We start from the raw sequence: 141,875 nt of genomic DNA, 5'->3' as shown, positions 1-141,875 counted from the left end.
AATGCAATAGTTGAGCGGATAGACTTAAGATTGGAAGCTTTGGATAATAGGATGAATACTATTTCGAAACAACAAGCCATGCATTTGTATCTATTGTGAATTTTTTTAGTTGGTAGGTGCATTCGGTTGGGGGCAACGACATTAGCATAGTTGTATAGGCCACTTTACAGGGCAACGCAATATTAAACCAATGAATTAAATGGTTGTTTACTTCTGCAAATGTGGTCATGGATACAAATGTTGTGGTTAGTGTTCATAACTTTCTAGCTTATAACTCTAGGGTATAGAGTTATTTTTATTATTTTTAAGCTTATATTTCAATCAAGTTAAGAGTGATACAAAGTATTTTTGTAATTGTTTTAGCCACGTTGATGTTAAGTAGTTAACTTTTAAAGTTTTATTTTAATACTATATTCTTTCTAAATTATACACAGAAAATATGAAATTTTATTCTTAAAGGCGGCTGATAGAACTTTGGAAAAGTGGAGAAAAAATATGTTGAATTTAGGCATCTTAAGCCCAAATGTTGTAGTAATGTTGCAGCATTGAGCCTGGCGAGAACAAATTGGGAAGCTCACACTTAAAGAACGTCACATCAACTTTTGGGCTTAACCCATCTCTTAATCAAATTTTGATAATGACCAATAATAATAATAATAATAATAATAAAGAATAGGCTATGCGAAAATGTAAAGGCCCAAACACTCTCAAAAGGACAAAAATTAAAATAGGAAATGGAGTTAACCTAGACCCTTTTGGGATATAAATATCACACTTTGAGGGAAAAAAAAAGGGGGCAATCGTCGGGTGCAAAAAGAACAAAATATCAAATTTTAGAAGGCAACGCGTTAGAGAAGAAGAAGACCCGAAGAAGGAAGAAAGAGAGAAGAACCACCTTATTGACTCATCATATCTTCACCTTTCTCTTTCTCTTTTATTTATTTTCCTTTGATATTTTGAACCATGGCTGAGTTTTGCTTGATTGTTTTTAATTTAATGATTATGGGCCAAATGTTTGTTAGCTAGAATAATTATGGAATCTTATATGAGATTATAGGAACTATGTTAAGGATACTTGTTGCAATACGAGGTTTATTCATTCAAGTGTTTTTCATGTTTAATACTTGCTATTGCTTGATCAACATTAGTGTGCAATCCAGTTAATTGCTAATTCTGAAAAGGTTGTGATTAATAGATGTAAAACTTGAGTGGTGCATGTTTAATTTCTTTGATTTTAAATGTGTAATGATATAGACATATATTGTTACGGTGCATAATCCTATAGGAATGGTGCTTGCAATTGTATTATTGACATTAATTTGACATAGACATATGTTAAATTAATTATAGGATCGAACATAGTGACTTCGAGAGAAGCTTATAAACTATTAATTTTGGATTAGTAAACCGTCGCATTGCCACTGCATCGCAACCAATAATTGCATATCAGGGGGAAATAATTATTCTGACTCTTCAATTAATTGCTACTAATTTGTGTTACTGTTTTCAAACTACTTTGCATATTTATTTAAATTCAGACCGATTTTATTTACTTTCCAAATTGTCATTGGTTAATTTTGCAATTTATGTTTTAAAATTAGTCTCTATGGAGGCGATAACTCTAATATTTATCATTACATTACTTGTGAGTGACCATGTAAACTTGTACATCATAAGAGAATTCACGACACTAGCCATGGGAGTTCTTTATTGTTTGAAGGTAAAAAAAAAAAAAAACCATATTTAACATGTTCAAATGTATTAAATTATAAATATTTATAATGTCTCTTACATTTAATATTTAAATATATTCAAGGTCGACTCAACCATAACCTTACTTGAATGCAACATGAAATCTATTGATGTATTGTTGTTTTCTTCTTATTCAATTAATATATTTATTATTGTAACCAAATATAACAATTATGTGAAGGTCTATGCTTCTATATTTTCGTGTGACACCATTCTGACTAGGTGAAATGTTAGTTTAGATTGGTGCATTGAAGCGATGTTAAGAATTTCAATGACTCTCATACTATTAAATTGAAGTGTTAGTTTGAATAACATGAATAATATATATTTTCTGAATTATCACTTTATCAATACTTCTCTTAATTATTAGAACCACGAATTCTATGAGTAATTTATATCTCACGAACCTCGATATCTCATAACTATCCAAGTATCCCTAAAAAATATTGAAAGACAAGTTTCAAATTTAAAATAAAATCTTTGTTTATTTTTACAACATTCAACCAAAAATTTCCTATTTTAACAAAAAAGAAAAAGAGATAATATCATAATTGCCTATCCCAATAAAGAGGTGGCTGTGCTGTGCACTTTGAATGCCAACTGCCCCATTACTCACTCAATTTATTACAATGGGCCACCATCAAATGCAAACTCACTGCCCACCTACCACCATCTCAAGTTGAAGTTTTTTTTTTTTTTTAAGTAAATCAAATTATTTATATTGAAATTAAAATATATGTTATTTTATTAAAATTGTGAAATTGAAATTATCGTGATAAAAAATTCTTGGTAATAAAATTTGAATTTATACTCACCGATGGCTAGGGGTGTGCAAAACTCGATTTGACTCGAAAAAATCGAAAAAAAATTTAAATTTCGAGTTAAACAAATTGAGTTATTCAAGTTAATCGAATTATTAGAATCAACTTGAATTTTTTTTTTCAAATTTTGAGTTCGAATAGAGTTGAGTTTTCGAATTCGAATAACTCGAATATCAAAGTATAATATTTTACATTTTTACCCCAAACTCTCAAACTTTTTTACTTTTCTCTCAAAACATTTACTCATTTCCACTTTCCCCCAAAAACTTTTACTCCCCTCCCAACCCTCCAATCTACCCAAAATTCATTTCTCACCAAAATTTTACTCTCCCGTTTACCTTTTCTCAAAAATTTACTTCCAAAAACCCTCAAAACTTTTTATTTCCCCCCAAAATTTTTACTCCCTCCTACTTTTCCTCAAAAACTTTTATTCTCTTCCCATCCCACCTCCCATCTACCCCAAACTCTCCCCGCTCCAATTTTTTTTAATATTTTCCCTCCAAAATTTTACTCCCCTATTTACTTTCCCTCAAATTTTTATTCCCCAAAACTTTTTATTTTATCTCCAAACTTTTACTTGTCACCCTTTACTCTCAAATAAAAAATTAAAATTATCAAAAAAAAAATCACTAAACATAAATAGTAATAATTTTATTTATATCTACTATTTATATTATTAAATTAAATTTCACATTTTATATTATTTATATTATTGAATTGTTTAGTCATATTGAATATATATATTAAGATTGAATTATTAATTATGCCATAAAATATTCGTGTTAAAATTTTATATTAGTATCAATTTCACATTTTATTTTTAAAATAACTTTTATTAAAAAATCATATTTTTACATTTAATATATTTTTAATTCCAAAATACACAGTGACAATAATCAAGATAATTGAAACAACTAAGCAAGCAAAGAAGCTAACTAGTATATAAAAAATTAATAAATAAATTATAATGTGATGAAAGTTAATAAAAAATTTGATTAAGGTGGAGAAATTTTATTACGATGGGTGACAGTGGTTACAAGGACCCAAAATTATTTTTTAAAATTTAACTCGAACAAATATATTCGATTCGAATTCCACCTCACTCGACTCGATTCGAGAAAACTTCAAATAAAGTTAGGATGATAAAATGAGATTCGAAGATTCGATTAACTCGAAAATTTTCGATTCAATTTGATTCGATCGAATGCTCACCCCTATTTATAATATTAAGTAGTTTAAATGGATTGATGTTTTCATTTTATAACATTTATATTATTAAATTTAATAGTGTTAACAATTAAATTTACATTTTCAAATGTGAAAAAGTAAAAGACTAAATTTAAAGTAGTTATTTTCGATTTTAACTCTAAATTCATTTACTAATATACTTAGAGTAGTTAATTTAAAGTCAATATTTAAACACAAGATTAAAAATAAATTTATTAATTTTATTAGATGAGCAAGATGGATTTATTCATCCCTAATCTTGTGCTCAATGGGGAAAAAGATACGATTATTATTAAGCAATTTAATCCCTAGTTAATAGATAATAAATTTAAATATTTTTATTTTATTTAAAATTATATTATCTTTATCAAACAATCTCATTATATTTAAAATCAACATAACTATAATGAAATATCAATCACCAATATTGAAATAAGAATTATTCAATAATATTTGAAAAACTTAAAATCCCAGGCGAAAGCGGGGTGTTAACATTTTGAAATTTTATGACCAACAAAAACCGAAAATTTCAGCATTGAACGGCAGGACTTGGTTTGAATTTTGAAAAATATGGGACGACGACCAAATCTCTGTACAAGGGATCAGCTGATGCAAGACCTATGATGTGAATAGGAAGCAGATGAGAAGCTTTAAAGGCTATATGTACGAAGCAGATGAGAAGCTTTAAATCTCTGTACCAATAACAATTTTTTTTTCTGATAAACTTTCAAACAAATTTTATATAGATTTTTTATCTCAAAATTATCTAAATTTGAAAAGGTTTATCTTGAGGAAATCAGGGCTGAAGTTACCTCCTCAACTGTTTTTCTATTTGTTTATGTAGTGAGCCATGATTGAACATACACTTCAACAGGCTTCCACCATGTTTTCCTCCAAAACTCCCCATTTTTTCAAAGTAATTCTTCAGGAAACTTTGAGAGATGGGATACTCCTAAGTATTTCTTTTTCTCCATTCATATTTCTACTCTGTAATCACTTCCACTCTTGAATTTCATTGACCATGACTGTATATGGTTATTACCAGGGGATTCCTAGAAAGTTTGTGAGAAAATATGGAAACCAACTGTCAAGCCCTGTTAAGCTTGAGTTGCCTAGTGGTGCAATATGGCAGGTGGAACTGGCAAAGACTGATGAAAGGGTGAGGTTGCAAAACGGCTGGCGAGAATTTGCAGAGCATTACTCGCTTGAACTTGGGTCTTTTGTGGTCTTCAGATATGAAGGGAATGATCATTTCCATGTCCTAATTTTTGATAAAAGCGCTTTGGAGATCGAATATCCCCACACTAGCACTGAAGGTAACGATGGTGATGATCACGTGTCCATTGAGCTTTGTGATGATGTTTCAGCCAGTAGGAAAAACAAAGAGAAACCAGATTTGCCATGTTCACTCCCTCAAAAGAAAATGAGTACTGATTCAAAGTTAAAGAATTCATCTTCACACAATTGCCTTGATGAACAAAGAGCTGCTGATATTGTAAGTTGGTCTTCCTCAAGATTAGGTAAGTACAGAAAAATATACTAGTTCCCTTGGATATCAATTAATTTTTTATAAGAGTGCTCCATAGATCAATCCATACACTAGCAATGAAGCGGATGACGATTTGTTTGTCGAACTAATTGATGATGCTTCAGTGAGTAGGAAAAGTAAAGAGAAATCACATTTACCATGTCCTCTGCCTCGGAAGAAAATGAGAATCGATTCTTCTAATCAACATGACCAAAATTCAAAGTTAGAGGTTTTATCTTCTGGCACTAGCCCTGATGGTACGCCTTTCTTATTTCAATTTTGGGAGTGGGTTGCTTTTGGAGTCCTCAAATGGAGATGCTCATGTCATTTGTTCTTTTCGTGATTACAGCTCAAAGAAATGTGAAAACTAAGGCTTTCAGTTGTGTGCAACGGCTGGCAGCCAATGAAAAGGCGCACGCTGTTCAGATAGCTAGTGCTTTTGAAAGTACTGAAAACCCAGTTTTTATGACAGTCATGCAACCATCATACGTTCGTGGTACATGCAGAATGGTAACTTTTAAAACTAGAACCTAGCTATTCTCTAAACCATCATTTTGCTAACTCCAAGTAGCTTAAAATAAAAAACTTAGTCTAATCTCTGGTTTATATTCTCTTCTTGGATTCCAGTTTATACCATCGGACTTTGCTAGGAAATTTTTGACAGTGCACAAGTCTAATCTGACCTTGTGCAATTCCACTGGGAAAACTTGGCATGCCAAGTTATACTATCTAGCAAATAAAAAACCAAACGCACACCTCTACGGTGGGTGGCGTGAATTTGTGGAAGATAATCATCTTAATGTTGGTGACATTTGTGTTTTCGAGCTAATTAAGTACCCTGAAATCTTAATGAAAGCGCAAATCTATCCGGGTGTCAAAAATGCAAGCAAGGCCCGCTGGCAACAATGTGAGTAGAACTTATTATAGATCATTGATTCAATGATCAATTTATATGACCATCTATGTAGATGCATTATTGATTCTTATCATTTGTAACAGCTCTCGGGAGCATAGTTAGTCAAGTTAAAAACAGGATCTTGGTCAGTGATGCTGAACCCAATTGTCAACAAAGTCCATCCAGCTCCAGAGAATCTAAAGACCTAACAGACTCGCACATCAAAACCTTGGATGACTCTCCACTAGACCAGAAAACAAAGAAGAAATTGACACGCTTGAGTGTTCAGCCTTGTAAGATGACGAGAACCAGTCTAAGTGGAAGCATTCAGGCTAAGGGGATTAAGCATGAGAAAGGAAAGAGCTTGAATTTCCAATATTCAACACAAGAACTTGGGGGTGATCTTTTTGTTTGAAAAGTTTTTTGAGTTTGATAAATGTAATGCTATGCTTCCAAAGCTATTGTGTTGACCATTTTAATCTTAACAGGTGGACTCAAAAATTCTGCAAAAGGTGATAGTGGAAGGAAGTCAGGTGCTCGGAGATGTCTGAACCTGATCCTGTATACCAGAAACAAAGAGCTTGTACAGGGGGTGGTGCTTTTAGAACTTCAAACCCCTCTTTCAGTGTTGTGATACACCCATCACATGTTCGTTCTTGTAGTACTGTGGTGAGCTTTCTGTTGAATCATCTCTTCATTCCATTTATGTAATCCAAGTCTTGAGCAAATGGCTTTTCATTATTCCCCATATGAAGTGAGAGGGTCAGGTTGCAGACTTGATGGGTTTATATTGCAGCTGTACTGTATGAAAACTGAAACTATCTTCATTATTGGCAGCATATACCGGAGGAATTTGGCAAGAGATATTTGAAGAAAAGCGGAGAAATGATGCTGAGAGTTGCGGATGGGAGGAGTTGGAATGTTGAGTATGAAAGAAGAGGAAGGAGTACAAGTAGAAAAGCAGTGTTTGAGGGTAAGAGTTGGGGACAATTTGCGATGGACAATGAATTCGAGGTGGGAGACGTTTGTGTGTTTGAGCTGATGAATGAAAATGGAAACTTGTTGGAAGTTGTCATTCATCGCAAGCTTTTACTCATCGAAATTAATTAAGTTGTCAAGTATTTCAATCCAAATTGGAACTGTTTGATGATTTTGTGTATTTATTCAATGGAATTGAGAGTTGCGGATGGGAGGAGTTGGAAAGTTGAGTATGAAAGAAGAGGAAGGAGTAAAGGTAGAAAAGCAGTGGTTGGGGGTAAGAATTGGGGGACAATTTGCAATAGACCATGAATTCGAGGTGGGAGATGTTTGTGTGTTTGAGCTGATGAATGAAAATGGAAACTTGTTGGAAGTTGTCACTTATCGCAAGCTTTTACTCGTCGAAATTAATTAAGTTATCAAGTATTTCAATCCAAATTGGAATTGTTTGATGATTTTGTGTATTTATTCAATGGAACTGAGAGTTGCGGATGGGAGGAGTTGGAAAGATGAGTATGAAAGAAGAGGAAGGAGTAAAGGTAGAAAAGCAGTGTTTGGGGGTAAGAGTTGGGGACAATTTGCGATGTACATGAATTCGAGGTGGGTGATGTTTGTGTGTTTGAGCTGATGAATGAAAATGTAAACTTGTTGGAAGTTGTCATTCATCGCAAGCTTTTACTCGTCGAAGTTAATTAAGTTGTCAAGTATTTCAATCCAAATTGGAAATGTTTGATGATTTTGTGTAATTATTTCAATGGAACTTTGTATTATTCAAGGATGGAGAATACATTCCGGTTCATTCAAATATCATACTACAAAAATCATTTTATTTAATTATGATATATACTTTTTATTTTTTTATTTTATTAAAATTATTTTATAATTTTTTACTATTATAGTGATATTCATATTAAATATTTTTATATTATTTGTAGTACATCAAGTTAGAGTTTGCGTACAACGTACTTTTAGTCAATTATGAGCTTCAATTCGAAAACAGAATTCGAGTTGGGGATATCCGATAAGATGGAGAGAAAGTTGGGAGTCTGGAAATTAAACAGGTAATTCAGTTGTGCTCTACTTGATAAGAACTGTTTGAACTTGTATGGTAATGGTAAGTGACATTTTCATTTATGTATGTAAAAACTCTAAAGTAAAAGAATTATTAGTGATTTTATTTTGTGTGTAAAGAATTTTGGTGAAAATTTGAGTTAGTGAATAGGAAGTCTGTTAAAACAATGATTTGTTGCCTTGAAATTAATTTGGCGCAACGGTAGAGTGGTGATATGTATACATAAGAGAATTTCAAATTTTGTGTGTTAGTGATTGTTATGATCGTGTTAGAAGAAAGTGAGTTAGTGAAACATAGAGTGGTTAAGTGCTTAAGTGCTTCGGTTATATGTGTGAGGTTCTAGGTTTGAATCTTGTTGTAACACCCCTTACCCGAGACTGTTGCCGGAGCCGAGCATGAGACATTACTTAGCTTATCCTATTAATTCGAAGCATAAAAACTTGTTTTGAAAATTAATTTCACCATTTGCAGCAATTTGTCCAATCGCGCAGCAGTTACTAAATTAATTATAAATCGAGCTACGAAACTCGAATTTTAACTCCGTAAATTTTCCACAAAACTAGACTCATATATCTATTTACCATAAATTTTTTAGAATTTTTGGATCAGTCAATTAGTGCAGTTTATTAGTTAAAGTCTCCCATGTTTCACCACTTAACTGTCCTGACCTCTTGCCACTAAAAAATAAATTTTCTCACTGTAGGATTTTCATATAAAGTTCTTACTTGATTCTATAGAAAATAGACTCAATAAGGAATCTAGACATATAAACTCTAACTCATAACCATTTTTATACAATTTTTAATGATTTTTTAAACTCAGAATAGGGGACTCCAAAAATAGTTCTGATACTATCTCACTGAAATTCACTTATCTTAAAATATAAATTTTCTTTTGCTAAACCGTTATTTTTCCATGAAAATAGACTCAACAAGCTTTCATTCCATATATAATTCACCCTCTAATTCATTTTATACCATCCTAGGTGATTTTTCAAAAGTCATGTTACTGTGCTGCCTGAATTCTGTTTCTTTGCAAAATTTTATCCTTCCATGATTTCCATGCATAATTTATCACCTAGACTTTCATAACAACAAATACCTTCATACTTAACCATTTTAATGACCATACATCATCAAATGCTTACACATCATTCGTTAGCAAAATTATAATTACAAACATGCAAAATAACTAAATCCCTATACATGCCATAACTCAAACGTGTTTCGTCGTAAAATATCGAGTAATTGTGGTTGATAATGTGGACGATCTCCGACTTCTTTAGGATCCTTGAAGTAGCTTTGCAATACTATAAGAGAAAGAGAAATAAAAGAAGTAAGCATAAAGCTTAGTAAGTTTACTAGCAAATAAATAACAACATTAAACACAAATAATTAAACTCAAGTGTCTATATCTCTAGTTTACTCTTTAGTTAATCTCATTCTAGTTCTTTTACTTATTTACTTAGTATACTTGGGTGCATAACTTACTCTTCTCTTTCTGCATCGTTGAATATCAATTGATAATACAATAAGTTATTAACTCAAATAACTTACCTGAGCTTGCCATTTATATTTTTACCTAAACTTTCCTGAACATGATTCGTTTATTAGCCCGTTGAGCTACATTGGAACAATAAGGATGCTCGGGTCTCTTCTGATAATAACATGCCAAAGCCATGTCCTAGACATGGTCTTACATGGGATGTTCTCATGTCGGTGCCCATGCTATGTCCCAGACATGGTCTTACGGGGGACTTCTCATCTCGGTACCAACGCCATATCCCAGACATGGTCTCACATGGGACCTCTCGTCTTGGTGCCAATGCCATGTCTCAGACATGGTCTTACATGGGACCTCTCGTCTCGTCTCGTCAGACATAATATATATTGTTTTGAATTTTTAAAACTTATAATTATATATTTTAGAATTTTATAAAAAAAATACTTTAAACTTTGTTATATATTATGTATGATTTTTTTACATTTTAATCAATACAATATATATATATATATATATATATATATATATATATATATATATATATATATATAAAGAAACGTGGTGTGTTCTAATAACGCCACGTGGTCGATCAACGACCAATCAAGACAGGTCAACATCAGTCAATAGTCGATCAAAGTCAAAAATAATTTTTAATATTTAATATTATAATTTTCTATTTTAAATTTAAATGTAAAATTTTTATTTTAAACAAACCTGATTGCCATGTGACATTTTTTATTGGCCAATACATGTCACGTGATACTTCATTGGCCAAAGTTACCTAGCAATTTTTAACATCTGTTACAAAATGGACCAAAAATAGAGGAAATTGATACTTTAAGTATCAAATTGGGACAAAAAATTCAGGTACTAAAGCAAAAAGATGGTTATACTTTAAGGGCTAAATCGTAAATTAAACCTAAAAAATAAACCCATCAAAAGAAATCCAGTAAAATACATGTGATAGCGGGTGAAGCCCATTAGAGAATATATGAAATGGGGCTTAAAACTTGGGCTTCCAGTCTTCGAACGGCAGTCCAATATCATTGTTACTTTTGACTCTCAAAATCAATAGGTTAAAATATGTCATAAGTCCCTGTACTTTTCAAAAATTTAAAATTTAGTCCTCCTCCTTTATATATTTCAAAATTCAGGTCCAACTATTATTGCTATTAAAATTTTATTAGCTAAATTTGTTGGTGTAACATTTTGAAATAAAAAATAACTCGCCAGATAGTCATGTAATCAAGGTTTTTTGAACCGGACCAAACCGAGAACCAATAGGGTATTGGTCCAGAGAAGGGCACTCAAACAATTTCCCTAGGAAATGATACAAACCGAACAAAAAAACCAGTTGAATTGGGCTGATGAATCAGTTTTTTAATATTTTTTTTATTTTTTATGAATTTTTAATGATTTATTTAATTGAATTGGACGTATCGATCAGACCAGTATTGACAAACCAATGGCTTGATTAGTTCAACCACCCGTTCGGTTTTGAAAACCTTACATGTAATTAAAAAAATGACGTTGTATTAAACCTGCATTTAACAAAAAAATAACAGCATTAAAAGTTAGACTTAAATTTTGAAATTTGAAAGGTTAACTAAATTTTTTGAAATAAAGTACAATAACTAAATTCTTAATTTTCTCTCTCTATATATAAATAAAGTTAGACTTAGACATTTTTTAACCAAATCAATATATTTAGAGAGAGAGAGAGAGAGAGAGAGAGAGAGAGAGAGAGAGAGAGAGAGAGAGGAGAGAGGAGAGGAGAGAGAGGAGAGGAGAGGAGAGAGGAGAGGAGAGAGAGAGAGATAGAGAAATTGTATCATATTATTTTGGGTTAATGTATGTTTTAACCCATGAACTTAGCAATTAGGTTGACTTTCATATATGAGTTTTTTGTTCGCTTTAATTTTGAAACTCAATAATTATTTTCAATTTGATCCTTAAACTTGGGCTTTGTTAAAGTGTGAAATTGTGAAATTCTGAAAATTTTTCATATCATCACCTAAAAGTTATTATGTATATATAAAATTTAAAAAACTTAAAACTTAAATATATATATATTATTTTTCAAGCGACAATGTAGCATAATTTCAAAGTGCTTTATCATTGTACCTTAAGGTAGCGTTTGATGCTTTCTCATGTTACGATTCTAATGGAATGAGATTACTGGGAAAGTTAGTTTACAACGTTTGTTATACATGAGAATGTATTGATTAAAATTCCAAAAAAGTTATATTACTTTGAATAAAACTAAAAATAATTAAATCACATGAATGTAAAACCGTGGGTGGTCTAACCAACAATTCCTATATAGCTCAAATAGAAGAATTTACCCATGTCCTACAACAACAACAACAAAAAAAATCATATAAATAGAAATGCTAAGTCAAATTTGTAGCTGAGAAAAAAAAAATACTTACAAAGAATCCGTTTAAGTAAAAAAGAAAGTCAAATAGCGGGAAAGAGAAAGGAGGTAATAGCTTTTTTTTTACATTTATTAATATACTAATACCCAAAATTAATATAAAATAAGTTTAATTTATGAGAATCACATTATCATATTTATGGGAAGAAACTCCCAACGTAAAGCTAGATTTCAAGAAAAATAAATAAAATTTGATATACCAATGATTAAAATTACTTTTAACTGATTAAATTCTTAAGAAAATGACTATTTTACATCATACCAAACTCTATTTAATAAAATTCAAGTTTTACGGTTAAATTAGGAAACTTTATCAAATTCTAAAATACAATAAGCTTGATTTTCAAATTTAATAGCAAATAGTAAAATAAAATAATTATTAAAATGAAAAATATTTTAAAATAAAATTTTAATATTTTAATATTAAAAATTGTAGTTGAATAAAAAGTATTAATGGTATTAAAATTAAAAAAGTGTGTAGAATTATTGTTTTTCGCATAATATTAAACGTAGTTCTCAATGTTTATATATATATTTATTAATTTAGTTATTTTTCTAGTTAAATTTGACCTTCAATTTTTAAAATAGTCTAACTTAACCCTTAATATTTAAAAAGAATTAAATTATTATTTTTAACGTAAATCCACATATACTTCATTCTATTACTTAAACATAACAATCTACGTGCATTTTATCTTGATTCTTTTTAATTTCGAATATTTTTACAATTTTAAAATTATTTATTGACGTGACATATAATATAATTGTCACAATAACATCGTTAAAAATTAATATTTTAATCAATATTTATATTAAACAACGATCTAATTCTTTTAAAATAATATACTCGAATTTAGCTTAAAAAAATAAAGATTAAATACTAAGGGGGGGAGAAGAAGGAAAAGCCGACTATCATGAAACGACGCCGTTATTCTTGTAATGAAAACGACACGTCGTTTAATTGCAAGTCCTGAAAACAAACGCACTGCTCTGCTCTGACTGGCCTCGCTCGTCCCTTCCAGACCCAGTTGTGCAGGCTTGCTTTTTGTATGTGTCTCTGCATCTCTGAGAGTGATCCTGGTTAGGTTTTTCTATTGATTCGATTCAGATTATCAGAAGATGAGAGTATATTCCATCTTCATTCTCTTCTTCATTGATTCATTTCTCCCATCATCATCATCATCATCTTCTTCCAAACACCATTTTCTCGGAATTTCTCCTCAAGGTGCTCTTTTCATCTTTCTTTTTAATCAATTTTACACTTGCCCTTTTTTCCTTCCGAGTTAACAATAGCTGTTACGAATGATACCCAGATGAGAATTACTATAAGTCATCATCCGATACTATTAGCTGCAAAGATGGATCCAATAAATTCTCCAAATCCCAGTTCAATGATGATTTCTGTGATTGCCTTGATGGCACCGACGAGCCTGGTTTGGGTTTTCCTTATTGTTTTAATGGGTATTTATGGTTTTGGGGGGGCATTTCGTTATTTAACTCTCATTTGGTTATTATTAGGTACATCCGCTTGTCCCACTGCAAAGTTCTATTGTAAAAACGCTGGTCACATTCCCCAATTCTTGTTTTCTTCAAGAGTGAATGATGGTATTTGTGGTAAGTGTGTTATGTAAGTAAAGTCTAGTTGATAATCTTTATATTCTATTTTTATGTTGAATTGCTTTTCATTGGTTTTAAATACTCAAGATTGTTGTGATGGGAGTGATGAGTATGATGGTCAAGTGAAGTGTCCCAATACGTGTTGGGAGGCTGGTAAAGTGGCTAGAGATAGGTTGATCAAGAAAATAGCTACGTATAAGGAAGGGGCTGCATTACGAAAGCTGGAAGTTGAAAAGGCTAAAGTAGCCATAGCTAAAGAAGAAGCTGAACTAACATTACTTAAAAACGAGGAGAAGGTATTGAAAGTTCATGTTGGAGAGCTTAAAGGTAAACACTTTTCCATGAAGATTACTTGATGTTCAATTGTTCATCCTGTTGTCATTGTGAGTGTACCAATGTTCTACTTTCATGTAACTTGATGGGTATTTTTACGACTTAAAAGTACTTGTCGTGATGCCGTAATCTAATCTAATGTGAATTAGTTAATGCTTCCTATTGGAATATTTTGAGATCTTGGGTTTGAATCTAGTCATCAATCATGGGTCATTAAATAGGTGGGAAAGCAAAAAGTGTGCCCATTTTGTTTCATAAACCAACCAATGAAACATACAAAAAAAAAAAGAAAAAGAAAAAAGAAGCTCTTGTCTACCTTTTATTCTCTTTGCCCTTCCATTTTATGACCAATTCCTTTAGTACTTGAGTAGGTGTTCAAAATACATTAATCCATTCTTTATGTGTGATATTTATTCCCTTCTTTGTTCTTTATCTTATCAAATATGGTGCTCATGCATTGAAAAACAAGAGATTCGAAGATTTTCTTTATTCATTATGACTTACTATTCATTTACATGGACCTATGGGTCCATTTTGTTGATATTATACCTGTTAATATTGAGCTTATTGCTACATGATTTGTTTACTTTATTTTGCAGAACATAAGGAACTGATAGAGAAAGAAGAGGAGAAAGTAAGGTTGCAGAAAGAGAAGGAAGAAAAAGGAAAAAGAGAAGCAGAGGAAGATTTAAGGGAAAAAGGGAAAGCTGACAAGGAAGGGAAGGTGGAACATGAAAAGGTTGAGGAAGAAGCTAGCACTGAAAACCAACTCACAGAAAGCTCACATGATGATATAATTGGTAACGTGGAGGATTCTTCTTCAAAGGAGGTCAGCCTGGTTGTTTATAATTGTCTCTTTAGGTGTCTTTCTGTTGTACATTTTGCTTCTTCTGGTTGTGTTTTTTTATTGTCTTTGTCATTATCACCCCAAATGGCCTATGTCCTCCTTATAGAACCCCAAATGCTTGTCTACCATAGTTCTATTCTATGTTACACCATGACATGTTTGAACTTTGTTATGTAGCATGCCTTGGAAAATACGCACGAGTCTGCTTCACCAACAACTGAGGATGTTTCTTCTGTTGCAACTGAAATTGCTGATGATGCTGGAAGCAAAATATCACCTGATGTAGACAAGAAAGTAAGTTTCTCTACTCATCATATTTCCTTGTTTATAAGAAACTTCTGTGATACTATGCTATAGTGATTATCAAACTGGACTAGGGGGATTAGCCCCCTCAATTTGCTTTTTGGAAATAAGTTGAAGCATGTTGCTGGAAAAGTTTGATAGAATAGCTAATCTAACCCCTGGATCATGGTTACACTGATTAAAATAGATTAAAAAATGTATTAGGAGCAAGAGATTTAAGGGCTCAAAAATGTCTTAGAAAGGAGAAAGAAAGATCAAATCATGAAGTAAGGTTTTAAATAAAAGACTTTGTCCCACCTCTTTTGTCTCTCCTGATTTGGCAATAATCTTTTGGTTTTATTTGTTGACTTGCCAATAAATTGATAGATCCACATTTGAATTTATCCAATAGCTATTTTCCATGTCAGGGAGTACTTCAATGTGTGAAGTACAGATTTTTTGGGGGCTTTTACTTCAGTACATTCTACCCCAGTTGGGGTATATTTTTCTGAACAAGAAACAGCACAAATAGTTTCTCTCAACTTTTGGCATTGATAGGTTTGACAAGTTTCTAAGGTATTTCAGCTTTGTTTGTCTAAATAATTGCAGGAGAATGAAGTGTTATCTGATATTTCTGAGGGAATTTCGAGGGAAGAGTTAGGTCGCATTGTTGCTTCCCGTTGGACTGGGGAAAGTACTAAGAATCAAGGTAGTAATAAAGATCATGCTGATGACAGCCATGAAGAGACACCTAAGGACACACATGATGAGCAATATGATCACCATGCTACTGATACTGTTGTAGACACTGGAAAAGATGATAATGAAAAATATGATTATGAAATAGATGATGAACAGGATGAAAGTTATGAAGAGGAGAGTCATGATGATATGTCTTCATACAACTATGATGATGAACCTGACTTGTCAGGTGTGCAATTCTTTTATAGATACAACCATGATGATGAACCTGGCTAGTTCAGCCCCTAAGCTTACTATTATTTATGTTGCTAGATACAACATCCTCATATAACTCCTCTTGGTTGGAGAAGATACAACAAAAAGCTAGGAACATTCTAAAGGCTTTTAATTTATTTCAAACTCCTGTTAACCTAACAGGTATATACTGAACTCCTACTGTTATTTACTAAAAATTTAAGTGCGCATATGGAATGAGAAAGCTGTTCTGTCTTTTCTCAGAGGCTGCTACTGTACGCAAGGAATATGTTGATTCCAGTACCAAGTTATCTAAAATACAATCAAGGATATCAAAATTGAAAGAAAAGCTAAAACACGATTTTGGTATGTAATGCATTGTTTCAATGTCTAAGCAGTGAAAATTTATTGGGTTGCTTTGGCTTCTATAAACTGAACTTGGGTTTTAATACTACAGGACCAGAGAAGGAGTTCTATGCGTTCTATGGTCATTGTTTTGAGACCAACCAGACTAAGTTACGGACTTCTAATTGTAGTAGTTTTGTTTTGGTATCACTTGCTCTGAAATATAGATTGCCTAATATTTCCATTTGTTTTGCCTTTAACAACCTAGACTTCTGGCTTCAGGTATGTTTACAAAGTGTGTCCGTACAAACAAGCTTCTCAAGAGGAGGGCTACACATCAACCAGTTTGGGGTAGGTGTATTGCAGTTATTATGCTCTCTCATTGATTGGATTCTTGTCCTTTATGTACAATAGAAACTTCTGGTGTCGTTTGGGTGATAAAGGGGATAGGATATGCTACTTGAAATCTTTCTCAAATTTAATATCAACAAATATTTTATTCTTGCCAACGGGAAATTGTTAGAATTGAATCATTATTTGGAGCATTTGTGTTCTATTTGTTCATATGCTTCATCAGATTTTGGGCAATTAAAACTGTTGTTCATCCTTGTTTATTGTATATGCCTTGCAGTATCCATGTCCAACATGTATGGCAAACATGGGAATGGAAGCCCAACCCTTTCAGATATATGGAAAATGAAAACTAATGAATTTACGTGTATCGGACACGTACTCAACATTTACCTCTGAACTTGAGTAACATAGGATTATATATGATTGTGTAGTAACGTGTTTTTTGTTGCGTGCATGGATGATGTCATGTAGGAATTTTTTTAAAAGCCTTTTCATGTGATGTCTCTTCAAATTGAATATTTATAATTTTCATATTCATGAGTTGTCTACTAGGAATTGGGACAAATTTGAGGACTCCTACAGGATGATGGTATTTTCTAATGGAGAAAATTGCTGGAATGGCCCTGATAGAAGTATGAAGGTACTGTTGTGTTATGTGGTTTCGTGTTCTGGTTTGTTGTTAACGAAGGAACTCATCTCCAATAGTGTTTTTCCTTGAATGAGTGGGCTGTTCAATTTCGAAATGGTTTTGTTTTTCGCATTTCGTTGTAGACTTTTGTTCTTCTATACATATTATTCATCCTTTCAGGTGAAGTTGAGATGTGGTTTGAAGAATGAGATCACTGATGTTGACGAACCCAGCCGATGCGAGTAAGATTCTCTCTCTGTGCGTGTATGTGTTATCCATGCATGCATGCACGCAAGCACGCATGTTCCTCCTAACACTTAGTTCGTCATGGCAGATACGTAGCGGTACTGTCCACCCCAGCTGTTTGTCTGGAAGATAAGCTAAAGGTAATTGGCTGTTCCTGATAACGAATTTAGTGATCTAATACTTACTAGAACTGCTTTTTTAAGGTTTGTAAATGTTAATTGTGTTAGGAGTTGCAACATAAACTAGATTTGATGAACAAAGAACAACCTCGGGAACATGATGAACTTTGAGGAGCCTTGATAGTAATTTTGACAGTCGGTCCAGTTCGGGTATAAGACGTTGAGGAAATATGGAATGTGGACTTTTTGAGCTGGTAGAGTAGAATGAAGAATTTGAAGCATTGTATTAGATGATCAACATTGTACTTTGTATTTGTTATTATTATTTTTTTTTATCATAGCAGAGAATGTTTCATTCAGATTGCAAATACATGGATGGTTGAATTGAGGTTCTGTTTTACTGATTTTGGTAATATTAATAATAGGTACTGTCATTTACTTATTTGAATATCTTCAAAGGACAATTATAAATATAAATTATATTTATAAAGTAAGAGAGATGATATTAGTTGGAAGTCATTTTATCAAAATAAATTTAAAAATTCAAAACTCAAAAGTAGTATGGAAAAATTGAGATCCCGAGAGGATGATCAGTCACATTGGGACTGAGACATGGCCCAGACTCCTACGGGAGGCAGCAGTGGGGAATTTTCTGCAATAGGCGAAAGCCTGACTGAGCAATGCCGCATGGACATAGAAGGTCCACGGGTCGTGAACTTCTTTTCCCGGAGAAGAAGCAATGACGGTATTTGGGGAATAAGCATCAGTTTACTCTGTGCCAGTAGAATTGAATCGAATTATTATGTATGATTCAAAAAATCTAAAAAAAATATGGAATCTAATTGAAAGCATCCTTACAATTTGGTGATTTTTAGAGTACATAACATTTTGTTTTGATTTAATTTTCAAAAATAATTAATATCATCAAAATAATATCATTTAATATAATACTTATATAAAAACAAATTGATATATTGATTTCTTTAAATGTATACAATTGAATCAAAATAAAAATTTTATGTATATATCTCAATTTAAACCAAAGCTTTATTTGTATAATTACACAAAATCAAACTTAATGTATCAAATTACATATTGAATCAAAGTTATGATATTTACCTAATTTTTATAAAATGTATAATGTTAATTAACCCATAATACTATAATAATTAGTGGATAGAATAAGCACATAGCAATATGACAAATAACTGAATCTCTGGACATAGGTAGGTCTTGGTGTTTTGGTTTTATAGTAAAATTGCATTTTAATTTCTAAAATTTATTTTATCTTTTAACACAAAAATTAGTATGCTTTGAGTTGAGTTAATTATTTATTTTTGTTTAAATTATAAAATAAAATTTAAAAATTACAATATGATTTTCTATATTTGAAATTTATTTTCAAGAATTTAGTCTTTCTACTTTTTCGAATTTAAAATTCAGATCTATTTGTTAACACCCTTAAAAATATTTTGTTAAATTTATTGGTGTAATATTTTATTATTGTTTTAGAAAAACTCACTTGGTATCTATGTAACAGGAAAAAAAATTTATAATAGACCTAAATTTAATAGAGAATTTCAAACAATTCTTAAATTCACATTGGCATTTGAATTAAAATAAAATATTTAGATTAAATAATTGCATTATAAAAGTTTAGGTATTTAATAATGTCAAAATTAAAGAATAGATAGATTATAATTGGAATTTAATTGTAAAAAATAAAAAAGAAGAAAGTTAAATTACCAAAATAGTCACTTTTGTTTGTCTCAAGAGTAATAGTATAACGGTAAGCTGACATAACACGTTAAATCATCATTTCAAACGAAAATTTTAGGTTAAATTATACAATTAATTCCTATATTTTTTTCGTTTTGAACAATTTAATTTTTTTCGTTTATATATATAAAGTATAAACTGCCTTTCTTAAAAGGGAAAATTCAAATGCATTTGATTTGTTCTACATTCTCCTTCGTAGTTCTACACCTGGGAAATTCAGAGGGAAAAACGGGGTCTCACTTAGTTTCCCTTTTCCTCTTACAAATACTTGCTTTTATTATTATTATTATTATTATTATTTAAATAATTAATTAATTCTAAAAAATTTTCGAAATAAAGGAGAAAAAAAATGAATAATGATGTAGCTATTAGATCAGTTGTAATGGAGAGTAAGCCGAAGACGAAGATCGTATGTACTCTCGGTCCTTCCTGTAGATCTGTCTCTATGATTGAGAAGCTGTTGAAAGCCGGTTTAAACGTTGCTCGTTTCAATTTCTCTCACGGATCTCATGATTATCATCAAGAAACTCTTGATAATCTCCGGGCAGCTATGATCAATACCGGAATCTTTTGCGCCGTCATGCTCGATACCAAGGTATGTTTTTCCCATGACAACCTTTTTCTTCTCTCTCTTTTTTTTATTAATGGGTTAAATATTAAAACAGTACAGAAATTTTAATCCAATTGCAATGTTATACATAAACTAATAACATTATTGAATTAACATCATTTATAATGTGAATCTTATCTAAAGTGAAAATTATTTATTTTAATCGTAATTACCACATGGAAAAGCTGATTAAGCTGACTAACCCTAACTGTTTATTCTTACATAAAAAAATAAAATAAAATTCCAGGGTCCTGAGATTCGAACAGGTTTCCTCAAAGATGGAAAAGTTCAGCTGAAACAGGGTGAAGAAATCACCGTTACCACAGACTACGACATAAAGGGTGACGAGAAACTAATAAGCATGAGCTACAAAAAGCTGGCCGAGGATGTAAAACCTGGGATGGTTATCCTTTGTGCAGATGGTACAATCTCGTTTACCGTCTTATCTTGCGACCTTGAAAAGGGTTTGGTTCACTGCCGGTGCGAGAACTCTGCCGTTCTCGGCGAGAGGAAGAATGTTAACCTTCCCGGCGTGGTCGTCGACCTCCCTACATTGACGGATAAAGATAAGGAAGATATATTGCAATGGGGGGTTCCTAACAAAATCGATATGATTGCTCTTTCATTTGTTCGAAAAGGCTCGGATTTGGTTGAGGTTCGTAAGGTGCTTGGAGAGCATTCTAAGAATATTCTTCTCATGTCCAAGGTATGCATGTTTGAAGAATTTCATACATACATGTACATATACATATACATATACGTACATGCATGCATGCCATGCCATGCCATGCATAAATATATAGATGCTATTTTACTTGCACTCAGTTAGGAACCGTGTAACGAATAGTCTCATTTGCTTTTGCTTGACTTTTTAGAAAGTATTATGAATAGTGGTGTTGATGGCCGGGAATCCATCGTTTCTGTGCATTATATTAACATTTTTTTAGCATGTTTAAGTTTGGTTGGGTTGGAAATATGGTCTAAAATTTTATTTAAATTTACTTATATTTGTAAATAGATAATTAAGTCTATTTAAGCTTGGTAATAATTTTTTAAAAAAAATTTATATTATTTTTAATTTATTTTATTTATAAAAATTATATATATATATAGTCATCTTAACATTTTTTAAAATTTACATTGCAGTATTATATACTACTATAGATTAAATTTTTTGTGTTATAAATTATATAATATAAAGCATTACAGCTTAACAAAAGGTCGGCTTGGGTTTGGGCCTTGGATGTTCAAGCCTGAGCTTGATCCAGTTTTTATACGAGCCCAATTTTTTGCCCAAGCCTTTTTTAGAGCCTAATATTTTTGCTCGAATCCTCCCAAATTTCAAGCGAGCCTTTGAACTTGAACGAGTAGTTCAACTCATGAACAAGTTTAATTATGGAGGCAGTCATCTAATAGTGAAATGGGGTTAATTGCATTAGAAGTTCTCAAGTTATGGTCTAAATTTTAAATTAATTCTTAAACTTCAAAATGTTACGAGTCTTTAACGTATTAGTATTGAATCAATTAGATTGATAAAATTAGCTTAACCATTAGCTTGGACTTAAATGTTAATTCAAATATGATGTGAAGCGTAACATGTTAATTAAATTATAAATATGTGTACTTACTGTATATAAGTATAAATTTTATTGATTTTTTAAATGTCAAATCCATGCCGTAGGCGCTAAGGATAATTAAAAAAAAAAGTAAAGATGGTAGGGATGGAAAACTCAAACCACCAAATAGATTTCTATCTAATATGTTGTAGCATTTATTTTCCTCAAAAAGTGGATGTGGCCGGATTTTTTTTTGTGAGTGTAAAGCGATTATAATAATTGTTTGTCCTACTCCATCCTTCTTTATTATATGAAATTATTATTTTACTTTTATATACTATTGAAAAGAGAAAAATATCATATTTTTGAAGAATTATGTTTAAATCTTTGTTTGCCTTTAAAGATATTAAAATAACTAGGAAAAATGAAATTGAGGTGAGGTAGAATGGGGTGAAGATAGATGTATTCAATATGTACAAGATGATAACAGTTTTTAAGATTATAAAACATACTAATCATAAAGTGGTGATGGATTTGATAACATACATTACACACTAATATTTAATATCTGGATTGACGGTTGGGCTGATAGAAGAACTTAGTTACTATAATATTGATAGTTTGAAGACTCGATTAAAACGTTTTCGAGATTAAGGATAATTTAAAATCTATGTGATAGTTTGGTGATATCTTGGTGGAGTTAACCCTATTTTAATGATGGCAATTTGTGGAAAATTATGTGGTAGGTTGAAAATCAAGAAGGGGTGGCAAATTTTGATGACATCCTTGCAAATTCAGATGCATTCATGGTGGCACGAGGTGACCTTGGAATGGAGATTCCAATCGAAAAGATATTTCTAGCCCAAAAAGTCATGGTTTACAAGTGTAACATCCAAGGCAAACCCGTCGTCACCGCCACCCAAATGTTGGAATCCATGATCAAGTCTCCCCGCCCAACCAGGGCGGAGGCCACCGACGTCGCTAACGCAGTCCTCGATGGCACCGACTGCGTCATGTTAAGTGGCGAAACCGCTGCGGGGGCCTACCCTGAACTAGCTGTTCAAACAATGGCCAAAATATGCGTTGAAGCGGAAAGCACACTCGATTACGAAGACGTGTTCAAAAGGATTATGAAACACTCCCCGGTACCAATGAGTCCATTGGAAAGCTTGGCTGCCACGGCTGTTAGGACGGCGAATTCAGCAAATGCAGCTCTTATATTGGTGTTAACGAGGGGAGGGAGTACGGCGAAGCTGGTGGCTAAGTACAGGCCAGGAAAACCCATTTTGTCGGTGGTGGTACCGGAGATAAAGACGGATTCTTTTGATTGGTCGTGTAGCGATGAAAGGCCGGCGAGGCATAGCTTAATATTTCGTGGGTTGATCCCGGTGTTGTATGCTGGGTCAGCGAGAGCATCGCATGAAGAAACGACGGAGGAAGCTTTAGGGTTTGCTATAAAGCATGCAAAGTCGATGGGATTGTGTAAAGAAGGGGACTCAGTGGTTGCTCTGCATCGAATCGGGACTGCATCTGTAATCAAGATCTTGACGGCTAAGTGAAAGTGAAAGTGAAAGTGAATTTTGTTTCAAAATTTTGAGTTTATTCATGAATATTTTTTGGGAGAATTTTTTGAAGACTTCTCATTTTATTTTACGTAAACTGTGATTTTTATGGATATGATGCTGTTGATTTCTTTTATTTAAAATTTACGTGTTGATCGAATAATTAGATATGTATTTTAGGTTGAAGACAGTAAAATTTGATAAAAATTTAATAAAAAAAAGAGATTAATTTAGTCTTTGATATGACGTCTGAGGGATTAATTTTCGAATTTTTAGTACATATTAGTATTTGAATTTGATAATTTTTTTCTAGTTTTGATTCATATTATGATGCGGTATTTTGAAATTGTGCCACACCATCACCTAAAATATTTTATAAAAATTAATTTTTGGACAATGACACGACATAATATTAGAGTATCACATCATTACATGGATCAAATTTTAAGGCTAATGAATTTTTGTTAATTTTTTCAAGACATGGCATAATATTTGTTACCTTATAAAACTAATAATATTTTTTTGTTAATTTCACATAATTGAAATCCATGACAACAACTCAATTTGTCAAATTGTTAAATATAATGTTGTATTACCTCCACGCACACCTTTATTCACAAGGTACCTTCATTAAGGGGTACACAACACCTAACAATCTAGCACCATTTCCCAAGGCTTATTGTTGACGACATGACAACAATCACTTATTATGAAATTACCTTACAGCATCACATCGTGGCTCTACAAGATCCCATTGTTGCCTTCACTTGGGGTCGATGAGATGACTCACTCACTTGTGAGACTTCTCCATGAGTTACTCCAAGTTTCTTATATAAAAACTTCATTGCTTTATCATAGAGGGATATCCAAAAAATATTCTCTCTCTTCCTCCTAATGGCTCTCCACCCTTCGCCCATCTCCTCCCCTTTTTGATTATTGATATAGACATGTAGTATAGATAAAACATACATCCTCAATCTTATCTATGGATCATGGTGCTGAATTTGGTTAAAATAAAATAAAATGTTATATTCTTCCCATCGAAACATTCACCATTTATAATTTAACTTTTATCAAATGAGTATAGATAAATAAAAAAAAGAAAGAAATTACATATATGAGGATCCAAGAGTAGGTAAGAATCAATATGGGAAACTCTTCCAAGGGCAAGGATCTTTAACATTAGAGAAATTGAAAACCAAAGCACAAATAAATATATGTTTTCCCCCAAGATTCAAATTCAATGAAAAATTACTATCTACATAAAAAGCAAAGGCAGAAAATATTTAGGCAGCATAGCGAAGACTGATGAGGAGGAGGATGCTATGCTAATACGACCCAATTATTTATTGGAAATGTCAATTATTCTCATCTCTTTGTGAAGTAGTTGTGGATTGAGACGACGATGAAGTATCGGAAGAATTGGCTCCACTAGATTGAGATCCTGACGAGAACAAACCATTGAATGGCCACGGGATTGAGAACCTTCTCCCGCTCCCGTTTCTCCCATCTCTTTCGCCCTCTTCGCTGCTACCGCGCACATTGTTTCCGCTTTCTCTTCGATTGGTATTAGCCCTTGGTCTCTCGGAATCCAGTTTTGATTCGTCTGTGGGCATTTGATATCTACAAACCGGACAAGAACTATGGAGCTCCAGCCATGGCAGTATACACTCGCCATGGAACTTATGTTTACATGGCATTTCCTTTGCCTCGTTACCGGTCTTGAGATCATCCAAGCACACAGAACATTGCAGCATCTCCTCAATTTTCACGGTGGGCAAAGCTTCGATTGCCTCTTTTTGCGTTGGTGGAGTTCCGTATCTGTTCGAGTCATTCTCTGCCAGATGTTGCAACAATAAGTCTAGTCCAGGACTCATGAAATAGTCGCCTAAAGACCTTGTATGGTTCGAGTTTTGGCTCAGACCACTCTGACTGGAATCGTAAGGACCTTGGACGATGATAGTCTGATTGAAAGGATTGATCAAAATAACACGCTCTCTTTCCCTATCCCGATCCCTGCTCGTACCCATACCTCTATCTCTATCATTCTCAGCATTCTCCACTTCGGATGCCATTCCATCTCTAATACCTTGAAGCAATTGCAAAATTGTAGCAGAGCTTCTCCTCCTCCTTCTAATGATGGATTCGAGCTCTTGGTCCAAATCAGTATTTCCTTCATGGCGACCTTCACCATTATCATTGTCATTCTCATTATTCTCTTCTTCAAAATCAATACGATCAAATCTTCTACGAAGACGGGGATTACCAATCATACCTAACAAGATTGGTGCCCACAAAGATAGTGCTCGGTCTGATCCCATATCAGAATCCATGTCTTCACTGCCTCTTGTACCACTGCTCATTTGTTCAATAAACCCACCTTGACAAAATGGGCATTTAATCTCAATTCCCATAATAGGGGTCACTACTTGAGAGCATTGGTAACACCAGTAATTTTCTGCCATAGCTTCCTCCATTCTTTTATGGCCTTTTATCCTCCTTCCTCACCTTTCCTTTCCTGTTCCTTTAGGGATTCTGTCATAAACAAACAACAAATAACATTAAGAAGTCTGATTTGTAGAACTAAAATGGAAGCTGTTGAGGGGAGATTGACTTGTTTCGGAATAGTCTTTGAAGTATTATTTGTCCAGAGCCAACAAATCCTTCAATGAGTTAGTATTTCATTAACTTAAATCAAAGTTTTGTCTCCCAACTTTAACAAAAGCTTCAGTGCTTAAAGAGATTACTTGGGATGCGAGTTCAGAAAGTGAAAATGCCTCATTAGACATGAATGCTCACCTAACAAAGGGATGTGACCATTACACACTTAGTAGGGTTTGAGCCCTTGCGCTTAGATGTCGTACAACAGACAAGAATTTAAACCCTACCATGTGCATGATGCTTACTTGCCCTTGATGAGATACTCAAGCTGATAATAGAGTCATGATAAAATCTCGATTTGACATGTGAACAATAACAATCCATTAAAGGGTTTGTAGGCTTCAAATGGATGACACTTTGAAAACTTTTTAAAAAAGAGTTAGCTTTCTCTTAAGAAACCAATCTACAACAAAAACATCTACAACAATGTGATTGATACCGCAAGAAAAAAACAACCCCTAAATTCATACTCTTTTACGAGTAAATCCATGTTCTGAATCCCTTTAAGTATACCTTTTTTTAAAATTTATCAAAAATTAAAATTTATGCTTCAAAATTACCCCAAAACCTTAAAAATCAATACATAATTTGCAACAAGAGAATAAGAATAGCAATAGAAAAGCTTGTTAAGGAGCTCTTCTTAAAAAAGAAAACCAAAGGACTCATAATCTACAAACAGCTGAACAACAACTTCAAATCCATGAAAAAGGGCTCCAAAACAACAAAGAATTTCTTTAACCCCACCCCCTCCTTTTTTTCTGGTCTTTGATCAAAATTTCATTTTACATAAGAAAATTTTGACCCAATGATAAATAACACAAAATAATAAGGTTTCATATATAGAAACATAATCCCAAAATTTTTTTACCTCTTACCTTTATTTTTCTTAAAGATTGTTGGTGGCTATGAATTAGAACATGAAAGAAACAAAAAAGATGAGAAGAAGAAGAAGAATAATCTTGGGTTAAAATTTTTCTTTTGGAGAAAAGAGAAGGAAATGGATAAAGATTTACATTTTCTTCTTCCTCATTATAGGACAATCCAACTCCATTCTCTCTTTTCCTCCTCAGATTTTTTTTCTATTTTTGTCAACTTTCTAACTTACATTATTATCTAACTAAAATGGTCAATTTAAGTCTTAAAATGTTTAAGTTTGTTTTGGATGGCTACTGATTTATAACATTTTAAATTTGGATAATTGGGTTTGACTCAGAGAATTTAAATTGATGGAAACATATAATTGAGTCTTATCTCGATTGACAAAGATTTTGTTGTCAATACAGAATATATGAGTTCAAGTGTATTGCAACATATTATATTCTTAAAATTTTAATTTGTTATAAATATTTATTATTATAAAATGGATGTTCATTAAATTGAGAGGTTTGATATACATTATGACTCTAATGTTTATTATTAGGACTTTAATGTTTTTTTTTATCAATCTCATTACGTGCTCTGATTATATTTTTTTTTGATAAAATGCTTAAAACTATCCATATCTTCTCCTCAACCCATAAATAGGAGAATAATATGCTTCAATGCACTTGTACCCATGTTCTCTTACATTAGCAACAATGCTCATTCCAATCGAGCTAGGACTTAATCAACAGGACTATAAGGTTTATTAGAAGTAAAGTTATATTATTTATACTTTTATGTTTATAAATATAGACTTTAGAAAAAATTATAAATATCGTTATTGATCAATAAAATCAATACTTCTTATTTGTTCTCCTATTTCTCTTGTTATTTGATCTCATTATTATTATTATTATTATTATTATTATTATTATTATAACAGAATTAGTTTTGTTTTGGTCAAAAGAAATATCAATATTGTATTAATTAGGCCTTTCTGTTAGCTTGGGTGTCAAATGCCAGCTCAAGTCTGTCGTGGAGCATGTTTAGAACACATTGATAAAATTATAAACAAATATGTGCCCACCTACATGGATAACCTGAATTTGACATGTTTAACAAATAATAATCTTTTTAAAATTTAATTTAAACTATTTTTTAACACATTAAATTCTAGTCGTGCATATAATAAGTATATACGTGTTTATAATTTGATCCATTAATTTTAAATATACTTTACATTATGTCCAATCTAACATTTAATGCTTAAATTGATGGTTAATTTAATAGAAGGATTTGATTCTTTATTTAGAATATTCTAAAGTTTAAAACCCATTGAGCGATAATTTGAGAATTCTTGGTGAAATTAATGTTATTTTAAATTTAATTTATTAGTTTTAAAATAAAATCAAAGTCTTGGAAATATTTTTGTTATATAAAGTTAAACAAAGTTTTGGGTGTATTATAGTATTGGTTCACATGGTAGCGATGTGGAGAATCATTTAGTATGGAGAGTAACGATTAATAGTTCTCTTTTATATATTTTTAGTCTTTTTGTTTTGGTGGTCAGAGGAGGTGGATTGAGCATGTCTCCCAATCATCAAGCATTGTATTCCTCAGAGTGATGGATTGTTGGAGTCAATCTAAAGTGATCCGACAAAATATTGATTGATCGTAAAGTTTGATTCGATTCGAAAATTTTGATAAAAATTTAAATTTTGAATTAAATAGTCAAGCTATTCGAATCAACTCAAATGAAAAATTAAGTTTTTTGGTTTAACTCGAATATGAATTGCACAATTCGAGTTATCCGAAAATCTAAATAATAAAAGGCAAAACTACGTCATTTTGGCAAATGTTTACTTTTTTCTAAAGTTAAAAATCCAAAACCATTAAATTAAAAGACAAAACTACATCATTTTGATAAATGTTTACTCATGAAATTAAAAGACAAAACTATTATATTGTTTATATAGTTAAATAATCGGTTTATGTAAACGCAACATTAAGTATAAATGATAGGATTCGTTAACTTAACTTGACTTGACTCGATTTGAAAAAAATTCAATTAAGTTCAATTGCTAAATTAAGATTTATCAACTTGACTAACTCGAAATTTTTTAACACAATTCCACATTACTCGATGGATATTGGTAGAAGCTCCTTCCTATATAACTTCTGGAGATTACACGAACTCACCTTATGTGATGTGTAAGGCTGAGACTAAACTTTTGGCGAAACTACAATAATGAGCTTTGTCAGAATTTACGTTTTGACATAAGCATGCGGTATGGTGAGAGGTAATATGAGTATAACAAATTTAATTATGCATTAGCATGTACGATTATGTTTACGATCAGCATTTTACTTGATTTTTATTTTTTTTATAGTTAAAGGTGTTCAAACGGTTAACTGAACCGAACTGAACTAGTATTAATTGAATTAATTAAAATTTTTAATCCTTTAACCGCTAATCAAACCGAATTAGTATTAACCGAACTTTTTAATTAGCGTCACTTTTTATTTCTTAATTGTTAGCTTTAATTTATAAAGCTTTTGATATAATAATATTTAAGACTAATTTTCTACTTTATTCCTTAAATTATTTATATTAGAAAAAATATCTTTAAAATATTCTCAAATCTAAAATAAACTCAAGAATACTTGTTATTGATTTCAATCATGTCTTATAATCTCGAGTTAACGAAATGCCTTTGAAAATGCTTTAAAGTCATTTCAAGTCATTTTATACATTTTGGTACAATAAGTATTGGTTACCTTGGTAAGTCAGTAGCCACAATTTAATTTAGAAGGGTAAAGTATCGATACTTGTTCTTGATATATTAATACTTAGCCTAAAAATATCAATACCTAACTTCATGGTATCATTACTCCTTTGTTTCTAATGTTTATTTTTCTCAAGAGTATCGATACCTATGCTGCAAGAAGACTTTCACGCGTAAATTAATTGCTCCAAATGACTAGTTTTTCCTTCTCACTACTCCAAACTGTTAGAGATCAAAGAGAAGTTATAAATAGAGTCCAAGAACACTTCAATAAACACAAGAGAACAAGCTTCAAAGATCAAGAGCTTATATTTGAAGGTTCTTTCTTTTATTCTTCTCATTTTCACACTTAGGGTGGGTTTGGATGAGCGATTGAGTGCGGTGCAGTGCGTTTAGCTTACTTTTTGTCTCACGCTACAATGTTGCTACAATATCTAATCTTACCGCCACCGCTGTTTTTACACTAATCGTAGGTAAACGCACCGCCCATCCAAACTCACCCTTAATACATAAATACTTGCTGAGCTTAGTTTCATTTCTTTATCCAAGTGTCTATTTGTATTTGAGAGAGTTTAAATATCTAAACACCCACATTTGAGAGAGGTCTTTCTAGTTTACACCAAATTATCTTTGAAAAAGAGATAGGGTTTTTAGTTTAGCCTTAAAAACCGAGGAGATTTTAGTTGATACTTGAAAACTAAAATAATTTTATCTTAGCCATTGTAAAAGGCAAAGCGAAATGTTCTATATTAGACTTAGTAAAAGATAGGAAGTTATAAAGGTTATATCTTGTCCTACGACGCTGAACAAGTCATAGAATCAATTGTATTAATTGAGATGATTGGTAGGCTTAATGTTGCAAATGATTGCTTATAAATATTTTCTTTTCTACTTGTTTTGGTTTACTCGTGATAGGCAACAAAAAACGAGTCAAATCTCAATAGATTTTACGATTGAAAATTACTTTTTTAGCTAACTAAGTGGTAGTATTCTTGCCCTTTAAAACCCTTTAAAGGCTTGGGTTTGAACCTCACCAAAGTTAAAATGATAAAAGTATTTCTTTGGTGAACCCTAAACACTTCCGATAAACTCCATGAACCCCCTTTGAACTCTCTTTGAAGTTGGAAGACAAAACTTCGAAGGTAAAATCGAGTATACAATACCTCTAATGTTTGAAGTCTAGATCGATTGCTCAAAAGATGATACTTCAAAGATTTCTCCCAATAATAGAACAAATTTCTCCTCAACAAATGTAAACATTAAAGATATTAAGATAATTATATATAATATTTTAATATATAAAAATATTAAATAAATAATATAAATATATTTTAACAAAAGTTTGAGAAAAATAATATGAGCGAATTTAAAATAGATTTGAATTTGCTATTTATAAATATAAACGAAATTGAGAATAATTTTTGACTCGTATTTTGAGTCAAACCAAACTTAAACTAATATAAAATATATTAAATATTATCCTTAAGCCTCACCGATCTATGAATATGTCTATATTAAACCAAACATTTAAATATTACATTTCTTCCTGGAAATTTAATATATTCGTAATTTTTAAACCGAATTTAGTAACCATATTTATTATTTAACGCCAAGTTCAGAAAAGAAAATCGAAGGGTAAAGCGGAAAGAAAGAAAGAAAAACAACAGAAACGAGTGAACGGCATCGGAAAATGAGCGGAGAAGAAGGTCGTGAGGCCGCCACCGCTACCGTCCCCGCTGCTAATTCTTCAACAAAGCCATGGGTGGAGGAATTGCCGACAATCGAAAGCCTTATAGACTCTAAAGACTTAGCGATTCGCTCTGCTCAATCCCTTTTCCATAACTCCTCTACCCATCTACGCTCTTTCCAGGTTTCTTTTTTCTTTTTTTCCTTATTATATAACAATGATTTTATTAAAGCATATAATGTAATTAATGAGAAATTAAAAGAATTGATTATAAATTTTTGGGTTTTGTAGGATTCTCTACCACAAGCATCCTCTCACTATAAATCCTATGAAGATGCTTTTTTCAGCAAACTTAAAGGTTTTCTCATAAATTTTTTTCATTTAATTGATGGTTGTGGTTTTAATAACTGGATAGTTTGTAACTGTTCTTTGTTTTTAATTATAAAAAAAAGAGGGGGTGATGATTGCAAAGGAAAACCCTGGTGCAGCTGTTGGGATTACTTTGACTGCTGCTCTCTGTCTCATGCGAGGTTTGTTCTTTCCTGATTGTCATTTCTCATTTCGATGATTGCCTGCAACACTTGATTCTTATCTGATTTTGTAAACCAAAGAAAAGGAAAAACAGTATTTGAAGAAGATTTTGTTTTGGTGGAAACAACTGAGTCCTTTAGAAATTTGTTGAGTTTTTTGGTTCTAAGTTAAAGGGATTTGGTTTGTTATTCTACTTTCTTTGTTTCATGGTGTAATTTTTTTGTTGTGATCAGATGGGTAAAACTAATTGGTGTTATCCTTAGAAGCAATGCTAGTGAAACAACACTATCATTCTCTTGTGAACATAGCTATAATGTTTAACTAGGTCAATGAGACCATGTGTTGGCTGACTGATTTGAATAACAAATCCTGTCCTCGGAGTTATGTGATTCTCTTTGACTGTATCAAAAATCCGCCCTCTAGATGCTTCTTCATTTAGAAGCTTTTAAATCTGGATCCTTTACTTGTAGGAAATTATTAAATTAAATAAGGTGTAAGAAACTCAAATGCGAAGTGCAATAAGATGTGTATTTCTGGGGGAATTGATTGGGGGCGGGGGGGATGAAGTCGTTGGCATTGTTTATGTTGTTGTTAGCAGGCCTGATCAGGAGTCATCTTTGGCAATTTTGAATGATGGACTTCCACCTTCTTCCCATCTTGTTAGCAGGCTTTTTTCCTCCCTTTAAATAAAGCTTTATTAAGTTTGGCCAAAGATTTAAGATTTTTCATATACAGTGATGATATGTACTCCTCGGATTATAAGTCTAGGTTGCATCAATTTTGTTTGAGTTACATCCTCCTTTTGGCCTCTGGGTTCCCTTCTTTAGATCTATTGCACAGGTTATGAAATGAAGTATTTGATGAGTCTTCATATTCATTCATTTGACTTCTGTGCACATCTTTCTATTTGGTTTGGCTTTTAAATTTAAAACAAACTGATGTCAGAGTATTTGTTGCAGGCCCAAGAAGATTTCTATTCCGTAATACGTTGGGTCGATTTCAAAGTGAGGAGGTAGCTACCCTGTTAATTTGGTTGAAGCTTCCTCCACTTAGTGGAACTATAAGATGAATGTTTGCTTGCACTATATATGCTGCATGACCTGTCATTTTGAATTCTTTACTAAGCCAAAGCAAAAACCTCAGGTTCTAGATATTATGTGTCTTAGTATAAAGTTTGACTCTAAGCTCTAGTATACATTTCCTTTCTGCTAAACTTTCCTACAGGCAAAATTTTCTAGGGCTGAGAAGAATGTAAAAGTGTTAAACCTATCTGTTGATTTGATGAAAAAGGAGAGCAGTAAGCTGCTTGAAAGGGCAGCTCTTGCAGAAAAGGATATGAAACGTGGCCAGAAAGAGCTCATGTAAGTAGTATGAATTTCTAAAATGTTATGCTTCTAAGTTCTCATTAATTTTCTTGTTTAACTGTTCCAAGTTGTTTGTGTAGGAATTCTGGAGGTCAGATTCACCGTCTTGCTAAATCAGTTTACAAGGTTGAGGCTGAAGCTGTAGGTATGCTTAAAGCTCATATTTTCTTTATATATATAGTTTGTTCTCCTTTGGTAAACAGTTGTTGGCATCTTGGGTCCTTTGGGAAGCTTGACTGACTTTGGTTTCCCATATTAGTTTGTCATTATTTATTTTTGATGAGTCTGGTGCTTTCAACAATCTCGTTTCTCCCTGGGCTCTCTTTTTCTCTCTTCTTAGTACAGTAAAGAAGGGTTGTCTCTAATAGGATGTTTAGAAACTTAAATTTTGCATAAAATTATTCTAGCATGCAGCTATGGTGTCCACTCTCCTATAATGTCGTTTAGACCATATAACTCTTAAACAAACAGTAGAACTTAGATTGGCTGTTGTCAAGCATGTTGGTCTTAGAAAAGGTATGTGTATCAATCTGAAGATGAGATTGGTATCCACGTATAATGCTGGAAAATTAACCTGTGACTAACCATTTCCAAGCCACCTTGCTGTTTTATATTGTTTTTGTAAAGAATATCAAGGCAGGGTAGGACAAGGTTTTTTCTAAAATAGAACTTGGGTCAGAGCAGAGTCCGGTTTATGCAGATCCAACTCTGCCCTGGGCATATTTACTATTATGTCTTCATATTGTACTATTCCATATCCTTATTATTTATATACACTTCCGAGTAGGGTTTCTTTCCAGCAGCCTTTTACACAGTCTAGAGACTTCTCGACACCCTGCCTTCTTTACCAAGCAACTAAGCTTCCTGCCTTCTTTTGATATTTTTCCCCCAAACATTTTGTCTACTTGTTATTACTTTCAATGTTGTACTTTTTGGTTTTGTTTTGAGTTTGTTTTAGGTTCTTCACAATTTGTCTAGTTGGGACTTCCTTCTTTTGTTTAATTAGATTAAGACGTGCTGCAATCATTGGCTATATGGTTAGTCTATCATGCTAGTTTGGGCATGTCCAACCTCCAACAGGGAGGGATAGGGTTTCATTGTCCAAACCCGAGCTGAGGTGGGTCTGGTCCAAGTTGAGACAAGTTGGGGTGGTTTTAAATTTTACGGGACGCTGTTGTACCTTAACAATTTCTTCAATGTTCCTTATAGATTTGATGGACGGACTGCGAGAAATCCCCGGAAGGGAGGCATTGAAACTACGAGCAGAGGCAAGTCCTGCATTTCATTTTTTATCTTTTCAGTGCTCCTTTGCCAGTTCAAAAAAAAAAAAAACACCCAAACCTTAATCCCTGATCAGAAATTTACCAATTTGACATCCATATTAGGTTGCTTCAATGGCATCACTTTTGAGGCAGCAAAGGGTTTCACTTGACAGAAGGATAAGGAAAATATCTGAATTGGGGATACCTGTCTGATACACACTGTGTGGATCTCTCTTGTTATATTTGATACTATTTGATAAGGATTTTTGAACTGATGCTGCATTTTCTAGATCCCATGTTACTCATAGAGATTAAACTTAATTCGGCCGAAATAATCTATCAAGTACAATTGAACTGTGAGTCACTAAATCATTTATATGTATGATTTTTAGATCAAGGAATGAGAAAGAATTCTTTCTTCTTTTTGCTGCATTTTGGTAGGAGTGTTTTTAGTGCATTGTTTGTGCTTTGGATAATTTGATAAAATCTGTGACTAGACTATAATGAATTCAGGAGAAATATTCCCACTAATTTAATTAGGTTAAATTATTCCGTCATTATTGTTTAATATTTAGTATTCAAATCACAAATTAGTATTATTATTTTGAAGAAAATAAAAGATTTCAGAAGTAAATCTTAATCTCGCTATAATTAGACTAACTTGACGATAAATGCTGGTCAACTTATAATCCATTATTTAAGAGTCTCATTAAATCAGTGATGGTCTTTCTTTAGCATCATCTCAGGGTCCATTTTTGTAAACACCAATGCTTTATTATGATAAGACTGAAACTAAAAGAAAGAAAAGAGAATTCAGAGAATACTATTTTAAGTTGTGACCAGCAACCAGCTCGGAGGTTGGTGGCATCATCGACAAGACAAAGAATTTATTTGATATAATTGTTATTAACCCTTCCATTTAACGGGTCACGGTAGTGACTATTATGTAACTTTTGAAAGCTGAATAATTTTAAATAAAATTTAGGGACGGTTAGTGTAATTTACTTAAAAAATAATATATTATATTATAATGTAAATGTTTAAAATTTTTTAGAAGTTTAATAAAATGAATCTAGGTTACTTATTTCCAAATATAAACTTATATTTTAAGTTAGGTATAGTATTGAAATTGTACACTCAAATGCGATATTGTCAACCTATCCATTAACGCTTCTTTTTTCTTTTGAATTCCTTAACCTCTCATGTACAAAATATTCCAACCCAACCAAAGCTCGATTTTTAGTTATTGTATTTTAATTAGGTAAATTTTTAAATTTTAGTTATGGTTCAAACTATGGTAATTAAATCCATTAAGTCTATTAATATCGTATTATGCATAAGTTGTAAATTTAAAATTTCCAATTTGGTATTTTTATGCAAAAGCATTTTATTAATAAAGTCAATTTGATTATTTTAATTTCTATACTTTTCAAAATTTAAAATTTCAATCCTAACTTAACTGGTTATGGTTAAAATGGATCTAATTATAGATTTTAATTTATATAAAATATAAAAGATAAAAATATTCTATAAAAATATTTATTAATTAATTTAAAATTTAGTTCAATACTTTTTTGACTCTTAACACTTAATCAAATACTTAAAGAATAGTAAAAATTATTTTTTTCCTCTATTTTTTTCTCCTATATTCTTTATTAAAATATAAAATTAAGCTTAAATCCGGCTAAATTAGCCATATGCCGTTATTTTTCTTTAAATAGTCAAATAGGCCGTTTTTGTTAAGATTTAGGGGAATAGGTCAATTTTAGAGGGAGAGAGAGTATGAAAAGCACATCCAATGGGTGCGCTTTCTGCATAGTTGACAGGGAAATTTGTCTAGTTGGGCGAGCTTTCCACACAATTATCAGGAAAGCTTGTCTAGCTAAGCAAGCTTTCTGCACAGTTAGCAGGAAAACTCGTTCAGCTGGACGCGCTTTCACACACTCTTTCTAAAATCGATCTATTTTCCTAAATCTTGAAAAAAGAAGAAGACCTATTTAACCAATAAAAAAAAATCCAAACATATATGTACAATTTAACCCTTAAATCCCTCTCTAAACAAAATTAATATCTTAATTGTTGAATTACAAGCCTCAAAATTGAAATTCAACAATGCGGGGACAATTTTTAATTTTAATGTGAGGAATGAGAAACAAATTTGATGCTTACTTTATTTAGGGGTATTAACCATTTAACACTAAGTTTTTATTCAAAAAGTTATTTTCTTAATATTAATCTCGTTATAGATTTTTATCATATATATATATATATATTCTTTTTTGATATAATGTTTAGAACTAACCATAGTCTCTCTCCAACCCTTAAATAAGAGAATAATGCATTTCAGCGTATTCGAATCTACGTCCTCCTACACTGATAAAAATGTCTATACCAATCGAGTTAAGACTTATTCGATGTTGGAATATTTTCAAATATTTATAGTATCCTAATAACTATAAATGAATGGGTGTAATTAATCAAAAGATAAATCTTTTGGTCATTGGTCAAAAGTTATATCATTTGATTTTTTTTTTAAAAAGAATTATAACTATTCAAAAATATTATTTGAATAGTTACAAAATTAAATGAATAATTATTATTTATTTATTTATTCATAAAGACACCTATTGAAAGATGTCTATATGAAGAGACATGAAAATTCCTATAAATAGGAATGAAATTTCATTTGGAAATCATATCAACAAATTCTAATATTATTTCTTCTCTTTCTTCATTTTCTAATATTATTAGATTATTCTATAAAGTATTACTGCAGAAATCCTTTGTATAAATTGAGTTTTTGTTATACATTACTCAGTGCATAGTGGACTATTCTCGTAAGTGCAAAACGCAAATAGTCATTGGCTTCATTGTATCCTCGAGGTTAATTTGCTTGGAACTCATTTGCACACTGAAGATAAGTGAGGGCGAATATAACCTTAAAGATAGTGTCTTGATACACGCCTTGGAGCCTTGTACTATTTCTTCTTTTCTTTTCGAGTTCTGATCGTCTGTTTGAGATTTTCCTTACCGGAGTTTTGTTCTAACAATTTTAAGGTTATATTTCATGATGACTACCACAACACATGAAAGTGGAACACTAAGGGAGTTGGCTTCCAACTTTGTTAAACTTGATCGGTTTGATGGTGGCAATTTTCGACGATGGCAGAAAAAGATGCACTTCTTATTATCAACTTTGAAGATTGCTTATGTTTTGGATACTCCAAGACCTGAAGAGAATGAAAATGAAGCTGTTGCTGCAACCCGAGAAAGACAAAAATGGGACAATGCTGACTACATGTGCATGGGCCATATATTGAATGGTTTATCTGATGGTTTGTTCGACACCTACCAAAACGAGGTCACTGCTAAAGAATTATGGGACAAATTGGAGGCAAGATACATGACCGAAGATGTTAAAAGTAAGAAATTTCTTGTCAGTCGTTTCAATAATTATCAAATGGTTGATGGTCGTTCTGTTATGGAACAATTTCGTGATATTGAAAAGATGCTGAATCAATTTAAGCAATATGATATGAAAATGGATGAAATGATTGTGGTATCCTCCATAATAGACAAACTTCCTCCATCTTGGAAAGACTTTAAAAGAAGTCTAAAACATAAGAAAGAGGAAATATCTCTTGAGGCTTTGGCAAATCATCTTCGTATTGAAGAAGAGTATAGAAAACAAGATCAGAACCTAAATTCTGAAAATGGCAAAGTACATGTTACGGAGGAAGTACAGACTACTAAACCATTCAAGAGAAAGTTCAAACAGACTGATAGAGCACCTAAGTTCAAAAAGAAACAAAAGGGCTCATGCTATCATTGTGGAAAGCCGGGACATTTCAAGAATGAATGTCAATTTTTAAAGAAGAAATCATCTTCTAAGGCTGATAATAACGAAAAGTTCGTTGCAATGATATCTGAAATTAATATGGCACAAGATGATAATACATGGTGGATTGATACAGGAGCAACCAAACATGTGTGCAAAGACAAAAGCATGTTCACAAAGTTCACACAATGTGAAAATGACAATGTCTTGTACATGGGAAATTCTTCCACCGCAGCAATTAAAGGCAAAGGGTCTGTTGAACTACAATTCACTTCTGGAAAGGTTTTAACATTAAATGATGTATATTATGTACCAGAAGTTAGGAAGAATTTAGTGTTTGGAAGTCTGTTGAATAAGTTTGGTTTCAAACTTGTTTTTGAGGCAGATAAGTTTATTTTGTCTAAGGGAAGAATTTTTGTGGGGAAAGGTTATATGTATGAGAGCATGTTTAAACTCAATATTATTAATAAGAATAAAAATACTATTTCTGCTTATATGGTTGAATCTTTTTGTTTGTGGCATTATAGATTAGGTCATTTGAATTATAGAAAATTGAATGACATGTATAAATTAGATTTGATTCTGTTTTTAATAATAATATTGAAAAATGCAATACCTGTATGTTGACTAAAATTACAAGAAATCCTTTCCCTAAGGTTAAAAGGAAAACAAAATTGCTTGATTTGATACATAGTGATTTATGTGACTTGCAAAATACTCCTACATTAGGTGGAAAGAAATATTTTGTTACTTTTATTGATGATTGTTCTAGATATTGTTACGTACATTTATTGCATTCAAAAGATGAAGCACTTGATAAATTTAAAGTTTATAAATCTGAAGTTGAACTTCAGTGTGAATCATTTATCAAGTGCTTAAGATCGGATAGAGGTGGAGAATACTATAATCCAAGTTATTTTGAACTCACTGGAATTGTCCATCAAGTTTCAGGCCCTTACACACCACAACAAAATGATGTAGCTGAAAGAAAAAATAGAGTCTTGACTGAAATTGTAAATTCAATGTTATCATATTCAGGTCTTGGACAAGGTTTTTGGGGAGAAGCTGTTTTAACAGCTTGTCATATATTGAATAGAGTTCCTAATAAGGAAACTAAAATAACCCCTATGAACAATGAAAGACAAGGAAACCAAACCTTAATTATTTGAAGGTTTGGGGTTGTAGAGCTATTGTACAAGTTCCAACACCTAAACGTAAAAAGTTAGGTGAAAGAGGAATTGAATGCATATTTATAGGTTATACACATAATAGCAAGGCATATAGGTTCATGGAATTTGAACCAAATGAGTCAATTTCAATTAATACTGTTATTGAATCAAGAGATGCTATTTTTGATGAAAATAGATTTAATTCTATATCAAGACAATTACAACTACAACAATTGATTCATTCTTCAAATGAGAATGAGATTCCATTGAAACAAATTGATAATAATGATGAATCTTGTCAAGAATTAAGAAGAAGTAAGAGGATTAAAAGGTCAAAGATTTTGGACTAGATTTCATTATGTTTCTTGTAGAAGGAAAAGGTGAAAGTATATGCAATAAGATAACTTATTGTTATAATACCGAATTTGATCCTATTACATTTGAAGAGGCAGTGAAATCTCAAGACTCTGCTTTTTGGAAAGAAGCAATAAATGATGAGATGGATTCAATAATGGGAATCAAACTTGGATCTTAGTTGATCTTCCACCAGGTTCCAAACCAATAGGTTGTAAATGGATCTTCAAAAAGAAAATGAAGGTCGATGGAACCATTGATAAATTTAAAGCAAGGTTGGTAGCAAAATGTTTTACACAAAGACAAGGTATTGATTACTTTGATACCTATGTTCCAGTAGCAAGAATTGCTACAATTAGACTATTAATATCACTTACCTCTATATATAATTTGGTTGTTCACCAAATGGATGTTAAAACTACATTTCTAATGGTGAATTAGAAGAGGAAGTGTACATGGAGCAACCGGAAGGATTTGTTGTTCCAGGACAAGAGCATAAGGTATGTAAGCTTGTTAAATCTTTATATGGGCTTAAACAAGCACCAAAACAATGACACCAAAAGTTTGACAAGGTTGTTTTAGCTAATGGCTATAAAATAAATGAATCCGATAAGTGCATATATAGCAAATTTGATAATGGAAAGGGTGTCATAATTTGCTTATATGTAGATGACATGCTCATTTTTGGCACGAATTTGGAACAAATAGAAAACACAAAGAAATTCTTGTCAAACAACTTTGCTATGAAGGATATGGGTGTAGCAGATGTTATTCTTGGGATTAAAATAACCCGAGATGAAAGCACTATAGCTTTATCACAATCACATTACATTGAAAATGTGCTTAAAAAGTTCGATCTTTTCAATCAGATACCAAAGATCTACACCCATGGATCCTCAATTAAAATTAGTATCTAATGCTGGTAGGAAAATTGATAAATTAAAATATGCAAGTCTAATTGGTTGTCTTATGTATATAAATGACTTGTACAAGGCCAGATATTGCATATGCTGTTGGAAAATTGCGTAGGTACACAAGTAATCCAAGTAGTTTGCATTGGCAAGCTTTGAATAGAGTACTTAGGTACTTAAAGAAAACTATTAACTATGGATTGTGTTATAATGGATATCCTCCAGTTTTAGAAGGGTATTCGGATGCTAGTTGAATTACAAGTTTGGAAGATCATGCATCTACTAGTGGATGGATCTTCATTCTTGGTGGAGGAGTCATTTCTTGGGGTTCCAAGAAACAAACATGTATTACTGATTCCACCATGGTAGCAGAATTTATTGCATTAGCTGCTGCATCTAAAGAAGCAGAATGATTAAGAAATTTGCTTTATGATGTACCTTTATGGCCTAAGCCAATTTCACCTATTTCTATCCGTTGTGATAGTGAGGCTGCTCTAGCAAAGGCATATAGCCAAGTATATAATGGAAAGTCTAGACACATTGGATTAAGACATAGTTATGTCCGGCAATTAATCTCTGATGGAGTGATCACTATTAATTATGTGAGGTCAAGTGAAAATTTGGCAGATCTTTTAACAAAAAGTCTTACTAGAATGCAGTAAAAAGGACCTCAAAAGGGATGGGACTCAAGCCTATTAATTAGAGTCACCCATGATGGAAACTCGACTCAACGCTTGGTATAACGTCAAGTCTTGAGTTCAATGAGACACTTTAGATAGTATAAGGTGAAGGCTTGGGCAAACCGGCAATGATGCCACACAGCGGCGTGTCCTCAGGGATGTTGTACTCGTCCCTTAGTGATTTTTCTGGTGACAGAACACTAGTGTAAAACTGTTCCCCCAAATATGTTCTCTCCCATATCTCAGACCTGATATTCCACATGCCTGCATTATCAAACGTCAAAAGTATAGCAGCTCGTGATTTAGGGAACACTTGTACCGTATGCCTACTCACTGCGTCGAGTAGATTATAATTCTCTCTCTTCTCAGGGCTCCATGTTCCTGGCTCAACGGCGACCGCAAAGAAGGAATACCCGTCAATATGGTACAATTGAAGGCTTTTTTCATGGTTCAAATATGATTTCAACGAAGTTACGAAATGTCATGTTGTGTACATTTGGTTGTATGGTGAGGGTTGTGGTCTTTTCTGGTTCGTCTTTAATTACATTGTATTTGAAGACTTTATCAGCAAGGTTGAAATATTCAGCGAGTTTTAATGGGGTATTTGGGTCGGTATATGAGACACCATTAAAGCCATAACGAAGCTTACCATTAACTCTGCTAACACTGTTTACTAGCCTGATTGTACGCGTGATGCTAATAGCACCATAACGGTAAGATCCTTGTGGGTTTGGCCTAGCAGCACTAGCGGTAAGATTCCATCGAAAAGTACGAAACTGGTTCAATGACCACGTGTTGGAACAAATACAACAGCAAACACAGAAGTGAAGCACAAGGAGCATAAGCTCTCAAACATCAAGCTGAAAAGCAAAACAGAAAACTTGAGAGCAAAAACTTGTAACCGAATGGATTTCATTTACTTTTCATTTCATTTGAAATATAAAGTGTTACAAAATTAGTATGACAGTTACCTAATCATGTAACTGCTCCCATCAGTTTTAGTAACTTGCAATACAAAATAATACAAATTCAAGAGCTGAATGATTCAGCCATTACATCTATCAAATTCAAATCCTAACAACTCTAAGGTCTAGTTACATTCAAGCTTGGATAGCATTACAAAATAAACAAAAGTAAACAAAAGAACCAAGCTGCTTCTGGTCCTGCTCGAATGCTGGTCTGCTTCATGGCCTTCTGTTGCATTGCAGTCCATGTTCAACACCACGCCCAACCAATAGGTGCAGGTGGAAGCTCGGTTGAAGCTTCACCTTTGCCATTTTTGTACCTAATTATAGCTGTGGTCGTTTGTACTTCTTTAAGGAACCGAGTGGATGCTACCATGTAATAATCTTTTGGGTCTTGATCAGCTGCAACAAGGATTGAAAAGCATTGCCCTATATGTACATCCAAGGACTCATACAAGTTTTGAACAGTATGTGAACCTACCATTTCAACAAGCTTCAACTTATGACCTTGGATTCTAAAATTAAGTGAAGCTTTAAGGCCAACATTACAGACTCTATACTTATATGTCTTGCCTAGTTCCATGGTGAAGAGAAGTTCTTGATTAACCCCAACTTTACCAGTTTTACCATTACAGACTCTCTTAGTGGGAAACTTTTTCAACAAGGGACACACCAGGCTCAAGAAGATTCTTGATAGCGGTGTCCACCTTAATGGGAAAGTTGCCACCGCCACCTGTTGGTTGGACTTGGTCACTCAATCAATTCCGTACCTTCCGTTGGAACTTGACTTCTAACGCTGCTAGGCCTAACCCTCAGGGCTCCTACAAATATGGTTCCATTAACATTACCCGCACCATCAAGCTTGCCAACACTGCACAAAGAGTAGATGGCAAGCTCCGATATGCTCTTAATGGAGCCTCATATGTCGAACCAACCACTCCACTAAAACTTGCAGAATACTACGGCGTAGCCGACAAGGTTTTCAAGTATGATACCATTCCCGATGAGCCACCGAGTGACAACACTAAGGTAACTTTGGCACCTATTGTCCTCAACATGACACACAGAAACTTTGTGGAAATCATCTTCGAGAATCACGAGACCGCCATTCAGTCTTACCACTTGTCTGGCTACTCATTCTTTGCCGTGGGGTAAGTATAGCTTCTAACGTAACAAATACATGTGGTGATTTTATTGCCTGAGTTGAAGTAATAAGTTGTATAATGATTTGTTGCAGCATGGACATTGGGAAATGGAGCCCTGAGAAGAGGATGAACTACAATCTTCTCGACGCCGTGAGCAGACACACCATACAGGTATTCCCCAACTCCTGGTCAGCAATCCTATTGACATTCGACAACTGCGGGATGTGGAACCTGAGGTCGGAGATATGGGACAGGCATTACCTTGGGCAACAGCTTTATGCTAGTGTTATTTCCCCTAACCGATCCCTGAAGGATGAGTACAACTTGCCGGAAGGTGTATTGACTTGCGGCATCGTGCAAGGCATGCCAAGGCCTCCACCTTTCAGCAGTTAATTTAAATAAGCTTATAAATCTGTATCCAATTCTGGTGTATGGGGAGAGAGAGGGTGAGAAAAGCTTGAGTTCTGTACAATATGTAATGAAATAAAAGCTTTTGGACCACTTTATTGTTACTAATTTTCGTGTGTTGCCCTCGAATATACACACATTTAAGTTATTTTCAATATAAAAAAACAGATATTTTCAAAATTGTACAATATTTTAAAGATGAATGATTTAAGCATGGTTTATACTACTAATTATTTTGATATTTTCAAAATTGATATAAATAAATAATTAAGTTATATTAACAAAGAAATTTAAAATAAATAATCTATATATTTTTGTTGATATACTTACTTTGGAACATTGATCTTCATCAATATAAATAAATCATTCTACTATGGCGGTTCAACTTTTTGTTTCTTTTTATTCATTTATTTTTGTAAATTTCAAATTTAGATATGTCAAATTGTAAACATTTATTTGTCAAAAGGCTCTTTAAAATATGAAAAAAAATTAAGTCATTGTATACATTTTGTACTTAATTAAGTCCCTATCATTAATTAAAATAATCAATTAAGCCACGTAAAATAAATTGATGGAGCAATAGATAGAGATAGTAATAGCTTCTAGATTAATCTATTATTTTTCCTATAAAAAATATTAAAAAATTAAAAAAAATTATCAAAAATATAAATATTATTAAATATTAAAAAAATAAAATTGGTATAAACTTATAAAATTTTAAAAAATTCTAAAATTAATAAAATATATTTAAAATATTTAAAATTTTATAAAAAACATTACAACTCTATAAAAATAATAAAAAATATTAGAAGTATTAAATTTGATATAAAATAATAATAACTTGATTTGGGTTGGATTAGTCAGTTGGACCGGTTAGACCAAAATCGACAAGGATATCGATCTAGAGAAAGCCATTAGGCCGGTTGACATTGGAACCGGATGGTTGAACCGATTCTTTATCTTTTTAATATATATATTTTATTTCTTAATGTTTTATTTAATTAAACTGGACGAATTAGTCGAAATGGTAAACCGATGGCTTAATTTAAATTTTTTTGAAAAAGATATTAGATTAAACTATAAGCTACCACGTCTCATCATCTAATTGGCCTACCAGTTTATTTTAACAGTCAATGTAATCAATTTCGAACATCGTTAAATATTTTAATTAATGCCAAGAATTTAATTGGGTGCGAATTTAATATATGGATAGACCTTTTGACATATAAACCTATTGAAAATAAGGTTATTATATTTTATCTCCCAATAATTACATGGAATATTTGAAATTCAAGCACTCCCTAGATGACTTTGCTTGGAGACTAGCATAATTTAAGGCACTCTTCGCACGAAGATGGACAAATTGTGGATGATTAAGAAATTGAATAGTCTGCTATGTTTGAATATGCTACTAGCTCGTTCTAATAATTGAATTATTTGAACAAAGTTGAGAAACAAGACCGGAACGTCAAGAATCCAAGGACGAATAATGAATTTGGTTTGTGATCTCGTGTCATAACTCATTAAGTAGCTAAGTTTAATGAATTGATATTGATGAATGTTCTCATAAAAGGCATGTTATAGCTTAGTTGACTTTGATGGCAATAATGGCTGTGATGATTTTCATATGGGTATATATTTTAGTATTCCGGTGTAATGAGCGTTAGGACACATCACTTACTTTAATTCTTTGTTGGGTTATTAGGTACTTCAATATACTAATTTGCGTAATCACCATTGAATTTGAAATCGATTAATAAGTGTATCATGTGTCTAAGATACAGAAGTGGTATATGATTGAAATTGATTAATAGGGACTAAAATATAAGTATTATGTGACTTATGCTTAAGTTATAACAGATTTTGTAAGTCTTAGGATGATTTGAGAAATAAGATGACATGTTTAAATGGTATAAATTGTCTTTTTATATCCTAATGTCCGATTTTCGTATATCTCAAAATTTTCCCGCTCGAATTAATTCAGCTTTATAACTATACTCTAAGGCCTCAAACTATCAATAAAACACCATTTTTGTCCAAAGTTCTCAACAATCTCATTCAAGCTCTCAAGAACTCATCAATGGCTATATTATCTATGTTTAATTAAGTCTTGTTTCTACACATCCCACTTCATTTCTAGCATGTTTTCCACAAAGTTGAAGCTTAACACTAGATATTCATGGATTCAAGTTTTCATTCTCTAAGTTCTCTAATGCTTAGGCTATGTTCATCAAAGTATCACAAACTAAGATTTTAACAAATTCAAGTGAAAAGTTCACCTTCCTTAGTAATTTGATGGACGATAATGGAAGAGTAACCTAAAGAATTTCTTTCTTTCTTTTGCTTCTCTCACCAATTGAACACACACACACACACACACACACACACACACACACATATATACATAATTAATCTAATTACTCATTAATCTAATGGCTGCAATTGAGCTTAAAGAATGGTCAATAGAAATGAATGGCAAGGATCAACGCAAGCCACTAACTAAGAATAAGCACTTAGGTTCTTGGCATAATTACCACTGACAAATTTGTTTAATTCTTAAATCAATTCTCTTTATTTTATTCACCTCACAATTAGTCTTTGATCAATAATTACTGTTCTTTCAATCTAGTCCTTGTACTTAATAATTTATCTAATTTAATCCCTTAATAATTCTAATTTCTAATTTCATGTTCATCTTGTAAATGTCTCGATTTAAGATTTTTGGACTAGTTCGGCTTCGAGAATTCAGCCCCGAAATTGAAATTTCTGACCCCAGTGAAAATCAGAATGTTATATGCAAACTGCTCGACATCCTGCAAGGTCTCCATAATGGATTTCTTCACATTTGTGTCATTGTTGCTCGTGTCTGATCCACCCCTGGTATTCACTTCAACTGTAACAATGGTCATATTCGTTGCCATGAGTGATGTGGAAAAAATTGTTAATATTTCGTTAAGTAATTTGAAATGGATCATGACTAATTTGGTGGAAAGAGTTAATAAAATAATTTCTCCACATTTTGAGTGTTCAAAATTTAATTTATTATAAAATCTCTTGTAAATAATGTTACAAATGAATTTGTCATGTATGCGTAAACTCTTGCAAAAAAAAAAAAACTAATTATATTTTTTTTCAAAATATCTTTTTGTGTCATAATTTAAGTTTTCATATAAGAAGGTTGGTTTCACTTTAATACAATTTCTATTTTTAAAAATTACAATAGTTTATCTATATTTATAATAAAAGAATAACTAAAAAGGTAACAGAAAAAAACTAAAGCATTTTTCATAGAAGCAACTACTTTCCTAAAGAAAAGGTTAGCTATCCATAGAGTGAATATTCAAATCCTTGTGATAACAGAAAACAATGATTCAAAATTGTAAAACCAAAAATGGATTAGTGCTAAAAGCAAGGAAATAAATGAATGGATGAGCTTCTTCTAAGGGATTAAGATGGAAGAATGGAAGAGGGGATTGTGTGGTATAAAAGGAGAGGTATGCATGCAATTCAAAATCAACTCAAGCAAATCATCTCCCTCTTCCTCTAGAGGGGATAAACAGTATAATAAATTACATTGGAGACGTGGTCGGAAAAAAAGGGTAAAGAGATGGCTCGATTAACATTAATATCGATGTTAGTTCTCTTGGCAGGATCAATGCTTATGGTTCAGTATGAGATCCCACCCTTTTTTCGAATGGAACGTCACCTATGGAACCATTGCTCCCTTGGGAGTGCCAGTAAGGGTATTCTTATTAACGGGCAATTCCGGGACCAAATCTTAACTCTACCACCAACAACAATATCGTGGTCAATGTGTTCAATAACCTTGATGAGCCATTCCTTGTAACATGGTAGCGACTACCAAGAGTAGTTTCTTTTTACATTAATATGATTATGCTAGTGAAGAGTCGAGCTAATTATCTGTGGAAATGGGATTTGTTGCAGGGACGGCGTGCAACATAGGAAGAACTCTTGGCAAGATGGTGTTCTGGGAACCAACTGTCCTATCCCCTGGGAAGAATTACACCTATAAATTCCAGGTGAAGGATCAGATTGGCAGCTACATGTACTATCCGGTGACGGCTATGCATAAGGCGGTTGGTGGTTTCGGTGGCCTCCGTGTTAACAGCCGTCTACTCATCCCTGTTCCCTACGCCGACCCGGCTGATGACTATACTCTCTTAGTGGGAGACTTTTCAACAAGGGACACACCGGCCTCAAGAAGATTCTTGATAGCGGTCGCAACCTTGGGAGATGTGACGGTGTCCACCTTAATGGGAAAGTTGCGAAAGGTGATGGGAAGGATGAACCTCTGTTTACGATGGAGGCAGGCAAAACGTACAAGTACAGGATTTGCAATACGGGTATCAAGACATCTCTGAACGTCAGGTTCCAGGGCCACACCATGAAATTGGTTGAGATGGAGGTTCCCACACAATGCAGAATGACTATGACTCCTTGATGTGCATGTTGGACAGTGCTTCAGTGTGCTTGTTACTGCCAACCAGGAACCAAGGGATTACTATGTGGTGGCCTCTACCCGTTTTACCAGACGTGAGGTTACAGCAACCGGCATCATCCGTTACAAGAATGGCAAGGGAGCTGCCTCATCCGAGTTGCCACCGCCACCTGTTGGTTGGGCTTGGTCACTCAATCAATTCCGTACCTTCCGTTGGAACTTGACTTCTAACGCTGCTAGGCCTAACCCTCAGGGCTCCTACAAATATGGTTCCATTAACATTACCCGCACCATCAAGCTTGCCAACACTGCACAAAGAGTAGATGGCAAGCTCCGATATGCTCTTAATGGAGCCTCCTATGTCGAACCAACCACTCCACTAAAACTTGCAGAATACTACGGCGTAGCCGACAAGGTTTTCAAGTATGATACCATTCCCGATGTGCCACCAAGTGACAACACTAAGGTAACTTTGGCACCTATTGTCCTCAACATGACACACAGAAACTTTGTGGAAATCATCTTCGAGAATCACGAGACCGCCATTCAGTCTTACCACTTGTCTGGCTACTCATTCTTTGCCGTGGGGTAAGTATAGCTTCTAACGTAACAAATACATGTGGTGATTTTATTGCCTGAGTTGAAGTAATAAGTTGTATAATGATTTGTTGCAGCATGGACATTGGGAAATGGAGCCCTGAGAAGAGGATGAACTACAATCTTCTCGACGCCGTGAGCAGACACACCATACAGGTATTCCCCAACTCCTGGTCAGCAATCCTATTGACATTCGACAACTGCGGGATGTGGAACCTGAGGTCGGAGATATGGGACAGGCATTACCTTGGGCAACAGCTTTATGCTAGTGTTATTTCCCCTAACCGATCCCTCAAGGATGAGTACAACTTGCCGGAAGGTGTATTGACTTGCGGCATCGTGCAAGGCATGCCAAGGCCTCCACCTTTCAGCAGTTAATTTAAATAAGCTTATAAATCTGTATCCAATTCTGGTGTATGGGGAGAGAGAGGGTGAGAAAAGCTTGAGTTCCAAATGTATTTAATGAAATAAAATATTTTGTTTATATTCAAGTCATGCGCAAGCTTTCAACAATTTCATTGCTGCCATGTTTTAATTCTAATTACTTTGTTCATTATTAAAATCATATAATGCATTAATAAGAAAAACCATCACAAAATAGTGTGCATCACTAAAACAATTAATGAATAGACCAACTTTCTGTTTTCTTCTTCCCTTTTCTATTTTCTGCTTTCTGTTTCGGTTCATAACAGAACCAGGAGACGAAACATCCCTCAGTCCGCTCCTGCAAGGTAAGATTCTCCCAAGAAATTTACTACTGTTCCCTCTTCCAAAGAAGAAGATACTCTACTGCAAAAGAAAGAGCAAACAATTTTGTCAACCGTCTGCACCAACAGATATTTGCTGTGTACAAAGAAGCACTTCATTGAGTAGAATGACTTGCTACAATTTGTTGCTTTTGTAAAACCATATGCCGAGGAGGGGGTTTATGGGTTTTATGTCAATCTTCTCAAGTCTGTCAATAAGTCTTCGAGCAAACTCTTCCACAAAGCTTATATTCGAGGAAGATGGTATAATTTTTGGCCCTACACAAATTTGGGAGCTATTGCTTCACTCATGCTTGATAGATGTCAAGCTAGATGAATTTTATGGTACAATGGTCAAAACCATCACCAATGGAGTTCACCTTACCTTGCCCTAAGCAACTGAGCCACAAGCTTCTACTCTAGAGCCCACTTATGCTGGCCTGTTTGCTATTGCAACCAGAAACTGGATTCCTAATAGCCAAAGGAATACAGTTACAAAGAAGATTGTTACTCTGCTTAGGAAGATTTGTGATGTGATTCAACTTGACTTGGGAGAGCTTATTTTTCAGGAAATCATCAAACATACTAATTTTGTTTACCCCAAGTTATGTCTTTCTTTCCATTCACTTAATTTTTCAGATTCTTTATAATCAAAATCCAGAAATTGTATTGGCTACTGAAAAATGTGAAAGGAAGCCTATAGAGTTGAAGTATTCATACAAGTGGCTTGAAGGGAAACACCAGGTTGCACTCCCTGAAGCTGTTCCTGATGTTGTGGCTCAGCCTGTTGGAGTTGGCACAAAGGAAGACATTTCATCTCCAACATCTTGATGCTGAGATTGCCTCCCAAGAAAAAGGTCATTCAACAACTTCAAGCCAATGTTCGACGAGTCAAAGCATTGTGGAATGATCTCCTGGCCAAGCTGCTTCAGTTGGGGTTTGGAAAATCTCTTGAACTAAAAGGGGGAGTGGTATAAAGGACTTGGCACTACAGGTGACACTACTGCAATTAGTATCATGTTTTTTCTTTTCTTAGTATGATGATTTTTCTGTGCCAGAATCACCATAAACTTAGGGTTTCAGTTGTCATGTGGGGATGAAATAATTTACCCCCACAATATTGGGATTCCAATTCTCATCAAAGAATTTGCAACCCTCAGTTTCAGAAGCTATCTGCTAAATGAAATTTGTTTTATTTTAATGTTTTTGGGTTGTAATTTTGAAGACTCTAACTTGAATTATGTTTATTTTAATTGATATTTTGAGAACCTTTATCCCATCTATGATATAAATTCTAGTGCTTTGGTTATAAAGGCTGTTCTCACTACTTATGCATTAATGATTATTTTGCTTGATTATGTTTGTATTTGAAGTATGATGGATTAAGGGTGAGCTAAAATTGAAATTTTTTATTTAGATATTTTAAGATTTTAAATTAATAAAATGAAATTGCACGTTGGCTCCTTTAAAATGATAAAATTTGATTTAACCTTATAAAATTATAAAGACATAGGCTATTAAAATTGTGAAATTGTAATTTTGCTATCGTAAAAAATTACAATTTAATTTCGTTCCCCTAAACAAATTTTCTGGCTTTGCCTTTGATTTCTTGGGAGAGCATTTGTTATCGTGAACTTACCAATACTAAGCAAATTTTCTATTTAATATTTATTTTGTATGATTAATATTTAACTATCATAATTTCAATTCGATTAAATTTTAGATATTTAACTATATTTTTAATGTAAAAATTTTGAACCATTAAATATATATATTAATAAAGATGGTATTTAGATTAATTCAAATTTTACTTGCATGATAAATAAAATAATAAATTCAACAGTTAAAAACATTAGTTAACTTTTATTTGTTAATAATTCGTTAATTTATGTAAGTTTTACATATTTATCTATTTGGATTGTGATTGTATTATTTTTCATTATATCCTATTTTAATATTTTTATATTATTTACGAAAATAACTACATTTAAAAAATAAAATAAATTTCACACACACATTAAATAGAAAAAATGAAAGAATTTATTATTGAATGACAAATAGTACGCTGAATGATGATTACATCAAGAAAATTAATTTATTGGAAAAGTCAGCATTAGTCACAACAAAGGCCGTTTTATGTGCATTTGAAGCAGAACTGGTTCCAGGTTTATATAAGCTTTAAACTAGGTGTAAGCTGGTGGTGGCCTTGGCATGCTTTCCACAACACCGCAAACTAGTGCACTCTCAGGCATGTTGTATTCGTCCCTGAGTGATTTGTTAGGGGAAACAACACTAACATAAAGCTGTTGCCCAAGGTAACGCCTGTCCCATACCTCTGACCTGATGTTCCACATTCCACAGTTGTCGAATGACAATAGGATAGCTGCCCAGGACTTGGGGAAAACCTGTATGGTGTGTCTGCTCACGGCATCAAGAAGATTGTAGTTCTTCCTCTTCTCAGGGCTCCATTGCCCAGTCTCGACACTGCAACAAATGATTATAGAAATTTAGTTAAACGGAAAGTAATGACTATATACTAGAAGAATTTGAAGACCAAATACTTACGCCACAGCAAAGAAGGCATAGCCACACAGGTGATAAGACTGGATGGCTGTTTCGCGATTCTCGAAGATGATTTCCATAAAGTTTCTGTGTGTCAAATTGAGGACAACAGGTTCCATGGTTACTTTAGTGATCTCAGCTGGTGGGTCATCAGAAATGGTATCATACTTGAAAACCTTGTCAGCTACGCCGTAGTATTCTGCAAGTTTTAGTGGAGTGGTTGGTTCGACATAGGAGGCTCCATTAATAGCATATCGAAGCTTGCCATCTACTTTTTGAGCAGTGTTGGCCAGCTTGATGGTACGGGTAATGTTAACGGAACCATATTTGTAGGAGCCCTGAGGGTTAGGCCTAGCAGCGCTGGCAGTCAAGTTCCAACGGAAGGTACGGAATTGATTGAGTGACCAAGCCCAACCAACTGGTGGTGGTGGCAACTTAGGTGAGGGTGCGCCCTTGCCATTGGTGTAACGGATGACACCAGTTGCTGTAACCTCGCGTTTGGTAAAACGGGTAGAGGCCACAACAAAGTAATCCTTTGGTTCTTGGTCGGCTGTAACAAGCACAGCGAAGCACTGTCCAACATGAACATCAAGGGATTCATAGTCATTTTGCACTGTGTGGGAACCTTCCATCTCAACCAATTTCATGGTGTGGCCTTGGAACCTGACGTTCAGAGATGTCTTGATACCCGCATTGCAAATCCTATACTTGTAGGTTTTGCCTGCTTCCATGGTGAAGAGAGGTTCATCGCTACCATCACCTTTAGCAACTTTTCCATTAATGTGGACACCATCACATCTACCAAGGTTGCGACCGCTCTCAAGAATTTTCTTGAGGGTGGTGTGTCCCTTGTTGAAAAAATCTCCTGCTATGATAGTATAGTCATCAGCTGGATCAGCATAGGGGACAGGAATGAGTAAACGACTGTTAATACGAAGGCCACCGAAACCACCAACCGCCTTATGCATAGCCGTCACTGGATAATACATGAAGCTGCCAATTTGGTCCTTCACCTGGAATTTATAGGTGTAATTCGTCCCGGGGGGGATAGGACAGTTGGTTCCAAGCACACCATCTTGCCAAGGATTCTTCCTATGCTGCACGCCACTCCTGCAACAAAATTCATTTCCATATATATATATATATATATATAATTAAGCTCAACTCTTCACTAATATAATCAAGGGAAAAAAAAGTACTCTTGTTTACCATGTCAAAAGGAATGGCTCATCAAGGTTGTTAAACACATTGACTATAACATTGTTGTTGGTGGTAGAGTTCATATTTGGCCCAGGGAATTGCCCGTTAATAAGAATACCTTTTACGGGAACACCCAAAGGAGATATAGTGCCATAAGTGACCTTCCACTCGAAACTAATGGTGGGATCTCCACCTTGAACCATAAGCAGTGATCCTACCCAGAGAAAAAACACCACTATTATCGTCAATGGAGCCATTTTATTGGCTTCAAAGTCTCTTATGTAATTTTATGAATTAAGGCTGTTTATCCACTCTTAGAGGAAGAAGATTTGTTTGAGATGATTTGAGTTGCATGTTGGCTTACCCTTTTATACAACACAACTCCTTCTAATACAATCGTTCTTCACCATTCAATTTTTCTCTTGAAATCCTTAAATTGCGCACATCCATTTGTTTATTTTCTTTTAGTATATACTATTTTTAACATTAACCAATTTGATTTTACCGTGATTCTCTTTTGTTCTAAAATAATATTTGCACATTAATTCATTGTGTGGACGGCTAATATTTTATGACTAATGCATCTTCATCAAAATATTTAATCCTTACCATAATTATTTATTTAATTATATGGACGATATAAACGTGAAGAAAACACAAATAAGAATTTAACATGAAACCAAATCGACATTAGAGAAAAAAACATATATAAGAAATATTCTAAATTTATAAATATATATATGATGCTCAATTTTTTTCCTATATTTTTAACATTAAAATTCTAGTTTTATATAGATTTTGATATACATTAATTTATAAATGTACATATTACTATTATTTTTATATTCACATCATGCTCAAATTCTCTTTCCTATATTTTTATTTGTGAAATTTTGGTTTTCTATTCTTTTATATGTTGGGCACATGAGAAACTTGGGTTTGTGCTCAGTGTTTTGGGTTGAAGCTTGGATAAAAGGGCTTAAATATTGCATAGAACAAGGGGTTTCACAGAGTGGGAGTTGAAAACAACAATGCTGAGCTTCTTTCTTTACTTGATGACCAAAATGGAGAGTCAAGTTCTTGTAAGACACATCCAAATTCTTTTCAATCACAAATTGAAACTTACATAAATATAGAGGCAGATTGTTTGGGAAAAATGAGCCAAAGTAGATTTTATTTCATATAAATACCAATGATCAGGCCTTTCAGAGGCACACTGGTTGAGTTGAGATATCCTTTTATATGCTATAAGCCTCGATTGCTCGTTTTCCTTTTCTGTCTCGTACCTCCTCTCTTTATCGTTGTGCCCATGAACACTCTTTGTTTCCCTACTACGATTGCACAGCTCATTACTACCTTCTGAACGTTCCACAACCATATTTGACACAGTTACCCCCATTTTCATTTTCTTGGACTAATGAGCAAAATCTAACACCCTTTATGTTACTTGAAATTTCATCGTCACTTTTATCCAAATGCCTACTAGCCCTCCTGCACCGATGATCATCACAACCTGACAAAGGTCAAACCTCACTAGAGGTAAAGCCACCATCACAGCCAAGGACATTGGACTCACATTATCTAGATTTGCAATTAATTCGTTGACGTCCTCTTCACTTGATGAACGAATCACTTCAACTTCTAACACTTTCAGATATTTGGATTTGCAGAACAACACTTACCTTACTCTGTAGTCTCTGATCCATGTATTTAACTAAGCTCTTTTTGCTGGTTTCTTTGAGGACACTATTCTAAGAGTAATTGACGTGCTAAGTGAAGATAGTAGGAACTTTTAGCTCCTACGCTCTAATGTTTTTTTTTTTTGCATTATGGCTAGTTGAGCCTTCCTTTGTACAAAAGAACTAGTTTAATCTAATAGTTGAATCTCAAATTTAAATAGTTGTTATTCACTTTTCAAGCCACCACGAACATATTATGGAAATTAGAGGGACAGAAACAAGGTAGCTGATTCATTGTCCAAACTACAAGTTTCAGAAGATTTTGGAATAAAGTGCTCACTCGACCCCTCAGAGAAATCGATACATTATTGTTATTAGACAAATTGGGGTCATGCCATCCCAATGGTATTTTGATGTAGAACAGTAATGCCTATTTGAATTTCCCTTGTCTTTGAACTCTAGAATTTTCTTGTATTTAATTTAGTCATTGATTTATGTGGATAGGTATTAAAATTAAATTTTGATGATTGGCATTCTAATTAGTAAAAATTCTCTTTGGGATCGATATTTTATACCACTTGTAACGATACATATACTTGCGTGTGATATTCGATTAAGTTCAGAGCACCTTTTGTTCAAAATAATGGTGTTTTACGAATAACTATGCTTAGAACAATTTCTATTTAGTAGAATTGTATTTTTTCGAAAGAGTCATTATTCAGAATAAGTTCTACCAAACGGAGCATTACCATAGAACAACTTTTGTTTGAAACAAGTAAGAATAACCCTTTTCCATGAACAACTCTCGTTCAAGAACATCCATTGTCTTGCATTCTAAGAGATGTTCTGCGGTAAAGGTTTCACAAGATACCGCTTCACCAAAGTAGAAGAAGTGAAAATAACCTACGACAGAGTTCTCGGGTTGTCTTCACTCTTGAGATTTTCCGGAGAACTTGGCTTGGTAGATTAAATATGGAGATAATTAAGTAGTTTCCTCTTAACATTTTCCTCTAACATTGAGTGTTTTTCCTTCATTTCAAAAATATGGTGAACATTTCTTCAATATTCATCATTATCATCACCAAAAAGGCCATTCACCATCCCGTCTTAACCATATATTGCCATTGCAATTGAAACCTAATTTCATTACTCATAATAAATACCTAGTATAAATAGGAGCCCATCACAACTAGTTGAGTGACTTTTTGGCACTTTGATACTCTAATTCTCAAAGCTCTCTAAAATTCTTTCAACTTTTGTTGTTGTTGTTGTTTAGCCTTATCATCAACTACAATTCCCTTTCTCTTGCTTATCAAACATCACTTGTTGCTGTGATCAATGTTATAGGATCAGCTCTAGTATTCTTCTCTGCCTTCTTTCGATATATCATGTTCACTTATTTATAAAGCTCCTCTGAACCCTCTACAATGTTTTAATTTTATCTATATTACTCTCATAGAATACCACAAATGGATATATGATGTTATTAGTATGTTATAATCTCTAAAAAATGAAATTAGTTATAAATTTCTTTTCATATTATTTATTCAATTTGAACTTTTATGGTTTAATTATATATGAAGTTTCACTTAATATCAACTGTCTATAATGATTATATAATAATGGAGGTTAATGTTACTTTAATACATTTCATATTTATATATTTAAATTAAGAAAATAACTAAAAGAACTCTCATCAGGGTAACCATCGTCCTAAAAAAAAGGTTAGCCATCAGCATAGTGGATGTGCAAATCCTTGATGGAAAAGAAGAGAATGATAAACTCAAAATGATTAGTGTTAAAAACAGTATTTGCTAAAAGCAAGGAAATAAATGAATGGATGAGCGTATTCTAAGGGATTAAGATGGAAGAATTGAAGAGGTTGTGTGGTATAAAAGGAGAGGTATGCATGCAATTCAAAATCAACTCAAGCAAACCATCTTCCTCTTCCTCTAGAAGGGGATAATTAATAAATTACTGTCGGGCGAAAAAAAAGGGTAAGAGATGGCTCGATTAATGTTAATATCGATGCTATTTCTCTTGGCAGGATCAATGCTTATGGTCCAGGGCGGAGATCCCACCCTTTTTTTCGAATGGAACGTCACCTATGGCACCATTGCTCCCTTGGGAGTGCCAGTAAAGGGTATTCTTATTAACGGGCAATTCCCGGGACCAAATCTTAACTCTACCACCAACAACAATATCGTGGTCAATGTGTTCAATAACCTTGATGAGCCATTCCTTGTAACATGGTAAGCGACTACCAAGAGTAGTTTCTTTTTTACATTAATATGATTATGCTAGTGAAGAGTCGAGCTAATTATCTGTGGAAATGGGATTTGTTGCAGGGACGGCGTGCAGCATAGGAAGAACTCTTGGCAAGATGGTGTTCTGGGAACCAACTGTCCTATCCCCCCTGGGAAGAATTACACCTATAAATTCCAGGTGAAGGATCAGATTGGCAGCTACATGTACTATCCGGTGACGGCAATGCACAAGGCGGTTGGTGGTTTCGGTGGCCTCCGTGTTAACAGCCGTCTACTCATCCCTGTTCCCTACGCTGATCCGGCTGATGACTATACTCTCTTAGTGGGAGACTTTTTCAACAAGGGACACACCAGCCTCAAGAAGATTCTTGATAGCGGTCGCAACCTTGGGAGATGTGACGGTGTCCACCTTAATGGGAAAGTTGCGAAAGGTGATGGGAAGGATGAACCTCTGTTTACGATGGAGGCAGGCAAAACGTACAAGTACAGGATTTGCAATACGGGTATCAAGACATCTCTGAACGTCAGGTTCCAGGGCCACACCATGAAATTGGTTGAGATGGAGGGTTCCCACACAATGCAGAATGACTATGACTCCCTTGATGTGCATGTTGGACAGTGCTTCAGTGTGCTTGTTACTGCCAACCAGGAACCAAGGGATTACTATGTGGTGGCCTCTACCCGTTTTACCAGACGTGAGGTTACAGCAACCGGCATCATCCGTTACAAGAATGGCAAGGGAGCTGCCTCATCCGAGTTGCCACCGCCACCTGTTGGTTGGGCTTGGTCACTCAATCAATTCCGTACCTTCCGTTGGAACTTGACTTCTAACGCTGCTAGGCCTAACCCTCAGGGCTCCTACAAATATGGTTCCATTAACATTACCCGCACCATCAAGCTTGCCAACACTGCACAAAGAGTAGATGGCAAGCTCCGATATGCTCTTAATGGAGTCTCCTATGTCGAACCAACCACTCCACTAAAACTTGCAGAATACTACGGCGTAGCCGACAAGGTTTTCAAGTATGATACCATTCCCGATGAGCCACCAAGTGACAACACTAGGGTAACTTTGGCACCTATTGTCCTCAACATGACACACAGAAACTTTGTGGAAATCATCTTCGAGAATCACGAGACCGCCATTCAGTCTTACCACTTGTCTGGCTACTCATTCTTTGCCGTGGGGTAAGTATAGCTTCTAACATAACAAATACATGTGGTGATTTTATTGCCTGAGTTGAAGTAATAAGTTGTATAATGATTTGTTGCAGCATGGACATTGGGAAATGGAGCCCTGAGAAGAGGATGAACTACAATCTTCTCGACGCCGTGAGCAGACACACCATACAGGTATTCCCCAACTCCTGGTCAGCAATCCTATTGACATTCGACAACTGCGGGATGTGGAACCTGAGGTCGGAGATATGGGACAGGCATTACCTTGGGCAACAGCTTTATGCTAGTGTTATTTCCCCTAACCGATCCCTCAAGGATGAGTACAACTTGCCGGAAGGTGTATTGACTTGCGGCATCGTGCAAGGCATGCCAAGGCCTCCACCTTTCAGCAGTTAATTTAAATAAGCTTATAAATCTGTATCCAATTCTGGCGTATGGGGAGAGAGAGGGTGAGAAAAGCTTGAGTTCCAAATGTATTTAATGAAATAAAAGGTGTATTTCTGCATGCCTGCAAGTTGGTTAAAACTGAACATGGATGTAAAATTTGCTTTATAATCGCATGAAAGATGGTTTAGATTTAAATTGATGGTTCTACTATTTCCGCTGCGTAACAAGGAAGAGAGACTCGAAAGGCAAATCGACGAAACAAAAATCAAATTAGTTTTCTTAAATGACACTACTTTTAATAACCTGGACTTTAAATTTTGTCAGACTTAATAATTTGGTGGTTTTTGAGGAATTTAGACAAAAATGTTATGTTTTCCAAAAAGATAGTCAAAGTAGAAGTTTTAAGTTTTACTTAGCCATTTCGATTAACAGTGTAGCATTTAGAATCTGGCTGGGCCGAATTAGGGAAGTTACACCTCTAATATACCCTTACTTTTGACAAAGTTAGAAACAAAGATTTCCTGATTTCAGCTGTTCCATAGGTTCCAACAGATCACTCTAAATAGCATGTCCCCACTGGGCACCACCACAAGACATGATCAATGGAGACAGATCTATTTGTACAAAATTGGTAACATCTATCCTAATAATTTCTGCATGCATGCAAGTTATCTTGATTGATAACTAAAAGGTGCAGGTGCAAAAGAGAGATTACCCCTTCAACTGGTATTGATATTGTTAATGACTAGCATGATATGCTACTTTGTTTTAAAATTCTAATATTCTAATATTCATTTGGAAACAAACCAAAAAATTCTAATATTCTAATAGTGGAACCATCAATTTCATTCTAAACCATCTTTCATGCGATTATTAAGCAAATTTTACATTCACGTTCAGTTTTAACCAACTTGCAGGCATGCAGAAATTCAAACATAAAAACCCATGCCACCGTCCAAAATTAACCAAAATTACAGTCCCAAATAGTAAAAAAACCATGTTAAAACTTAGGTTAAATTTTAAAAAAAATACTGAATTAAATAAAAATCGAGACGAGACCTCCGAATGTTGTGTCCAATCCTAACATTGAGAGTTATTTATAAGAAGTAAATTAAAGGAGTGAACTTGAAACAATGTATATGCGTAAAAACAATTAATGAAGTATACAACCATCATTATAACAGAACATATAGTAAATCATGGCATCACAACCCTCAGTATTACAATATTTTGTACATGTCATGCTCATGTGAAACAGTACAAAATTCCTACCCATCCATCTGCTACACAAGAGTTTCTTAGTAATCGTCATCTGATTCACCAAAACAGTAGGAGTCGTAGCTCAATGTAGACGAACCACCAGTAACAATATGCAATTAAACTACTAATAATTTGCAGACAAGCTACCAGTAAGTTGGGCACAAACCGCCAGTACTCCAAACAATACTCCAGAGGTTGCAGATTAACTACTAATGTAATAATACAGATAAACCGCCAATACTCCATGAAACTCCTCCATCACCAATAAATCTTCAATCTCTATGTAATGCAATATGTCATATCAATAATGTAGCATATCATGCTAGTCATTAACAATATCAATAACAGTGGCATACTTAACATGGTTTTAGTTTATCAGTATCCGTGGCATGCTTTACATGCAATTGATATATACAATATAAACCAGTGTCATGCTTTTACATGCAAACAATAAACTGCAGCTCATCTACATCTCAACAGACCTACAATCAGAAAATGCATACGACACTTACACACACTGTACAACCCAATTTTGCCCAAACATGGGCCCAACAAATAAAACAATAACTAACCTAAAACTAATCCAAATACAGCCCAAAACCCGAATCCCAAAACACCCAAGCCCAATTTCATAAAAAAAAATCTGCCTAGGGTCCTTTGGCCTCTGCCACTGCCACTCCGCGCCGCACCTACCACCACCTGCTCCCATCACCACTGGCATCTGCAAAGGAGAAAGAAGCAAGGAAAATATATCAAAAACAGTAACAAAAATAGGCTATAAAAGCCAAACTTGTAACATGAAAAGGGGCTTTTTTCTTTGAAAAAAAAAAGGCTATTTATGTAACACAAAAACGGATTAAACAAAGATCTTAAGGTGATTCCTTTTTTTCTTTTCACATCTTTCCCTTTAGATCTGTTTTTTTACTTTTATACATATAATATACATATACTAATAAAAAAGAATAGTTGATATTCGCGAAAAAAAAATACCTCTTTTGAATTTTCCGGCCACCGCACGTGACGCCGGCGCGACGGAGGCACGGCGGTCTCCTTTGCCGGATTCTGGGTTTCTGCCGGAGAAGGGGAAATGTTTTGAGAGAAAAAGGGGTGAAGGGTTTTGTTTTTTTTTAAGAAATGAGAATTTGAATTTTTTTTTGTTTTTTTTCACTTAAATATCGTTAGTAAAACGACGCCGTTTTGGGTGAGGGGATCCGCGTGTTGACCCGACCCGCACCCAAGGATCCGCATGTTTTCATTTAAGGGTCTATTTGTGCGCTCAGTCCCTCCTACTTTGAAGCGCGTTGCAATTCGGCCCTCTTTGCCTTTTTTGTTATTTTTGATTTAGCCCCATAATTTTATTTTTACTTCAATCTGGTCCACTTTAACGCTGCGTTTTGGGGCTTTGGTTTATTTACTGTTTTGGTCTCTCTTTGTTTGGCGCGTGTTGCAATTTAATCCTTTTAGTGTTTATTTATTTCGAAATCGCCCAGTATTAATGTTTTTATTTTGATTTAATCCCTTTTTAGCAATTTTATTGTTTAATTAATTATTTTAGTGTTATTATTATTATTATTATTATTATTGTTATTATTATTATTACTACTATTATTAATTATTATTGGCTTTATTTTCTGTTTATTTAATTTGTTACTATTATATTAATATATTAAGTAGTTTATATTATTTTCAACTTCATTTTTATTTTTATATATATATATTTATGTATTATGCTTGCTCATATTTTATAATAGCTTACTTTTATATATGCATAAACGTATATATGTAAATATTTTATATATATTCTATAATTATATATCCATATGTATTGGTAAATCAATATATATTTTCTATACATTTTATAAATACACGTATATAAAATATGCTTTCATACACCTTTATTATATATATACATTTACATATACTTTATACGTCCAAAATATATCTTGTACATATTCTTTACGTTTTATGACTCATACACATATGTATTTTTATATATTTAATGATTATTATATGTATATATGTATGTACATACATTTACATGACTTTTAAATGTATAATAATTCAAACATGTACATTTATACACATTTTTCATATTCTCATTATTTATTTATATATATGTGTTTATATATCTTTCATATTTGCATAATGTTGTTAATTTTGTTGATTTATTTGCACGTTTATTATTGTTTGTTCTCTTTCTTTAGTTCCTAATTATTTGTTACCTTGCCCTGATTATTTTTATTATTTATTGTTTGGCTTGTATCATTTTATTTACATTGTCACCATTATTATTTTACATCCATTTTACTCGAATTTATTAAGAACAAAAAATTTCAAAATAAAAGCAACACTCGGTATTTGGGATCTTCAAGAGAATCAAGCCCTAACGTATTGGGTTCCGATTTTCTTTGCTGAATCTAAATAATCGAGGTTTCTTTTTTAAAAAAATAAAAATGAAAAGTTCATTATCAGGAATTCAATATGTCGTGTCCTAACGTATTGGATGTGACATGTTATTTTTTTCGAGATGATGATTTTCTTAAAAACAACCAAGGCAATGTTCAATTTTGAAATGTTGAGAAATTGTGCCCTAACGTATTGGGTTGCAATTTCCTCATCTAACTCGAACAATTGAATATCCTTTAATTCAATTTTTATAGTAGGAGTTTTTATAAGCAACCTATTTTATACAAGTCATTTTAAGATAAAGGATCGTATTTTAAATTCCTTTAAATTTTTTAATTTTCGACATTAAGATATTAAGTAATCAACTGGGTACCAATTTTGGGCGTATCGGGGGTGCTAATCCTTCCCCGTGCGTAACCGACTCCCGAACCCGTTTTTTTCTAAATTTCGTGGACCAGACTTGTTGTTTTAATAAAATCAAACCGTTTATTAAAAATAACCACTTTTCGAGGTGATCCAATCACACCTCATTAAAAAAGGATTGGTGGCGACTCCCGTTTTATTCGTTTTCGTCAAACCCAAGTCGACCCCGTTTTATCTAAAAAATGGTGTCAACACACACAATTAACCACAATTAGAAGCCCTTAAAGCATTCGGTTGATAAATGTCAAAAGTAATATGTTTAAGCCTCATTCTTAATGTGTTTTTAGACGATTATTCAATTTAAAATGGTGAATTGTGTGCTCTTAATCCTTTAAATTCATGTTTCTATACTTAGACAGCATTTGAGAGCAAAACAAGCAAAAAAAACGAAACTCGAAAAATCAGAGCATGTTTCAGGAGCCACACGGGCTGAGCCATTCCATACAGGCTTTCGTGACACAGACTATTTTGTGATGGTTTTTATTATTAATGCATTATTTGATTTTAATAATAAACATAGAAATTAGAATTAAAACATGGTAGCAGCAATGAAATTCTTGAAAGCTTGCGCATGATTTGAATATAAACAAATGGTCCAAAGCATTTTATTTCTTTAAATCCATTTGGAACTCAAGCTTTTCTCATCCTCTCTCTCCCCCTCTCTCCCCATACACCAGAATTGGATACAGATTTATAAGCTTATTTAAATTAACTGCTGAAAGGTGGAGGCCTTGGCATGCCTTGCACGATGCCGCAAGTCAATACACCTTCCGGCAAGTTGTACTCATCCTTGAGGGATCGGTTAGGGGAAATAACACTAGCATAAAGCTGTTGCCCAAGGTAATGCCTGTCCCATATCTCCGACCTCAGGTTCCACATCCCGCAGTTGTCGAATGTCAATAGGATTGCTGACCAGGAGTTGGGGAATACCTGTATGGTGTGTCTGCTCACGGCGTCGAGAAGATTGTAGTTCATCCTCTTCTCAGGGCTCCATTTCCCAATGTCCATGCTGCAACAAATCATTATACAACTTATTACTTCAACTCAGGCAATAAAATCACCACATGTATTTGTTATGTTAGAAGCTATACTTACCCCACGGCAAAGAATGAGTAGCCAGACAAGTGGTAAGACTGAATGGCGGTCTCGTGATTCTCGAAGATGATTTCCACAAAGTTTCTGTGTGTCATGTTGAGGACAATAGGTGCCAAAGTTACCCTAGTGTTGTCACTTGGTGGCTCATCGGGAATGGTATCATACTTGAAAACCTTGTCGGCTACGCCGTAGTATTCTGCAAGTTTTAGTGGAGTGGTTGGTTCGACATAGGAGACTCCATTAAGAGCATATCGGAGCTTGCCATCTACTCTTTGTGCAGTGTTGGCAAGCTTGATGGTGCGGGTAATGTTAATGGAACCATATTTGTAGGAGCCCTGAGGGTTAGGCCTAGCAGCGTTAGAAGTCAAGTTCCAACGGAAGGTACGGAATTGATTGAGTGACCAAGCCCAACCAACAGGTGGCGGTGGCAACTCGGATGAGGCAGCTCCCTTGCCATTCTTGTAACGGATGATGCCGGTTGCTGTAACCTCACGTCTGGTAAAACGGGTAGAGGCCACCACATAGTAATCCCTTGGTTCCTGGTTGGCAGTAACAAGCACACTGAAGCACTGTCCAACATGCACATCAAGGAGTCATAGTCATTCTGCATTGTGTGGGAACCTCCATCTCAACCAATTTCATGGTGTGGCCCTGGAACCTGACGTTCAGAGATGTCTTGATACCCGTATTGCAAATCCTGTACTTGTACGTTTTGCCTGCCTCCATCGTAAACAGAGGTTCATCCTTCCCATCACCTTTCGCAACTTTCCCATTAAGGTGGACACCGTCACATCTCCCAAGGTTGCGACCGCTATCAAGAATCTTCTTGAGGCTGGTGTGTCCCTTGTTGAAAAAGTCTCCCACTAAGAGAGTATAGTCATCAGCCGGATCAGCGTAGGGAACAGGGATGAGTAGACGGCTGTTAACACGGAGGCCACCGAAACCACCAACCGCCTTGTGCATTGCCGTCACCGGATAGTACATGTAGCTGCCAACCTGATCCTTCACCTGGAATTTATAGGTGTAATTCTTCCCAGGGGGGATAGGACAGTTGGTTCCCAGAACACCATCTTGCCAAGAGTTCTTCCTATGCTGCACGCCGTCCCTGCAACAAATCCCATTTCCACAGATAATTAGCTCGACTCTTCACTAGCATAATCATATTAATGTAAAAAAGAAACTACTCTTGGTAGTCGCTTACCATGTTACAAGGAATGGCTCATCAAGGTTATTGAACACATTGACCACGATATTGTTGTTGGTGGTAGAGTTAAGATTTGGTCCCGGAATTGCCCGTTAATAAGAATACCCTTACTGGCACTCCCAAGGGAGCAATGGTGCCATAGGTGACGTTCCATTCGAAAAAAGGGTGGGATCTCCGCCTGGACCATAAGCATTGATCCTGCCAAGAGAAATAGCATCGATATTAACATTAATCGAGCCATCTCTTACCCTTTTTTTTCGCCCGACAGTAATTTATTAATTATCCCCTTCTAGAGGAAGAGGAAGATGGTTTGCTTGAGTTGATTTTGAATTGCATGCATACCTCTCCTTTTATACCACACAACCTCTTCAATTCTTCCATCTTAATCCCTTAGAATACGCTCATCCATTCATTTATTTCCTTGCTTTTAGCAAATACTGTTTTTAACACTAATCATTTTGAGTTTATCATTCTCTTCTTTTCCATCAAGGATTTGCACATCCACTATGCTGATGGCTAACCTTTTTTTTAGGACGATGGTTACCCCGATGAGAGTTCTTTTAGTTATTTTCTTAATTTAAATATATAAATATGAAATGTATTAAAGTAACATTAACCTCCATTATTATATAATCATTATAGACAGTTGATATTAAGTGAAACTTCATATATAATTAAACCATAAAAGTTCAAATTGAATAAATAATATGAAAAGAAATTTATAACTAATTTCATTTTTTTAGAGATTATAACATACTAATAACATCATATATCCATTTGTGGTATTCTATGAGAGTAATATAGATAAAATTAAAACATTGTAGAGGGTTCAGAGGGAGCTTTATAAATAAGTGAACATGATATATCGAAAGAAGGCAGAGAAGAATACTAGAGCTGATCCTATAACATTGATCACAGCAACAAGTGATGTTTGATAAGCAAGAGAAAGGGAATTGTAGTTGATGATAAGGCTAAACAACAACAACAACAAAAGTTGAAAGAATTTTAGAGAGCTTTGAGAATTAGAGTATCAAAGTGCCAAAAAGTCACTCAACTAGTTGTGATGGGCTCCTATTTATACTAGGTATTTATTATGAGTAATGAAATTAGGTTTCAATTGCAATGGCAATATATGGTTAAGACGGGATGGTGAATGGCCTTTTTGGTGATGATAATGATGAATATTGAAGAAATGTTCACCATATTTTTGAAATGAAGGAAAAACACTCAATGTTAGAGGAAAATGTTAAGAGGAAACTACTTAATTATCTCCATATTTAATCTACCAAGCCAAGTTCTCCGAAAATCTCAAGAGTGAAGACAACCCGAGAACTCGTCAGAGGTTATTTTCACTTCTTCTACTTTGGTGAAGCGGTATCTTGTGAAACCTTTACCGCAGAACATCTCTTAGAATGCAAGACAATGGATGTTCTTGAACGAGAGTTGTTCATGGAAAAGGGTTATTCTTACTTGTTTCAAACAAAAGTTGTTCTATGGTAATGCTCCGTTTGGTAGAACTTATTCTGAATAATGACTCTTTCGAAAAAATACAATTCTACTAAATAGAAATTGTTCTAAGCATAGTTATTCGTAAAACACCATTATTTTGAACAAAAGGTGCTCTGAACTTAATCGAATATCACACGCAAGTATATGTATCGTTACAAGTGGTATAAAATATCGATCCCAAAGAGAATTTTTACTAATTAGAATGCCAATCATCAAAATTTAATTTTAATACCTATCCACATAAATCAATGACTAAATTAAATACAAGAAAATTCTAGAGTTCAAAGACAAGGGAAATTCAAATAGGCATTACTGTTCTACATCAAAATACCATTGGGATGGCATGACCCCAATTTGTCTAATAACAATAATGTATCGATTTCTCTGAGGGGTCGAGTGAGCACTTTATTCCAAAATCTTCTGAAACTTGTAGTTTGGACAATGAATCAGCTACCTTGTTTCTGTCCCTCTAATTTCCATAATATGTTCGTGGTGGCTTGAAAAGTGAATAACAACTATTTAAATTTGAGATTCAACTATTAGATTAAACTAGTTCTTTTTGTACAAAGGAAGGCTCAACTAGCCATAATGCAAAAAAAAAAAAAAAAACATTAGAGCGTAGGAGCTAAAAGTTCCTACTATCTTCACTTAGCACGTCAATTACTCTTAGAATAGTGTCCTCAAAGAAACCAGCAAAAAGAGCTTAGTTAAATACATGGATCAGAGACTACAGAGTAAGGTAAGTGTTGTTCTGCAAATCCAAATATCTGAAAGTGTTAGAAGTTGAAGTGATTCGTTCATCAAGTGAAGAGGACGTCAACGAATTAATTGCAAATCTAGATAATGTGAGTCCAATGTCCTTGGCTGTGATGGTGGCTTTACCTCTAGTGAGGTTTGACCTTTGTCAGGTTGTGATGATCATCGGTGCAGGAGGGCTAGTAGGCATTTGGATAAAAGTGACGATGAAATTTCAAGTAACATAAAGGGTGTTAGATTTTGCTCATTAGTCCAAGAAAATGAAAATGGGGGTAACTGTGTCAAATATGGTTGTGGAACGTTCAGAAGGTAGTAATGAGCTGTGCAATCGTAGTAGGGAAACAAAGAGTGTTCATGGGCACAACGATAAAGAGAGGAGGTACGAGACAGAAAAGGAAAACGAGCAATCGAGGCTTATAGCATATAAAAGGATATCTCAACTCAACCAGTGTGCCTCTGAAAGGCCTGATCATTGGTATTTATATGAAATAAAATCTACTTTGGCTCATTTTTCCCAAACAATCTGCCTCTATATTTATGTAATTTTCAATTTGTGATTGAAAAGAATTTGGATGTGTCTTACAAGAACTTGACTCTCCATTTTGGTCATCAAGTAAAGAAAGAAGCTCAGCATTGTTGTTTTCAACTCCCACTCTGTGAAACCCCTTGTTCTATGCAATATTTAAGCCCTTTTATCCAAGCTTCAACCCAAAACACTGAGCACAAACCCAAGTTTCTCATGTGCCCAACATATAAAAGAATAGAAAACCAAAATTTCACAAATAAAAATATAGGAAAGAGAATTTGAGCATGATGTGAATATAAAATAATAGTAATATGTACATTTATAAATTAATGTATATCAAAATCTATATAAAACTAGAATTTTAATGTTAAAAATATAGGAAAAAATTGAGCATCATATATATATTTATAAATTTAGAATATTTCTTATATATGTTTTTTTCTCTAATGTCGATTTGGTTTCATGTTAAATTCTTATTTGTGTTTTCTTCACGTTTATATCGTCCATATAATTAAATAAATAATTATGGTAAGGATTAAATATTTTGATGAAGATGCATTAGTCATAAAATATTAGCCGTCCACACAATGAATTAATGTGCAAATATTATTTTAGAACAAAAGAGAATCACGGTAAAATCAAATTGGTTAATGTTAAAAATAGTATATACTAAAAGAAAATAAACAAATGGATGTGCTAATTTAAGGATTTCAAGAGAAAATTGAATGGTGAAGAACGATTGTATTAGAAGGAGTTGTGTTGTATAAAAGGGTAAGCCAACATGCAACTCAAATCATCTCAAACAAATCTTCTTCCTCTAAGAGTGGATAAACAGCCTTAATTCATAAAATTACATAAGAGACTTTGAAGCCAATAAAATGGCTCCATTGACGATAATAGTGGTGTTTTTTCTCTGGGTAGGATCACTGCTTATGGTTCAAGGTGGAGATCCCACCATTAGTTTCGAGTGGAAGGTCACTTATGGCACTATATCTCCTTTGGGTGTTCCCGTAAAAGGTATTCTTATTAACGGGCAATTCCCTGGGCCAAATATGAACTCTACCACCAACAACAATGTTATAGTCAATGTGTTTAACAACCTTGATGAGCCATTCCTTTTGACATGGTAAACAAGAGTACTTTTTTTTCCCTTGATTATATTAGTGAAGAGTTGAGCTTAATTATATATATATATATATATATGGAAATGAATTTTGTTGCAGGAGTGGCGTGCAGCATAGGAAGAATCCTTGGCAAGATGGTGTGCTTGGAACCAACTGTCCTATCCCCCCCGGGACGAATTACACCTATAAATTCCAGGTGAAGGACCAAATTGGCAGCTTCATGTATTATCCAGTGACGGCTATGCATAAGGCGGTTGGTGGTTTCGGTGGCCTTCGTATTAACAGTCGTTTACTCATTCCTGTCCCCTATGCTGATCCAGCTGATGACTATACTATCATAGCAGGAGATTTTTCAACAAGGACACACCACCCTCAAGAAAATTCTTGAGAGCGGTCGCAACCTTGGTAGATGTGATGGTGTCCACATTAATGGAAAAGTTGCTAAAGGTGATGGTAGCGATGAACCTCTCTTCACCATGGAAGCAGGCAAAACCTACAAGTATAGGATTTGCAATGCGGGTATCAAGACATCTCTGAACGTCAGGTTCCAAGGCCACACCATGAAATTGGTTGAGATGGAAGGTTCCCACACAGTGCAAAATGACTATGAATCCCTTGATGTTCATGTTGGACAGTGCTTCGCTGTGCTTGTTACAGCCGACCAAGAACCAAAGGATTACTTTGTTGTGGCCTCTACCCGTTTTACCAAACGCGAGGTTACAGCAACTGGTGTCATCCGTTACACCAATGGCAAGGGCGCACCCTCACCTAAGTTGCCACCACCACCAGTTGGTTGGGCTTGGTCACTCAATCAATTCCGTACCTTCCGTTGGAACTTGACTGCCAGCGCTGCTAGGCCTAACCCTCAGGGCTCCTACAAATATGGTTCCGTTAACATTACCCGTACCATCAAGCTGGCCAACACTGCTCAAAAAGTAGATGGCAAGCTTCGATATGCTATTAATGGAGCCTCCTATGTCGAACCAACCACTCCACTAAAACTTGCAGAATACTACGGCGTAGCTGACAAGGTTTTCAAGTATGATACCATTTCTGATGACCCACCAGCTGAGATCACTAAAGTAACCATGGAACCTGTTGTCCTCAATTTGACACACAGAAACTTTATGGAAATCATCTTCGAGAATCGCGAAACAGCCATCCAGTCTTATCACCTGTGTGGCTATGCCTTCTTTGCTGTGGCGTAAGTATTTGGTCTTCAAATTCTTCTAGTATATAGTCATTACTTTCCGTTTAACTAAATTTCTATAATCATTTGTTGCAGTGTCGAGACTGGGCAATGGAGCCCTGAGAAGAGGAAGAACTACAATCTTCTTGATGCCGTGAGCAGACACACCATACAGGTTTTCCCCAAGTCCTGGGCAGCTATCCTATTGTCATTCGACAACTGTGGAATGTGGAACATCAGGTCAGAGGTATGGGACAGGCGTTACCTTGGGCAACAGCTTTATGTTAGTGTTGTTTCCCCTAACAAATCACTCAGGGACGAATACAACATGCCTGAGAGTGCACTAGTTTGCGGTGTTGTGGAAAGCATGCCAAGGCCACCACCAGCTTACACCTAGTTTAAAGCTTATATAAACCTGGAACCAGTTCTGCTTCAAATGCACATAAAACGGCCTTTGTTGTGACTAATGCTGACTTTTCCAATAAATTAATTTTCTTGATGTAATCATCATTCAGCGTACTATTTGTCATTCAATAATAAATTCTTTCATTTTTTCTATTTAATGTGTGTGTGAAATTTATTTTATTTTTTAAATGTAGTTATTTTCGTAAATAATATAAAAATATTAAAATAGGATATAATGAAAAATAATACAATCACAATCCAAATAGATAAATATGTAAAACTTACATAAATTAACGAATTATTAACAAATAAAAGTTAACTAATGTTTTTAACTGTTGAATTTATTATTTTATTTATCATGCAAGTAAAATTTCAATTAATCTAAATACCATCTTTATTAATATATATATTTAATGGTTCAAAATTTTACATTAAAAATATAGTTAAATATCTAAAATTTAATCAGAATTGAAATTATGATAGTTAAATATTAATCATACAAAAATAAATATTAAATAGAAAATTTGCTTAGTATTGGTAAGTTCACGATAACAAATGCTCTCCCAAGAAATCAAAGGCAAAGCCAGAAAATTTGTTTAGGGGACCGAAATTAAATTGTAATTTTTTACGATAGCAAAATTACAATTTCACAATTTTAATAGCCTATGTCTTTATAATTTTTATAAGGTTAAATCAAATTTTTATCATTTTAAAGGAGCCAACGTGCAATTTCATTTTTATTAATTTAAAATCTTAAAATATCTAAATAAAAAAATTTCAATTTTAGCTCACCCTTAATCCATCATACTTCAAATACAAACATAATCAAGCAAAATAATCATTAATGCATAAGTAGTGAGAACAGCCTTTATAACCAAAGCACTAGAATTTATATCATAGATGGGATAAAGGTTCTCAAAATATCAATTAAAATAAACATAATTCAAGTTAGAGTCTTCAAAATTACAACCCAAAAACATTAAAATAAAACAAATTTCATTTAGCAGATAGCTTCTGAAACTGAGGGTTGCAAATTCTTTGATGAGAATTGGAATCCCAATATTGTGGGGGTAAATTATTTCATCCCCACATGACAACTGAAACCCTAAGTTTATGGTGATTCTGGCACAGAAAAATCATCATACTAAGAAAAGAAAAAACATGATACTAATTGCAGTAGTGTCACCTGTAGTGCCAAGTCCTTTATACCACTCCCCCTTTTAGTTCAAGAGATTTTCCAAACCCCAACTGAAGCAGCTTGGCCAGGAGATCATTCCACAATGCTTTGACTCGTCGAACATTGGCTTGAAGTTGTTGAATGACCTTTTCTTGGGAGGCAATCTCAGCATCAAGATGTTGGAGATGAAATGTCTTCCTTTGTGCCAACTCCAACAGGCTGAGCCACAACATCAGGAACAGCTTCAGGGAGTGCAACCTGGTGTTTCCCTTCAAGCCACTTGTATGAATACTTCAACTCTATAGGCTTCCTTTCACATTTTTCAGTAGCCAATACAATTTCTGGATTTTGATTATAAAGAATCTGAAAAATTAAGTGAATGGAAAGAAAGACATAACTTGGGGTAAACAAAATTAGTATGTTTGATGATTTCCTGAAAAATAAGCTCTCCCAAGTCAAGTTGAATCACATCACAAATCTTCCTAAGCAGAGTAACAATCTTCTTTGTAACTGTATTCCTTTGGCTATTAGGAATCCAGTTTCTGGTTGCAATAGCAAACAGGCCAGCATAAGTGGGCTCTAGAGTAGAAGCTTGTGGCTCAGTTGCTTAGGGCAAGGTAAGGTGAACTCCATTGGTGATGGTTTTGACCATTGTACCATAAAATTCATCTAGCTTGACATCTATCAAGCATGAGTGAAGCAATAGCTCCCAAATTTGTGTAGGGCCAAAAATTATACCATCTTCCTCGAATATAAGCTTTGTGGAAGAGTTTGCTCGAAGACTTATTGACAGACTTGAGAAGATTGACATAAAACCCATAAACCCCCTCCTCGGCATATGGTTTTACAAAAGCAACAAATTGTAGCAAGTCATTCTACTCAATGAAGTGCTTCTTTGTACACAGCAAATATCTGTTGGTGCAGACGGTTGACAAAATTGTTTGCTCTTTCTTTTGCAGTAGAGTATCTTCTTCTTTGGAAGAGGGAACAGTAGTAAATTTCTTGGGAGAATCTTACCTTGCAGGAGCGGACTGAGGGATGTTTCGTCTCCTGGTTCTGTTATGAACCGAAACAGAAAGCAGAAAATAGAAAAGGAAGAAGAAAACAGAAAGTTGGTCTATTCATTAATTGTTTTAGTGATGCACACTATTTTGTGATGGTTTTTCTTATTAATGCATTATATGATTTTAATAATGAACAAAGTAATTAGAATTAAAACATGGCAGCAATGAAATTGTTGAAAGCTTGCGCATGACTTGAATATAAACAAAATATTTTATTTCATTAAATACATTTGGAACTCAAGCTTTTCTCACCCTCTCTCTCCCCATACACCAGAATTGGTTACAGATTTATAAGCTTATTTAAATTAACTGCTGAAAGGTGGAGGCCTTGGCATGCCTTGCACGATGCCGCAAGTCAATACACCTTCCGGCAAGTTGTACTCATCCTTGAGGGATCGGTTAGGGGAAATAACACTAGCATAAAGCTGTTGCCCAAGGTAATGCCTGTCCCATATCTCCGACCTCAGGTTCCACATCCCGCAGTTGTCGAATGTCAATAGGATTGCTGACCAGGAGTTGGGGAATACCTGTATGGTGTGTCTGCTCACGGCGTCGAGAAGATTGTAGTTCATCCTCTTCTCAGGGCTCCATTTCCCAATGTCCATGCTGCAACAAATCATTATACAACTTATTACTTCAACTCAGGCAATAAAATCACCACATGTATTTGTTACGTTAGAAGCTATACTTACCCCACGGCAAAGAATGAGTAGCCAGACAAGTGGTAAGACTGAATGGCGGTCTCGTGATTCTCGAAGATGATTTCCACAAAGTTTCTGTGTGTCATGTTGAGGACAATAGGTGCCAAAGTTACCTTAGTGTTGTCACTTGGTGGCACATCGGGAATGGTATCATACTTGAAAACCTTGTCGGCTACGCCGTAGTATTCTGCAAGTTTTAGTGGAGTGGTTGGTTCGACATAGGAGGCTCCATTAAGAGCATATCGGAGCTTGCCATCTACTCTTTGTGCAGTGTTGGCAAGCTTGATGGTGCGGGTAATGTTAATGGAACCATATTTGTAGGAGCCCTGAGGGTTAGGCCTAGCAGCGTTAGAAGTCAAGTTCCAACGGAAGGTACGGAATTGATTGAGTGACCAAGCCCAACCAACAGGTGGCGGTGGCAACTCGGATGAGGCAGCTCCCTTGCCATTCTTGTAACGGATGATGCCGGTTGCTGTAACCTCACGTCTGGTAAAACGGGTAGAGGCCACCACATAGTAATCCCTTGGTTCCTGGTTGGCAGTAACAAGCACACTGAAGCACTGTCCAACATGCACATCAAGGAGTCATAGTCATTCTGCATTGTGTGGGAACCTCCATCTCAACCAATTTCATGGTGTGGCCCTGGAACCTGACGTTCAGAGATGTCTTGATACCCGTATTGCAAATCCTGTACTTGTACGTTTTGCCTGCCTCCATCGTAAACAGAGGTTCATCCTTCCCATCACCTTTCGCAACTTTCCCATTAAGGTGGACACCGTCACATCTCCCAAGGTTGCGACCGCTATCAAGAATCTTCTTGAGGCCGGTGTGTCCCTTGTTGAAAAGTCTCCCACTAAGAGAGTATAGTCATCAGCCGGGTCGGCGTAGGGAACAGGGATGAGTAGACGGCTGTTAACATGGAGGCCACCGAAACCACCAACCGCCTTATGCATAGCCGTCACCGGATAGTACATGTAGCTGCCAATCTGATCCTTCACCTGGAATTTATAGGTGTAATTCTTCCCAGGGGGGATAGGACAGTTGGTTCCCAGAACACCATCTTGCCAAGAGTTCTTCCTATGTTGCACGCCGTCCCTGCAACAAATCCCATTTCCACAGATAATTAGCTCGACTCTTCACTAGCATAATCATATTAATGTAAAAAAGAAACTACTCTTGGTAGTCGCTTACCATGTTACAAGGAATGGCTCATCAAGGTTATTGAACACATTGACCACGATATTGTTGTTGGTGGTAGAGTTAAGATTTGGTCCCGGGAATTGCCCGTTAATAAGAATACCCCTTACTGGCACTCCCAAGGGAGCAATGGTTCCATAGGTGACGTTCCATTCGAAAAAAAGGGTGGGATCTCCGCCCTGAACCATAAGCATTGATCCTGCCAAGAGAACTAACATCGATATTAATGTTAATCGAGCCATCTCTTTACCCTTTTTTTCCGACCACGTCTCCAATGTAATTTATTATACTGTTTATCCCCTCTAGAGGAAGAGGGAGATGATTTGCTTGAGTTGATTTTGAATTGCATGCATACCTCTCCTTTTATACCACACAATCCCCTCTTCCATTCTTCCATCTTAATCCCTTAGAAGAAGCTCATCCATTCATTTATTTCCTTGCTTTTAGCACTAATCCATTTTTGGTTTTACAATTTTGAATCATTGTTTTCTGTTATCACAAGGATTTGAATATTCACTCTATGGATGGCTAACCTTTTCTTTAGGAAAGTAGTTGCTTCTATGAAAAATACTTTAGTTTTTTCTGTTACCTTTTAGTTATTCTTTTATTATAAATATAGATAAACTATTGTAATTTTAAAAATAGAAATTGTATTAAAGTGAAACCAACCTTCTTATATGAAAACTTAAATTATGACACAAAAAATATTTTGAAAAAAATATAATTAGTTTTTTTTTTTTGCAAGGGTTTACGATACATGACAAATTCATTTGTAACATTATTTACAAGAGATTTTATAATAAATTAAATTTTGAACACTCAAAATGTGGAGAAATTATTTTATTAACTCTTTCCACCAAATTAGTCATGATCCATTTCAAATTACTTAACGAAATATTAACAATTTTTCCACATCACTCATGGCAACGAATATGACCATTGTTACAGTTGAAGTGAATACCGAGGGTGGATCGAACCACGAGCAACAATGACACAAATGTGAAGAAATCCATTATGGAGACCTTGCAGGATGTCGAGCAGTTTGCATATAACATTCTGATTTTCACTGGGGTCAGAAATTTCAATTTCGGGGCTGAATTCTCGAAATCGAACTAGTCCAAAAATCTTAAATCGAGACATTTACAAGATGAACATGAAATTAGAAATTAGAATTATTAAGGGATTAAATTAGATAAATTATTAAGTACAAGGACTAGATTGAAAGAACAGTAATTATTGATCAAAGACTAATTGTGAGGTGAATAAAATAAAGAGAATTGATTTAAGAATTAAACAAATTTGTCAGTGGTAATTATGCCAAGAACCTAAGTGCTTATTCTTAGTTAGTGGCTTGCGTTGATCCTTGCCATTCATTTCTATTGACCATTCTTTAAGCTCAATTGCAGCCATTAGATTAATGAGTAATTAGATTAATTATGTATATATGTGTGTGTGTGTGTGTGTGTGTGTGTGTGTGTGTTCAATTGGTGAGAGAAGCAAAAGAAAGAAAGAAATTCTTTAGGTTACTCTTCCATTATCGTCCATCAAATTACTAAGGAAGGTGAACTTTTCACTTGAATTTGTTAAAATCTTAGTTTGTGATACTTTGATGAACATAGCCTAAGCATTAGAGAACTTAGAGAATGAAAACTTGAATCCATGAATATCTAGTGTTAAGCTTCAACTTTGTGGAAAACATGCTAGAAATGAAGTGGGATGTGTAGAAACAAGACTTAATTAAACATAGATAATATAGCCATTGATGAGTTCTTGAGAGCTTGAATGAGATTGTTGAGAACTTTGGACAAAAATGGTGTTTTATTGATAGTTTGAGGCCTTAGAGTATAGTTATAAAGCTGAATTAATTCGAGCGGGAAAATTTTGAGATATACGAAAATCGGACATTAGGATATAAAAAGACAATTTATACCATTTAAACATGTCATCTTATTTCTCAAATCATCCTAAGACTTACAAAATCTGTTATAACTTAAGCATAAGTCACATAATACTTATATTTTAGTCCCTATTAATCAATTTCAATCATATACCACTACGTATCTTAGACACATGATACACTTATTAATCGATTTCAAATTCAATGGTGATTACGCAAATTAGTATATTGAAGTACCTAATAACCCAACAAAGAATTAAAGTAAGTGATGTGTCCTAACGCTCATTACACCGGAATACTAAAATATATACCCATATGAAAATCATCACAGCCATTATTGCCATCAAAGTCAACTAAGCTATAACATGCCTTTTATGAGAACATTCATCAATATCAATTCATTAAACTTAGCTACTTAATGAGTTATGACACGAGATCACAAACCAAATTCATTATTCGTCCTTGGATTCTTGACGTTCCGGTCTTGTTTCTCAACTTTGTTCAAATAATTCAATTATTAGAACGAGCTAGTAGCATATTCAAACATAGCAGACTATTCAATTTCTTAATCATCCACAATTTGTCCATCTTCGTGCGAAGAGTGCCTTAAATTATGCTAGTCTCCAAGCAAAGTCATCTAGGGAGTGCTTGAATTTCAAATATTCCATGTAATTATTGGGAGATAAAATATAATAACCTTATTTTCAATAGGTTTATATGTCAAAAGGTCTATCCATATATTAAATTACACCCGATTAAATTCTTGGCATTAATTAAAATATTTAACGATGTTCAAATTGATTACATTGATCGTTAAAATAAATTGGTAGGCCAATTAGATGATGAGACGTGGTAGCTTATAGTTTAATCTAATATCTTTTCAAAAAATTTAAATTAAGCCATCGGTTTACCATTTCGACTAATTCGTCGGTTTAATTAAATAAAACATTAAGAAATAAAATATATATATTAAAAAGATAAAGAATCGGTTCAACCATCCGGTTCCAATGTCAACCGCCTAATGGCTTTCTCTAGATCGATATCCTTGTCGATTTTGGTCTAACCGTCCAATGACTAATCCAACCCAAATCAAGTTATTATTATTTTATATCAAATTTAATACTTCTAATATTTTTATTATTTTTATAGAGTTGTAATGTTTTTATAAAATTTTAAATATTTTAAATATATTTTATTAATTTTAGAATTTTTAAAATTTTATAAGTTTATACCAATTTTATTTTTTAATATTTAATAATATTTATATTTTGATAATTTTTTAATTTTTAATATTTTTATAGGAAAAATAATAGATTAATCTAGAAGCTATTACTATCTCTATCTATTGCTCCATCAATTTATTTTACGTGGCTTAATTGATTATTTTAATTAATGATAGGGACTTAATTAAGTACAAAATGTATACAATGACTTAATTTTTTTCATATTTTAAAGAGCCTTTTGACAAATAAATGTTTACAATTTGACATATCTAAATTTGAAATTTACAAAATAAATGAATAAAAAGAAACAAAAAGTTGAACCGCCATAGTAGAATGATTTATTTATATTGATGAAGATCAATGTTCAAAGCGAAGTATATCAACAAAAATATATAGATTATTTATTTTAAATTTCTTTGTTAATATAACTTAATTATTTATTTATATCAATTTTGAAAATATCAAAATAATTAGTAGTATAAACCATGCTTAAATCATTCATCTTTAAAATATTGTACAATTTTGAAAATATCTGTTTTTTTATATTGAAAATAACTTAAATGTGTGTATATTCGAGGGCAACACACGAAAATTAGTAACAATAAAGTGGTCCAAAAGCTTTTATTTCATTACATATTGTACAGAACTCAAGCTTTTCTCACCCTCTCTCTCCCCATACACCAGAATTGGATACAGATTTATAAGCTTATTTAAATTAACTGCTGAAAGGTGGAGGCCTTGGCATGCCTTGCACGATGCCGCAAGTCAATACACCTTCCGGCAAGTTGTACTCATCCTTGAGGGATCGGTTAGGGGAAATAACACTAGCATAAAGCTGTTGCCCAAGGTAATGCCTGTCCCATATCTCCGACCTCAGGTTCCACATCCCGCAGTTGTCGAATGTCAATAGGATTGCTGACCAGGAGTTGGGGAATACCTGTATGGTGTGTCTGCTCACGGCGTCGAGAAGATTGTAGTTCATCCTCTTCTCAGGGCTCCATTTCCCAATGTCCATGCTGCAACAAATCATTATACAACTTATTACTTCAACTCAGGCAATAAAATCACCACATGTATTTGTTACGTTAGAAGCTATACTTACCCCACGGCAAAGAATGAGTAGCCAGACAAGTGGTAAGACTGAATGGCGGTCTCGTGATTCTCGAAGATGATTTCCACAAAGTTTCTGTGTGTCATGTTGAGGACAATAGGTGCCAAAGTTACCTTAGTGTTGTCACTTGGTGGCTCATCGGGAATGGTATCATACTTGAAAACCTTGTCGGCTACGCCGTAGTATTCTGCAAGTTTTAGTGGAGTGGTTGGTTCGACATAGGAGGCTCCATTAAGAGCATATCGGAGCTTGCCATCTACTCTTTGTGCAGTGTTGGCAAGCTTGATGGTGCGGGTAATGTTAATGGAACCATATTTGTAGGAGCCCTGAGGGTTAGGCCTAGCAGCGTTAGAAGTCAAGTTCCAACGGAAGGTACGGAATTGATTGAGTGACCAAGCCCAACCAACAGGTGGTGGTGGCAACTCGGATGAGGCAGCTCCCTTGCCATTCTTGTAACGGATGATGCCGGTTGCTGTAACCTCACGTCTGGTAAAACGGGTAGAGGCCACCACATGGTAATCCCTTGGTTCCTGGTTGGCAGTAACAAGCACACTGAAGCACTGTCCAACATGAACATCAAGGGAGTCATAGTCATTCTGCATTGTGTGGGAACCCTCCATCTCAACCAATTTCATGGTGTGGCCCTGGAACCTGACGTTCAGAGATGTCTTGATACCCGTATTGCAAATCCTGTACTTGTACGTTTTGCCTGCCTCCATCGTAAACAGAGGTTCATCCTTCCCATCACCTTTCGCAACTTTCCCATTAAGGTGGACACCGTCACATCTCCCAAGGTTGCGACCGCTATCAAGAATCTTCTTGAGGCCGGTGTGTCCCTTGTTGAAAAAGTCTCCCACTAAGAGAGTATAGTCATCAGCCGGGTCGGCGTAGGGAACAGGGATGAGTAGACGGCTGTTAACACGGAGGCCACCGAAACCACCAACCGCCTTATGCATAGCCGTCACCGGATAGTACATGTAGCTGCCAATCTGATCCTTCACCTGGAATTTATAGGTGTAATTCTTCCCAGGGGGGATAGGACAGTTGGTTCCCAGAACACCATCTTGCCAAGAGTTCTTCCTATGTTGCACGCCGTCCCTGCAACAAATCCCATTTCCACAGATAATTAGCTCGACTCTTCACTAGCATAATCATATTAATGTAAAAAAGAAACTACTCTTGGTAGTCGCTTACCATGTTACAAGGAATGGCTCATCAAGGTTATTGAACACATTGACCACGATATTGTTGTTGGTGGTAGAGTTAAGATTTGGTCCCGGGAATTGCCCGTTAATAAGAATACCCTTTACTGGCACTCCCAAGGGAGCAATGGTTCCATAGGTGACGTTCCATTCGAAAAAAAGGGTGGGATCTCCGCCCTGAACCATAAGCATTGATCCTGCCAAGAGAACTAACATCGATATTAATGTTAATCGAGCCATCTCTTTACCCTTTTTTTCCGACCACGTCTCCAATGTAATTTATTATACTGTTTATCCCCTCTAGAGGAAGAGGGAGATGATTTGCTTGAGTTGATTTTGAATTGCATGCATACCTCTCCTTTTATACCACACAATCCCCTCTTCCATTCTTCCATCTTAATCCCTTAGAAGAAGCTCATCCATTCATTTATTTCCTTGCTTTTAGCACTAATCCATTTTTGGTTTTACAATTTTGAATCATTGTTTTCTGTTATCACAAGGATTTGAATATTCACTCTATGGATGGCTAACCTTTTCTTTAGGGAAATAATTATTTTATATATTTTTAAAATTTTAGATGTAGATAACTATAGTATATTTTTAATAGAAAGAGACCTTAACCTCTTTTATTCTACAATCATGATAACTACACTTTGATGTTAACTAAATTATACAGGTTTTATATATAATTAAATATTGAATATATATAAAAGGAAAATTAATTATTAGTTAAGAGGTTATGTGATATGACATATTACCACATTTAAAAAAAAAAGTCATATTGAAAATATACATTTCGATAAATAAAGAACCAAAAATATTTCACCAAAAAAAAAAGAACCAAAAATATTAAATGAGAGTAGCTAAATTCATTAAAAACACATAGTACAAAGTAGAGGTGTTCATGGGCCGGGCCGGGCCGGACTGGGTCCAAAAATTTTTTTGCCCCGCCTCCTAGGCCCAGGCCCGACCCGGCCCGAAATATGGGCCTGCAATTTTGTCCAGGCCCGACCCGAGAAAAAAATTCTAAGCTCGAGCCCGGCTCAGCCCGGCCCATTTTTTAATAAACACCAAAAAATTATTTTAAAAAATGGGCCTCGTTTTTTACCCAAACCCATATTTCGGGCGGACCGTCGAGCTGCCTCTAGTACAAAGTAGACCTAATTCAACCGAGTTCAAACTGAACCATTCTAAAATAATTATGCTCATTTCTCTACTCAAACCCGGATCAGATTAAAATACGAGTTTAATTTTCTTCCCAAACCAAATCCAAATAAGATTAAGAGAATAAAATAGTATTAGTACAAGATTGAATATCTCCTAAAATCAGTTTGAAATTTAATGTAATACACTAAAATTTAATATAATTTACTAAATATGAAATAGAAGAAAATCTTAATTATCATATTGTTGGCAATGAAAATATTTACACATATTCATGAGTTGGGTCGGTTTAAGAATAGTATTAATACATTTTATGTTTGTTCAAACTTGATCCAATCTTAAAATATAGGTATAAAATTTTACCCAAATCAACTCGTATTTATTTATATTTAATATTTAATAAATTTATGTAATTTTTCATTTATTTAAATTTTATATATAGGCATCTTAAATTTTGTTAATGTTTACATTATAATATTATATATTACAATAATTTTAATTTTAATTTTAATTTATAAATTACATAATATATTAAAATTAACTAAATCAGGCTCAAGTTTAAACATTCAAGACTCAACTAGAGCCCTATTTCAACAAAAAAAAATCTTTAAACTTGATCGAATAAATCAACTCGTGAATAAATCTATACTACTTCTTATCCAAACAAGCAAACAAAAAACACATCATCTTCCTAACGTTGGGTGCTCATTATTGTAGAACCCTAAATGTCATGCTATCCTGGCTGGTCCTACCTCATCCCCCTTATATCTTTTAATTTTGATTTTATTTTTTAAAATATATATAATTTAAGTTGGTCCAGTAAAAAAATTTCCACCTAAAATTCGATTGAAATAAAATATGTAACTTAAATCTTGTATAAACCCATTTTTCGAACTTTATTCTTTTATAATATTTTTAGTTTAAACTATACTTTCGAGTTTAAACGGATAGTTCAATTCTTAAATTGATGAAACAGAAAGATTTTATATGAAAAGGAAAACTAAATTCACTGAATTATTAGTAAATTTTTATTGAAGTCATTGGGTTATTAAATCATTGTTATATGATCTTCTTTGTTCGCGTCGCTTGCACCAATTGAGAGTTATTCTTCCATTTCTCTTCTGCAGTTTATTTTTTCATGAAATAACTTTGAACATCATGAATTTGTCAACCAAAATCCAAACATTTTTCTTCTTTGATATCTGGCATTGAACGTCAAATCGACTTGGATCTAAGGTATATTATTTTATCACCGATGGATACTGATCCACAGTAATAATTGCTTGGAGCTCACTAGTCGGACTTTAAAAAAAACTTAATAGCTCAGTGACTTAAATAAAAACTTCTGAATAGTTTAATGACCATTTTGTAATTTTAAAGTTAAATGACTAAAACGTAAACTTAATAATAATTTAGTAGTCCTCGGTGTAGTTTACCCTATATGAAATATAAAGAATTTTTCTTTTCAATAAATAAATATACAACTCTACCATAATAAAACTCTTGAATTAGTGAGATCTATTAATCGAATCCCAACTAAGTAGAGAATTTAACAAATTCACATTCATAAGTTCTATATTATTATAAAAAGTGATTTTTTTATATTTTTATAAATCAATAAAAAAACTGAACTAAAATAACCAATTGAACAATTTTTTTATTTTTCTATTTTTTAATATTTAATATTTTATTTTTAATAATTTATTCAATTGAACCGAATAAACTAGTCGGACCAAGAACTGGTGGTCCGATCGATTCAACCCTTAATTTGGTTCTAAAAACCTTACACTAGGGATATAAATGAGACATTAGTGCTAGCAAGCTACTCAAGTTCGACTCAAAAAATCGAACTCGATTCGGTAATTATCGAGCCACTCAAACTCAAGCTTTCGATCATGTCGAATTCAAGCTTAATATTTGAACCGAACTACTCAAGAGCTTTCTCAAGCTTTTCATGTTTTTATATTATGAAATTGCATTATTTTCCTTAATATATGTTATTAACCCTAAAATTAATTATCGAGTTAAACTCGAGTTCAAACTTAAATACAGAAATTAGCAAATAAACTTAATTAAACTCTAACTTAAATAACTCGATTATATCTTAAAACAAAGCAAATATTGGATAGAGCAGTTGCCAAATATTAAACTTGAAATTTTAAATCAAATTAAATTTTACTCGATTACACATTTGATTTTTAATTTTCAACCAACCCTAGTTTGGACTTAAAAGACTCGAAGAGAGTCGTGATCATGGTGAGTGGTGGCCAGCTAAGCAAAAGTATGGGCCCCACGTAAAGGCTGTCGGACGCCAAAATATCATCAATTCCCATTAGTTAAATGCTATTTTTGTATGTATATATTATTATATTATCTTCTTTCCCACTTTGAAAAAAATCCTGCACTCACTGGGTCTCTCTGTGTACTGTCTTCCCCTTTTCCATTTCTTGTAAACAAAGTCCATAACATTCGTCTCTCAGATCCTTTCCTCTTAGATCATCAAATCCATTCCTTTTTTTCACCAAAACATGAGGGAAATCATAAGCATTCATATAGGTCAAGCTGGTATTCAAGTCGGTAACTCATGTTGGGAGCTTTACTGCCTTGAACATGAAATCCAACCCGATGGAATGATGCCCAGGTTTTTATCTTCAAAACCCATTTTTTTTAGCAAAAAGATGCTAACTTTATGTTCTTTCATGACAGATTCTGAAGGGATAACAGTTGGTTTTCAATGTGTTTGTGACTTTGTTGCAGTGACACCTCTGTAGGTGTAGCAAATGATGCTTTCAACACTTTCTTTAGTGAAACTGGTTCAGGGAAACATGTTCCTAGAGCTGTGTTTGTGGATCTGGAACCTACTGTGATCGATGAAGTTAGGACTGGGACTTACCGACAACTTTTCCACCCTGAACAGCTTATTTCTGGCAAAGAAGATGCTGCCAATAACTTTGCCAGAGGCCATTATACAAGTACACTATAAACATCATCTGTGGTTCTTCTTTTTGTTGTTGTTCTTTTTGTTGGGTTACTTACAAAGATTGATGCTTGTCCTTTTTGCAGTTGGGAAGGAAATTGTGGATCTTTGCCTTGACCGTGTTAGGAAGTTAGCTGATAACTGCACTGGTTTACAAGGGTTTCTTGTGTTCAATGCTGTTGGTGGTGGAACTGGTTCTGGTCTGGGATCTTTGTTGTTAGAACGCTTGTCGGTGGATTATGGTAAAAAGTCAAAGCTTGGTTTCACCATCTACCCTTCACCACAGGTAACCATTTTAGCTTAAAAGCCTGCGGTAATATGCATTTGAGTTTGCTAGAACTATGCTTCATGTTTGGCCTTTGAAACCTTTTTGTGGTATGCAAGTTTACATTTTGGTTTTGTCTCTGTTAAACTCACAGGTCTCAACAGCTGTTGTGGAGCCTTACAACAGTGTTCTGTCTACTCATTCCCTTCTTGAGCACACTGATGTGGCTGTGCTCTTGGATAATGAAGCAATTTATGACATATGCCGTCGTTCCCTTGATATTGAGAGGCCAACTTACACTAACTTGAACCGTTTGATATCTCAAATCATATCATCCTTGACAACTTCTTTAAGGTTTGATGGAGCTATCAATGTGGATGTTACTGAGTTTCAAACCAATTTGGTTCCATACCCCCGTATCCATTTCATGCTCTCTTCATATGCACCTGTCATCTCAGCTGAGAAAGCATACCATGAACAATTGTCGATTCCCGAGATTACAAATGCTGTGTTTGAGCCTTCAAGCATGATGGCAAAATGTGACCCTAGGCATGGGAAGTACATGGCATGTTGCTTGATGTATCGGGGAGATGTTGTCCCCAAGGATGTTAATGCTGCTGTTGCTACCATCAAAACGAAGAGGACTGTGCAGTTCGTTGACTGGTAAGAGAATTTCATATGGAAGGATGGAAAACTCTGCTTCATTAGTTCACTAGCTAGGAAATTGCCCTTGCCATCATTATGATATGGGATTGGTTTATATAATAGTATATACCTAAGTATCTCATGCAGGAATATAGTAGCACAATGTATTTTAAGGATGTCCTTGTGTCTCCAATATATTCTTGCCCTTTCTCTGAAAAGTTTTTTTTTCGATTGGATGTGTAGGTGCCCTACTGGCTTCAAATGTGGTATTAACTATCAGCCTCCAACTGTTGTACCCGGAGGAGATCTCGCTAAGGTGCAGCGAGCTGTTTGCATGATAAGCAACAACACAGCAGTGGCTGAGGTGTTTGCACGCATTGACCACAAGTTCGATCTCATGTACTCGAAGAGAGCTTTCGTGCATTGGTATGTTGGTGAGGGCATGGAAGAAGGAGAGTTCTCTGAAGCTCGTGAGGATCTGGCTGCTCTCGAAAAAGATTATGAAGAAGTCGGAGCCGAAGGTGTAGAGGACGAAGAGGATGCCGAAGACTATTGATGTTCGTATGCTGAAATATTTACTTTTGAATATCAGCTGTGTGTTTAAGGGTATTCCTATCTTTTGTTCTTGTGTAGCACCGTCTTCCTGTGTGCCGTATGATTGTTAAATTGTGCCCATCATTTGCCTAAGGGCTTTTTATGCTATCAATGAAGTAATATTTATAGTTGTGTTTGTCATTTTTTGTTATAAATGTGTCTTCTATTTATGAAAGGTGTTCCATAAACAACATTTATGGTTGCTGTAAGATTGTCAAATTGTACCTATAATCTGTCTAGACCCTTTTTATGCCACCAATGAAGTTATATTCAGAGTTGTGTTGCACACCATTTTTGTTATAAATGTTTTCCTTGTTATTTATGAAAGGTGTAGTTTATAGGAGCAAAAATGGCCAAATCATTATTTTGCTTTATTTCATTGTATTAAGAGTTAAAATATATTTTGTTTTCACTCAGAAAATGGGTTACTTAAGTCCAAATTAATCTGTAGATGGAAGTTGAAAAAGCATAATAATTAGATAATGGCAAGTGATATGTCATGTGTACATTTGTTAACGTCTGAGGATTAGTTTTTAACAATAGAAATGAATAAAATTTTATTAGAAAGATTGGTTTGCTTTTTAATTTAATGTATAGTGACTAATTTACTATTTTTTTAGTAAATAGAGTAAAATGCAATTCGATTCTTAATACAATAAATTTCATTATAATTTTACCTATTTTATTTAAAGTACTCATTTTTAACAAGTGTTTGATCAGTATTCGAACATAAATACAGGGATATCATCTAAGAGGACTTCACCATGGAACTTGTTAGAATCAGAATTGAGTATACCATGAAACTTGTTAGAAGAAAGAGTAGGAGCAAAAATCATGGAACTTGTTAGAAGAAAGAGTAAGAGCAAAAATGTTGTGAGGAACATAACTGAAACAGCAATAGTTTTCATTTCAGACATTGAAAATTGTTGTTTCTAAACACTAGGAACAGAAACAGCCTCTAGTTTCATAGTTAGAAAGAGAGAAATCAACTTTGACAGAATAAGTGACAAAGTGTAGTAAGATCCCAAATAGCATCATTCGGATCAAATGCTGCACTTTGAAGGTACTCATTAACCCCATTCATTGCATATAAAGTTGCTGATACCTGTCTTTCTACTTTCAAGCGTTCAAATTCCATGAGCTCTTGATCAATCCCTTGAGGCAAAACACCAACTTCTTGCGGCAACTCCAGTCCTTGGCTTAAAGGAATCTGATCAAACCCTGTTGGAATCATCCAGGATTGCCCCAACTGCGACGGATCCAGTCCAAGTTCCCCTACAAAACCGCTCAACTCGGGCCTGTATGCACCATCAAACACCAACGAATTACACGTAAAATTATCGGTACCAGCATTACTGATACTACTATTAATACTGTCGTTACTGCCAACAATAGTACTTGCTTTAATGGTGATTTTGTTGGAGTTGGTAGTACTATTACTATTATTATTCTTCCCTTGCCTCAAGCTCTTCTTATGATTAAGTAAGTTCCTAATCTTCAAAGAGAGATGAGAATCAGTAGGAACATGAGTTGCAAAATTGGTTCTTGTATTAGAACCTCTAAGAAGACAAGCAGCTTCATCATAAGCTCTAGCAGCTTCTTCAGCTGTTTCAAAAGTACCAAGCCACATCCTTATTTTTTGTGTAGTGTCTTTGATCTCAGCAACCCATTTCCCTGATGGTCTTTGCCTTACACCAACAAACTTGTTTCTCCTCTCCTTGAACTTGCCTTTTTGTTGGGTTTGAACTTGGTGTTCCATTGGAAAGAAGAAAAGGTTGTTGGGGGGGGGGGGTGAAAGAAAAGAGGTGAGGGGGTAGGGTTTTTATATAGGGGGATATTGAAAGTTTGTGGGAAGGGTGTCTTGACATTGTTGGAAGCATGTTGGGCATAATCTGTTGTATAGTTAGTGACTGATATCTCAAAGGGTTTTGAGTTGACCAAATGATAAGGAGGGATTGGTGAAGGCAGGCAGGCATGACACTTGGAGAAAGTAGGCTCCCACTAAAAAGAGAATGGGAGCGTTGAAAAAGGATCCAAATGGAAGAAACAACAAAATAGAGGGGGAATATCAAGCAGGTTGGATTATAATGGAATCTGTTTTATAAATAAAAGCAAAGCGTTTTCAAAGTTCGCTTCAATTTTTGAGATTATAAGTTCAATTTCACCTTTAAAATGTTCTCCATTCAACAATGATTTATCTCAAGTAGCTTGACAATGCCCTGGATTTACTTCCATCTTCTTTCATTAGATTAAAATTAGAATAATTGAATGACGGATAACATTAATTTACTATTTAGGATAGTAAATCTAATACAACAATTACGTAATCGTAGACTGAACTTTTCGGTATGGTTTAATCCTTAGTAGCCTTTATAAATATGATGCCCAAAGAAACCCTTTTTGATAAAAAAAAAGTTGGAAATTTTAAACAAAGAATCTTGGGATTTAAATTTTATTTGCTATATGAAATTTGTGATAATCATCTTTCAATACTAAAGGCAGACATAAAAGCAAAGTAAACAACCAGTTCGTGCCCGCCACACTCCTTAAAAAAGCATACTAAAATGACCAGATTAGAATATAAAAATAATTCAAGGACTAATGATGAGAACTGACCAAAAAGAAAATTCAAATATAAACATACTAGAAAACCGACAACACATAATATTATTGTTCTTTTTTATGATCCAAATTGCAAGCATAATGAAAGAATGACAATCCAAATTCTATGAAAAATTTGAAACGAAGACACATTAGACCAAAACTGCTACAAGAACATTTGACTTCTCAAACCTCAATGCACTTTTTTGACACAAAAAATATGCTCACCAACCACACGAATCACCACTCTCGCTTCTTGTTCCATAAATAGATACTTTTATAATATACACATTCTATAAAATTTTATATATCTAGGGAGGAAAGTTCATTTCAATCACCGAGGGAGTAAAAAGAACATGATGCAAAAACAAAGGGAACCTTCTCCGTGAAAAGAATTTGGTATATAAAATAAATATATGCATTGATGCACAAGACGGATGAGTATCGAGCCAATGTTAACTAGGAGGAGAGGATGGATTGTAAAGCAAGCTGTTGTTGCGGCTGCAAAGATGATAAAGTTGAAGCCAATGCTGCTGGTGGTAAAGTCTGTTGAAGTTGCCTCAGTAGATTCACCATCCTACTTGCGGTTTGTTCTGTGGCTAAATCCTTACCACATAAAACCTACGCAACAGCAGTAGATTTCATCAAATGCACCATAATAACCGAACCACATAAACAGAACAGATAGCCACAATTCTTATTTGAATTGTTTGTTCAGAACAAGCAATTCATATAAGAATAACCTTTATGTTAAGAAGAGTTTGATAAGGTAAGTAGAAATTTTACCTCAGCAAAAACTGAAACAATCTTAGGAAGGAAATGATGGTTGGGACCCAAAACTTCATTGTCAGACCTGAACATACATTAGAGACATTGTTACTAATGGGCATTAACAACATATTGAAGCCGAAAAAAAAAACCTGAAATGAGATGAGGTTAGCTAAAAAAAAGCTGATCTAACCTTTCAACCATTGAACAAAGTTGTTCATGAACAACTTTGGCTTCAATCAGATCACCTTTTATTGGCAAGCAGTTTAACCATGCAGGAACAACCTACCAAACACAAAAGGGTGTGCGCAAGGCAAAGCAAACATTAAGAAAACAAAAATAAAACATCAAATAAGCTTTTAAGACATAAGCAACCAGTATTACTAATGTGAAAAATGCAATGCAGATCAAAAGAAGTGTATACATAACTGATTCTATCTGAAGTTTTAGAATATCATGCACCAGTGGTACTAGAATGTTTCAATTGTTTAAACTTTCTATGAAGATGTTCATCTTGTTCAAAATAGATATTTAGACCTCTTAAAAGAAAACAGCACTAAATCCAAACTGATAAGAGTTAAAATTTACTAGTATGACCATTTTTACAAAATAGAAAAGGAAAATGTTTGTTAGTATTATTGAAAACCTTGGAAAAACTATCGACAAGGCCATCAACTTACCTTTTAGAGACAATGGTTCTTAATTTGATGCTCAGCTATGTATACATAAAACTATATTATATGTAACAATGTGAATGCATGAATATGTCAAAAAACGCTTTAATTTACATTTACAGCCACTAACAAAAAATGAAGAGGGGAGAAAAAATGTGCTCTTCAATTCCACCAAGGCTCTCCTCTACCCTAAGAGTTGATTAGAATATTGGAAAATGTGCAATAGTCTCAAGCACAAACATAGAGAACAGTATGGCCCATTGTACATAAGATACGGCACAGGCTTTAACAAGAAGATACATTTGGGGACTTCAAACAATAGCTCAGAAATGTGCTTTTTTTTAACGCAAACCGCCGATTTTTCCTTTCATATCAATAGGGCAAAATAACTTGGAAAGATGTGCCATACCTGAGTTGCATCAATACTGTCTCGGTGGAACAGACATATTTTTCCCAAAGCAGAAACAGCATTATCATATGCCATAACATTTTCAGGTTGCGAAGCATTAGGATGTTGAATTACAGCATTTAACCTTGATAAAGCCTCTGGAAAAAGACACAAATATGTTATTCTATACAAGAAATAATCACATTATAGACTATAAAGCAAAGTTTACCTCCAACAAGTGGCTTAAATACAGGTCCACCAAATTCTGCACAAACACCAAGCCCATATACTGCTGCCTGGAACATAAAATCATAATATTTAATTCAATCTCAAGTCTCAACAATCCATAGTGCTTTGGATGCCAGAACTAAGAAAATACATACCTGTCGCACATCTGGATTCTCATCATTGCAAGCCTCCAATATGAAAGGAAGATATGTGTCATAATATCTGTTTCAACCAAATTACAGCAATAAGCAATTGCATCAAATGATTCTCTATGATAATAACGAGTACAGGAAAATTAGGCAGCTTACTTTAAAGCTGCCTCACGACACTGTTCGGCAACATCATCAAAAATACAAATTGCAATTCTTCTTTCTTCAGGTGTCTTATCTTTGCCCTGTATTATAGACACATACAAAGAGAGAGAGAAATATATGAGCATACTTCAGGAAAGAACTTTTTTACTCTGGACGTTCCTCAAGAACTGATTTTGGAAACAAGAGACAACTTTCTTGGGACTCACCCACATAGGTGTAAGATATGAAGATAGCTCATCAAAGAAAGGCAGGAAAGAGGCTTTAAATGTTTTGATCAAAGTTCCCAAGATTTCACCCACCTGGAAGCAGAAAAGGAAGCTTTAATGGATCCAAAAAGGATAATAACAGATAAATAAATATTAGCTTGTCGTTTATGTGCTTTATATCATAGCTTTTATTTTCGTACTTGGTCAAAAACTTCTTCCTCTTGTTCATTTTCCTCTTTAATCAACTCTCCCTCCTCAGCATCAAAGTCTTCAGCTTTGGCTCTTTCAGCTCTCTCACTTTTTCTGCTAGCACTAGCTGTGATTACTTGTTTTATCTCATCCACAATAGATCTAACTTGACTTTCATCTAGCAGAGGACCAGAGATCTGAAAGAAAAGAATTGTTCTCAGACACTGGGGCTAAACGCTTAGTAGTTAGTAGAAAAAAAGTTCTCAGACATTGGGAATGAAGACTTAGTACTTCATGTATTATAAACGATCTCTTGTCAAAGGTACTGATACATGTGAACCAAACTGAATGAAAGAAAAAGGCCAGGAATGGGGCTCTGAAATGTTTTATCGAATGCTTACTCACATATATTGACTAAAAGAGAGAGAAACAAGAGCTCATAGACAGCCAGGAAATATTAGGGTACAGTTTTTAACAGACACGACAGATTTAATTAAGGAATCAGTTCAACTTATTAGCCAATGTTAAAATACCATATTAAGTTCAAGTAACCATCCTTTTTTTTATTTATTTAAATAAATTCTAACCATCTCTTGCTCAATAAAATTCATTCAAAAGCAGAATAATTTCAAACAGAAAACAGTGAAAAGAAGAGACACTTCATAATTAACTTCATTTAATAATAGTACAAACCTGTACGCATTCATTCAATGCATCTAACATGCTTGCACATATTTCCGTATCAGGTTCCTGCAAGAATGTGGTAATTTAAGTTTTCATCTATGACAAACAACAGATCAATAATGCAAGTTCCGATACATGAATACTCCTAAGAAAAAACAACATAACCTTATGCAATGCCTCCACTAGAGCCGGAATAATGTAATCAGACAATTGCTTTACATAGGTCTCATTACGTCCTTGAGCCATTCCCTTCTCCATAGCTAATTTTGCAGAACGCAATAACTCCGGCATAGCTACAAACAAAATAAAAGAAATGGCCAAGACAATTAATAGAAGCCTAACAAACTTGAAAAGGAAAACATTTTAAGTAAAAGAGAAGCAGTATATCAAAACCATTCTACCTGAAACAGCAGCTTTTCTAACTTCTTCGTGGAAATAAAATTTAAGAAGAGGAACTAGAGTCGGGGCAACCTGCACAATATGTCCACCATTTTGCTAGTATAACATAGCTAGAAAGTCAAGACTAATAACCCAATACATTGAATTGAAACACACCTGATCAATCCAAGGAAAAAATCCTTCCTTCAACTCATCAGCATAGCAACAAAGCATATTACATGCTGTTGCCTTTTCCTCCAGGACGCTAGTCTTGATCCCAATTCTTTTATCCCCGAGGGTAATGGTTTCCATACTGAACATACAATACCAGACATAACCTTACTATAACACAAAACAACATATTACAAAATAATATTCTATTTCTCTAAGCCAACACAGTCAGGCCAGAAGTCTGTGTGTCAATGTGGTGTTTGCAGACATTAGCATGAGTAGGTATTTCTTAGATCATCTTTGTATGTATTTTTGTGTAGCATAGAGAGAAGTAGAAAAGAGAAGGGGGAGGAGAGGATATTGAGCCTTGGCCTAAACAAATGATGGAAGGATAAACAAGATACAGATGAATGTATCAACATTCAAGTTACTTATTGGCTTAATTCTAAAATAGTAACAAATTGTACCAAATAATACTGCTCAGAATGAAATTGCTATAAGCCAACCAACCATCCATAGATGAACACAGCTAAGGCTAGGATTCTTTACGTGTCCATGCAGTGTCTGTGCACATGCAAGCATGGGTGTGTGTTTCTAAGATTGTTTATGTTTTTGAATGAAAATATAGAGAAGTAGAAGACATGAGAAAAGAGTTTTTTACCTATACAAATGAGGATAAAAAAAATATACATGCATGTATTGACATTTATGTCGTTACTGGTAAATTTACTTAAAACAGTAACAAAGTATAACCTTTCATCGTCAGAGTCCTCGATGTCATTATCTGAATCTGCAGATGTAATAGTCACATCTGGCTTCAGTTGAGCAGACTGGAGAAGGGGAGGCATGACAACACTCATGTAAGGGAGGAAGTCTTGTCCCAAACACTTGCAGAGTCTGGCCCATGCCTGTAATAAGGTGATATAATCATAAGCAAGGACAAATAAAATGTGAAAGATATTGTCTAAGCAGTTCCTGTGCTATGGGCATACTTGCAGCATGTAACTTGTTGTCGGGTCATCTGTTTCCATTTGGGATACTTGCAATGACATAAGCACTTCCATAACCTTGCAATAAGGAAGAAGGATAAGATAAAAGGTAAGCTTATATTTGATGAAAGAACAAAAACAAGATGTAAACACTTGGTGGAAATATCAATATAATTAATAAATTTTACAGTATAATGAAATTAAACAGCAATGAGATGAAAGAAAAAGAAAAATATATGCTACAAATTACAAAAGTCACAGGGGGAAGGCAGATACTTGCTCCAAATTGCACCATTACACTCCCTAACTAATGGTATCACTAAACTCAAATATCTTAACCATCCATGACTTCTGAGATATAAGAAAATAACTAGAAGAGGAAAAGAAAACAAATTAACACAGGAATGGTGCTTTTACACTTGTACCAACCTGCTTAGCATCATCTCTGAACTTCTCCTTTCCAACAGCCATTCCAACAATACTAATACACTCCATGGATTTGGCACGAAGCATACGATTAGATTTGTCAGTTGCATTCACCAAGAGAGCTTTCAGATAAGGCATAACTGCATCATAGTATTTTTGGAAGTGCTCCTGCAAACCCCCATATCGTCAAACTGAGTCATCTCGAAAAAAATATATAAATCCATGATCAATATAGCTTTCTTTAGGGTCAAATCTATACCTGAGATGAGTCAGCAACTGATGCCAATGCAGTCAAGGCCCCTTCTTGCACCATTTGTTTCCCATTCTGCATGTTATATCTTATGTTAAAAACCAAAAAAAAAAATCCTTTAATAAAATTAATTCATGCATTCTTGATGTGATATTTATAACTCCAACTGTCATAACTCATACCTGTAAAAGTACAAGCAATTTGCTAACTATTCCATCCAAGTAAGGTGTTAAAATTTCTGGAGTGCAATTCTCACTGAAGTTGAGCACAGCTGAAGCAGCATGGGCCTGTTAAGACAATTATATATAGCAAAATTAACTGTTATACAAAATAAACAGGAAAATCTTGAACATGCAAGTACCTAACCGGCATGAAATAAGGTAGGGAAAAAACTCTTTACAACATAATAAGACTGTTAAACGTTCATACAAAAAGGAGCACAAGCCAGGTTATTTCAGTTTCCTCAATAAAAGGTAACTAAGCATCATTCATCAACTCAATATCCACATGAACACATAAACAAGGATCCCCCAAAAAAAAAGAAAATTCATAAAATATTCAGGAAATCATGATGCAGCATCCACTCTCCAATCAATTAATTCCCTTCACAATCCATTCTCAGGCTCTTGCAAATGCATCCACCATTTTAGAAATTAATCTGTATAAATGCTAGCAAAAATAGAAGTTCCCTTTTGTCTTTCAAGAAGAAGCAAGATAGAGAATTGTACAACGAAATCTAACAACTTTGTGGCCATTATTTGATAACATAGCATATCTTTTGATCATTTAGAAATTTGGCATAATGACCATAAATGAATTCTAAAGAGTGATGAAAATAATCTGCCAGTAACAAGTTGAAATGTTCCAAACTGGAAATTGTGCGAGTTTTTATTGATGACTAAAGTAAATTATATAAACAAATAAGAAGATATCCGCTTAATTAAGCTTTAACTAAAGCAAGCGATGCACCATAGAGACACCATGTGCATGCATTGACAACTTTAGTAGGTGGAAATTACAGAAATAAGCTGGATAAATGATGTTTATGGGTGGGGGGAGAGAGGTATCAATTATACCATGCAAACACAGAAAGAAAGGGAAAGATCAGGTAGACACATTATCTCTATGTAAAAGGCAGAGAAATAACAGTTAGCAACGGTTAAAAGCAAAATCTATAGCCCTGAGGCAAATTTTATATAGTTGTAACTAACCTGTACTCTAGGATTTTGGAAGTCATCCATAGCAGCTGCTAAGGCAGGCAATACTCTTTGGTGATATTGGTTCTGCAAATCAGGACCCAGGTCGGTAGACAATTGCCCGATTGCATTAATAGCTGCCCACCTCACACGGGGATGAGAATGGTTAAAGGAGTTCAAAACCATAGAAACCACTTGTTCCAGATTTTTAACCATAACCTGCAAGTACAGCAACAAATTAAAATTCAACAAAAACAGGGAGCATGTCCAAACTCTACACAATGTGATCTTCCCCCCCCCCCTTTCAAAACATAAACTGAATCCTCAAGAAAAGTTATGGTTAAAACCACCAGAATCAAGAGATACTAAACAAATTCTAGCTCATTGTTCAAGTAATAAATGGAAAACACATGCATTTACAGCCATAGTTGGAAGCAATGTTTATTGGTCCGCTTCGGGAGTTGGACATAAGAATAATGTCATTCGTAAATAACATTGCTAGTGCTTAAAAGTGCTACATATATACCTTGGAACAACCCTCGGCAATCTGTGCAAGGGCAATCAACGCAGCATGATGCTTTTGCCACTCAGGAGCAGCCAAATAAGTCGAAAATTGCTCAGATGCAACAGGAACAATAGTATTTCCACCTAAGGAAATTGCTAGACGATCCAAACATTCCTGTCCCACAGCGTAATTGCTAGTTTCTCCAGCATCCTCATCCTCGACTTCTGCAGTGTGCCACGCTGCATCATCCTCAATATCAAGCAACAATCTCATCAATATTGCAAATAATCTACTAATAAACTGAGGCAGCTTCCTCATCATTCCGGGAGCCCGTTCCCTGGCCTCTGCCAAGGTAACTACAAATTCAATTGCCAAGTGACGAGTTCCTTCCTCAAGTGATTCTGCCTCCGCAATCTGCAGCATAGAACCCACCACATCAACAATCTGCCTCCTAAGAAACCGAGGCTCCGTCTCTGCCAACTCAATCAACAACTCTAGCGCCTCCTGAGCCGTAGCCTCATTCCCGTTATTCAAAGCCTCCGTCAAGGTCTTCATCATTGCTGGTAAAAGATCCTGAAACCTATCCCGATCAGATGAGCTGGTCAAGCACTGAATAAAATTGATAACCGCATTCAAGGCCGCGATTTTGACATCCGCATTCGAATTTTCACTCAAACACTTCAAGAAAACAGTGTGCAGATCCTTTATGAAAGGAGTCAACACATCACCAATATACTGACTCAACTGCGCAAATATCAAAAAAGCAGACTCCTGCAATCTAGGGGAATCGGAAGAAACACATTGAAACATAAACGGCAACAGCTCTGGCCATCCGTTCTCCGGCAAAATACTAGAAGCAAGCTCCGAAACAGTATCGCATAACTTTTTAGACAAAGATTGAGCGGTTTCGACTTGGATTTGATTCAAGAGCACAGATTTGATAGAGGAATGAGTGGAAACGTTGAGACGAGGCCAGATATAGGAATCATCACGAGTCAACAGCTTACGAAGGAGAATAGCAGCCATGGCACGAGTATCCGGTTGAGCACAGACCTGAAGAAGGTGAGCAAGGCGGAGGCAGAGAGCATCAGGCTCAGATTGCTTGCAAACATTGAATAAAGCCTCGGCGTGTGAACGTTGCTCGTTGGAAGATGACATCAAGTGAGAGATTAAGGTTTCGAATGGAACCGGGTCGGATCCTAAGATGACAGCGAGCTGAGATTGCTGGTCCATGGTGGCGACGGCGGCGGCGGCGGCAACGGCGGCGAAGAAGATGATTGATAATAGCGATGAAGATGAAGAAGAGGATGGTTAATTGATTCCTCTCTCCCTTTTTATGCGTGTATTCTTCGTTTGCTTGGCTGCTGTGTCTGAGAGAGAGAGAGAGAGAGGGGGGGGTGGCTGAGAGGGTTTTAGGAGGAGTGTAGGAAAGAGAGAAATGAGGGATTTTAAGAGAGCGCGCCAATTAGGGTTGACAACAAAAATGAAAATAAAAATAAAACATTTAGTCCTTTGTTTAATTTTTGTTAGTCTTTAAATTTGTATTTTAATTAATTTATCTCAATGAATGAAAAATTAATATTTGTTAACTTTGTTATATGCAATTTCTATGTTAATAATATTTTAGTATTTAATTAATTTTTAAAATTTTAAATTTTAAAAATTAATTAAATACTAACATAATATTTACATGACAATTCACGTATACATTATATTAAAAATTAGAAAATGTTAATTTTTATTTATTTTGGGATGATTTGATAAAACACAAATTTAAATATTAGAAGAAACAAAAAAATGAATAAAGGGTTAAAATGATATTTTAAAAATTAAAGGATCAAATAAGTTATAATACCAAATAAATAAAAAGAATTTTGGAAGCTTAGCTTAGCTGGTATCCTTATGTGTCATCATGATTACAGTAGAGTGTCCTTATTTGCTTTTCTTTTTATTCATCTCACACTTTAATTCTTAAAAATACAAATAATCGGGTATTTAATATATTGTATAGATAAACTACAAATAATATAGGCTTAACGTGAAATTTGGTATTTTAATTTAACATCTTTTTAAGATGATACCTATGTTATTTTTATCCAATGTGTTAATTTTTAATTTTGATTTAATTTTTTAGTAAAAACGAATTAAATCATGATTTATCAAACTGCATTTAACAAAATCATGAAATATTTAAATCTAATAATATTAGAAATCAACTTCTATTAAATCTATCCTAAAACCTAAATTAAAATTAAAATCATTATCTTTGGGTATCAAAATATATAATTTTTGTTAAATTTATATACTAAATTGAATAAAAAAACATAAATACCACATTAAAAATATATATCAAACTCAAGTACTACTACTAAATGACATATTTAACCAATAATATATCTATACTACTATTCAATTGAAAAATATTAAAAAGCACACTTGTCACAAAATAAATTATATTATTATAAATATATTTTTATCTAAACTTAATAAAAATCCAAAAAAAAATAATCTTAAACTTTATCATTTTACATAATTTTTAATAAATATATTTATTTTTAAAATAATCTAATAAATATTTACTTATTAGTGAATAAAGTATTAAAATTTGACAGATCAGGTGAGCTTTGGCTGCCCCTTTTTTGCTCTATCACTTTACAATCTTCCCGCTAAAAATGACAAGGACCAGCATTGGCCACCTTTCATTATTTTATATTACCCCTTTTTTATTTATTTATTTTCTTTTGATTAATTTTATCAATTTATTGTGCGTCTTTTTAGCCATTTGAATTTTTTAATTAATTAAAATTTAATATTTTAGTAATTTTATTTTTTAATACGTGTTTAGTAATTTAGGATAATTCTTTTATAAAATCTTTTTAATAATATGATAGAATTTACATTTATTTTATTTAAATTATATCATCGGTTAAATATTTTACATCTATTTAATTATTTTCAAATTTTACTATTTACTTTTTAGATTTATGGTATTTAAAAATGTTTTGGTTATTCAATTTTAAAAATTATAAAATGTTCGTCGGAAGTTTTATTTAAGTTATTGGACTGTTAAAATCATTGTTGTATAACTTTTATGCTCTCATCGTCAAGACCAATCAAAAGCTCTAATTCATTTTCTTTTCTATAGTTCTTTTTATTTTCATAATAACAACTTTAAACATCATAAATTTATGAACCAAAATCTAAACAGTTTTTTTATTCAATCTCTAACACTAGGCATCAAATTGACTTGAAACTAATCTATGTTTTTCTACTAGCTGATGGGTATTGATCGTTGAATCATCAATTGAAACTAGTTAGCCAAACTTTAAAGGAGAAAAAACTTAATAACCTAGTGATTTAAATAAAAACATTTGAATAATTCAATCATGGGCAAAGGTAAAAAAAAAATTGTAGGGAAGGCCAAAATTAAATTGTAATTTTTATGATAGTAAAAATACAATTTCAACATTTGAATAGCCTATATTTTTTATAAATTTTAAATGATTAATAAGAATTTTATTATTTTTCAGAGGGGTAAAGTACAATTTTTCATTTCCTAATTTAAAATTAAAAAAATTAAATGGCCTAAATGAATTTTTTTTCCATTTTAGTGAGGGTCGAGGTCCTTGCCAGTCCCCTAGATTCGTCCCTGAATCTAATGACTATGACATAAATTTACTAAGTTGAGTGACCTTAAATATAATTTAACCTAATGTTGTATGCGTTTGAGTTTAAATGGAGAGACAATGAGATGATAATTAAAAAATAAAAATTACCATTAAAGATATTAAAATAAATTTATAAATAATTAATAATTATATTCTAACTAATAAAATATTTAAGATAATAATCACTTTAATACAATTAGAAATTTATTAATGATACCCATATTTATTTTCTATTATTTATTATGTATTTATTAAATTGTTATCAAAACCAAAATTATATATTTTATATAATAACAACAATAAATAAGAAACACTTAAATAATACGAATTAATAATTTAAATAATAATAATACAAATTCAAATTTTATCATTCTTTGACCCTTTTTTAAATTAAAAATTTCTCATATAATATATTATTTACATTAATCGAGACGTTCCTTAAAAAGACAAAAAATTTTAGTGGAATAGTATCTTTCGTTGAAGGTTCGAGACTTAATCTCCTTCAATAATTATAATTTTAACAAACAATTCATTGTGCTTTAGTGACGATATATAAAATAATTTTTCTAAAGGAAAATAGATAAAATTATATAATTTATATAGATCAAAACTAAAATATATAATTTTATTAAATACGTGTACCAAATTTAATAAAAAATAAATATCATATATAAAATGTAAAATCAAATAATATATTTAAAAAATTTAATATAAAAATAAGTAAATTGCAGATGGCATGCAGATTATAATAAATGAGAATTTCATTATCAGCTACGTGGACCAACACCCAACATTGGTTAATAATAACACCCCCTTTCCCTTTGTTAACCACTAGTCCTCAGGGTCCTCGCAATGCACAAGCAACTGCCAACACCCAATCCCCTTGTTTCTCTCCGCTAAATGCTAATGGCAGCAGCAACCTTCAACTCTCTCACCCTCCCCTTCTCAAAACCAGAATTCCCATTCTCCTCCATTGCAAGAACCCATATTCCCACCGCCACTCTCAACCTTTCTCGGTTCAGGCCTACTGGCTTCCTTCTATGCTCCCTTTCAAGTGATCACCCCACAACCGCCGCGGGTGGTCAACTTCACCATAAGACCAACACCAATAGCACCGACCCCCAGCCTCAAATTCATACTTGGTACTCTTTTGTATCTCTTTTCTTTCTCTTTCTACTTGAGCTGTTTGACTTTTTAGCTTTCTAGAGGGAATTTTGCGGTTGCCTTCTAAGGATGGTAAATTATGATTTAAAAGACCCTAAATTTTTCTTTAATTTTTTGATGTTGTTGCATTGTATCTATCGTTTCTGTAGTACATGGAACTGGAAGGGCTATTCTATTCGCTATCAGTGTTCTGGGAGTAGCGGTCCTGCCTTGGTTTTAGTACATGGTTTTGGAGCAAACAGGTCTGCATAATTGAATTTTTCTTCTCATTTGCAAACAAGTGATTGGTTTCTGTGAATTGCAACATTGCTCAATATAGTTCTGCTTTTTGTATTTTTCATATTGTCCATTGCCTGCATGTGCAGTTTGTATATGCATGTTTCAGATGTGTATCAATTATTACTTGTTTCAAAGGTTTCCTTTAAATAACTTGATTCCATGTGTTCATCCTTAATTGTCATTTCTTCTAATGTTTTGCTTACTACAGTAATCATTGGAGGAAAAATATTCCTGTTCTAGCAAAATCACATAGGGTATACGCAATTGATCTTATTGGCTATGGATATTCGGACAAACCGAATCCTCGTGAAGTTGGGGACTCATTCTATACATTCGAGACTTGGGGTTCCCAATTGAATGATTTTTGTAGCAGTGTGGTTAAAGACAAAGCTTTCTTTATTTGTAACTCTATTGGAGGTAATTTCCCTTATTAGTGTTTTAATTCACTTTATGCTTGATGCTTATGTCTGTATAATAATGGGTGTCATCATGTAGGACTGGTTGGCCTTCAAGCTGCAGTCGCAAAACCGGAGATCTGTAGGGGTTTATTCCTATTAAATATATCTCTGCGCATGCTTCATGTCAAAAAGCAACCATGGTTTGGAAGACCTTTCATCGCGTCATTTCAAAGTTTGCTTAGGTAAAAAAACGATATGGAACCATTTTTATTTTTCCATTCAAGTTTAGAAATGTTGCACTAGCCATATCGATTTTTCAGGCAGTAATGATATCTTGGCAGGAACACTGCAGTCGGCAAACTTTTCTTCGGATCCGTTGCCACTCCAGAGTCTGTTAGAAGTATTCTTTGTCAGGTAGTATCCTATGATGACTTTTGTAAGAAATGAATTAATCTTTGCTTGATTGTGGTGTTTCATTTCAGTGTTACCATGACACCTCTCAAGTGACCGAAGAACTAGTTCAGATTATCCTACATCCAGGACTTGAACCTGGCGCTGTTGATGTTTTTCTTGAGTTCATATGCTACTCAGGTGGTCCCCTGCCTGAGGAATTACTTCCGCAGGTTGAAGTAAGTTTCTTAAACTGATTTCTCGTATGCCGTCTTCTTTTCCCTTCAGTTTCCATGTTAGTTTATGTTGCTTGTTTCTCTTTTTGCAGTGTCCTGTCTTGATAGCATGGGGTGACAAGGATCCATGGGAAAGCATTGAACTTGGAAGAGCCTACGGGGATTTTGATACTGTAGAAGACTTTGTCGTCCTCCCCAATGTTGGCCACTGCCCTCAGGTTTGCTCTCTCATGAAACTATTGTTCGGCAGGTTTTTCTATTAACAAATATGATAATTCGTTGCTGTATTACTGATGTGCATGCAGGATGAAGCTCCACATCTTGTGAATCCACTTGTAGAATCATTCGTGTCTCGCCATTCTAAATCTCCAGCTAATGCTTCCACAACCATTTGAACCGATGGTGGAGCTTTTGTTGCTGCTCCTTTATCCATTATAGATATATCACAATGTTCCTTTGCAAAGGCTATCGTAAGATCCCACACTGTACATAATTTATATAGCATGTCAAAAAGCAACCCAAAGTTCTCTTTATGAATTCCTTTTACATGTACCATAATGTTGCATTTCAATGCCTGACCAATTGTATTCAAATAGTTAAACAAATTTTGTAGAAGACTGTGGTACATGATTTCTTTTAAAAATGTGTACAGAGATCTGGTTTTTAAAAGAATGAAAAAGCAAGTCCTATATTATTTTTTCTATTCACCCCAAAGAATGAACTAACAGAGAATGGACTTGTGGCTGCAAGTGTTCCTTTATAATACTGCACTCTAGGAATGGATGCTTCTCTTTCACAAAATGTTCGTCTTGAGCACAGATGAATTCAAGGTTCTCAATTCTTCACTTACTCCCAAGCACAGAATTGGAGTTTCGAGGGTTTTTCTTCGTGCAACCAATCTGGGATCTGTTAGGCTGCTCCCGTAGTCCACTTGCATGTGGATCCTCTTTTAGAGCTAACCCTTTAAAGAATCAATTCATCAGGAAGGGTCTTCCACCTCATTATCTGCATGATTTTCATACCAATCCAGTTCCGAACTAACGGTTTCCTCCTCTATTGCATAACCATCCACCAAAGATGAATCCAATCGAATTATCTTTATTACAACTAGGCACAAAAGCTACATTGTTTTCAGCTAAGGCTGTGGAACCTCCTTGACTCGGCTTCATGTTCCCCATGAATCAACTATCGTATTTGATCGATCGAGTCTTTGACATTGATCTCCTCAGCCTCGAAGTTAAAGTCATCTTCAGACGAGTTACATCTAAGATGGTTACTGCTTCTTTGCTTGCCAGCCAAGTTTCCTTCCTCATCCACCGGAGTCATCTGAATATAACAAAAACAAGCATTATCAGCAACAATAATCAGCACATTCTTTTCATTTGCAAAAAGAATAGTACCTTTTTTTACCTTGTCATTGTTAAGATCTACATTGTTCGCCCTTAGAAATGAAATGAAGTTGTTAAAGCTTTCGTTAAAGTTTTCTTCTAACGGACGGTAATGTCCACTGTGTGGCCAAACTGCCTTAAGGACGCCATTGTCAACAACTAATCTTCCAGCAGCAATGGTAGCACCACCTGCCAAGAAACTCAAATTTTGAAATGTACCCTTTTTCTTCACACCAACGTACAATATCTTCGATGTACTGAGGACAAAAAACCATTTAGCACTGCCAGTTTCTTCAAGGGAATGGACAGGCTTCCCAGTTTGCTTGTAAATGAACTTCCTGTCTACCACCATAACTTCATTAGGCTTCCGTCCTATCTGTATAGTGGATAAATATTAATTCAGTAACATTTTGAATATAAATCAAGGTAGACTTCATAAGGCTTTCAAATATAAAGGCGAGTAGCCGAACCTGGATGTCTTGGTTCGGGTCAGGATTTTGGTTGCTTCGGGGATAAAAACTGGGGTTTTGTTGAGGAGAGCAACTGTAAGGCGAGAACGAGAAGGAAAGGAAGAAGAAGAAGAAATAAAGGCGCGGCTTAAAAGGGTTGATAGAGATCATCGGGCATCGACGAAAGCCATTTTCCGACAACGCTGGTTCTATCTCATAATAAGTTTTGTTTCTTCGACACTACTAGATTGAGATTGTAAAAAAGACCACAAGATCACCGATTTATTGTTTAAAAAACAGAAATTTTGTGTCATATCATATCATATACTTCCTTCTTTTGATCTAATTTCTTATTTGTGTATCCAATTTTAAAATTCGAATCTATATAAAGATTGAATTCCTAAAATTTTTAATTATGGGCTTTCTTAATTTAAAGTAGAATTGTCGATGTATCAAATTAGACCGTAACAAAATTTTAGACCCGATTGTTAGGTCCGAACTTGAAAAATTATGTTACTAGGTTTGAGTCCTAATTATTACATCACCTCACTTAATTTCTAAACTTGTAATAGTACCCAAATATATACAAAATATTTGACAAATCTAAAATAACCAAACCAAAACAAATGACATTCTAAACTGCAATTGGATATTAAATAAATCAAAATTGAAAAATTTCCATTAAAAGATGAATAACATAAATGAAGAAAAAATATTTGATAAATTTAAATCAACAAAATCAAACGAATCACAAATGAAATTGGAGATTAAATAAATGAAAATTGAATTTTACTAATAACAAGAAATGCAAACCTTTTACCAGGAACTCATTCTTTATATAAAAACATTGAATATTCATATCGAGCTCGAACTAAAAAATCTTACCCGAGGTTCTAAATGAGACTTATTTTCTGCAAAAACCATGGGTTTTCAGCTTTCTCCGCAATTCATCCGCCTCGTCATGCTTCCCAGCCAACATTCTCTGCAAAATGGCGTGAAGAACTGGAAGGATTGCCTCTAGATTCCCTTCTGAGTACTTCTTGATTCGGGCTTCCAGCTCTGGCACCAAACAACTAACAAAGTCAAACAATATAAGTAAGAAACAAACTATCACTTGCTTTGCTCATTATCCAAACAAATATATATATCATGATTTAGTTTCCCTTCCTTTCTCAACAACCAAACAAATAATTTCCAAATAAAAAAAAAAGTAAATTCCAACAAAGGAGAAGTACAGATTAAATCCTCAGACCCAGTTTAAGACTTTTTACCAGACTAACATGAACATAACAAACCAATAAAATAAAAATCAAACTTGTTCATTCATCTTGACTTTCCTTTCTCATCATCTAAACAAAAAACACAAGAAACAAATTGCCAAATAGAAGCCCGAACCCAATATTATTGGAGCTTTTAAAATGGTCACCTCAGGTTTCTGGCCTAATTTTAAAATTATTGGAGCTTTGATTAGGAGATTGTGCAAAGAAGGTAAGGTTTCAAACATGATGTTGAAACCTATACTGAGGTCATTAGCTTTCTTTGTGAGAAGGGACTCCATAAGGAGGGTCTTGTTGATAAAATCAAGATATTAACACGTATAACATAGTGATGGATGCATTTTGTAAAGGGGGAATGATTTCTAGTGCCCAAGTTGTTGTGGGTGAACAGATTAGTTTCAATGTTGATACTTATTGTAGGATTTAGATTTTAATTATTTTGAAATTCCAAATTATATGTGCATAAAAAATATATATTTATTTTAAAAAGTTAATTTAATTAGGTTTGTAAGCTCAGAATACTCGAACTTGATTTGCTTGATAATTACAAGCTTGAGTCGAAAATTAGAGAATTTGGTTTATTTGAATTGAAGATAAAGATTAATTTCGATTACGGTGAAATTAAATTATATATTAAATATAATAACAGTAATGAGCGTGGAGATTAATTATTATAAAACTATAAAATAATTATTTAAGATATTCGATTAAATTTTTTGTATAATTGAATTTATGACTTATTTTAAAAGTAAAAAAAATTATTAGTAATTATTTTTGCGTGTGTTTCTATAGCTTTTAGCTTGAAGTAAAGAGGGTATATAGATATAGCTAGAGGTGATCATGGGTCGGGCCGGGTCCAAACAAAATTTTAGGCCCGTTTTCTAGGCCCAGACCCAGCACGGCCCAAAATATGGGCCTAAAAATTTGTCCAAGCCCGGCCCGAAAGAAAATTGCTAAGCTCGAGCCCGGCCCATATTAAATTTTACAACACCAAAATAGCATAAAAAACCTGCAAAATATAGTCAACCAACCAGAATATCTATACATTAACCAATCAAAATATTTAATTTTATAACAAACTACAAATTGTAAGCTAAATTAAATTTTCGACAATTAGAAAGGAAGGTAACCTAAAAAGCAATCGAAAAAACATGAAAGTTAAAAAGTATATTTGATTAAAAATAAATATATATATTTAATATATAATTCTGGCCGGGCCGAGCCCGGGCCAAAAAAATTTTACCCGAGGCCTGGCCCGTTTTCTAAACTAAATAATAAACTTAGCTCGTGAACAAGTGTCAAATTGATGCTTAATTTACACAAATATAACGTTTTATTTTTAAGACAGTTTATTGCTCAATTGCATTGCATGGGTAGTTTTCGGTCTGAGGGTATTTTCGAAAGGGAAAAGAAGATCATTCGGTGGAGAGGTTGGAATAGCCAATTTGGCACCTCCTCCCCTAAATGGCTATTCAACGATTTTCAGAATAAAGCTGTAATCGCCATTCGACGTTTTAAGCTTTCCAATGAACCAAACCTCTGCTTTAATGTAGAAATTGGAACCGTCCTGTAATGGCTTTGCCATTACATTGAACCAAACGAAGCATGAATGTCTCTATCAACACATTGACCACTAATTGTTTTTCTTTTTCATTTATACCCTTAATTATTTTTTTATTATCATTCCTTATTTTTACCTTATTTTTTTATTATTCTTTCTCTTTTACATTCTTTTGTATTTTTAATTTATAATAATAATAATAAAGTAAGGTATCATTATCAAAACAATTTTTACTTTCCCATTTATTAATAGCTTTTAAATTATTAATTCCATCAATTTGATTTAAAAGTTTTAAAAAATTATCCAAAATTTTTTTCCATTCACTATAATATTTTTCTATAAAATTAAGTAAATTGTTTTAATAAATATATATATATATATTAAATAGTGGGGCAATTTTTAATAATTACTAATAAATTATTAATTTTAGTTGAATTTTAAGTGTTAGAAAAATAGTTCATGCGAGCCAGACACTAAGAGTAATCAAAATAATCATTGTTCCTCTCTCTTTGTAAATATCTTGGATTGATATGAAATAACCCGAATCAACCCACATCGGTATCAGATAATGAAGAACAAGGATAAATTAACTAAAGTTCTTTGGATTTGCTGCTTCAAGCTAATGTTGCAATGCAAGCTTTTGAGTCTTTTTGTTCTTCGATAAAAATTTACCAATTAGCCTTAGTTCTTGCCTGTAATGACCCAAAATTCACGGGCATCAGAAAAGTATATTATCGGGTCTCCGTCTTAGCGAAATGCGTTCGTAAATAATTACTAGAAATATCTATGAGTCTAGTGATGTGTTTAATTAGGCTTTGATTAGGTGAAATTGTCTTAATTAGGAGTAATTAGCAAAAAGGACTAAATTGAATAAAGTGTGAAAGTTTAAATGTAGATTAAAAGAAAATAAAAAGGACCAAATAGGCAATTATACCTAATGTATAAATGAGGCAGCATATGTTGATAAAAATCTTAGATTTTTTTTATATATAAATATATTATTTAATTAGATTATATTATTATATTATTATATTGTAATTTATATTAATTATATTGTAATATTATATTATAAAATAAATCAAAGATTTTGACAATTTTATGGTAACTAGAAAATACATGTGTAATAAATTAAAACAAAATAAAATAAGGATTGAAATTGAAAGCAAGCCAAACAAAATTTTAGGGGAGGAATCGGGAATTGAAATAAGGTGAAGGACCTAATCGTAATGCGCAAATAAAAGGGAGGGACCAAATGGGAAAATATTCCCTATCTTTCAAAACGCATAGTTCTAATATGGACTAAAATGAAACAATGCAAAAATCACAGGGTAAAATTAAAAATAAAAAAAGGATTAAATTGACAATGAGCAAAAAGGCAGAAGGATCGACTGCGAAAATTATCCCAGGCGCTAGAAAACACACGGATCCTAGCCGTGCGGGTCAGGTCTCGGGTCGGCCCCCGAAAGCGACATCGTTTTGGCGTTAAAGGGCCTAAGTGAAATGGCGTCGTTTCACAACTGCTATTTAAATAAAAAAAATTTCAAAAACTTTCATTTTAACCTTGTTTAAAAAAAAACTCTAAAAGCTCTTTCCTCTTTCTTTCAAAGCCACTAGGTCTGATCATCAAACACCGCCGTGGCGATCGGCTGATGGGGGCGATCACCACCCACGGTGGCCGTAGTTCACCAAAAACTCCCGTTTTGAGCGCTCTGACGCGTAAAGCCCGGATCTAGGGCTATTTTTTTGCAAAAGCTTAACCCAAAAGAATCCCTTCGATTTTTCTTCCGTTTTACCAAAGAGAACCGTCCATCATCGGGAACAATGACCTCCTCTACTCACGGCAGTGGGATTCGAAACGTACAGGCGAGCCTCGAGCGGCGATGGCGTGTAGCGTAGGTGGTTCTGACATGCAGAGCTGGAGCCTTAGGGGGCTAGGGTTTTTGTTTTGTTTAGATGTTGGGCTAATTGGGCTAGGTTAGTTTTGGGCTATTAGGTTTTAGTTTCGGTTATTTGATTGAGTAGTGGACTAGTTTTATTGGGCTTGCTTTTTGTTTTGGGCTGGTAATTGGGTGGTAGGCTTTTATTCATTGTAATGGACTATTAATCTTTTTGGACTTTTATTTATTTGGGTTTTTTTTTATCTGGGCCCAAGCCAAAATTGGCCTATTACAGATGCCCTTCTTTACTTGTTGTATTGTAACGAAAACGGAGAGAATACCTTAAAATGACCAATTGTAATAGCCCGATTTTAGGCCTAGTCGGAATAGTGGTTTCGGGACCACAAATTTGACGAGGAAAAAATTTATTTTTATTATATTTTTATGGTCTACAATTTCACGAAATGATTTTGTAAAAAAAATTTGTTCAAAAATTTCAACATTTTGGGCACTCAATTTAGCCAAAAGGACTAAATTGTAAAAAGTGCAAAAGTTGAGTTCTACATGTTAGAAGTGTCCAATTGTTATGAAATTTTAAATTGGAGGTCCTTAAATGGTAATTAGACCATTGGTTAACTTGTTGGACAAAAATGGACAAGAGATAAGTGAAGTAGGATATTTTTAAGTTGGGGGCATTTTGGTCAATTAGTAATTAAAAGAATTAAAAAGACCAAAATAGCCAAAAATTTGTCCATCTTCTCCATGATGAACGAAACTAGCAAGGGGGAAGCCATGGTTAGGGTTTTCAAGCTTCCAAGCTTTTTAATGTTCTTTACGTTTTTGAAGTCCAGTAGCTTAATTTAGCTTATTCTAGCAATAATTTAACCTAGGGTTTATATTTGAAAAAATACCCATAGGTGAAATGTGTTTATTTTTATGTTTTATGGTATAATATGAAGCTTGAAATTGTGTTAAACAATTTTTGCTAAGCGATTTTCAATGAAAACAAGTGAAACGGCATAATCGGTAAAAATTATTATTGTTCATAAGTGCATGTTATAGCAAGAATTTGATGTTGCTATAGAAGATAAAATGTTCAGCATGTTATAAAACATAAGAAAAGGAATAAAGTTTAATTTACGAGCCTATGAGCAAAATCGTAAATTTGTTAAACTTTAGGGTAAAATGTAATTTTTCCAAAATGTGATTTTGGAATGGATTGAATAATGTGAATGTTATATAAACTAAATATGTTATTATAGATCAAGAAAGAAGTGGAATCGACCTTGATTAGAGAAAAGAAAAGATTAAAGACTAAATTTCTAAATTTCTATATTGTTGCACAAAAGTAAGTTTTATGTAAATAATGCATCAATTTTAATTTATGATTTTATGTTCGACATATTTTATGATATGTGGATGAAAGATATATTTTATGATATATGTGATTGAATATCGAATAAAAATTTACAAAATAATGAAGTGTGGGAAATTTTCTCGGTTGAACCTTAGGAATAGAATGGGATACAAGTGGCATGTCATTAGAGATCTATGTGAAATTGTGAATAAAGTGGATCTGAGCGTTGGTCATAAGTTCTACCAGTGGCTGGGTATACCGGCATATGTTGCGGATACCTGATAGCTTGTGTGAGCAGCACTGAGTAGTAACGAATGACTGACAGCTTGTGTGAGTAGGTCGTGATGCGAAACTGTGATTAATGTGAACTCGGGTGTTGGTCTTAAGTTCTACCAGTGGCTGGGTATACCGGCATATGTTGCGAATACCTGACAGCTTGTGTAAGCAACAGTGCAGCACTGAGTAGTAACAAAAGACTGACAGCTTGTGTGAGCAGACCTGAGAAAGTGAATAGCTCGAGAACGAGCTAAAGTGAAAAATGATGTGAAGTTGCTTTTGCTACAAGTGTGGCACTTATGTGCAAATTTCTGACGTATCCAATAATATTCTTAAGTGTTCAACCGAAAAATGATTAAGTGGAAATGAATGTGAATATGTGGTGGACAATGTGCGCGATATGTGGTCAAACTTGAGTGAAGTTGATATGGAACAAGTGTTAAAACAACGAAGATTTGTAAATAAATGATGATGAATAGCTATTGGCATGGCTAATTATGAATATACTTTAGTGTTATGTGAGTGTAAGTGAGAATTAATGCAAAGAAAACATGATTGAATAAAATTAGCAATAAAAATTGTATGGATAGCATGCAATGGTATCACTTTGGAAAATCACCAAAAATAGTGGAAAGTGAATTAAATATTGAATAAAATATGAAATTCAAGGTTATTGAGTCTATTTTCATATGGAAGAAATAAAGTAAGAAAAGAGTTATAAATTATGAGATATTTAAATTTTAGTAAGACAAGATTAGAATGATTTCGAAATCCCCTATTTCAACTTTGGAAAAATAACTATAAATTTTACAAAAATAATTATGGTTTTTAATTTACATGCTTAAATTCCTCAATGAGTCTATTTTTAAGAGAAATAAACGTGAGAACCATCCCGACTTCAGAGACAATTTGGTGATGTAATTCCTCTTTTGGTAAAAGTGCCATGTACTTAGGTATTGTTAAATAAAAATTTTATTATTATTCAGAGGGATAAAGTACAATTTTACCTTTCCTAATTTAAAATTAAAAAATTAAATGACCTAAATAATTTTTTTTTTCCATTTTAGTGAGGGTCGAGGTCCTTGCCAGTCCCCTAGATTTGTCCCTGAATCCAATGACTATGACATAAATTTACTAAGTTGAGTGACCTTAAATATAATTTAACCTAATGTTGTATGTGTTTGAGTTTAAACGGAGAGACAATGAGATGATAATTAAAAAATAAAAATTATCATTAAAGATATTAAAATAAATTTATAAATAATTAATAATTATATTCTAACTAATAAATATTAATTCAGTAACACTTCGAATATTAATTCACAAGTACCCTTTGTCAAAAGCAGCACGGGCACATGCAGACCTCAAGAATCGCAGAACAACTGGATCAATTATGCTAATCCCATGAAAGAATCTTCGCTGTGTTCTCATTTAGCTTTGATTATTGGAGCTTTGATTAGGAGATTGTGAAAAGAATGTAAGGTTTCAAACATGACGTTGAAACCTATACTGAGGTCATTAGCTTTCTTTGTGAGAAGGGACTCCATAAGGAGGGTCTTGTCGATAAAATCAAGATATTAACACGTATAATTAACTAAAGTTCTTTGGATTTGCTGCTTCAAGCTAATGTTGCAATGCAAGCTTTTGAGTCTTTTTCTTCTTCGATAAACTTTTACCAATTAGTCTTACTTCTTGCCTGTCATGACCCAAAATTCACGGGCATCGAAAAAGTACATTATCGGGTCTCCATCTTAGCGAAATGGGTTCGTAAATAATTACTAGAAATATCTATTAGTCTAGTGATGTGTTTAATTAGGCTTTGATTAGGTGAAATTGTCTTAATTAGGAGTAATTAGCAAAAAGGACTAAATTGAATAAAGTGTGAAAGTTTAATTGTAGATTAAAAGAAAATAAAAAGGACCAAATAGGCAATTATACCTAATGTATTAAATGAGGCAGCATATGTTGATAAAAATCTTAGATTTTTTTATATATAAATATATTATTTAATTAGATTATATTATTATATTATTATATTGTAATTTATATTAATTATATTGTAATATTATATTATAAAATAAATCAAAGATTTTGACAATTTTATGGTAACTAGAAAATACATGTGTAATAAATTAAATACATACATTTGTAATACAATTATATAATTACTTATAATATAAGAAATTATTATATTATATATATATAAAGCAAATGAAATAAAAGAAAGAAAGAAACAGAATATTAAGCAGGGACGAAACAGAAAGAAAAGAAAGGAAAGAAGGGAGAAAAGAAGGAATAAGGAAAATAAGGTTTTAAAGGTTCCAAATTGAATTGGTAAGTCAATTTAAGTCTTCTTTTTTTTGTAATTTTAAGCTTTTATGATCCTAGAACAAATTACTACTAGGTATATGTTGAAATTTTGGAAGTTATTAGATTTTTAGACACTAATTTGTTGAGTAAAAGTGTGAATTAGGGATTGAATTAATAGAATTTCAAGTTAGAAGTGGGAGAAGGATTTAATTTTAGAATAGGCTATAAATTTTGTGTAATAGGGACTAAATTGTAAAAATTTGAAATTAGGTATTTATGATGAAAATTAGGAGTTAAGGTTGAGTTTGGATGAATATGGAGTAGGAATAAGGTATAAATGATGATGGAAAAATAAATGATTTTGATTAGGGATTAAATTGAAATTAAGGTAGAAGTTGAATAGAAATTCAACTATTTAACATAAATTAGTGTTGTATTAATAGTATAAATTATTTTAATTTTTGTAGCTAGCAAAGAACCAGAGGCATCGACACAGAAGGGAAAAGAGAAGATTATCAAAGAGCAAACTCGAGAAAATTACGGTTTGTATTACTATAATTTAAACTATTATTTATTAAATGTTATATTTAAATTTATGTGTATGGTAAGTAAAATTTTAAGGTAAGTATCAATATTGAAATGAATGAAATTGAGATGAAGTATGATTATGTATAGATATTTGATAGTATATTGATTGGAAAGTGGAAAATTGTATTGAATTGAATTGTGATTAAATTGAGAATGATTTGAATGGAAAATATGAGAAAGTGATTGAATTGAAATATGAAAATTGAATACGCTATTAACTAGTCAGACTAAGTCAGATATAGTTGGCATGCCATAGGATTGAAAGAATTTGGGGATTTTTCAACTTGACCGACGAGACACTGAAGTCACTATATTTCTTCGGACTATCCGAAGAGGCACTGAGTGTTGTTCTGGTGTGTTTGGGTGGATTATTCTTGTGTGTTTGGTTGAAATCCGTGTATCCGCCAAGGTTTGAGTTTTGTTAATAGGGGTAAGCAAATGAAATGATAAAACGAATGAAATTGATCGATTAATTTATTTAAGAAATCAGAAATTTGAAATTGTGAATTGAATGGAGATTGAAAATAAAAGACATAAACCAAAGGTTCAAGAGATGATTGAACTCAGTTTGATGATATGTGATATCAATTTGATTAATTGTTATTGTTGAAAATTTGAAAGTTAAAGTATGAATTAACATATATTAATAAATTACTATATGTTTGATATTTATATGTTTATAAATTATTATTTGTTATTATAGTTTGAATTATGGTAATACCACTGAGTATAGGCATACCCAGCGTATGGTTATTTTTGTGTGCAAGTCCGTAGAAGTCAAAGGTCCCGGTCCAACATCCAGATCAATCCCGACTTCAGAGACAATTTGGTGATGTAATCCCTCTTTTGGTAAAAGTGCCATGTACTTAGGTATTGTATAAATTATGTACTTAAGTCTTGAAACATTGGTTGTAAAATGATGTCTAATATGGGTTATAAGTATGAAATGAATTAGTATGGCATATTTGGTAAAATATGGCATGAAACTAAAATGGGAAATGAATGAAATTATTAGTTCAATTAAAAAGTTATTTATGAGTGATCAAGTAGATAACTTGTTAAAATAGTGTTGTAGGCATAATTAGGTATGTTTGAGTATGGCAATGTATGGTTTGTTATATTGGTTGTAAACTGGTTGCGGTTTGAAAATTGCAAGGAAGGTTAGATGTTTATAAAGGGGTTATATTGAGTTCAAAAAAAAATTATGAAAAATTTTCAGAATACTCGAATTAGTCTCGTTCCACTTGAAATACGTGTTTTGGACCTCGAGGGTTCATTTTAGGAACTTAATAATTAAATTATACTATTTATGTTATTGATTTGTGAATTATTAGTAAATTGTTCGATATGGCTGGTAGTACTCCATAACCCTGTTCCGGCGACGGTTTAGGGTTAGGGGGTGTTACACCTGAGACATATTGGGAGAACGTCCAAGTTTTTTTTTAATCATAATTTTAAATTTGAAAGAACTAATTAAGTCAATATTTTTACTATTTGTGCTTGCATCCTATATATATCCATCTCATTGTTTAGCTTTATGCTTTCTATCCAGGATTTTAGGGATATGATGTGTTAGAATTCTAAATAATAAAAAATATCGAGAAATTACACAATTGTATGCATCAAAAGACTTTGAAGGTTGAAAATGATAAGGTAAGACATGTTGCATCTGTTGGAAAAATACTATTACAAAATAGACTTGTTAGCACTGACTGGAAAAAATAAATTGATCGTAAATAAATAATAAAGTAATTATTGTGCCATGGAAGAATCACTGTCTTAGAAGTAGATTCGCACTGATCGATGTAATTAAGTAATGGACTTCGTCCCCTAAGGTTAACACAATACTTCTATATTTACATCCGAATAAAGAAGGTGGAACAACGATTGAAATTGCTCTTCTCAAAAGAATTAGACACTCAATCAGAAAAATGACTAAAGGAAAGCAAGCAAATAAGCAGAGGAAAGAAGAATGATTTTTCAAAGTAGGGGCAAAAACAGTAAGGTTTCGCAAATGGTGCAACTGAAGAAAACGGATCATATTTTTCGTTGACTGATTAGATTCTCTGAAAAAAAATTATGTTTAAATAAAACAAAAAAAAATATTGAAAACAAAACACATGCAGTACATGTTATCACAAAAACAGGCCAAGTAGATAATATTACATGTGTGTTGGACCTTCGCCTCAATTACTCTATAAAAACATAAAAGTAAGGCTATATTTAAACTCTTAAAAGCTTTTTCTTAGCTAATGTGAGATTGTTCTTTTCTTATTTAAACAAAAAATGTGCTACGTGTAGTTATTCAATTGGTTAATGTGTTACATCATAATTTATTAGTAGAATAACGAAATTTTTAATGACGGTGACCAGTTCAAATAATTATTTTAATTAGACTGACTAAATTTATCAAAATAATTTTTGGATGACCTGCATAGTAGTTTCCTTTGAATATATTAGATAAATGTGAGGGCATTTTATATTTAGTTGAATTTTAAATATTATTTAATTTTAAAATTTATTTCTATTGAAGGTATTTACTAGAACGAGCACATTAATTAATCATTCACATTCTGTAGGTACATGAAGGAAATAAATGCTAGTCACAAGTTTTAAAATTGCTTTAGACCCAGGACAATGATCAAACCCTCAATTGATTAAAGTGATAAAAACTTTTACCATATCACCTAACTCTCATGATTTTAAAAATTCATTCTTCAAATTTTGATTAACACTCCATTAGCATCCTCGCGGAAAATTGATCCCAAACTTTTGGAATCCATTAATTTTATTTTGATATAGAAATTGCTAAGGAAATTTATATGAAAATTTGAAAATTCATTCTTCAAAAAGTAAACCACAAGTATAGTAATTAATTTAATTCAAAATTTTCAAAAAAAAATATTTAACTTTTTATTTTAATACCAATTTAAGAGATTCATCAATTTGCTTAAAAAAAACTTATCAATTTTATACTTTTATGAATCCCTTACCATATAGGGTATCCACTGGTCAATCAAATAACTGTACCACGTAAGCTTGTTTTCTATATTGTTTGAACATTAATCTTGTTATAGGTTTTTATCATATATGTTTTTTTATATAATGTCTAAAACTGCACATAGTCTCTCCCTAACTCTTAAATAGGAGGGTAATGCACTTTAACGCACTCAAACTCACGTCCTGCTGAATTGACAACAATACTGATACCAATAATTTGAATATTTGTAATGAGATTTTTGTGTATTTAAAATGCAATTTTAATGAAAATAATGCCCCTTGCATCTTAAACAGTCAGCAAAATAGAAGAATGAGAAAAAAGTGATTGTAATCACAAGCATGATTGATAGAATGCTAACAAATTTGTAGTTATTTGTTTACTTTGAGTGAAAAATTAAATATTTTATTGCACAAAACTATTTTACTCATGGAAAATGTTTTTTCTTTAATTTCAAAAATAAAATTAAAAATAGTAAATAGTCTTAGTTTAATTGACGTCGATGTTGTTGTAATAATTAATATGTGAATTTGAATGTGCTTAAATATGTATTATCGTTTTATTTTGTTAAATTGAATGATAAAAGTTCAATAGCCTTTAAACAACACAGTTTAAAAACCCAACTTGATTCAACAAATATAATTGGTTGAATTTAACTATCTAACACACAAACAATCTCTTTTTTGTTCATGTAAAAATCAATGTTTATGGAGTTGGTTAGTCCTAAAGCTAATCAGACTACCAATTTTTATTCCGGTCGATCTGTCTAATTAGGTAAATTATTAATAAATAAATAAAATTTAGTTTAACTAATTTTTAGCTTGGTTTAATCGATCTATACCGATTCAGGGGTGTGAAAACAAGGGGTTAGATAAATAAAAAATTTTATTTATTTCTAGCCCTTACCTTCGTCCCTTCTCTCAAAACCAATACCATAATCAATTCTCAACTCAATTATGATTAGATAACACTAATATTTGTCTCTTTTTTTTAATCAATACCAACAAAAACCAAAGTTAAGAAGAACTTTGTTCTTTCATGTAAGAATAAGAAGGAACCTTTCCCTGATTTATCCTTCACCGCCAAAAAGCAGTTCATACACACAAAAAAAAAAAAAAAAAAAGAAAAGAAAATCTACTCCTTTTTAAAGGTTGTTGAAACCAGATAAATCTGATCGGTTAAATCGATTGATTCAAAGAAAGGACAAAAATTAATTAATTTTTAAATTAATTGTACCGATTGTTAAATTAATTGAATAGAAATGTATACTATTTTAAATTTTTAATAATTTATTTAATTAAAATTAGACAGATTAATATAAAATATATCCCGAATGATTTGACTATCTTTTCAAATTCAAAAAAATATTTTTTTAATAATACACAAATCTTAAAGTAGGGTTGAATCCAATTAGAAATTGAAGATGTAAATATGTATATGTCGTAGGTAATTGAAATTAGATTTGCTCATGAGTTGAGTAATTTATTGGGTTTGAACAGATTTTAATGTTTTATGTTCAATTTAAACAATGAAAATGTTTTAAAATTTAAACTTAATAATAAAAATAAAAATATTTTTATTTTTACTTTTATTTTAATGATTTTAAATTTTTTAGAATAATTGTTTCAGAAAATTTTCTTAAGAATAATTATTTCCTTCCATGTACACAAGGATCAAAAATTCAAAACCTTTACTCAGAATGGCACAATCAAAAGCTCTAATTCATTTTTTTTTATAGCTTTTTTCTTCATAAAACAACTTTAAACATTATGAATCTATGGATCAAAATCCAAATAATTTTCTTATCCAATATTTAACAACCATCAAATCGACTTGGCCTCTAAAATATGTTTCTCTACTAATTGATGGGTATTAATCCACGGCCTCGATCATCAAATCACCTTAAAAAACTTAGGTTACAATAAGATGATGATTAAAATTATCATTAAAGATATTAAAATAAATTTATTAATAATCAATAATTATTATCAAAATCAAAATTATATATTTTGTATATAATAACAGCAATAAATAAAGTTAATATTTATTAGGAATGGTGATTAAGGCTTCTGTTGACCTAAATAACACGAGTTAATAATTCAAATAATTATCAATCATTATATAAATAAAATATTTTTAAAATTAAAAAATAAATAATGAGATCTATGAATCCACCAAATTACGAATATAAATATCGGAAAAGATGTCATCCTGCACGAGATCAGTTTTTGCCACCGCCGTTGCTTTTGGATTCTTCCCAATAAATAACGTCAAGGATCTGCTCTTGCAGGAAATGTAATAATCCCGGCAGTTTCCCCCCCTCTAGTCGTTTCGTGCTACAAGAGGTTGGTCTAAGAACAATTTTTCCATCAACAAGCAAATGCCCTAATAAGAAAAGGAGATTAAATTTGTTGACAATGGCAGTAAGCAACAAACATCATCTTGAATTCTTTAAACTACCCAACTCCTTCAAAATCTTCATCATATTCGACCTCTGAATCCCGATAAACGCCTTCTACAAGAGGTAACCCTAGACAAACATAACGCCAATTCTAAACACTAAACCCTAAAAAATAAGAAACCATGTAAACCCTAATAAATGAGAAATGCAATTACCTTCAAGTTCATAAGCCATCTCCTCAGACATAACAGCACGAAACCCAGTATACCTCGTTAGTCTACCACCTACAGCGTATATTCTTCTTTTCGCTTCCTCTTCACTACAAACAAAAAAGAAAAATAAAACCCATTTCTCAAATTCCAGGAGAAAAAAGGCAAATTTGAAGGAATCAAAAACCTGCCGACAATAGAAGCGAGGGTTTTAACATAGAAATCAATCTTTTCTTCAAAAGAAGGTTCTTCCCGGAATTCAAAAGTGATAAGCCAAAGCTCATGATCACCACATCCTCCAACTCTGTGGCTGCTATTTGGAACGCCAACCCATGGAAATTGCGGTCTATGAAGGACTTTGCCATCAACAAAAAAATCCTCTGGTAATCAATCCACCAAAAAAAAAGAGATTAAATTTGTTGACAGTGGGAACTTAAATGGCTATAAGCAGCAAACTTCATCTTTAAACTACCCACCTGCATAATAATGATCTTGGCTACAATGCCGAACTGGTAAAACCCAGCGTACACGAGGTAACTCTGTAGAAACATAATGCCAATTGATTTTAGAACAAAGTGGATGCCTCATCAATTGTAAGTTCAAAAACACTTACAAAAGCAATTGGGGAAAACCATTTAAACCCTAATAAATTAGTATAGAAAGCAATCACATCGGGAGGTTTAAAACCCTAAAACATCTAGCAACACATCACACACAATGAAAACCAATGTTAAGTCTTTCTTCTTTCTGAAAACCCACTGTTTCAAGAAACCCGTTTCTTGTTCCAATTACACTAGAAAAAGGGAAAACCATGTAAACCCTAAACCCTAAACCCTAGTAAATGAGGAATGATATTACCTCTAAGTTCATCAATCAAATCCTCAGAGAAAAAAGCACGAAAACCAGTATACCTCGTTGTACAAATAGAGTATATTCTCTTTTTCGCTTCCTCTTCACTACAAGATCAGACAAACAAAAAAGAAAATAAAACCCAGATTTAATGAAATTTGAAGGAATAATTATTATTTAAAAACCTGCCGACAACAGAAGCGAGGGTTTTAACATAGGCATCGATCATTTCTTCTTCCAAAGGTTTCGGGCGTTCTGGGAATTCCAAAATGATAAGCCAATGCTCATAAGAACTGTCATCTAGGAGAACCGATGGTCGTGGGCTACTACTGTTAGGAGATGGGTCGTTCAAAGGCGAGTAGCCGGACCCGGATGTCTTGGTTCGGGTCAGGATTTTGGTTGCTTCGGGGATAAAAACTGGGGTTTTGTTGAGGAGTGCAACAGTGAGGCGAGAACGGGAAGGAAAGGAAGAAGAAGAAGAAGCAGTGAGGGCGCGGCTTAAAAGGGTGGATAGAGATCGTCGGGCATTGAGGCAAGCCATTTTCCGGCAACGCTGCTTCTCTCTGATAATAAGCTTTGTTTCTTCGACACTAGTAGACTGAGACCGTAATAAAATAACACCGGTGTCACCAATTTATTGCTAAAAAAAGACAAAGAAAAAAATAGAAATTGTGTGATATCATAATCATATCTTTTAAAATCACAAAATAAATTATATTTACATTATTTTAACTATGTTTTTATCTTTTATCTAAGCTCAATAAAATCCACAAAATTAAAATTTAAACTTTAATTTCTTTAATAAATATATTTATTTTAAATAATCTAAATATTATTTACTAAAGTACTAAATTTTGACATGCCTGATAATTATTTATGGTAGTCTAATAATTATTTACTTAAGGTTTATGATGTATTTATTTGATTATTATCAAAATCAAAACTATATATTTCAAATTTTATTATTCTTCAACCCTTCTTTAATATTGTATAAATAATATATTTTAAAATAAAAAATCAATAATGATATTTATGAATCCACCAAATCTGTTTCTTCCAAATTTGCTATGATTTATGAATCTCGAATTTTTATTATATTGTTTAATTTCTGTATTAAATTATTTGTTTTAGTTAATTGTACTAATTATCTTCAAAATATTTTAATTACATTATTTAATTATCGATGTTATACCAATCAGATCCTTTTATTACTAAAATTATTAATTTAACCATTAAATCAAGATACAGCTGCATATAAAAGAGCCATTGAAAATTACTTTATTTAACTATTACTAGACCAGACATAAACTATTCGGTTCAATATCTTAGTTAGTTTATGCAGCAGCCAAAGATGATGATTAAAATTATCATTAAAGATATTAAAATAAATTTATTAATAATCAATAATATCGCTGTAGATTGAAGTGTTTTGATCGTATTTGTATATATATATATATATATTTAAAATTTTAATTAATTTAGTGTCATGAATTAACTGGTATCAATTCGGTTAAAAATTACGAAAATATCTTTCTATAATTAAAGTAAATAATATTATTTGAAGATATTTTAATCTTTTCGCGTTAAATTTGTGATTTCCACAAACTTTCTAATTTATATAAATGAATTTTCTTATTATAAATTTTTTTGTGCTCCATCATTTATTTTATGTCATATTATATTTAAAATGTTCAGCTCAACAAATCGACCTAATCTCTATCAATCGGGCCACCTCCCTAATCACCCATGAAGTTAAGGATATGTAAAGAACACCAAAACATTTGAGACTTACAAACGCCCCATACATAATTAGGAATGCCAATAGGGTACACCAATTTCTTTTCCCAATTTCCATTCAATTCGATTTTTCTTCAAAAAAAATATTTAAATCATTTACATGTGTTGCAGATTAAAGTGTTTTTTATTCTATTTATATAGACTTTAAAATATTATATATTTATACTATTATTTAAATTTTGATTGATTTAGTGTCATAAGTCAATCCGGCATTAATTTAGTTAAAAATTACTAAATTGTTTGTATTTTTATATGTTTGGAAATCAATTACCTATTTTTATTTTTAAGAATTTAATTTCTTTACTTTCTAAATTTAAAAATCAGGTCTAATTATTATAGTAAGAATTCTTCTATTAAATTTACTAATTGACATTTTGAAATTAAAAAAGAAAGAAAGAAACTCGCTTGGTATCCATGTGAACAAAAAGAAGAAGATATTTACTGTCGAAACCCCTTTTTTTATTTTGGTGTGACCGGATCACCTCATAATTCAATCATTTTAATACAAGTTTAAATTTATTAAAATGATGATTTTTGGTCTACAAAATCCAGAAGACTAGTTCTGGAGTCGGTTACGCATGGGGAAGGATTAGCACCACTGATAAACCCAAAATTGGTACTTAGTTGATTACTTGGCGTCTTTAGTGTCGAAAATTTAAAATTTGAAGAGATTTAAGATATGATCTTTTATTATTTAACACGAAAATGGCTTTATTTTGAGTTAATCGAGAAAAAGAATCACATCACGTATGTTAGGACACAATGCCTTAAATTCTCAAAACGAGAATAAACATGGAAAAAAATATTTTTTTAAAATATTTAATTATCTCGGTTTTAGAAAGAAGCCATATTCTGTAAGTTAGGAATATGACTTTTCTTAATTCCTAAAAATATATTTTTTAATTAAAGTCTTATATGCTTTAAAAAAATATTCGGTTGTCTTGGTTCAAAGAGAAAGTCGAATCCCGTAAGTTAGGGCACGACTTCTCAGATTTCCAAATACGGAACATTGCCTTAATTTTGAAAATTTTCTTTTTCTGTTTCGAGTAAAAATTAATGTGACATGAATTGATTATTAGTAATAATATTAATAACCAGATCGCAATAATAAGATAAATAAAGAAACATAAAATAAAAAATGGAAATGGAAAATGCACAATTTAAAAAGATAAATAAACATAACATTAAGATATTAGAAATAATAACAACAATAATAAAACGCACCATTAAAAAAGAGTACTAATAATCTATTTTTAATGTAAAAGGAAGAAGAAATAATAAATAAATAAATAAAATAAAATAAAAAGTTTGTGGAAAGGTTGAAATAAAATAGATTAATGATTAAATCAAGATTAAATTGAACTTAAAAGCAGAAATTTGAATAATAAAAATATAAAATATAAAAATGCAAAAGTATTTAAAAAATAAAACAAAATAAAATAAGGATTGAAATTGAAAGCCAAACAAAATTTTAGGGGAGGAATCGGGAATTGAAATAAGGTGAAGGACCTAATCGTAATGAGCAATTAAAAGGGAGGGACCAAAAGGGAAAATATTCCCTGTCTTTCAAAACGCACAGTTCTAATATGGACTAAAATGAAACAATGCAAAAATCACAAGGTAAAATTAAAAATAAAAAAGGATTAAATTGACAATGAGCAAAAAAGCAGAAGGATCGACCGCGAAAATAATCCCAGGGGCTAGAAAACACACGGATCCTAGCCGCGCGGGTCGGGTCTCGGGTCGGCCCCCGAAAGCGACATCGTTTTGGCATTAAAGGGCCTAAGTGAAATGGCGTCGTTTCACAACTGCTATTTAAATCAAAATTTTTTCAAAAACTTTCATTTTAACCTTGTTTAAAAAAAACTCTAAAAGCTCTTTCCCCTTTCTTTCAAAGCCACTAGGTCCGATCATCAAACACCGCCATGGCGATCAGCCGACGATGGCGGTCACCATCCACGGTGGCCGTAGTTCACCAAAAACTCCCGTTTTGAGCGCTCTGACGCGTAAAGCCCAGATCTAGGGCTTTTTTTTTTTTGCAAAAACTTGACCCAAAAGAATCCCTTTGGTTTTTCTTCCGTTTTACCAAATAGAACCGTCCATCATTGGGAACAATGACCTCCTCTACTCGCGGCGGTGAGATTCAAAACGTACAGGCGAGCCTCGAGCGGTGATGGCGTGTAGCGTAGATGGTTCTGACATACAGAGTTGGAGCCTTAGGGGGCTAGGGTTTTTGTTTTGTTTAGATGTTGGGCTAATTGGGCTAGGTTAATTTTGGGCTATTAGGTTTTAGTTTCGGTTATTTGATTAAGTAGTGGACTAGTTTGATTGGGCTTGCTTTTTGTTTTGGGCTGGTAATTGGGTGGTAGGCTTTTATTCATTGTAATGGACTATTAATCTTTTTGGACTTTTATTTATTTGGGTTTTTTTTTTTAGTTTTGATCTGGGCCCAGGCCAAAATTGACCTATTACAGATGCCCTTCTTTACTTGTTGATTTAGTGTCATAAGTCAATCCGACATTAATTCAATTAAAAAATTACTAAATTGTTGTATTTTTTATATGTTTGGAAATCAATTACCTATTTTTATTTTTAAGAATTTAATTTCTGTCGACACCTTTTTTTGATGAAAAACGGGGTCGACTTGGGTTTTGAAAATGAAAACAAAAATGGGAGTCGCCACAGATCTTTTTTAATGAGATGTGATCGGATCACCTCAAAAAGCAGTTGTTTTTTATAAATAATTTAATTTATTAAAACAATGGTTTTGATCTACGAAATTTAGAAAAATGGGTTCGGGAGTCGGTTACGTACGAAGAAGGGTTAGCACCATCGTAGCGCCCAAAATTGGCACCTAGTTAATTAGTTTATGTCTTAATGTCAAAAATGAAAAATTTGAAAAATTTTTAAAGATACGATCCTTGTATAAAAACTTGTATAAGTTAGAGAGAAAGGCATATTTTCACGTCATTCGAGAAAAAGAAATCATGTCCCGTAAGTTAGGACACAATATCAAAAATTCCCGATGTGAGAATAAATGCCCAAAAAAATTATTTTTGGAAAAGCTCAATTATTTCGGGTTTTATTAAAAGAGATCATGTCCCGTAAGTTAGAACACGATCTTTTATAAATTCCCGATAATATTTAAAAGTTTTGATTGAAACGATTCGTGTATTCGAGTTTTCGAGAAAATTGAAACCCGTAAGTTAGGGTACGATTTTCTTGAATTTCTAAATACAACATGTTGCTTTATTTTGAAAATTTTTCTTTTTGAGTATGAATTAACATAATATTTGATGAGATGTAAGTTTAATTTATGCAAGTATAGTATAAGGACTAACATTTATTTTATACAATACAAAGTACAATAATAATGTAACATGAAATAACTTTATTAGTAGATATAAAAAAATAATAAATCATAAAGCATAAAATAATATTGACATAATTATAACAATAATCATCCAATAATAACAATAACCGTATTAGTTGTTTTTCTAATATTAGAAATATAAAATGAATTAATCATTAATAAGAATGATAGCAATAAACAACAATAATAATATAGTGTAAGGAGAGGAATAAACAATATGATAAACTAATCATACAAGGGAAATGAAGAAATAAATAAATGCAAGAATAAATAAATAACTAAATAAAACAAAATAAAAAAGACTAATTTGGTTTTGAAACAGAAATTCGGGGGGTAGATCTGTAAATAATTTAAAAGGAAAGGACCGAATTGAGTGTGCGAATAACAAGGAAGGACTAAAGGGGAAAATATCCCCACCTCCCAAAACGCAGCACTTCACAGGACTAAAATGGAACAAAAAAAAAGTTAAACGGTCAAATTGAAATAAAAGAAAAAAAAACTAAAAGAGAGGCAAATTGTAACGCGCTGCAGAAACGCGAGGACTATATGGGAAATTATCCCCAGTCCATTAGAGCGCACCGTTTCATGCAGGACTGAAATGAAATAGGTGTAAAAACACGGGGTCAAATTAAAAAAAAACAAACAAGCAGAAGAATCAAAACAAAACAAATTAATGATGGGGGGACCAAAGGCACAAATAGCCCATTTCATGAAAACACGCAGATCCCCCCTGGAGCGGGTCGAATCGCGCGCGGGTCACGGGGGGTTAAACGGTGCCGTTTCGAGCTCAGTATAAATATATAAAAAAACCAAAAAAATTTCAGTTTCATCCTTCTTAAAAAAACAGAGAGCCAACCTCTCTCTCTCAGGCCTCTAACCGGCCATGGCAATCGGCTGTAGTGCCACCGTGAGCGGTGGCCGGCGTTGCGCAAAAAAAAAGCTTTTCAGCCCCGATTCACAGCACACACGAAAACCAGGCCCTGTTGGTCTGAAAAAGATGAAAAAGGAGGGGTCCTTCGCACCCCTTTTCGTCCGATTCCAACACCGAAGAGGGTCTCCGGCGACGGGCTTTCGAGACAGAAAGGTACCCTCTCCCCCTTTTTCTTTTCACTTTCTTTTAGTTTAAAAGAATAAAGAAAATAAGTAAAAAAAAATACTAATAACAGTGAAAGGAAATGCACAAGAACATAACAAGAAAGAAAAACTTTGGGTTCAACCTTTCTATTTCTTTAATCTGCTTTTTTGTATTGATCTCGTGAAAAAAGAAGAAATACAGGGGGAAATTCGGCCATTTATAGCCGATTTCCTTTCTATTTTTATGCTATTTTTGCTGTGTTATTTGCTGTTTGCGTGTATATTTCCTGTAGATGATTGACGGACGACAGTGGCAGTGACAGACGCGCGGTGGTGGCGGTAGAAGACCAAAGGCCTAAAGCTGGCGGCGCTTAGGGTTTCAGACACTGAAACCTTAAGTTGACTTTGGTTTTCGGGCTTGCGTATTGGTTTGGGCTGAAGGGTATTGGGCCATTCGAGTTTGGGTTTTATTTGGGTTTGCTTGTAATGGGCCCCGGGTGTAATTTGGGTTTTGGGTCATGGACTGTTTATTAATTTTTGTTTATGTGGGCTGTTTGTTTGGTGTTTAAGGCCCGGGTAAAATTGGGCCCGTACAATTTCTTTACTTTCTAAATTTAAAAAATCGGGTCTAATTATTACAGTAAGAATTCTTCTATTAAATTTACTAATTGACATTTTGAAATTAAAAAAGAAAGAAATAAAGAAAGAAACTCGCTTGTTATCCATGTGAAAAAAGAAGAAGATATTTACTGTCGAAACCCCTTTTTTTGAAAGGTTGACTTTATATTTTAAAAATGAAAATGGGAGTCGCCACCAATCTTTTTTTATTTTAATACAAGTTTAAATTTATTAAAATGATGATTTTTGGTCTACAAAATCCAGAAGACTAGTTCTGGAGTCGGTTACGCATGGGGAAGGATTAGCACCACTGATAAACCCAAAATTGGTACCTAGTTGATTACTTGGCGTCTTTAGTGTCGAAAATTTAAAATTTGAAGAGATTTAAGATATGATCTTTTATTATTTAACACGAAAATGAATTTATTTTGAGCTAATCGAGAAAAAGAATCACATCACGTATGTTAGGAGACAATGCCTTAAATTCTCAAAACGAGAATAAACATGGAAAAAAATATTTTTTTAAAACATTTAATTATCTCGGTTTTAGAAAGAAGCCATATTTTGTAAGTTAGGAATACGACTTTTCTTAATTCCTAAAAATATATTTTTTAATTAAAATCTTATATGCTTTAAAAAAATATTAGGTTGTCTTGGTTCAAAGAGAAAGTCAAATATCGTAAGTTAGGGCACGACTTCTCAGATTTCCAAATACGGAACATTGCCTTAATTTTGAAAATTTCCTTTTTCTGTTTCGAGTAAAAATTAATGTGACATGAATTGATTATTAGTAATAATATTAATAACCAGATCGCAATAATAAGATAAATAAAGTAACTTAAAATAAAAAATGGAAATGGAAAATGCACAATTTAAAAAGATAAATAAACATAACATTAAGATATTAGAAATAATAACAACAATAATAAAACGCACCATTAAAAAAGAGTACTAATAATCTATTTTTTAATGTAAAAGGAAGAAGAAATAATAAATAAATAAATAAATAAAATAAAAAGTTTGTGGAAAGGTTGAAATAAAATAGATTAATGATTAAATCAAGATTAAATTGAACTTAAAAGCAGAAATTTGAATAATAAAAATATAAAATATAAAAATGCAAAAGTATTTAAAAAATAAAACAAAATAAAATAAGGATTGAAATTGAAAGCCAAACAAAATTTTAGGGGAGGAATCGGGAACTGAAATAAGGTGAAGGACCTAATCGTAATGAGCAAATAAAAGGGAGGGACCAAAAGGGAAAATATTCCCTGTCTTTCAAAACACACAGTTCTAATATGGACTAAAATGAAACAATGCAAAAATCACAAGGTAAAATTAAAAAGAAGGATTAAATTGACAATGAGCAAAAAAGCAGAAGGATCGATCGCGAAAATAATCCCAGGGGCTAGAAAACACACAGATCCTAGCCGCGCGGGTCGGGTCTCGGGTCGGCCCCCGAAAGCGACATTGTTTTGGCATTAAAGGGCCTAAGTGAAATGGCGTCGTTTCACAACTGCTATTTAAATCAAATTTTTTTCAAAAACTTTCATTTTAACCTTGTTTAAAAAAAAACTCTAAAAGCTCTTTCCCCTTTCTTTCAAAGCCACTAGGTTCGATCATCAAACACCGCCATGGCGATCAGCCGACGATGGCGGTCACCATCCACGGTGGCCGTAGTTCACCAAAAACTCCCGTTTTGAGCGCTCTGACGCGTAAAGCCCAGATTTAGGGCTTTTTTTTTTTGCAAAAACTTGACCCAAAAGAATCCCTTCGGTTTTTCTTCCGTTTTACCAAAGAGAACCGTCCATCATTGGGAACAATGACCTCCTCTACTCGCGGCGGTGGGATTCAAAACGTACAGGCGAGCCTCGATCGGCGATGGCGTGTAGCGTAGGTGGTTCTGACATGCAGAGTTGGAGCCTTAGGGGGCTAGGGTTTTTGTTTTGTTTAGATGTTGGGCTAATTGGGCTAGGTTAATTTTGGGCTATTAGGTTTGAGTTTCGGTTATTTGATTGAGTAGTGGACTAGTTTGATTGGGCTTGCTTTTTTGTTTTGGGCTGGTAATTGGGTGGTAGGCTTTTATTCATTGTAATGGACTATTAATCTTTTTGGACTTTTATTTATTGGGTTTGTTTTTTTTTTTTTGATCTGGGCCCAGGCCAAAATTGACCTATTACAGATGCCCTTCTTTACTTGTTGTATTGTAACGAAAACAGAGAAAATACCTTAAAAGGACCAATTGTAATAGCTCGATTTTAGGCCTAGTTGGAACAGTGGTTTCGAGACCACAAATTCGACGAGGAAAATTTTATTTTTATTATATTTTTATGGTCTACAATTTCAGAGAATGATTTTTTTAAAAAAAAGTTGTTCAAAAATTTCAACATTTGGGCACTGAATTTAGCCAAAAGAACTAAATTGTAAAAAGTGCAAAAGTTGAGTTCTACATGTTAGAAGTGTCCAATTGTTATGAAATTTTAAATTGGAGGTCCTCAAATGGTAATTAGACCATTGGTTAACTTGTTGGACAAAAATAGACAAGAGATAAGTGAAATAGGATATTTTTAAGTTGGGGGCATTTTGGTCAATTAGTAATTAAAAGAATTAAAAAGACCAAAATAGCCAAATATTTGTCCATCTTCTCCATGATGAACGAAAATAGTAAGGGGAAAGCCATGGTTAGGGTTTTCAAGCTTCCAAGCTCCATAGTAAGTGATTCTAAGCCCTGTTTTTAATGTTCTTTACGTTTTTGAAGTCCCGGTAGCTTAATTTAGCTTATTCTAGCAATGATTTAACCTAGGGTTTATATTTGGAAAAATACCCATAGGTGAAATGTGTTTATTTTGATGTTTTATGGTAGAATATGAAGCTTGAAATTGTGTTAAACAATTTTTACTAAGCGATTTTCAGTGAAAACAAGTGAAACAGCATAATCGGTAAAAAATATTATTGTTCATAAGAGCATGTTATAGCAAGAATTTGATGTTGCTATAGAAGGGAAAAATGTTCAGCATGTAATAAAACATAAGAAAAAGGAGTAAAGTTTAATTTCCAAGCCTAGGAGCAAAATCGTAATTTTGTTAAACTTTAGGGCAAAAATGTAATTTTGCCAAAATGTGAATTTTGGACTGGATTGAATAATGTGAATGTTATATAAACTAAATATGTTATTATAGATAAAGAAAGAAGTGGAATCGACCTTGATCAGAGAAAATAAAAGATTAAAGGCTAAATTTCTAAATTTCTATATTGTTGCACAAAAGTAAGTTTTTATGTAAATAATGCATCAATTTTTATTTATGATTTTATGTTATGATATATTTTATGATATGTGGATGAAAGATATATTTTATGATATATGTGATTGAATATCGAATAAAAATTTACAAAATAATGAAGTGTGGGAAATTTTCTTAATGAACCTTAGGAATAGAATGGGATACAAGTGGCATGTCATTAGAGATCTATGTGAAATTGTGAATAAAGTGGATCTGGGCACTGGGCATAAGTTCTACCAGTGGCTGGGTATACCGGCATATGTTGAGGATACCTGACAGCTTGTGTGGGCAGCACTGAGTAGTAACGAATGACTGGCAACTTGTGTGAGCAGGTCGTGATGCAAAACTGTGATTAATGTGAACTCGGGTGCTGGTCTTAAGTTCTACCAGTGGCTGGGTATACTGGCATATGTTGCAGATACCTGACAGCTTGTGTGAGCAACAGTGCATCATTGAGTAGTAACAAAAGACTGACAGCTTGTGTGAGCAGACCTGAGAAAGTGAATAGCTCGAGAACGAGCTAAAGTGAAAAATGATGTGAAGTAGCTTTTGCTACAAGTGTGGCACTTATGTGCAAATTTTTGACGTATCCAATAATATTCTTAAGTGTTCAACCGGAAAATGATTAAGTGGAAATGAATGTGAATATGTGGTGGGCAATGTGCGCGATATGTGGTCAAACTTGAGTGAAGTTGATATGGAACAAGTGTTAAAATAACGAAGATTTGTAAATAATTCATGATGAATAGCTATTGGCATGGCTATTATGAATATACTTTAGTGTTATGTGAGTGTAAGTGAGAATTAATGCAAAGAAAACATGATTGAATAAAATTAGCAATAAAAATTGTATGGATAGCATGCAATGATATCACTTTGGAAAATCACCAAAAATAGTGGAAAGTGAATTAAATGTTGAATAAAATATGAAATTCAAGGTTATTGAGTCTATTTTCATATGGAAGAAATAGAGTAAGAAAAGAGTTATAAAGTATGAGATATTTAAATTTTAGTAAGACAAGATTAGAATGATTTGAAATCCCTATTTCAACTTTGGAAAAATAACTATAAATTTTACAAAAATAATTATGGTTTTATTTTACATGCTTAAATTCCTCAATGAGTTTATTTTTAAGAGAAATAAACAAGAGAACCATCCGAAATTTGTACAATGAGATAATTCATTTTTAGTGAAGAGAGGTCAGAGATGTTGAGAAGTGAAACATGGGTGATTTTAAAGAATAAACTGTACTAATTGGCCAAGCCAAAAATTCTGAAAATTTTATGGTAAAAAGATATATGAGTCTAGTTTCGGGAAAAATTAAGGGATCTTAATTTGGAGCTCTGTAGCTCTAGATAAAAATGATTTAGTGACTCTGACTCAAATAGACAGCTTTGAATTTGAATATAAGTGAATAGTAAAATTACGCATAATGCTATTTAAGCATGTTATATACATAAAGGATGTGGGATGGAGAAGAGGAGGAGGAAAATTGGGAAATATATGAATGATTTGAGTATAATTGGTCATATGCTCGATTATAATTGATAGATGATGAAATAGAAATGATGCCTATAATGCTTATACTATATGTTTATTTGGTTAGTATGTTTGGTGTGTATGCTTAGGCTTTGGCCAAGTTGTGGTTGGATTACGCCACATTAAATTTATAAAATTATGCATTGAAATGGTAAATGTCTAGATGGAAATATGCTTGTGATCATAAAAGGGTGGTAAGGTTTAAAGTTTGTAATCTTTGTTAAAATGGTTAATTTATCATGTGGTTAGTCTTCAAAAAGACTAGTTTGCGACTATGGTTGAGTGTAATGTTTATATCTTGTGTGGTATGCATAGGAAACGAGAGTGGAAAGGAAACGAAATACTAAGTTCATGCTTGAAGTGTAAAATGACGCAAAAAAGGTACGTTAAGTTAAACGATAAATATGTATTAGTATTGAACTTAATGAAATTGAACTGTACGTGAATTAAATAGAAATTGCAAATGATATGATTTGAATTAAATGAAATGGAAATGAAGTATTGGATTGCATGAGTATGTATCGGGTCTAGCAGACCCTATTTATTATGAATATAATATTTTGAGGATACAAATATAGTATTTTGAAGTTATAACGTGAAGATTTATAAAAGCATGTTAAAAATTTGAAGAGTTTAAATTTGAATGAAATTTTATAACTCGGTTTAATATGTCTATAAGTGTATTTATTCTAGTAATGCCTCGTACCCTATTCCAGCGTTGAATAAGGGTAAGAGGTGTTACAATGTGACATCACCAGATTCGGCCTTAATGTTTAGGCCGGGTTTGGGGTGTTACATCAATTTTGTCTGGTCTTGTCGAATTTTGACTTTTTGGTGCTTATTTTCTTCAAGTAGCCTTATTTTAGTCCATTGCATCCTGTTGCTTCTGTTGACACCATTTTTTGATAAAATGGGTCGACTTGAGTTTTGAAAACGAAAACGAAAACGGGAGTCGCCACCAATCATTTTTAATAAGGTGTGATCGGATCACCTTGAAAAGTGGTCGTTTTTAATAAACAATTTGATTTTATTAAAACAACGATTTTGGTCCACGAAATTCAGAAAAACGGGTTCGGGAGTCAGTTACATATGAGGAAGGATTAGCACCCTCGTAACGCCCAAAAATTGGTACCTAGTTGATTAGTTAATGTCTTAATGTCAAAAATTGAAAACTTTGAAGAATTTTAAAAATACGATCCTTGTAGTAAAATGTTGAACATTTTTGGGAAAAGAAGCATATTTCACGTTAATCGAGAAAAAAGCATCATATCCAGTAAGTTAGGACACAATGTCTCGAATTCCCGATACACGAATGAATGCCAAAAATTTACTTATTTAAAAGATATTTAGTTATCTCGGATTTAAAAAAGAGATCACGACCAGTAAGTTAGGACACGATCTTTTTTAATTTCCGAGATCGTCTAAAACTTGAGTTTGAAAAGATTCACGTATTTAGATTTATTGTGAAAATCAAAACCAGTAAGTTAGGGCATGACTTTCTCAAATCTAAATGCAAAATACTGCCTTTATTATTTTTTAGAAAAAATTCTCATCTCGGGAAAACAACGTGTCATATCCAATGCGTTAGGACACAACGTATGGAATTCCCGATAATGAGTTTTTTATTATACATTTTTTAAAAGAGTAATCTTGATTATTTAGATTTAACGAAGAAAATCGGAACCCAATACATTAGGGCTCGCTTCTCTCAAAAATCCCAAATATCGAGTATTACTTATATTTTTAAAATTTCTTTTTTTTTTTGAATCTGGGTAAAAATTGACGTAATTGAATGGTAATTATGATGATGTAAGCAAAATAATCCAAGCAAGGGCTACAAAATAACATAAAATAAATACAAAGACAAACTAATATACTACACAATCGCAAACATATAAGCAATAAAATTCAAAACAAATGATGAGAATGTAAATTAAGAAATAAACAAAGAAAATGTATAAAACTATAAAAATATAAAAGATATTTATATGTGTATATACATAAAATTATGGAAATATGGAAAATATATGTATGTACATATTTAAAATTATTATATAATATATATATGTAAGCATATACATATATACGTATGTAAATTAAAATATGTATATGTAAATGCATGTATGTAAAAATTATGGAAGGCATACAAAAGTATGTATTTATGTATATCAAAATAGGATACGTACATAGATATATAGACATGCATATGAGTTATAAAATATAAAGAATGTGCAAGTATATATATATGTTATAAAAACGCACGTATGTATATATATATGTATATAAATATATATAAAATTATGAAAATAAAATAAATAAATATATATATATATAAAATGTGTATATATATTTACAAAAGTTAGAAATATGTACGTGTATATGTATTATAAAAAGTATGTATATTATAAAAAATACAAGTGTATATATAGATAACAAAATTTGAAGTTAAAAAAAGAGTATAAATAAGTGAATAATAATAATAATAATAGTAATAATACTATAGTAATGATGACATTAATAATAATAATATTTTTAATAATATAAATAATAATACTACTAATAATGAAAATAACGATAAAATAGCAAAGATATGAAAAAGGGATTAAATTGAGCTAAAAACAAAATTTTGGGGCAAATTCGAAATAAATAAGAGGAAAAAAAGACCAAAGTGTACACGCGAAAAACTAGGAGGGGGCAAATGGGAAATAATCCCATTCTTGCAAAATGCGGAGTTCAGTAGGGACTAAATTGAAAACGCAAAAACAATCCGAGGTAAAAATTTTAAAAAAACTAAAAGTACTTGATTGGAAAACATTAAAAAAGTGGAAGGGCTAAAAGTGCAATTAGCCCTTCCATGGAAAACACGCAGATCCCCCTGGAGCGGGTCGGGTCGCACGCGGATCGGCCCTAAAACGGCGCCATTTTGGTACCTAAGAAGGCTGGCCAAAACGACATCGTTTTGGAAGCCTATTTAAGCCAATTTTTTTTCAAAATTTTTCATTTCTCCTTCTTTCTCAAAATAAAACAGACAAAAGCTCTCAAATTTCCTCTGCCCCTCTCCAACACTGCCCAGAATCCGGTGAGGAGAACCGCCGTCGACGCCGTTGCGCCGGCCACCGTGGAAAATTCAAAGGTAAAGTTTTTTTTACTTCTATATGTTATATATATAATTTAAAAATAAAAGAAATTTCTAATACAAACAGTCCAAAACCGAAAACAAAGAGAGAAAAAATAATAATAATAAAAAGAAGGACCTTTTGTATTGCCCTTGTTTTTTTATCTCTTTTTTTTTTTTTTTTTGCTGATTTGCTTGAATCTTTGTTTGAAAGTGTTATGTTTTTATTTTTTTGTTCATCAAAAGGGAAAAGAACCTCCCATTACAGATTTTCAATGGCTTTTTTTTACAACATTTTTGTATTATTTTTGTCATTTCTTGCAGGCCACTTGAAGGCGGTGGAGCAGTGGCGGTTGTAACACCCCTTACCCGTATCCAACACCGGAATAGGGTACGAGGCATTACCAAAACACATACACTTGAAGACGTATTTAACCGAGTTATAAAATTTCATCTAAATTAAAACTTTCAAAATTATTAACATGCTTTTATAATTCTTCATAATATATATAATGTAACATTTCCTGCCAACCACAATCTCAAATAATGAATTTATCCAATCTAGCTCAATATTAGATGTCAACTTATATTCCAACATTTAGCTTCAATTGTACTACAAATACTTGTCAAATTAAGGATCGTCTTACAGATTTGAGTACGTCGTTTGCTTGGTGCCACGATTTGCTTGAATATTTCACATTGCTATAACTCAGTATGGTTTTCTTCACGGAAATACTATACCTACTTTTCACAACTCAGTATGGTTTTCTTCACCGAAACACCATACCTACTTTTCACAACTCAGTATGGTTTTCTTTACCGAAATACCATACCTATTTTTCACAACTCAGTATGGTTTTCTTTACCGGAATACCATACCTACTTTTCACAACTCAGTATGGTTTTCTTTACCGAAATACCATACCTACTTTTCACAACTCAGTATGGTTTTCTTCACTGAAATACCATACCTACGTTTCACACTTTGCCATAGATCCACCATGGACTTATTCGTCAATTCATCATCACTGGTTACCGAACGTATGTACTCAATCCTGCGTATCCCTTAATTTGAACTAACAATCTCATTTTATTCTTATTTTTACCATAATCATAATTCAACAACAATATACGAATTGATACATTATATTATTCCCACATTAACAATTAATCATAAAAGTTCAGCCATATGAACTTACTTTTCATTATCTTTCCACACTCGTTTTCTATGCACATCACACAAGATATAAACATATCATTCAACCATAGTCGCAAACTAGTGTATTTAAACATAACTCTTTTGGGGGCTAACCACATAATAAACCATATCAATGCATAACTTATAAATTTAACGTGGCATAGTCTAGCCACTACTTGGCCAAAGCCTAAGCATGTATACCAAATATGTTAGCCAAATACACTTATAGCATAAACATTATAAGCATGGATGAGCACAACATTTATTCATGTATCAGGCTTACCAACATGTGTTAATTCATAAACCATTCATGACATTATTTCATGCCAAATCATATACCGAATATACCATCCACACATACTATGAAACTTTATTTTCACACATGAGCTTAAACCATGGCCAATAATGCACAAATATAAGCATCATTTCTATTTCATCGTTTATCAATTATAATTAAGCATATGACCAATTATTCACAAATCATTCATATATTTCCCAATTTTCTCCACCTCCTCTCCATTCCTCATTCTTAATGTGTATAACACATTTAAACAATATTATTCATACTTTCACAATTTTATTGTATGTAAAATTCAAGTTGTCATTCTGAGTCAGAGTCACTAAATTATTTTTATCCGGAGATACAGAGCTCCAAATTAATATCCGTAAATTTTTCCTGAAACTAGACTCACATATCTTCTTACCATAAAATTTTCAAAATTTTTGGTTCAGCCAATTAGTACGGTTTATTCTTTAAAGTTTCCCCTGTTATGCTGTCTGACAGCTCCGACCACCCTTAACTAAAAATGAATTAGCTAATTGTACAGAATTCTATTTCCTTTGAAAATAGATTCATTAAGTATTCTAAGCATATAAATTATAACTCGTGATTATTTTTCTTCAATTTTTTATGATTTTCCAAAGTAAGAACAGGGGAACCCGAAATCATTCTGACATTGTCTCACAAAATTTATTATATCTCATGATTTACAATTCCATTTCTTACACCGTTTCTTCTATGAGAAACTAGACTCAATAAGCTTTAATTTCATATTTTATTCACCCTCTAATTAAATTCCCAAAATTTTTGGTGATTTTTCAAAATTATACTACTGCTGCTGTCCAAAACTGCTTTAGTGCAAAATGTTGATTTCCATTTTGCCCCAAATTTCACAGTTTATACAATTCGGTCCTTTCTCAATTAACCCCTCAATTAATCTAATTTTCTCAATTAATAATTTACCTAGACATTATAATTTGTATCACAACTATTGGAATTCAGAATTTCCACATATAACTCTATCTTCAAACTCTTTTTCTATTGGGTCCCAAACATTCACTTTCTATTTAATTCTTTCAATAAAATCAGCATATGGACAATTTAAAGCTCTAATTCCATGCTAAATCATCATATACTTCCAGCATGTATTCATAATAACTTTCAACTTCTTTCATAGAATCAAAAACTAATGAATACAATAAGTGGGCCTAGTTGTAAAAGTCACAAAAACACAAAATTTTCAAGAAATAATCAAGAATTGAACTTACCTGCAGTAAAAATAGGAATAACCAGCTTAAGGAAACCTTATATGGTGTTTTTGCTGATGAGAATGCAGAAAAATAAAGAGAAATCTAGATAATTCCACTTTGGTCCTAACTTTATTAAGTAAATTTCGCAATATTCCAATTTTGCGCTTAATTCTCCTTACTTTGTTGCTGATTTCATGCCTTTGCCGTCCAGCCCAAATAGACCTTGGGTCTATTTTCCTTTTAAGCCCTCTTCCTTTTATCATTTAAGCTATTTAATCATTTCTCAAAATTTTACATTTGTTACAATTTAGTCCTTTTTTGTTCAATTAATTATCAGAACTTTAAAATTTCTTAACGAAACTTTAATACTAACTTTTTAACACTACATAAGTATTTATAAAAATATTTATGGCTCGGTTTAAAATCTCCGAGGTCTCTATACCTCATTTTTTATTCTAATTATTTTAATATTTATTTTTAGTGTACTATTCACTATTTCAAAAATTTCTCTAACTTCACATTTAACTTATACTCACTAAATTAATAATATTTTCTACCAATTTGTCGAATTTAGTGATCTTGAATCACCGTTCCGACACCTCTGAAAACTCAGGCCATTACATTTTTTCCTCGTCGGATTTGTGGTCTCAAAACCACTGTTCCGACTAGACCCAAAATCGGATTGTTACAGCGGTGATGGCAGAGGGCAGGTGAGCGGTGATGGGACGTGCGGCGCCTACTGGTCAGAGGACCCTAGGTGCGGTGGCTAGGTTTAGGAGCTAGGGTTTTTTCAATTTTTTTTTTGTTTCTAGGTATTGTGCTAGTTTTTTTTTTCTGATTTGGGCTTGTATTTGTTGGGTCAATTTGGGCTCCGGGTTTGGGTTTAATTGGGTTTTGGGCTGGGGAAATATTGGGCTGTACAGCTTCGATCCACTCTACTGCAACTTTAGAGATAAAAAAACTTGTAGTTTTAACCTATTTCGCTGCAACTTTAGGGAGATGAGAGTTGTGGTTTTAGTCTGCTCCACCGTAACGTCAAGGAGATAAGACCTGCTATGGTAGATTTAATCCGACCTACTGTAACTTCAAAGGTACAAGATTTGTCGCTTCAATCTGCTCCACTATAACTTCAAGGAGATGAGATTTGTAACTTCAATCTGCTCCACTGCAACTTCAGGGAGATAAGACTTAGCTTTGGTAGATTATAAAATATTTTGGTTATTCAATTTTAAAAAATTATAAAATGTTCATTTAACTATTCAGAAGTTTTTATTTAAGTCATTAGACGGTTAAAATTATTGTTGTATAACCTTTTATGCTCTCATCATCGAGATCAATCAAAAGTTCTAATTCATTTTATTTTCATAGTTCTTTTTATTTTCATAAAAATAATTTTAAACATCATGAACTTATGAACCAAAATTCAAACGGTTTTCTTATTCGATCTCTAACACTAGGCATTAAATCGACTTAAAACTAATGTATGTTTTTCTACTAGTTGATGGGTACTGATTGCGCGAATCATCGCTTGAAACTCGTTAGCCAAACTTTAAAAAAGAAAAAACTCAATAACCTAATGACTTAAATAAAAACTTTTGAATAATCCAATCATGGGCGAAGGAAAAAAAATAGGGAGCCAAAATTAAATTATAATTTTTACGATAGTAAAAATATAATTTTACCATTTAAATAGCCTATATTTTTATAAATTCTAAAAGATTAAATAAATATTTTATCATTTTTAGGAGGGCCAAAGTGCAATTTTATATTTCCTAATTTAAAATTTTAAAAAATTCAAATGGCCTAAATGGTCTTTTTTTCATTTTAGGGAGGGGTGAGGCCCCTGCCAGCCCCCTGAATTCGCCTCTAAATTAAATAACTACAATATAAATTTACTAAGTTCAGTTACCTTAAATATAATTTAACCTAATGTTATATGTGTTTGAGTTTAAATGGAGAGACAATGAGATGATAATTAAAAAATTAAAATTATCATTAAAGATATTAAAATAAATTTATAAATAATCAGTAATTATGTTTTAACTAATAAAATATTTTAAGTAATAATCACATTAACACAATTAGAAATTTATTAATTATATCCCTATCTATTTTCTATTATTTATTATGTATTTATTAAATTGTTTTCAAAATCAAAATTATATATTTTATATAATAACAACAATAAATAAGAAAGGTGATTAGAGTTTCTATTCACCTAAATAACACCAATTAATAATTCAAATAATAATAACATAAATTATATGTACATACATGATTGTTGTATATTTTATAAATATTATAAAACTTTAATAATATATATTTTATTTGAAAAATACTTTATATAATATATAATTCATTGTATTCAACATTTACATCCACCGATGTATTCCTTAAAAGAGACAAATTCCTTTAGTGGAATAATACCTTTTGTTGAAGGTTCGAGACTTAACCTCTCTCAAAAATTATAATTTTCTTTAATTTTTTGATGTTGTTGCATTGTATCTATTGTTTCTGTAGTACATGGAACTGGAAGGGCTCTTCTACTCGCTATCAGTGTTCTGGGAGTAGCGGTCCTGCCTTGGTTTTAGTACATGGTTTTGGACCAAACAGGTCTGCATAGTTGAATTTTTCTTCTCATTAGCAAACAAGTGATTGGTTTCTGTGAATTGCAACATTGCCCAATATAGTTCAGCTTTTTGTATTTTCATATTGTCCATTGCATGCATGTGCAGTTTGTATATGCATGTTTCAGATGTGTATCAATTATTACTCGTTTCAAAGGTTTCCTTTAAATAACTTGGTTCCATGCGTTCATGCTTAATTGTCAGTTCTTCTAATGTCTTGCTTAGTACAGTAATCATTGGAGGAAAAATATTCCTGTTCTAGCAAAATCACACAGGGTATATGCAATTGATCTTATTGGCTACGGATACTCGGACAAACCGAATCCTCGTGAAGTTGGGGACTCATTCTATATATTTGAGACTTGGGGTTCTCAACTGAATGATTTTTGTAGCAGTGTGGTTAAAGATAAAGCTTTCTTTATTTGTAACTCTATTGGAGGTTATGTCCCTTATCAGTGTTTTAATTCATTTTATGCTTGATGCTTAAGTTATGTTTGTATAATAATGGGTGTCATCATGTAGGACTGGTTGGCCTTCAAGCTGCAGTAGCAAAGCCGGAGATCTGTAGGGGTTTATTCCTATTAAATATATCTCTGCGCATGCTTCATGTCAAAAAGCAACCATGGTTTGGAAGACCTTTCATTGCGTCATTTCAGAGTTTGCTTGGGTAAAAAAACGATATGGAACCATTTTTATTTTTACATTCTAGTTTAGAAATGTTGCACTAGCCATATCGATTTTTCAGGAAGTAATGATATCTTGGCAGGAACACTGCAGTCGGCAACTTTTCTTCGGATCCGTTGCCACACCGGAGTCTGTTAGAAGTATTCTTTGTCAGGTAGTATCCTATGATGACTTTTGTAAGAAATGAATCAATCTTTGCTTGATTGCTTCTGGTGTTTCATTTCAGTGTTACCATGACACCTCTCAAGTGACCGAAGAACTAGTTCAGATTATCCTACATCCAGGACTTGAGCCTGGTGCTGTTGATGTTTTTCTTGAGTTCATATGCTACACAGGTGGTCCCCTGCCCGAGGAATTACTTCCGTAGGTTGAAGTAAGTTTCTTAAACTGATTTCTCGTATGCCGTCTTCTTTTCCCTTCAGTTTCCATGTTAGTTTATGTTGCTTGTTTCTCTCTTTTTGCAGTGTCCTGTCTTGATAGCATGGGGTGACAAGGATCCATGGGAAAGCATCGAACTCGGAAGAGCCTACGGGGATTTTTGATACTGTAGAAGACTTTGTCGTCCTCCCCAATGTTGGCCACTGCCCTTAGGTTTGCTCTCTCATGAAACTGTGGTTCGGCAGGTTTTTCTGCTAACAAAGATGATAATTCATTGCTGTATTAGTAATGTGCATGCAGGATGAAGCTCCACATCTTGTGAATCCACTTGCAGAATCATTCGTGTCTCACCATTCTAAATCTCCGGCTAATGCTTCCACAACCATTTGAACCGATGGTGGAGCTTTTGTTGCTGCTCCTTTATCCATTATAGACATATCACAATGTTCCTTTGCAAAGGCTATGTAAGCTCCCACAGTGTACATAATTTATATAGCATGTGGAAAAGCAACCCAAAGTTCTCTTTACGAGTTCCTTTTACATGTATCATAATGTTGCATTTCAATGCCTGACCAAATGTATTCAAATAGTTAAGCAAATTTTGTACATTTTTTTAAAAATGTGTATAGGGGATCTGGTTTTTTAAAAGAATGATAAAGCAAGTCCTATATCTTCTTTTCTACTCACACCAAAGAATGAACTGACAGATGAACTCAGGGTTCTCATTTCATCAGTTACTCCCAATCACAGAAGTGGAGTTTTGCGGGTTTTTCTTCGAA

At 33.3% G+C, this 141,875-nt stretch overlaps 16 protein-coding genes, 1 long non-coding RNA gene and 4 pseudogenes across 21 annotated transcripts; 10 read left to right on the top strand and 11 right to left on the bottom strand.

The window, feature by feature from the left end:
* The first annotated feature begins 4,275 nt into the window (after nt 1-4,275).
* On the top strand, nt 4,276-8,006 carry LOC105782725 (B3 domain-containing transcription factor VRN1). Its single transcript, XM_052626796.1, has 9 exons — nt 4,276-4,463; nt 4,645-4,716; nt 4,846-5,320; nt 5,454-5,585; nt 5,678-5,838; nt 5,956-6,235; nt 6,328-6,621; nt 6,712-6,892; nt 7,061-8,006. Exons 2-8 carry the CDS (start codon nt 4,651-4,653, stop codon nt 6,855-6,857), a joined length of 1,554 nt encoding a protein of 517 aa, XP_052482756.1. The 5' UTR covers nt 4,276-4,463; nt 4,645-4,650; the 3' UTR covers nt 6,858-6,892; nt 7,061-8,006.
* Nucleotides 8,007-13,191: 5,185 nt separating this feature from the next.
* On the top strand, nt 13,192-18,362 carry LOC105783713 (glucosidase 2 subunit beta). The gene is made up of 15 exons (XM_012609312.2): nt 13,192-13,438; nt 13,527-13,646; nt 13,732-13,827; nt 13,918-14,157; nt 14,763-14,992; nt 15,188-15,304; nt 15,902-16,223; nt 16,307-16,411; nt 16,493-16,594; nt 16,686-16,743; nt 16,856-16,924; nt 17,480-17,567; nt 17,736-17,797; nt 17,890-17,941; nt 18,029-18,362. The coding sequence occupies exons 1-15, from the start codon at nt 13,333-13,335 to the stop codon at nt 18,089-18,091; spliced, it is 1,830 nt and encodes a 609-aa protein (XP_012464766.1). The 5' UTR covers nt 13,192-13,332; the 3' UTR covers nt 18,092-18,362.
* Nucleotides 18,363-24,453: 6,091 nt separating this feature from the next.
* Nucleotides 24,454-27,092, bottom strand: LOC105783465 (E3 ubiquitin-protein ligase SIRP1). The gene is made up of 2 exons (XM_012608938.2): nt 26,964-27,092; nt 24,454-25,962 (listed from the first exon to the last, which is right to left on the bottom strand). Exon 2 carries the CDS (start codon nt 25,902-25,904, stop codon nt 24,786-24,788), a length of 1,119 nt encoding a protein of 372 aa, XP_012464392.1. The 5' UTR covers nt 25,905-25,962; nt 26,964-27,092; the 3' UTR covers nt 24,454-24,785.
* A 4,236-nt stretch (nt 27,093-31,328) lies between these two features.
* LOC105783467 (RGS1-HXK1-interacting protein 1) lies at nt 31,329-35,011 on the top strand. The gene is made up of 8 exons (XM_012608940.2): nt 31,329-31,605; nt 31,714-31,780; nt 31,875-31,952; nt 32,913-32,965; nt 33,178-33,314; nt 33,398-33,462; nt 34,527-34,585; nt 34,703-35,011. Exons 1-8 carry the CDS (start codon nt 31,426-31,428, stop codon nt 34,790-34,792), a joined length of 729 nt encoding a protein of 242 aa, XP_012464394.1. The 5' UTR covers nt 31,329-31,425; the 3' UTR covers nt 34,793-35,011.
* Nucleotides 35,012-41,622: 6,611 nt separating this feature from the next.
* LOC105783466 (L-ascorbate oxidase homolog) lies at nt 41,623-43,494 on the bottom strand (annotated as a pseudogene).
* Nucleotides 43,248-44,157, top strand: LOC128035910 (L-ascorbate oxidase homolog). Its single transcript, XM_052625983.1, has 2 exons — nt 43,248-43,647; nt 43,734-44,157. Exons 1-2 carry the CDS (start codon nt 43,553-43,555, stop codon nt 44,032-44,034), a joined length of 396 nt encoding a protein of 131 aa, XP_052481943.1. The 5' UTR covers nt 43,248-43,552; the 3' UTR covers nt 44,035-44,157.
* Nucleotides 44,158-47,566: 3,409 nt separating this feature from the next.
* Nucleotides 47,567-49,591, top strand: LOC128035908 (L-ascorbate oxidase homolog; annotated as a pseudogene). Its single transcript, XR_008192481.1, has 3 exons — nt 47,567-47,900; nt 47,995-49,096; nt 49,183-49,591. The product of XR_008192481.1 is annotated as an L-ascorbate oxidase homolog (transcript).
* A 2,260-nt stretch (nt 49,592-51,851) lies between these two features.
* On the bottom strand, nt 51,852-53,938 carry LOC128035909 (L-ascorbate oxidase homolog). The gene is made up of 3 exons (XM_052625982.1): nt 53,623-53,938; nt 52,417-53,523; nt 51,852-52,335 (listed from the first exon to the last, which is right to left on the bottom strand). The coding sequence occupies exons 1-3, from the start codon at nt 53,868-53,870 to the stop codon at nt 52,035-52,037; spliced, it is 1,656 nt and encodes a 551-aa protein (XP_052481942.1). The 5' UTR covers nt 53,871-53,938; the 3' UTR covers nt 51,852-52,034.
* Nucleotides 53,939-57,222: 3,284 nt separating this feature from the next.
* On the top strand, nt 57,223-59,320 carry LOC105783514 (L-ascorbate oxidase homolog). The gene is made up of 3 exons (XM_012609015.2): nt 57,223-57,544; nt 57,641-58,747; nt 58,834-59,320. The coding sequence occupies exons 1-3, from the start codon at nt 57,297-57,299 to the stop codon at nt 59,132-59,134; spliced, it is 1,656 nt and encodes a 551-aa protein (XP_012464469.2). The 5' UTR covers nt 57,223-57,296; the 3' UTR covers nt 59,135-59,320.
* Nucleotides 59,321-60,663: 1,343 nt separating this feature from the next.
* On the bottom strand, nt 60,664-61,523 carry LOC128036070 (uncharacterized). The gene is made up of 2 exons (XR_008192922.1): nt 61,376-61,523; nt 60,664-61,106 (listed from the first exon to the last, which is right to left on the bottom strand). It is a non-coding gene; the product is annotated as an uncharacterized LOC128036070 (long non-coding RNA).
* Nucleotides 61,524-63,789: 2,266 nt separating this feature from the next.
* On the bottom strand, nt 63,790-65,828 carry LOC105781154 (L-ascorbate oxidase homolog; annotated as a pseudogene). Its single transcript, XR_008192418.1, has 3 exons — nt 65,511-65,828; nt 64,310-65,414; nt 63,790-64,223 (listed from the first exon to the last, which is right to left on the bottom strand). The product of XR_008192418.1 is annotated as an L-ascorbate oxidase homolog (transcript).
* A 3,286-nt stretch (nt 65,829-69,114) lies between these two features.
* On the top strand, nt 69,115-71,197 carry LOC105783517 (L-ascorbate oxidase homolog). The gene is given in 4 exon segments (XM_012609018.2): nt 69,115-69,430; nt 69,528-69,776; nt 69,778-70,632; nt 70,714-71,197. Coding segments are annotated over 4 exon segments (1,653 nt in total). The 5' UTR covers nt 69,115-69,182; the 3' UTR covers nt 71,015-71,197.
* Nucleotides 71,198-73,455: 2,258 nt separating this feature from the next.
* LOC105783516 (L-ascorbate oxidase homolog) lies at nt 73,456-75,492 on the bottom strand. The gene is given in 6 exon segments (XM_012609017.2): nt 73,456-73,869; nt 73,956-74,547; nt 74,550-74,579; nt 74,582-74,809; nt 74,812-75,059; nt 75,156-75,492. Coding segments are annotated over 6 exon segments (1,647 nt in total). The 5' UTR covers nt 75,404-75,492; the 3' UTR covers nt 73,456-73,568.
* Nucleotides 75,493-78,873: 3,381 nt separating this feature from the next.
* Nucleotides 78,874-80,834, bottom strand: LOC105783515 (L-ascorbate oxidase homolog). Its single transcript, XM_052625914.1, has 3 exons — nt 80,587-80,834; nt 79,384-80,490; nt 78,874-79,297 (listed from the first exon to the last, which is right to left on the bottom strand). Exons 1-3 carry the CDS (start codon nt 80,832-80,834, stop codon nt 78,997-78,999), a joined length of 1,656 nt encoding a protein of 551 aa, XP_052481874.1. The 3' UTR covers nt 78,874-78,996.
* A 3,308-nt stretch (nt 80,835-84,142) lies between these two features.
* Nucleotides 84,143-86,380, top strand: LOC105782720 (tubulin alpha-5 chain). The gene is made up of 5 exons (XM_012607653.2): nt 84,143-84,399; nt 84,516-84,730; nt 84,822-85,021; nt 85,155-85,663; nt 85,889-86,380. Exons 1-5 carry the CDS (start codon nt 84,287-84,289, stop codon nt 86,199-86,201), a joined length of 1,350 nt encoding a protein of 449 aa, XP_012463107.1. The 5' UTR covers nt 84,143-84,286; the 3' UTR covers nt 86,202-86,380.
* Nucleotides 86,381-87,122: 742 nt separating this feature from the next.
* On the bottom strand, nt 87,123-88,724 carry LOC105781811 (ethylene-responsive transcription factor ERN1). Its single transcript, XM_012606335.2, has one exon. It carries the CDS (start codon nt 87,996-87,998, stop codon nt 87,225-87,227), a length of 774 nt encoding a protein of 257 aa, XP_012461789.2. The 5' UTR covers nt 87,999-88,724; the 3' UTR covers nt 87,123-87,224.
* Nucleotides 88,725-89,061: 337 nt separating this feature from the next.
* On the bottom strand, nt 89,062-97,644 carry LOC105782128 (uncharacterized). Its single transcript, XM_012606638.2, has 20 exons — nt 96,228-97,644; nt 95,717-95,920; nt 94,688-94,792; nt 94,515-94,580; nt 94,259-94,423; nt 93,833-93,907; nt 93,594-93,748; nt 92,847-92,982; nt 92,693-92,762; nt 92,457-92,584; nt 92,301-92,357; nt 91,619-91,804; nt 91,419-91,511; nt 91,207-91,292; nt 91,054-91,120; nt 90,900-90,966; nt 90,692-90,828; nt 89,802-89,893; nt 89,627-89,693; nt 89,062-89,461 (listed from the first exon to the last, which is right to left on the bottom strand). The coding sequence occupies exons 1-20, from the start codon at nt 97,437-97,439 to the stop codon at nt 89,300-89,302; spliced, it is 3,330 nt and encodes a 1,109-aa protein (XP_012462092.1). The 5' UTR covers nt 97,440-97,644; the 3' UTR covers nt 89,062-89,299.
* A 3,057-nt stretch (nt 97,645-100,701) lies between these two features.
* Nucleotides 100,702-103,048, top strand: LOC105782129 (uncharacterized). Its single transcript, XM_012606642.2, has 8 exons — nt 100,702-101,016; nt 101,188-101,280; nt 101,526-101,734; nt 101,813-101,957; nt 102,057-102,129; nt 102,198-102,344; nt 102,434-102,559; nt 102,647-103,048. Exons 1-8 carry the CDS (start codon nt 100,775-100,777, stop codon nt 102,734-102,736), a joined length of 1,125 nt encoding a protein of 374 aa, XP_012462096.1. The 5' UTR covers nt 100,702-100,774; the 3' UTR covers nt 102,737-103,048.
* A 289-nt stretch (nt 103,049-103,337) lies between these two features.
* On the bottom strand, nt 103,338-104,629 carry LOC105782133 (IQ domain-containing protein IQM6-like). Of its 2 annotated transcripts, none has more exons than XM_052627215.1 (2): nt 103,742-104,629; nt 103,338-103,667 (listed from the first exon to the last, which is right to left on the bottom strand). In XM_052627215.1, the coding sequence occupies exons 1-2, from the start codon at nt 104,079-104,081 to the stop codon at nt 103,651-103,653; spliced, it is 357 nt and encodes a 118-aa protein (XP_052483175.1). In that variant the 5' UTR covers nt 104,082-104,629; the 3' UTR covers nt 103,338-103,650. The 2 variants fall into 2 exon arrangements, with proteins under 2 accessions (XP_052483175.1, XP_052483174.1); XM_052627214.1 differs by having other exon boundaries at nt 103,752-104,629.
* A 13,821-nt stretch (nt 104,630-118,450) lies between these two features.
* On the bottom strand, nt 118,451-120,480 carry LOC105782130 (multiple organellar RNA editing factor 3, mitochondrial). Of its 2 annotated transcripts, XM_052626833.1 has the most exons (7): nt 120,067-120,480; nt 119,891-119,988; nt 119,509-119,571; nt 119,220-119,412; nt 119,039-119,142; nt 118,888-118,952; nt 118,451-118,807 (listed from the first exon to the last, which is right to left on the bottom strand). In XM_052626833.1, the coding sequence occupies exons 1-7, from the start codon at nt 120,420-120,422 to the stop codon at nt 118,745-118,747; spliced, it is 942 nt and encodes a 313-aa protein (XP_052482793.1). In that variant the 5' UTR covers nt 120,423-120,480; the 3' UTR covers nt 118,451-118,744. The 2 variants fall into 2 exon arrangements, with proteins under 2 accessions (XP_052482793.1, XP_052482792.1); XM_052626832.1 differs by lacking the exon at nt 118,888-118,952.
* Nucleotides 120,481-138,103: 17,623 nt separating this feature from the next.
* Nucleotides 138,104-141,685, top strand: LOC105781729 (uncharacterized; annotated as a pseudogene).
* Nucleotides 141,686-141,875: the final 190 nt, after the last annotated feature.

This window comes from Gossypium raimondii, chromosome 13 (assembly GCF_025698545.1).
Source record: "Gossypium raimondii isolate GPD5lz chromosome 13, ASM2569854v1, whole genome shotgun sequence".
NCBI classification, from domain to species: domain Eukaryota; kingdom Viridiplantae; phylum Streptophyta; class Magnoliopsida; order Malvales; family Malvaceae; genus Gossypium; species Gossypium raimondii.
Note: the sequence above shows the minus strand (reverse complement) of the source record. Positions and strands in the feature narration are given on the sequence as shown.

Bases quoted from the DNA above. Each gene is read 5' to 3' on its own strand.
- LOC105782725 (XM_052626796.1), top strand. From the start codon at position 4,651: ATGATTGAACATACACTTCAACAGGCTTCCACCATGTTTTCCTCCAAA. The intron at 4,717-4,845 runs GTAATTCTTCAG...GGTTATTACCAG, and splicing joins AAACTCCCCATTTTTTCAAA to GGGATTCCTAGAAAGTTTGT. The intron at 6,236-6,327 runs GTGAGTAGAACT...CATTTGTAACAG, and splicing joins CAAGGCCCGCTGGCAACAAT to CTCTCGGGAGCATAGTTAGT.
- LOC105783713 (XM_012609312.2), top strand. From the start codon at position 13,333: ATGAGAGTATATTCCATCTTCATTCTCTTCTTCATTGATTCATTTCTC. The intron at 17,798-17,889 runs GTAAGATTCTCT...TCGTCATGGCAG, and splicing joins GACGAACCCAGCCGATGCGA to ATACGTAGCGGTACTGTCCA. The intron at 17,942-18,028 runs GTAATTGGCTGT...TAATTGTGTTAG, and splicing joins GTCTGGAAGATAAGCTAAAG to GAGTTGCAACATAAACTAGA.
- LOC105783465 (XM_012608938.2), bottom strand. From the start codon at position 25,904: ATGGAGGAAGCTATGGCAGAAAATTACTGGTGTTACCAATGCTCTCAA.
- LOC105783467 (XM_012608940.2), top strand. From the start codon at position 31,426: ATGAGCGGAGAAGAAGGTCGTGAGGCCGCCACCGCTACCGTCCCCGCT. The intron at 31,606-31,713 runs GTTTCTTTTTTC...TGGGTTTTGTAG, and splicing joins CCCATCTACGCTCTTTCCAG to GATTCTCTACCACAAGCATC. The intron at 32,966-33,177 runs GTAGCTACCCTG...ACTTTCCTACAG, and splicing joins GTCGATTTCAAAGTGAGGAG to GCAAAATTTTCTAGGGCTGA.
- LOC128035910 (XM_052625983.1), top strand. From the start codon at position 43,553: ATGACACACAGAAACTTTGTGGAAATCATCTTCGAGAATCACGAGACC. The intron at 43,648-43,733 runs GTAAGTATAGCT...GATTTGTTGCAG, and splicing joins TACTCATTCTTTGCCGTGGG to CATGGACATTGGGAAATGGA.
- LOC128035909 (XM_052625982.1), bottom strand. From the start codon at position 53,870: ATGGCTCCATTGACGATAATAGTGGTGTTTTTTCTCTGGGTAGGATCA. The intron at 53,524-53,622 runs GTAAACAAGAGT...ATTTTGTTGCAG, and splicing joins GAGCCATTCCTTTTGACATG to GAGTGGCGTGCAGCATAGGA. The intron at 52,336-52,416 runs GTAAGTATTTGG...CATTTGTTGCAG, and splicing joins TATGCCTTCTTTGCTGTGGC to TGTCGAGACTGGGCAATGGA.
- LOC105783514 (XM_012609015.2), top strand. From the start codon at position 57,297: ATGGCTCGATTAATGTTAATATCGATGCTATTTCTCTTGGCAGGATCA. The intron at 57,545-57,640 runs GTAAGCGACTAC...GATTTGTTGCAG, and splicing joins GAGCCATTCCTTGTAACATG to GGACGGCGTGCAGCATAGGA. The intron at 58,748-58,833 runs GTAAGTATAGCT...GATTTGTTGCAG, and splicing joins TACTCATTCTTTGCCGTGGG to CATGGACATTGGGAAATGGA.
- LOC105783515 (XM_052625914.1), bottom strand. From the start codon at position 80,834: ATGGCTCGATTAACATTAATATCGATGTTAGTTCTCTTGGCAGGATCA. The intron at 80,491-80,586 runs GTAAGCGACTAC...GATTTGTTGCAG, and splicing joins GAGCCATTCCTTGTAACATG to GGACGGCGTGCAACATAGGA. The intron at 79,298-79,383 runs GTAAGTATAGCT...GATTTGTTGCAG, and splicing joins TACTCATTCTTTGCCGTGGG to CATGGACATTGGGAAATGGA.
- LOC105782720 (XM_012607653.2), top strand. From the start codon at position 84,287: ATGAGGGAAATCATAAGCATTCATATAGGTCAAGCTGGTATTCAAGTC. The intron at 84,400-84,515 runs GTTTTTATCTTC...ACTTTGTTGCAG, and splicing joins CCCGATGGAATGATGCCCAG to TGACACCTCTGTAGGTGTAG. The intron at 84,731-84,821 runs GTACACTATAAA...TCCTTTTTGCAG, and splicing joins TGCCAGAGGCCATTATACAA to TTGGGAAGGAAATTGTGGAT.
- LOC105781811 (XM_012606335.2), bottom strand. From the start codon at position 87,998: ATGGAACACCAAGTTCAAACCCAACAAAAAGGCAAGTTCAAGGAGAGG.
- LOC105782128 (XM_012606638.2), bottom strand. From the start codon at position 97,439: ATGGACCAGCAATCTCAGCTCGCTGTCATCTTAGGATCCGACCCGGTT. The intron at 94,793-95,716 runs GTTAGTTACAAC...TTGTCTTAACAG, and splicing joins TCCAAAATCCTAGAGTACAG to GCCCATGCTGCTTCAGCTGT. The intron at 89,462-89,626 runs GTAAAATTTCTA...GCTGTTGCGTAG, and splicing joins TTGTTTCAGTTTTTGCTGAG to GTTTTATGTGGTAAGGATTT.
- LOC105782129 (XM_012606642.2), top strand. From the start codon at position 100,775: ATGCTAATGGCAGCAGCAACCTTCAACTCTCTCACCCTCCCCTTCTCA. The intron at 101,735-101,812 runs GTAATTTCCCTT...GTCATCATGTAG, and splicing joins TATTTGTAACTCTATTGGAG to GACTGGTTGGCCTTCAAGCT. The intron at 102,130-102,197 runs GTAGTATCCTAT...GTTTCATTTCAG, and splicing joins TTAGAAGTATTCTTTGTCAG to TGTTACCATGACACCTCTCA.
- LOC105782133 (XM_052627214.1), bottom strand. From the start codon at position 104,081: ATGGTGGTAGACAGGAAGTTCATTTACAAGCAAACTGGGAAGCCTGTC. The intron at 103,668-103,751 runs GTAAAAAAAGGT...TGTTATATTCAG, and splicing joins TAGATCTTAACAATGACAAG to ATGACTCCGGTGGATGAGGA.
- LOC105782130 (XM_052626832.1), bottom strand. From the start codon at position 120,422: ATGGCTTGCCTCAATGCCCGACGATCTCTATCCACCCTTTTAAGCCGC. The intron at 119,989-120,066 runs GTTTTTAAATAA...CTGATCTTGTAG, and splicing joins CTCGCTTCTGTTGTCGGCAG to TGAAGAGGAAGCGAAAAAGA. The intron at 118,808-119,038 runs GTAATTGCATTT...TTTTCTTATTAG, and splicing joins GATGGCTTATGAACTTGAAG to GGCATTTGCTTGTTGATGGA.